Source organism: Ammospiza nelsoni, chromosome 2 (genome assembly GCF_027579445.1).
Source record: "Ammospiza nelsoni isolate bAmmNel1 chromosome 2, bAmmNel1.pri, whole genome shotgun sequence".
Taxonomy (NCBI): domain Eukaryota; kingdom Metazoa; phylum Chordata; class Aves; order Passeriformes; family Passerellidae; genus Ammospiza; species Ammospiza nelsoni.
The window spans coordinates 107,210,597-107,354,775 of NC_080634.1; positions in this window are offsets into that span (position 1 = coordinate 107,210,597).

A 144,179-nucleotide genomic window follows, 5' to 3' on the forward strand; every position below is an offset into this window, starting at 1 on the left:
ATTCATATCAGGGTGAGAACACAAATCTTGGTTTCAATAAACAAACCACAGGTATTGAAAACAAAAGGAGGGGTTAGTGTTTGCTCTGTGACCTATGATGAACTCAGATTTTGCAATATGCATGAGCTTAATTAACACCACTATAAAAGTGTGTAAGTGAGATCAATAAACGGGACTTCGATGCTGATCAACAAGGATGGGTTGTCTCCCTTCGCTTTCAACATTCATGTCCAGGAAAATAAATTTTGTCCTGAAAGTTTGCTTTTTATTGCAAAGTTGGAGGTTTTGTTGTTTTTCCTCAAAGTGGGGGAATCGCTCTTCATACGGTATATCTAAAGAATAAATGTTGTACTTTATATGAAAGTTACCTCTGCATAATTTCAGGACATAAAATTTCTTCCTGTTATTCAAGCCTAGCAAACAGGTTGATTTTATTCCATACATTTGTACTAGTATGATTTCTGTTCAGTCAAGTGCGAGAGTATGGCAAGGTATTTAAAGAAAGTCTTAATTTTTGTAGCAATTAGTCTACACAAAACAAAACAGAAATCTCTTGCCTAATCAAAGGAACATGTACAATCACAGAGTAAAACACCCAAACATGGAAACAACAATCTCTCTGTTAAATTAGGCAGAGAGCTCCTCTATCTCCAGTGTGGTTTTGGTACGTGCAGTAACCCTACACTGACCTGGTCTCATACCTTCTGAGACTCCTGTTGTGGCTTATGCTCTCTTGAGAGTGTGACTTCTCTTTTTATCTGTGCATCAACAATTATGTGGAGATCTGAGAAATTTCTAGCTCATGAACAAAAATTACTGGGGGAAGCAGGAGGAGTAAGAAGGCTTTGAAAACTAAGGCAAGGACCAGAGCAGCAGCTTTCCCTTTTCCTGCCTGATGGAGGGAAGTCTGCCCTGTAATGCAGCACCCATCCAAACTGCAGCTGCACTCCTGCCCAACAAAGTTTGCAAAGGACAGGGGGAAGACAAAACTGCCTCTGTCCAGTAAGGCTCTTAAAGATAAAACAGTTTAAGGTGTTTCCTAAGGAAAGGTATCTTCAAAAAACAAACTCGAATACATATTTACCTTTCTCAAAGATGTTGTTACCTCCATAGGGAGAAACCTGTTTCTCAGAATAATTTCCAATCTTATTAATTCAGAAAAGGTTATCTCTAGGCTGAGTACTGATTAGCCTTTCCGGAAAGGTAGAAAATTCTGTAAATTACAAACATTTCTTCAGAAGGAAGAGGAAGGGAGAAGGAAGAGAAAAGGTGTCTCTGCATTAGGATACAGCACATACCACAAGGAATTAATGTATTGAGGGAAAGAGGTGAGGCTGAGGATCCACTACCAACACTGTTTTGTGGGCAGAACTGGTTACTACAAATTCTCTTTTCTAGTCTCATAACAAAAACCTTTTCTAATCAATGTAGTTTTCCTCTAGAACTTGATAAATTTGTTTATTTTTTTTAATGACTAGCATAATATTGTGTCTTGATTATTTAATGAATATTTGTTAAAGATCTTCCTGGTTTTACATAATTCTACAGATTGAAAATATCCTGTCCTGTATATTCGAATTCATTTTCCTCAGGTACAACTGGTAGTGACTTATTTTTATTTATATGTCTCCACTTTCAAAGACCTTTTAGTTGAGCACTTATTTGCAGAGTAATCCTAGAGGAATTCCCTCCCACTTCCACTTAGCAACAGCTGTATATATATCTGGCATTGCAGCAAGTAGAACTTGTCTTTTGAAACTCCATCTGCTTATGTGAGAACAAACTAGAGCACATAAACATCTCTGTGAAGATGTATTTATTTCAAAATGTAGTTCAGAATTTTTCTTAATGGTCTGAGGTATTGCTCTCATGTATTTAGCTCTCATGTATTTATATATGTTTTAGCAGACAAATTTATTGCCCAGTATTTGAAAAACTGAAAAAGTACCTATCTTACCAGTGTGCATCTATGGCTACTTTTACATCAAATAGTTTAGAAAAGGAATGCCGTTTCAAAAAAAAAAAATCTCCATTACTTTTATTATATATATTTTTTTCTTATCACAGACCGGTATCAGAGCATACATAATGGATTCTTCTAGTGTAAAACTAAACCCAAATACTTGATCCAAAAACTTTGTTAAGGCAAGTAATAATATGGAGAAGATTGTTTCTACATTTGTGTTTTCAACCTAATTTAAGAGATGTTCAACTTAAGACTGAAGAAGGTTTTCTGAAAGACAGGGATTTAGTGTTTGTAGTAGGGAGAGGACAAAATAATGTTCAGTAGAAACATAAGAGAAAGTCTTAATCCCCAAAGACATTGAACATAAGCTTTCCATGATTATATATATTTCATGAGTATATTTATTATTAGAATATTTTTAAGCAAGGAATTGGGAGACTAGTTCAGATTGCCTGAAAATCAATGTAATTTACAGAATTTTCTACCTTTCCTGGGAGGCTAATCAGTACCCAGCCTGGAGATAACCTTTACTGATCACAAGCATTTGCCAGCACCAGATCCATGCTCTGGCTGAGGAGTTCAAGGCCATCCAAATCCTCCAGCTCCAGCTCCTGCTGCCCACCAGGGCAGCCAGATTCCAGTGCCCTGTTGAAGTTTCACTTCGCACAAAATATCTAAATATCTTCTTGATAAGGAAGGAAATGGAAAGTTGATTCATGTAGGCAGCAGCACAGTGGAGAGACCATTGGGCTTCACAGACTGAATTTATATTTTATACCTAAATTGCCCTCATGTCCTAAAATAGAAATTGGAAGATTTAGGTTTATGCAATTTTGGCAGAATATTTATGTTTATGGAGGGAGGTATTTACATGAGATGAAAATGTTGGGCAGTAACTGGCATTCCAAGCTTCAAACCTGAGAAGTCTTTTTAACTTACAGACCTTAAAATGCTGATGGGCAGTTTAAAACAATAAGATAAAATTAATTTTTTCTAATCAAATTCTTGCCAAATCTTTTAAAAAGTATGATTGTACCAAAAAGAAAATAAAACAAACTGTCAGGAAAAAAGATGATATAATTTAATTGAACATTCACAAAGTCCTAGAAATACTTCTGGTGAGTTTATTCAACAAATTTAAGAAATGGAGAAGAAAATCAAAGTACAGCCATAAAAACAAGGAAGAGAGAAAATAGAAAGCAAAGATAGATTATCTTCTTTAAACTGGTAAGTACTGACAGGAGGATTACAATCTTCATGACATCTACACGTGTTTGAGTTGTGGTAAAGACTGTGAAGAGCTTGAAAAGCAGTAGAAGTATAGAAGGTTTAATTTGAAAAACTCACATAGTGTTTTGGGTTCCCTTTTCAAAATTGTATTTTTTTTTAAAGAGAACTTTGCATTATGCCCATCAAAATTCCAATTGCTCATAGATGTAACTTCCACTACCTCTTTGTTGACATCAATGTAGATATTCTAGGAGTTCATGTGGCATGCTGGAGAACATCTCTTGTTTAAGAATCACTAAGAAGGACAGGCATGTCAGCAGATTCAAAATAGCCTGCAACTAACGTAAAGGATGCATTTATCAGCAATGAACTCTAGTTTTAGTTGCTCTCCCTACATTAAATGGCAAAAATGGAATGCTTTATTGGGCTTGCGAGTAAATGTACACAAAGTTGTCTTAGAGGTATGAAGGATTATGTGTTAAAAGCTACCATATGGCTGACATGACAGTGTTTATGTGCTTAATTTAGGACATGTATAGGCAGTCAATCATTTGGGTATGGAAATATTCATGTTTATTAAAAGAAAAGAAATTGACACCTGCAGTTTTTAAAGGTTCGGTTTACGACTCTTGTGCCAAGAACTCAAAGACATTTTTCTGAGGGGCGTGACTCTGATTTCCTATTTCTGAATCAGCATGACTCATATTTCATTACTATTTGAAGATGAAGGTCCCCAGTCAGTAATGTCTGAGGAACATACTGTCAATAACTTCCCTCATGTGTATAGGCTGCCTGGAATAAATCACTGACTCCTGAGTGTCTACACTTGTGACAACCTGTCAGCAAGCCACAGAATACTCACAGGACTGCACCAGGGCTCTGCACATGGCTCACAACTTAACCAGCAAACCAAGGGCCTGGGTTGAATGCTGGCTCAGAAGTCCAGCTCACCGTGAGGTGCAGCTGAAAGGCCGAAAATGACACAGGAGGGTGGGGAAGTGTAGAGACTCCCAGGGGATGCCCATGGGCTGCCATACCAGGCAAGGGGTTTCTTTCATCCATACAGCAACTTCAGTTAAGAAAGAATACAGCAACGGGATCTAAGCCATTTCTCTTTCACTGTGAGAAGGGTCTCAGGACCTCTGTTGTGCATCCATTGTGTCATGTGCCTGAAATATTTATGGTAATTCCCCTGACCAATAACTAGGGATTCAGACTACGGACTTTAGCTACGAAAGGAGGAACTCTGCTGGTGTAATTCTGTTTATGTGTATTTGTATATATTTCTTGCAAGCTGAGGAGCATGGGTGGAGTTTTGAGACATCTTCTGTGAACTCTAACCTGCTGTGAGCACTTTTTGGTACAGCACAACAGAATATATTTTTGTGATTGACACGAGGGAATTCTGACTCCCTGACCCTTATTGAAAGGATTTTAAAAGATTGAATGTTCTTTAGTGGACAAATGTCAGTGCCATGTACTGTTTCATCTCCTTTCAGAGGTGAGAGGTAGTGTAACCTTCCATTTTTTCAAGTGTAATGCATTTTTAGACAGTGACATGCAGACTACCTGACAGCATAAGCTTGAAAGGATTTACTGATCCCTTTTACTTCTGTTTTAATGAGATGTAACTTTGATATCTCAGTGTTTCCTAAATATTTTGCAGATTTCAAGCATTAACAGAAGGAGTTCAAAAGGGGTCTAAAATGAGACACTGAATCCAGCACACCAGTCTTGGTTACCAATCCCAAGCTTCAAAAAACAGTCAAGGTTCAGATTTACCTTAGAGATCTCTAGTTCCAGTTTCAGGAAAATTTATATCTGCATATGCTCATAGGAGAATACTTCCTCAGGATGCTTTCCATGGAGAATATTGCAGAAAATGCAGCATAAATATTTTTCTCCTAAATAAGTTTTCTTTCAGAATGGTTCATACAGAAATTGTGAGATAAAATGTGTATACTAGTCTTAATCTGAATTCTGCAGTCCTAGCTGTGCAATTTAAATACCTTTTCCACTTGACAGTTATGACTGTCAGGGCATCTAAATTCAAACACATTTAATGCAATGCAATTGACAAAGAATTATGATTAATAGTTTATGTCTTGGTGGAGTAGTGCTCCCAAACTGTCTGTGAGAGGTTAAAGTGCTTTGTCTCTCATGGTAAAGAAACTACATGGAACTTTTACCTAAACAATGAAATTTTCATCTCTGCTGTGAAGAGGTCAAAGAAAATGGCAAGAAATCAGATGTGCAGTGGATAATAATCAGAATTAGTAGAGGAGCTGGAAAAAAAAATTATAGGTTACTTGCCACTGTTAATTGTAGGTTTTGAACCTTTTGTTATAATTCCAGACATCTATGTAAGGAGCACCACTAATTAACCTCAATCAGTACCAAACCATGAACATGTGTATTACATGCTGGTTTTTGATAATAGGCCAGGCTGTGCTAAGAAAGGAACATGTTCCAGTAGAATGTCACTGAAAAGAAAGAAGGAATGGATACATAAAGCATGGCACTCTTATATGAGATGGCCTGAACTGTTACCTTCTTCTGCAAAGGCATGAATACTCTTTTGATATGTAGGTTGTAGTCCAATTAATGTATTGATCAATGCACAATTTGTGGCTCAATAGAAAATCATCATGATGTTTAAAATTGTTTATTTCAGCCTTGCAAAACTGTCACTCCTCTAGCCAAAGAATTTTATTTTATTTTTTTTTTTAATCTCTCAGACAAGAAACATTGTGAGAACTCTGTGCTTGTGCTGAGAGCAGCTGCTCCCAAGCTGAAGGGTGAAAGGCCTTTGGCAGCCACAGTCAGATGCTGTGAAATTGCATCCAGCTCTTCTCACGTTTTGCCAGTAGGTAGGGATGATCTTTGCAAAGCAGCAGATTTCACTGCTGTGGTGGTAAAACAAGGCAGGTTTTTAAGAAATAGCCCCTGACTGCAGTGAAAGTAGGTGACAAGGCTCCCCATTGTGTGGACTCTCATTTGTTGAACTGCAGAAAATTACACATTTCTTTTGACTGCATGGTTTTATTTTACATTTCTGTGCAATAAAAAAATGCTAAAGCATGTGCAGACCTAGATTTATGAAAGCCTTACATGTACTCATGAAAACTTAAAAATTAGAATAAATTATTATTTAATTGCCTTGTACCTACTTATTAAATCTTAAGACTTCATATTATTGTTGTTCTGAAATTTATTATTATTATGTCAAGATTAAATATTATTAGGTAAAACCTTAGCTAGTATGAACAAAAAATATTTTACATTAGAATTAATATGTAGTAAAACTGAGTTATTTAACTTCATTTTAGTTTAAACATATGCAGAAATTCTTATCTTTCTTGAGGTGTGTATAGGAAAGGATTGAAAATAGTATAATTTATCTGCTTCTAATAACAAAGCTTAAAAAGACATTTTGGCTTCTTACTCATGTTTTAATGCCTCATTGCTCACTGTTTATCACAGGAGTTTTAAGATAAGTTCTGAGAACTTTGGATGTAACCTTTTTATTTTGTGTCTATTTAAATGTAGATAAACTCTCCAGGATGTTCTACAGTTTCCTGTAGGTACCTCCAAAAGACAGAACAGTCCTCCCAGTATTCACTGTGCATGAATGAGAGAGACTCAGACCTGTACAATTAAATCAATATGACTAAAAGCCATAAAATCGTAGAGACAAATCACCAGCTCAAGTACTAGGGTGTATTAGTGCAACTCTAACCAAACCAAGTATAATTTTGGGGCTATTTTCATTTTAGGGCTAATTCTGAGCTCATTTACTTTAGATATGTGCTTACTTGATTTAATTTTATAGGCCTAAAAATGATGTACTTAGAAAATCCCATTCAGAGGTGTATCAAGGCAAGCATCAGAAATAGTATGAGGGAAAAATTTAATTCCTGTGTAGACAGCAAGCAACATGCACCCCTTTTGTCTTCTGCATCAGCAAATTAATCCCTGAACCATTTGAAGTTTTCTGTTCCTGCTGCAAACGATCTGGCTCATTTCAGTTACTGACTTAGTGCCACTGAAAGTTCTGGTTGTGGGCTGTGATTGTACAAAAAGCGTGTGCAATTTCATAGCAGGCACCTCCTCAGGAAATAATGGATGACGAATGAGATTCCTTTTGCATGATCTGGTGAATGGGTTGGTGTCCAGACTCTCTGGTTTTGTTCAGGACTACACCAGCGGAATTTGAGGGAAACCAAGGGAGACTCTTTTACCCCGCACAAGCCAGTGCTGGTGTTGCACAGTGCTTTGCTATGTAAAGCTTACATTTTTGAGTTTGCTGTCTTTCACTTCTAGGACTACAGTCAGCCTTTCATTTTGTATTCAACCTGACACACACACAGAGCCCCAGACTGCTGTGGCAGTACCTTTTCTTTTTTTGTCCCAATGTCGCAGACATTTCTCCACAGAAATCCTTTCTTTCGGATTTCTGTGTCTTCGGGAGGCCAGAGGCCTCCGAAGACAAGGTAAACAATTATTATCAGCTGCTGGGGAATGCAACAGGGACACCTATTTTGATTGGTGATTGGTTCATGTTTTATGTTTATAATTAAGGGCCAATCATCAGTGCAAGCCAGGGGACTGAGTCCTTGGCCACAGCTTTGTTGTGAATTCTTTTCTATCGATTCTTAGCTAGCCTAGCTGCTCTGCAAAACCTCTCTCTATATTCTTTTTAGTATAACTATAATGTATTATATCAGATATTAATAAATCAAGCCTTCTGATTCAAGAAACAAGATTCACCGTCTCTCTCTCACCAGCTGCGCCCACTCAGGCGCGGTAATATCCCAAAGTGCTGTTAGCCTCACAGCCTCATGCTGGAGGATTCAGGAAATATTATCTCACCTGTAAAGTTGGGATGTGTAGGAAAAGATTGCCACTGAAATGTGAATTTTCCTTTTCCAGCTATTGCTTCAGAGTTTTTAGTTGATAACCTTATGCTAGGGAACACACAAATCTTAAAAGATAACTCAAGTAGAAAATAGTGATATAGGTGGCCAGTAAGCATTTGCTGATAATGCACGTGCAGAAAGGTAAACAGCCAATCAGTGAGTGCAACATCTGTGTCTGGTAAAAACACAGTCTCACACTGCAATGCAACAGTCCTGATGAAATCATATTGTTATTGCATCAAAAATACTCAGAGGAACATCTGCAATGGAGACTATGAACAGATGAGGATGAGCTGGGGCAATCCACACCAGTTATTTTATTGACCAGCAAATTAGAGTTTCCCTTTCCCTTTCCCTTTCCCTTTCCCTTTCCCTTTCCCTTTCCCTTTCCCTTTCCCTTTCCCTTTCCCTTTCCCTTTCCCTTTCCCTTTCCCTTTCCCTTTCCCTTTCCCTTGGCTTGTTACACAGCAATGCTTTTTGCTGAATACACTCATGACCCAGAAATAACTCCTTGTCCTTGTTTACTAAGTGTTTTTGAGGGCACTCATTTTATCTCAGTTGGCTTTAAAGACTGTAAATACAATAAACTAAAAAATGTCCCATTAAAAAAAATAAATAAGTAAATATGTATTCCAATGCTAATAGGAAACACTGTTGTGACAAAATAGAGCAATTTAGGCATGCACCAATATAAAATGTCAGGATTGTCTATTAGTTTTTGTTTAACAGATAGTCAGTATCAAGTGAGATGGCACAGCTGTATTTACTTATAGATTCTTCCATAGATTGAACAATTAATTGTTATTTAACAGGACATATATAATTTGTAAATATCACTGAATATTGTAGATCTTAAATTATATAAATTTAATTTTTTTTACATCCCTGCGCACTAATTACAAGACCTTTTATGATTTATTTTTTTGCTGTCATTGTTGTCCTAAAATTGACCCTACTGGTTTTACTTTTCCTCCTTTTCCTACTCTGAAAGAAAAAAACTACTCCTTGGTGCCAGGCAGCTGCCATTTTACTGAAAAAAATATCTGTGGTCCCTCTTAAACAACTATCTCCCCAGAAGAGGTTAAAATGAAAAATGAAAAATGAATCCAGTTAGGAATGGAAATTAATTTCATGACTGTAGTGCTACCGAGGAAAAAAATAAGGAGAGAAATTTCCATGATCTACCATAGATCCCCCTTTCCTCACTCCCTGTGTGCTGCACAGGGTGGGAGGAGTTGAGAGTGAAGGACTAAAAGTAAGCCTGGTAAGGAGGGATGGGGAAAGGCACTTTTTTAAGGTTTGTGTCTGTTTCTTACCACTCAAATCTATTTTAGCTTACAAAAAATAAATAATTTTTTCCTCCAACTGAGTATTGTTTTTCCCATGATGGCGACAGGAACGTGACCTCTCTGTTTTTATGTTGACCAACAAGCTTTGTCATCACATTTTCTCCCCTGTCCTGCTGAGGAGGGTAAGAGAACACCTGTGTGCCATTTTGACCCTTAACCAATACTCCCCCAAAACTGTTGTTTATGTGATGGAGAAGATCACTAAACAGAAAGACAGACAGAGGAGAAATAACATCATTTTGACCTATAAAAATCATTGCATAGCAGTGTTCTCCATGGTTGTTAGAAGGACAAATTTTGTAGACTAAAATAAAGATGTTTCTGTACTGAAAAGTAAAATTATATGAGTTTGGTAAAATTTAGAATTACATTAACAGAAAATGCTGTGTCATTGATGTATTATATGAGGAGAGAATCAATGGGACAAGTTAGAATTATAAAAGTCAAATAGGACTCCAGATCTGATGGTGCTGTCCACAGTGGTACAGAATGGAGCTGAGGGTGTCAGAACAAAAGGCCAAGCTGTGCTTTTTAGTCTCATTAAATTTTATTTGATGACTAATTATCCATGATGGGTTTCAGAGGAACAAGGAGAGGTTTCGGATAGGAGAGGTACTGATATAAATTTGTCTTGTACAAACAAAGGTTGAGGTTGAAAATATATTTGTTCAAAAAATCACTCTAGCAAAACTTTAAGGGATCATATTCTAAATGAATTGTATTATATTTGAGTTTAAGAGATAAGTTAAAATTCAAAAGATTAACTGCTTATATTTGTCTCAGCATATCAATATTGGTATTATCAAAGTTTTCTTTCAAAGTTATAGGCTTCTGTTATTAAGTCAGATATCAGACTTTACATTATGTTTTTTCTGTCACTTTAATTTCTGATTAACTTTAGCAAATAATCAGATCCATCTTTCCAGGACAGTCACTTTATTATTGCTATCTATATTACAAATTAATTAATTAGCATTCTCATCACAAAACCCAAGTTCATTATCTGATAAGAATAAAATTTCTTCAGATACATCCTGAGGTATTTGATTTGTCTTATTTATGTTCTCAGTAGGCAGCTTTTTTTCTCTTGGTAGAGATGGGTATAAGCAAATCATGATTCTGGTCATTACTTTCCCCTGATTGAGATTTTATTTCTGTCCTTTGTTGCATGGAATCTTTATTTGTTTTCCTCTTCCTTTGTTTAATTGGTTTGTGACTCTTGAGATACAATATATTTCCATTCTTGAGTATGAAAAACAAGTTCTAATTTTTTAAAATGTTGTTTATATTCAGCAATATATTAAATTGAGAAGCTCTTCTGGGTAATAATTAAACAAAAATTTAACTCATTTAAATGTCTTTTTGCTGAGATGTGTCTAGTACTGAAGTAATGATGGCCAAACTACTAAATATGTACAAACAGCTTAATTGGAGGGGGACTGTTTTTGCATTTAACCTTAGCTTTTTCTCTAATAAAAGATACACTTTTTCCTCTGTAATCTAAAAATTATTATCTCATCTCTATTCAGTTTAGTACCACTCCATTCAGGTACTTGCTGCAGCTTTTGCCAGACCCTCACTAATGTCCAAATATATGCCTCCAAAAGGAAAACAGATTATATTTAGAGTATGGAGACTTTAGGTCATTAAAATTCCTCAATATCCATCTCTATTTTCTGAATCACTCTACAGTATTTCCTTAGTAGCCTATGAAGTCTTTTCTTCAGAGTTAATAAAATTTTTTTGATTATTCTAATCAGAGATATAAGTCCTCTAAAGGAACTCTTTGCCACCCCACAGCCAGGCCAATAAAATATGAAAAAGCATCGAGTGTTAAAGGAGTGAGCTCATCACAATTATTCTCCACCTTATTTCCTCATTTTACTTACAGAGATCTATTCTTTATTCAGTTATTCCTATGAAAGTGTTCAGTGCAATTGTGAGACCCCGGAGAGTGCATGAAGGAGCCTCAAGGGTCCTGGCACAGGAAGCACAAATGCTACAGGAGGCCTGGGGTGATTTCCAAAGGCAGCTGTAGGCCAGGTAGACCTCCAAAAACATCCAGTGGTGCCATATTGCTCATTTAAAGGACGTGAGTTGAACCCAGGGTGTGATACAGCTTTATTTTTCAAGATCTGGAAGCAAAAATTGGAAACTCCAGGGACTCACTTAGAGATACTCTAGATAAAAATATGTTCAGTTTATGGGACTAGACTAGAAGTGAGACAAATTAAAATCTAATGTCTATAGTGTGGACATCGGATCCTTGTGACCAGTTTTCCAGTTCTGCAGATCCATCCTTTCCATTTTGCATGGCTTTCTTTCTGTTTGGTATGGCCATGGCATCTCAGCTATTGTTGTAGTAATTGTAGATCTTGTGAAGAAAAATCATCCAGACCCTAGTTCAACTGTCTGAGATGAAAAAAAGTGTTAGTTATTGGTTGACAGTATCATTCCATCCTTTGTTCACTATCAGTGTCCTGGTTTTGGATTGCTATCATTAGTGAAATCATTGTTCAGGGTATATAAAAGCACAACGAGGGATTGCATTCAGAAGGTGTCAGAAGGATGGAGCCAGATTTTCTCAGTGGTGGTTAGCAGTAGGGCAAGAGGCAATGGGCAGAAAGTAGAACACGGGAAGTTCCATCTGAACATGAGAGGCAATGGGCAGAAAGTAGAACACGGGAAGTTCCATCTGAACATGAGGAAGCTCTTTCCTGTGCTGGTGACTGTGGAGTGTCCCTCCGTGGAGGCATTCAAGAACCACCTGGGCACAGTCCTGTGCCATGTGCTCTGGGATGGCCCTGCTTGAGCAGGGAGGTTGGATGAGATGACGCCACTGTGGTCCCTTCCAACCTGACCAATTCTGTGATTCTGTGAATAACAAATTCTTAAAGGCCTTTCTGGAAGTTTCCTGATAAGTTATCTTATACTGACAAGATACAGCCAGTTTGATTTAATGGCAAGCACACAGCTTGCAGCAGTATGGCTAAATCCTTTTAAAATTGATTGCTGAAAAAAAAAATCAAACTTTTGAAAGTTTTTGTACTCTATACCTTGTTTATTGTTTTCTTTGCCTGTTAAATTTGAGCCATAAGTAACCCTTTCCTTTGAGGTGAATTCAATGCATGGAGAACTTAATGATTTATTACTTAACCTCTGCTTAGTGGGCTTCACTGTGACCTGGAGTGCAGTTGTATAGAAAGAGTATTCCTAAATAATGTATTTACATTTATAAGACTACAAAGTGAGATATTGCCAAACTGAAATGGGTACCCAACTGATACCTTAGCAGTGATGTAATTCTGAAACACAGGTTTTTAGGAAAAATGGATGCATTGGGCAGAATTGATGAGTTTAAACCTAGAATGATAGCTAATGAAATGGTGAAAGAGTAAAAGGAAAAAGGCCATTGAGTCATTCAGCCAAAAGAATATTTAACACAGAAATGAGCATTTATCTAAAGAGATGAAATTTTCAGTCCAGCAGCTTCTTCATTGCATTTACAAGTCAACATTCCTCTTTCACAGTCACACCTAGGGCTCCTGGGATCTTTGTTGCCCAGTAGTCATGCTGCTGACAGCTCTCACCGTGTGCTGGCCAGCTGATTCCTCCTTCGCCCCGACAGGGGGATTCCTCCCACTCCAACCTCTGCAACAAGGCTCACATCAGAAACAGGGCAGTGAGGGGGACAGAGAGGCTTCCAAGGCTTCAGCTTGTGCTGGGCTCTGCAGATGACCAGAATGCATATCCAGGTGATCCCAACTGGGAAGTGATTAGAAATCCCAGAGTAGCAATATAACTAAGGGTTTGTTTGTAGTATTATTGTAACCCCCAAAGAGTAGATTTTGCAGAGATTAGCTCTCTTTGTGCAGGTAAGGTATTTTTTTTCAGTTCAAGTGCAACCCACTTCAGATGGGTCAGACCAACTCCCTTTACCCAAGAGAAGAGGCTTAACTTTCCAGATCAGCTGAGTATTTCCTTCAAACAGAAATTGGGACCTAGAGTGTAAGGATTTCCTGTCAAGCTGCTAGAAAATCTGGCTAATTATGATTGTATTGGACTAGAGTTGAATAGTCTTAGAGTATCTTCAAGGAAGACGTAATGATCTTGATCTTCAGCTTTCTTCACCTTTTGATGATGAGTGCAACATAGCTCTGGCCACATTTTCCCTGTATTTCCTTCAAGAGCTTCTTGACATTCATCAAGTCCTTTAACATTGTCAACTTAAGTGGTACTCAGGCTGTGTTTGATATGAGTGTTTTATTTACATAATGGACTGGATTTGTAGAGCAGAAAGAATAGCACTCCAAGTGAAAAAGAAGGGGAAAGTGAAAGGCAACCCCTAAGTTTGCCTCTTCATTATTGAAGGGATGCATCATTTCTATAGGCCTGCAACAATTTGAGGAGGTCAATAACTGAAAAGAGATCACAGGCAGGGGAAATGTTACTCTTTGCTTGTATTATAATGGCTTCAGAAGAGCTAAACAGCTGCTGTAAGCATAGTGCTTACCTATTTAAATCTCCATTAAGCAGCAGTATTGTTTTTCTTCTGCAACACTTAGGTGATGATGAAAAAAAGTTCTCTAGGTAATTATGACTATATGGCAGCATTCTCTATATCATAAGGTAAATTTGGAGATTGGTAAAATAATGATGGAGTTTCTATAGCAAAGAAATTGATGCTCTTACAGTCTCATTCAGATATACTTTTGTTCTGTCAAGATTTTCCTGTCCCACATTAAATGGACGAAAAGCAATATCTTGGCTGACAAGGAATTGAACTAAATCTGCTAGTTCTTTCCCTTGTCACGCTATATTGGTGTTTTGAGCAATAATCTACTGACCTCAATTATGCCTGGGAGATGACCTTCTCATTACTGCCATGTCTACAACTGCAAGATGGACAGAAATCTTAGCTGTGGATCCTTTAATACATATTCAACAAATCACATGTTTCAGCACACATCCCATGTCTTTTAGTGACACTGCTGTTAAAGTAGATAATAACACAGCACCCAAAGTGCTCTTGCTTTGAGGGCCTGGGAGACAGTTTTAATAGGCAGCAATTTATTGGACTTATTCTTCAATGTACTCCCTTTTGCTTTTCTTTAAAAGTCCCACTTTCTGTGATGCATAAGCATACTTTTCTGCTCATCCCTCCTAATAAAGAATCACTGCTGAATTTCAGATATGGCTTTTTATTTTTCATTTCTCTAAACCTCCTCCTAATCCATTCTCTCATCTCAATTAAAGTCAAATCTGCATTCTATTTAAACGATAATAGGTTAGGAATCCAGCACAATTAATTATTAACAAGACTTGGTCATAGAAAATTAACTTGCTGGGTTTATTTGTCATTCGCACAGATTCTTCTTTCTCTCTTGGCTATGTGACAGATGGGACACCAATAATGAAAAGCTTCTATAAACAGCTCCTGAAATGCAAGTTATTTTTGTTTAAAAATATCAGGCAGCTAAGATATGAACATAATATGAAACAAAACAAATTCAAACTTCAATATAGCATATAATTTCCTAGCAGAAAATGTATGTGAGCAGCTTTCCTATATCCACATCCTTTCAATATTAATTTTAAATAGTTCATCTTGGCAAGACAGGTCTTAAAGAATAAAAGAAAAGCAGAGTAAATGAAATACAGTAAGTAATAACAATAATAATATAACCATAGGCACAGGAACACATTTAATGGAAGAATTAATTTAGAACTAGAAAACTTTTGGAAACTCCCAGTGTGAGATCAGGGAAAGAAGATCTCTGTGGACTTTCACAAAAGTTTAAAAGGGCAGCAGTTATTCAGCTCTTCTAACTCTGTCTTTCTGACATGAACTGCAACCTGCCTTGTCGACATCATTCATAAGAACGCAAAAAGATGTTTCTTAGACTTTTCTTCTTATAATGAATTGTGACCAAGTAGTAGATTCAACAGTTCAGAAGAAATGCACAAGGTGGCAATGCATATTTCTTATCAGAACATTTTTGGAACATGCTAATCAATCATGGTAATCAATATGACCAAGAAATGAGAGCATTGAGTATCTTTTATTGTCTTTGCTGGAAAATCTGACTCAGGGCACTAATTTAAAAATGGAAAAAAAAAAAACAAAAAACAAAAAACAATAACCCAAACAACAAAAACCAAATAGACATGGTTTGAAAATATTCTAATTCTCAGTCAAAAATCAGACATATAACTTTAGCCAAACCCAGAAATGTTGTGAAGGAGCTTGTAGATTTATCGTAATCAGATTTTTAGGACAATTTGAAATCAGTGGTGCTGACATGGTATAATGCAAAAATATGTATTGGAAATAAAACATTACCTATTGCTGAAAAATGTTAGCAGAAACCTGAGGCTGTATGAGGCCATATCACATTCTAGTTCTCTAATCTATTGTGGAAGAGACCACTGTGCAAACTTAACAAGTCCCGGCTTAACAATAGTGCTTCCAACAGATCCATACAATAATCTGAAATAAAAAATTCCTCTGTAAGGAATCAGTCAGGAGAAGGGCTGATGTTACAGCAGTCTGGCTACGTGCAGCTAATGGTTCAGAGCAAACCTTCTGGGATGCTTGTTCTAGTATCAAAGCCTTAATAGAGCATGACCTTGAGTGGAGAAACAGGCAATTTGTGAGAAACTTTGGGTGTCAATGCTTGCTCAGCAACACTTTGAAAAGATCTACACGTGCAGGTCACATTATGTTTGAAATCTGCAGAGGAATAGGAGCCTATATTCAAGCAGAAACATCCTTATGTTTCAACCTAAATAATAGAAATACTGTATTATGTGCTGCTATTTTTACCATTTAGGATTTTTCAGGTTGCTCTCATTTAAAAACTACAATGCATATGAATCCTACAGTTTCACAAAGAAGCCCTAATTTTGTGCTCGTGTTTGTGCTATAATGAATAAATATTAATCTCCAGAGGAATGCCTGCTAGATTTGTGTAAGATGCCCTGGAGAAAATTTACAAAAGCTGAAGGAAGAGTCAGCAATTTGCATATAAGATACATCTTTTTAAAAGGCAATAAGGCTAGATCAGACATTGAGAAGAGATTTTAAACACTTGAAAAAGATCTTCCTGTTTTGTCATAGCATTTTAGTTTTAGATACTCTAAGATACAATTGTAGAGCCCAGAGACACTCATGAATTTTTATTTTTCTTTTAAAGATGTCCTTGCAGATCTTAACATTTGCAGCATCCCTACTGGCCAGAGAAAAACAAACCAACCAAACAAACCCCCATGTTTTGGGGTTCATAAGGATAGTGGAAATGTCATTGGACCATCTTGTATTCACAGACGCCTTTTGACTACATCACACATCACATAAATAGCCATAAGTATTACTTGTGCAAATGAAGAGTAGAAATACTGCTGAATGATGCAGTTGATGCAGTTTAAAAGGCTTAGTTCTCTTTGTAAGTCTTAAATAGTAACACTTCCTGCATGCTGTTCTTGAAATATTGACCATCAGGCACTGATCCTAATTTTCTATCTAATCAGGGTAGAGAAACCATGCCTATAGCAAGTCATCTGTCACAGAGTTCCATTAGCAGATTTCAAATATTGACTGGCAAAGAAGTATTCACTTTCCCGAGATTAACAATCTATAGGATAATATACAATGTGTCTACAATAGCCATTAATGGAAAACTGATGAAGATTAATCTAATTTGTAACAAAGTTACTGGTTTGCAAACACTTCATAAATAAAAGACAGGCCTAACTCAATGAACAGTTCCTAATGAGTATTTCAACTTTATTGATTCCAAGAACTAAAGTAATACCTGCTATGAAGTAATAATATTGTTTTAGCTGTATGGATTAAAGTTGTAACAGTTTCCTTGTGATCTTCTTTCAATAAACTTTCCTTACTAAATCAGCACGTTCTACAAGTTTATAAGGCATACTGTCTCATTTCAGAACACAATCAAAACTGGAAAGTGCAGGTATCAGCTCTTTTTTGTTTACAGATCCATATAAGCCTAAGGAACATAGGTGAAAAATGTATGTATATATCAAAATATTTGCATTTATATTATTTTTCAAGATGAACTCTACTCATGGATAAGGAAAAGCACTCAATTATTATTAAAAAGGGTTTAAAAATATTAATAATGGGAGTTATTTTAACACTGTAATAGAATTTATGCTTGTGCTACTGAAACCAGAAATCTAGCATCCATTTCATTGTTCCTCTGAGAAAATGTAACAATTTGTCTTTTTGCATGTATTTATGTGACTGTCACTTCTTTAGTAGTTAAGTAGATATTTACTCAATTCCCATTTCTTCTTTATAAATCTCTGGAGACGTGTTGTTGAACTCTCCTCTCGGTAGTCTCATCTTGAGACTGAGCAGGCCCAGGTTCTCCAGCCTTTCCTCATAGGAGAGGTGCTCCAGCTCCTTCAACATCTTTGTCAGTCTCTGCTGGACTTACTTCAGGAGCTTGAAGTCTCTTTGGTACCGAGGAGACCAGAACTGGACACAGCACTCCAGACGAGCCTCACCAGGGCTGACTGGAGAGTCAGGATCACCTCCCTCAATCTCCTGGCACTGCTCCTCCTACTGCACCCCACATGCCCCATCATCTCCTGCAAGACAAAAGAGAACACAGCTTGTGCTGGAGATCCCTTGCCCAGTTGTCTCCAGGGCCCTGGGATCAGTTATTGCTCATCTCGTGTAAAAATTTGGGTAGATCTTCAACACCAAATTTGAAGACATTGGGATAGTCTTTCATTGGTATCCTTTCACCTGTGTACATGCTAAGACCAAAAATGTGATCATCATCATCATCATTATCTAAGCCTAATTAGGTATTACGGAAGATGGTGTATGTCCAAGGACAGGAATGCAGAGGCGAAAACTTGTGCAACCGAAATGTCTTCTTATGCTTGCTGCTTTGCATTTTCACTCTTTGCAGAAGGTCAAGTCCTTCATCCTACTAGATGTTTATATAGTGATCACACACTGGGCCTTTGTTGCATTATAACTTCACATACAATGTACCTCACTTTTACTAACAGGAGTTTAGTAATTGTACTTTGGTGTAGCACAGATCACAATATTTGTCTTTCACCATTTCCTTAGTTTTAATCTAGATTTACATTCTTCAATTCTCCCCAATATCTTGATGGTTTATGAACATGTGCTGCAGGATTCATCAAAAATAAGGTATGACCGTCTGTTTTCACCTTGTTGATTTAATAGAATACCCCTATAATCTTTATACTATAACCTCCTGAGTCTTCTAATAACAATTCTTCTACCATAACTTTAAGTTAGGGAATTTTTTTGAAAGCTCTTTACTACTGACTATAAAAGGTGAAAATTAACCCTTTGGCATGGTTTTGTGAATCATCTTTTGTAAGAATATTGCGAACATGTATGTTCTGACAGAGAATGAAACCTTTTTTTTGTTTTGCATGTGAGTGAGGAAAGAGAGAGAAACTAATATAGGGATATAGCAGTAACAAAATATTTTAGATTTCAATCCAATCTTATATCTACTCATTAATTTACAAACTTAATTATCCCACTTGCTATGATTCTTGCATACATAATTTTTCCCTCAAATGATACCTTAGTTTTCTAGGATAGAAAATACACCTACATATATGCATCTGATTGAAGAATCACAAAGAAACTGAAATTTCACTCACTCTTTATTGAACCATTAGATTAGCATAGATTCCACTCCGTCTTTATCACTTTGTCACTTTTACTGCACATCATATTTCTGCTACTGAAGTATTGCAGGACACAATGACATTGCAGCCATCTCCCCTGTTGCTGGAGGGATCCTGAAATAATGATATGAAGAAAAATGAATAAATTAGTATTGCAATATTGTGCTGTCAGTCTCTGGAGGTTTTTTTGCTCTTCCTCCTCCATCTTCTCCAGGTGTCTAAAACTGTTTTGTCAAGATAAGTCTCTACCTCCCAAAACAGCTCGTTGCTACTGAGACGCAATGTGAAGATTCCTTTGAGACTGAATCCATTTTCTCCAATTAGTGCAGCTGATAAGTTAACCTACATAGCAGAAGGAATAAAAGCACACAAAAAATCCACTCCAAACACCACCATTGTTCTATAGGAATGGTAGATTTTCCTCTAGCAGATGACAAAAATGAAGCAGGAAAATTTAAGTTGACCTTGTTTACATTTTACTGTGAACCTTCTGAAAATGAATTAGCAAACATTTAAAAAAAATTAGTGTCAACTATTGGTTTTGTGCTCTACAAGTTTTTTTATTTTTATATTCAAATATTATGAACCTTTATTTCCCTGGCAACTATTTAAAGATGTCCTGACTACACCAAGTTTCATTTTAAATGTTAATTATTCTGTCGAGCATATTGTGGCTAGCAAAGCATACCCAATAACAATCCAGTAAACTAGAAGATCTTCCGGAAGGTACTCTCATATGGAGTAAAAATAAAAAATTAAGAATAAAGTCCCCTTTCCAGACTGTTTTAACAGCATTCTGGAGTTATATTGTGTATGTCAACAGTACATAATCATGTATTTGATCTGGCCTGTGCTATTGATGCAAGCAACATCTTAATAGCTTTCTCACTTTTGTTTACATTTGAAGCCACTATAAAGCATTTCCATTTCTCTTATTTTACAAGACCTTTTTCTGTTCTTTTTTTGACTAAATTTTTCTGTAATAACTATGGAACTGTCATCCTTAAAGGAGACGTCACCTAAAAGTGGGTTCTTCAGTGCTTTGCAGAACCAGAAACACAATTGTCATGTGCCTACTTATGTACTTTTTTCAGTAAGTCCAGGCTTAATTACTTTTTTCAGGGTCTTTGATTAAAAACGTACCTCTCTTGTTGCACTACATTAATTTTATCAAATAAAATTTCAAATTCAAGCTCTAGCTGCACCTAGCGGAAAAAAACCCCACTGAAAATGTTACAGAACCTGCAAGTATCATAGAGCTGCCTTCTGATTAGCTGCCTCATAAATAATATCCATTCTACCAGATATACTGTAAAGAAGTCTTGTTTTCCTCCAGCCGATCCCTATATTCAGAAAAAAAATCATATCCAATAAAACTTTAATTTCTCCTGCATCTCCTTATCCTATTTTTACTATCGAATATTTTCAATGATCTTTCCACACTAAATACTTACGAAGGATTCACGTAATTCATTGTCGTGGGTTGACAGCCTTTTTCCCAATATCGTGTGTTGTGTCTGGCAGCTGTGCCTTTTCTCTCTTCCCCCCCCCCCGGCCGTCTTGCCACGGCGGGGCAGGGAAGAGAGGGGGGAGTGTTTGACCAGGCCTCTTTGGCTTTTTGCTTTTGCTGCTTGGCTTGGCTAGCCGCTTTGCTTGCTTGCTTTCTGCTTTTTGTGCTGTTTTTTTTCTTTTCTCTTGTTCCCTCTTTCTTACCCTTCCCTGAAGATACTGGACCGGCTCCGGACCTGACCTGAGAGCTCCAGGACACCCGAAGCTTGCAAAGAAGAGTGGCGCCCTCTCAACACAGTCTGTTTTTTGTTTTCTTTTCTTTTCTTGTGTTGGGGAGTGTTCTTTTGTTACTTGTAAATAAATAGGTTTGTTTTCCACTTTGCTCCTTTGAGAAATTCCTTCCCGAACCCGGTATTGGGGGAGGGGTGGTTGGAGGTTTGTTTTGTTTTGGGGGGCTCCCTTTTGGAGATTTCCCCTAATTTGTCCTAAACCAGGACATTCATGTAATTTCCTTTGTCAATCTGATGAGCTCCCCATTAGAGCATGATGCACTGTTCAGACATTGATGGGGAATGTCCTCTGCTGTTGAAAGCATCCACACCACCACCACACCCTCCCTAGAACAGTGAGGGTCTATTACATCCTCCTTCCCCATCACTCGTTCACTCATTCACTCCAAATTTAGCAGATATGAGACCATGCCATTGAAAATCATGACTCCATCTCAAATAGTTTTGTGCAGTTGTACTAATTCTCTCTTTAATGATCCATTCTCACCTTTCAAATGGACTTAAACTCACTACATAAAATAAAGAAATAATGCAGAATGTGTTTGCTCGGGTGCAGCAGCGCTGGAGAAGGGGATAAATTCTGTTCATCATGTATGTAGGCATCCATCTACCTACATAGTCATGGACCTACAATGTCATGTCTAGCTTCCAGAGGAAGAACGAGGACAATAATGTGGAATCATTCCTTTCCGGCTGGGAATTCAGGGACAGATGGAAAATTCCCTACTAAGGTCATATTGTGAAAGTCATCTGACATTATTACATTGTAAGAATAATGTATTATTTCCCAGAGCTTTCTGTCTGAGTTATGAGAAAAGGTCAAAGATGTTTAGCGAAGATCTTAAAGACCTTAGTCTTTTTTTTTTTTTTTTTTCACAAAACCCAAACAAATAAACAAACTGCAGCAGGAAAAGAAGAGAAGGAAGTCAGAATTAAGTCACAGTTTATTTTTTCCAACACTATATTAAACTTTTTATTGAAGATCTCTAAAATGAATTATATAAATCCTTTATGACCCATATTATGTTTATTTCATTATGGTATAGCTCCTGCAAACATATCTTCCAGTCTTTTAATATGAAAACCAGTGGAACAGATTTATGACTTACATATCATTATTATTATTCATTTTTTTAATCTTCCTTTAGTTTCACAACAAAGAGTTCTTCCCTGAATGAATTTACTTCAATTTGACATGCTAGTATATTTGAATGATTTATTCTGTGTGTCTTGGAGCACAGAGAATCTTCTTATGGTGATCACATAGAAAGAGTTTGTTGTTTTTTCTGAACATATTTAAAATACCATACTAAAGATGCAAAAGTATGTGGGTTTTTTTGTTGTTATTTTATTTGTTTTGTTTAGTAGGATTTTTTTTAAATTAAGAAATGCTTTTCTAATAAATGTCTTCTACACAAATGTATATTTGCAACACACATAAATTTCAAATGTAAACCAGTGGTCAGGAAATCATTTTTATGGTATTAATTAACTTCTGCATTAATTCATTAGTTGAGTGCATAGGGACACAGCTGATAATATAGTTTTATTTGCAACACGGTCAATGTCTGCTACACCAAAACTCCCCAAGGTTTAATAACCTACAAATTGCCTACATCTTGATGACTTATCTTTTCTTCTTCCTACGTGGCTAAAAATAGCTTTTCATTAAACATCAAACCTCTGTGTCAACATCTGTGAAGAGCAGAAACCACAGATTTCCCTCCAGAAAAGTTGCTTCCAGGTCAATTTCCAGTTTGTTTATATTTTTAGAACAAAGCAAAGCAGAAAATAATTCAACCACCTCTATGGGCAATATATAAGTATGTAAATATAGTTACTGAGGAAGTGTTTAATTACTCCTTGCCTTTTTTCTTTTTCCCCCTCCTTCTAAAACTATCAATTTAAATGGATGAAATGAAAATTTGAATCAGTTGTAAAAAAAAAAAATGGTTTCTACCATGTGATTTGATGAAATAAGAGAGGAAATAGAATTATCCTGGAGAAGAGAATAAACTGTTTTAAACAGATTAGAAATTCTTACTATACAAAAAGGTTGTCTGAAACAAGAATAATATGTTTGGGGTTGGAATTTCATAATGTTTCAGAATAAAATTTCAAAGTTTTCAAAATTTTCCATCTTTGCTCTATGAAGACAATGGTGAACAAAACAAAAAAAAAATTATATAATTTTATTTTCTTTGTTTCAATAATTTGAAATTAAGAGTAAAACTGCTCTTGTTTCTTAAGCTATAATGAATTTAATCTCTAATTTGTGAAATCCAGAATGAAGAACAAGTTATAGACAATCTTAAAGTAAATGTTTTCATAGGTTTAGCTCCACACCTAGCATGCTTAGGATAATTAGTGATAGTGCTGGGGTTCTTCACAAATTTGAAATAACTCTGACATTATCAATAAGCTGGGTAAGGGCAGACATTTTTGCACCCTCTGGAATGTAGCAGTGGGTGCTTTGGAGTCTTCTGCTCTGTGAATTCACAGGATAACAAATGAGTCACTTTGCTGACCTGAAACCATGCAAAATGTGTACAAAATGCCAAAAACTTCTCATCACTCTAAGATTTCTACACAACCCCATTACTGCACTGTCTGACTGTGATATAATCCTACATCTGTTTATTCTCATATTAAAAAGACAACAACTGCTCCTCCTGGCACTGAGAAGAAGGAAATGGACAGAGCCTCAGATTTTCCCAGTGTCAACAACTCTGGGGTGGGTCCAGAAATTAAACTTTCAGCTGAAGAGCCACCGAACAAAAGATTCTTGCTTCAATTATTTATGTAAATTTATTTATTAGTTTTACACTTCTGCATTTGAAGATGAATGGTGGATTGAAAAAGAAAAATAAAGAGCGGAAGAATAGCATAAGCAGAAGAAGAGAGGTTTTGAAGTGTCTTTGAAGCAGGAAACACTGATGAAGACATATTTTGAAGATAAGATAGATGGTAGTAAAATCACCAGATGAAGGAAAAAAAATCATGAGAATATCAGAAAAGAGGAAGACTATCAGCTAAAGGGGGAAAAAAAGAGATGATGAAGACCTTGAGAAAATTAAATTAGGCAAAAAAGAGTAAAAGGTCCTGAACCAAAATCAAATAAATAAGTTGGAAGAACATTTTTGTCCAGTGGGTTCTGTATCAGGAACAAACTGGAAAGTAAGCAGAAGTGAAATTTAGGCTAAAGAAAGCAGAGAAACTCTAGAATTTAATACATTAAATGTTAACATTTTAACTCTAGAAGCTAAAAAACATTAATTAATTAATACATTAAGTATTCATCTTAAATGATCAATAATTAGGCATAAACTTCAGCAAAACTAAAAAAATAGCTATAATGACAAAATTTATACATTTGTGATGAAAAATATAATTCAATATAATAATGCAGTCATTTTCTATTTGCATGTTGAATTGCAAACCAGAAATTAATTAAACTGTGTCTTTACAGCCTGGGTAGAATAGAATATTATTGAAAAAGGAAATATACTTCTTGTCCATGCAGAAATGTCAGGTCTTAAAGCTTTCCAGGACAAAATACAGATATAAAAAAATTTTAGTAAAGCTAAAGTTTGTAGGAACCTGCTAATATGCATTTTCTTGGAGAGCATTTAAAAAGGAATGATTTTAAAATGTCACAAGAAACAATAAGCCCAAGAGTAAAAAAAAAGTTTAGAGGTTCTTAATACTTCTAACATACATCTATAGTGAGCAAAAATATTTTTCCAAACAATATCTCTTACTGTTGTGTCAGGATATAATTTATGCTGGAGTTGTTTGGTTGCTTGGAGTTGGATTTTTTTGTATGACAAGTGTTTCTGCCATCATTTGTTCCTTTTGTTTTGTTTTTAAATTTTGCTCAAGCTTTATTTTTAAGACATAAAACATTTCCTTGATGTTTGTGATGGCGCAGTGGTGCTGGTACCATGAATTTGTGAGGTGACTGAAGACACCACATAATGTTATAAGCCTCATGTGAAAGACAAAGATCATTCTCACTCGCAAGAAAACTCAATCACACTACTTCACATGAGATAAAAGGAGGACAGCATTTCCACAAGTGGAGGAAAAACCAGCCCAACATGGGTAAAAAATCCAGATTGCTTGATTCACAGGAAAACAAACACTTCTCTGAGAGAAAATATGTGTTAGTCTGTGTCTCTGATCTGAAAAATAGCAGGTGTTTTCAGTTTCTGTGTATCAGCTACCACTGCAGCTGGAAAAATATCAGAGCTGTTAGGAGAAAAGAGTGAATAATTAATCTTGTATCTGCAGATTGCTGTATCTCCTTTTCCTGTAGACAGGTAAATTTGGTGGTTATTTTTTTTGTGCTTTGTTGTTGAGAGTATTTTGCAGATTGAGGAGTTTTTGCTAGACAATGGCCATATTCAGCCGATGCACAATCCAGCCTGCTTGTACTGATGGACAAGGGACACGTTCACAAACAAAGTAATGGACATATTCAGAAATGGGGTCGGTATACCCTTGAAAGAGATACAAGAAGAAGATTCATCAGCAAGTTTGTCAGCAAGCTTGGGAAAGTAAGAAAAAAGTGAGCCATGTGTGGGCCAGACGACCACAGCAAGACACGTGAAAAATTAGGTGACCCAATCAGCATTCTAATTTAGACATGTGAACAGCCAGGATTAACCAATCATGTGTTAGCTAGAGACACTTGGACAGTAGAGATTTATTCTAAATATTTATTATAAATATAGTCTTTTTAGGGATAATAAATTTGGCTTTACTGGATCATATTGGTCATGGTGTGATGTCCCTGAACCTCTGCACTCCGCATTTCGTCACTGCACTTCCCCCTTGCTGGTGTTTCCTTCCAGGGTGAGCCTCTCAGTCCAAAGCCTTTGTGGCTTTCCCAACCAGCAGCAGCAGCAGCAGCTCTCCTCTGCCTTCCCTTTGGCTCCTCCATCCTCCTCCTGGTATGCAGCCAGAGGAGCTGGGCAGGGGCTGGCAGCTGCAGTCCAAAGGAGGGATGTCTGTGTCAGTAAATCCCCAGTGGTGCTGGTGGTTGGAGCAGTGAGTTATGCTGGCAGTATGGAACCAGCCCTCAATTTCAGCCCCACCTGTGCACATTCCTGCCCTGGGATGGAGCATTCTGAGAGCTCTCATGCAGTGCCAGTCCCACTGCAGCTCAGCAGCTTGCTGCATAGCAGTCCCACACAATCCCTCATCTAGGCCAGCATGTCATAAATGTTAAAAAACCCCTGCCTGTGTGCAGGTCCTGGGGAGAAAAACACCCCCAAAACATTATCCTTATCTTTCTTTGATCCTTTTCTCATAAGGGAAGATAAATTAGATGGTGTGTCCTAAATCCTGCAGCCTTTATATGCCTCAGTACAATGAAATCTTGTTCATATCTTAAAGCTTTTCCCCCAGCCCAGTTATCTCAATCCTAAACTGTATTTTATTGTACTTAGCAACAGGAATTCCATATTCTGTTTATTCTGCCACTGACTAACAGTGAAGATCCTTTGCCTTCTGTTCTGTGGGAGTAATAACCAAGTACTTCAGAACTCCAGAGAGTGTCTTTCAGTAGAAAGTATTAAGACAAAATACATATACTGATATAATCTTAAGCAACAAGAACTTGCATTCTTTTGCACTCTTTCTTTTTTTTTAACATCAGAAGACTACAAGATTTAAACAAGAACAACAAAAAATGTAATCCTTTGAAATTTCAATTTCTTTCAAATAAACAAATACCTGATTAAGGTAGCCATACTTCACACTTAATACCATCTATATGAAAATTGATTTTCTGCTGACTTAAGAAATTGCCAGTCATTATTTAACAAGTGGCACATTACATACAACCCATTGAAATCAATGTAAGAATCCTGTTTTCTTCAGCAAATAACTTGCAGGAGAGGACAAAGAAATAAAGCTTATTGCTGCAGCAGTGACGTCTTTTCAAAGGATGTTGGCAGCAGGAGCAAGCAGGAAAATACTTGATCACGAAATTGATACTTACTGGTGACAAAGGTCTAGAAAGTTGGACTTTTTATTATTTGACTGGCTTATCAAGTGCTTTAAGATCCCACTCTGTGCATGTGTGATGGAATTGGTATTTTATTCATGCAGCTATTGGTGTGATGCTACTTTACAATTCAAGTCTGTAAATGTTAGGCCAAGAGCACTCTCAAGATTTTTGCCCTGAAAGTCAGCACCAGGCATGGCCTGATGACCCATGGAAGAGACTCCAACACAAACCGGCCTCCTGTATTTTAATTTCCACGGACATCTGATCAGACATCCATATTTGTAGGATGTGGAAAGGCACAGAATGTGAGTTTGCATGTAGTCCTACTGATTAGCTTGGCACCCATTTGGAATCCTGGCAACATGAGAATTTTTTCAAATCAGTTGCAGTAAGAACCCTACTTAAACAGGTTTCCTGTAATCATCCTGAACACTCCCAGGATGAATGACTCCCAGCAGTACCATTGGGTATTTTGCAAAACTAAGAGGTATGGAAGCACCTTCGAGTTGATATGAGAACAGCAGACTTCTCCTAAGCATTAGTAGATAAATTCTCAACTGTTATTTTCACATATTCTTTTCACATATTCTTTTCATAGTAAATGTTACTTTTAAAAGATAAAAATAATTAAATTTTTCCCCCTGAACTCATATGACATATTTTCTTCAGTTTTCTATCTTTCTATTTTAAATAAATGAATATGTCTCTATAAAACTCTAAGTCTTTACTCAAAGGAAATGTAAATGCTGTCATTTACAACTTTGAGATCAGTTATTGACCTTTAATAGCAGTAGGCTTGACAGCAGCTTTGACTTGTTAGAGAAGAAGCCTTTCAAAGTCTGCTGATATATACACCACTCAAAACAATCATCTACCAATTAAAGCAAATACAGTCTGAAAAAAATTATAAAACTGCTTGTGCTCTTGAAGTAGTCTGATATTTTTTTATCAGCTCATCTGGATTTTAGTTGTCACAATATGAATAAGGAGAAAAAGAAGCAGCTAATCTTAAAAAAAAAGGAAAGAAATAATCTTAAAAACCAAAGTGCTACTTTCCTAAAAATGTTTTGAGGCTATAGATATTAGTAGTGGGATTACAGGTCAAATAACAGTTGACCTGTTATCCCACTAATGATTTATGACTTAGACAATCATAAATAATGATCTAAACCCTGGGATAAATTAATAACACTCAAGTTTTTCCTTTCTTTCCCACTAAATATATTGCTCATTTTTCTTTGAGAATATGCAAATCAGATGATGGGTTGTTATTTTTTTTATTGATGATGAGACCTAAGAATACCAAAATTTTAGGGATTTTTTATATATATATTTTTTTTTCATTTTTAGAGGTGATGGGACAATGAAACCTCTCCACAGTGTTTTAGGAGAAAAGATAATTTTAGAAGTCAGATTTTCACCATCACTTTTAGCCTAATTTTAGAAAAATAATGTTTTGAAGATGGAACAGATTACAGTTTCTTTTGCCCAAAAATCATAGAATCATCAAATAGTTGTATTTGGCTCCTTGAATATAAATTTAAAGATATGGAAGTCTGAGATGTGTATAAAAAGCATCCCAGAGGTCTTTTTCTGATGCACTGGCTCTTTCCTGTTCAAAAGAAATGAGAAGTTGAAAGTGTACTCTATAACCTGATTCTTTGCTGCTTCTCAATTCTCATACAAAGTAGAGATAAAATGCTGTGTGGAACACATAGCTTTGAGTTTGCTTTGTGTTTGTCTTATAAAATTTTATATGTCTGGTCCCTCTTATTTCACTTCACCCTTCTGAAAGTGTCCTAATCTGCTCTACACCTTCCATCATCACCTTGCAGTTGCAGAGCAGAACATCAGAAAGAATGCCCTGATCTTTCTTTTCTGAAGGTTGAACAAGCCAAGGTCCCCAGTCTTCTCTCCAAAGCCAAATCCTCCAGTGGCCTGACTGCCCTGGTGATCTCTCTCCAGTGTATAAATTGTGTCAGAGTGCCTGCTCTCTGTGTGTTTGCATATATCAGAACCCATCAGAACTTTGCTCTCAGCCTCATTTGTCATTTAACCTCGACTACCAGATTCAGTGACCCCTAGTCATTTTTGAAACACATCTATTCCATTCACACATGATCTCTTACAGATTCAGCCTCCCTTCAGAGCCAGCCATAGATCCACAGTCCTACTTCCCTGCACCTGCCCCATCAGACATTTGGGAATGGCACTTGTATTGGCACCAAGCAGTGAAAAGGGAGGGGTTATCCCGCCTGCATGAAATTGTGTCAGGAGAAGTTTATATTGTGATGTAGAGGTTAGGAAAAGATTCTTCATCCAATGGGTCATTAGACAGTGGAACAGGAAAATGGTCACAACACCAAGCCTGACAGAGCTCAAGAAGCATTTGGATGATGGTCTCAGACACAGGGGGATCCTGGGCCTGCCCTGTGCAGAGACAGGAGTTGGACTCAATGATTCTTGTAGGTCCCTTCCAACTGAGGATATTCGGATTCTGCACTCCATATTTGGGTAAAACATGTAACGTACCTTTTTGTGGATCCAGCTGTAAAAACCCAACTCCAATGCTTCCTCCTGTAAGCTCCAATGCAGTATGTGGGTCACACAATTACATACTAGTTTTGATAATTTCATTCAGCCTTTTCACCTACTGATGCTGTTTACTTCATGCTCCTTTTAGGTTGCTGTGGTTACTAATCTACATGTAAACATTTTTCACTCCTTTCCACCAGTGGATCTGCCCTTTCTTACAGCCAAAATTTATAAGGGTCAGTACATAACCATTTGTCCCTGGCAAGGCCATGGCACCCAGGGAGAGCTCTGGGAATTCAATGTTGTCTTCTGCTGCAGACCCAGATCTGAACGAGATATGTTTGTTCTCAACAGGGCTCAGTGGGGAGGAATGATCTTTCTGCTGGCCAGTGCCACTCCCCTCAGGCTACACTGTCCTTGTTTCCCATTCTGCCCATCAGGATGCCCCACCCTGTGGAAAAAGATTCAGGTGCTTTTCCACAAAGCTGCTCTCCAGACAGACAGGCTGCAACAGCCCCTAGAGCATGGAGCTATTCCCCCTCAGGGGCACAACTTTGCATTTACTTTCTTTGAACTTCTTGATTTTCCATCAGCCCATTTGTCCAATCCTACTTGTCAGGTACCTCTGAATATCAGCCTTGTCAGCATATCAGCTTCTGCCATCAAATCTGTCTGATCCTATTGTACAGATTTTAAAAGGTCACAGTTTTGATTTTTGAGAGATATCACCTGCAATCAGCTGCCAGCTGGAGTTTCTATTGCTGTTATTACCCTTTGATCGCAATGGGAAAGCCAATTTTTGACTCACCTCCACTCAACTGCCCATTTACTGAGTTCTTATTTGACCAATTTAGCTCTAAGGTTACTCTGAGGGAATAAGTCAAAGGCCTTGATGAAGTTAAGGTGTACAACATCCACTCTTTTCTCCTTGTTCATAGATCTAGGCATCTCAACATGGATAGTGAGTTATTATTTTTCCCTTGAAAACAGGTAGACGTTAAGGACAAACCATCTTAATTGTATTCCTGAAGTATTTACATGAATTTTTTGGGAACTGTATATATTCACAATGAGCAAACTCTGGAAACTACAGTAGCTGAGGCAACACGTCAGATGTGATTGAAAAGACTAGAAGATAAACAAGCAATTCTTCTTTTTTGATAGCTTCTTACACGAATGAAAAACCACCTACCTTTTTTATAGGTATTGTTATTCACCCTGTTCATAAAAATAAAATGGGGAAGAAAAATATGAAAAAATTGAAAAATATGAAATAGTAAATGAGTAGAATTTTTTTTTTCATGTGGGCATACTCCCAGTGGCAGTGGAAACTGTCTAATTTTGACTGAAACCAGCGGTTTCACAGTTTTTGGAATCCATACAGAATCAAGAGTTAGCTAGTCACAATAGGTTCAAGACTTGCAAATTGATAATACATTCTCATTGATAAAAACTCAATTTTTTTTTTTTGTTTTCAAATCATTAACTAAAGATGCAGAAAAGGTGACTGATTTCCCTATAAGGAAGTATCTTTTAGATAAAGTCATGTTAAATTCACTAATAAGTTGTTTCACTAACTTCTCTAATTACTTATAACAGTGCTTTTTAGAAATGGCATTTTCTTAAAATTGTTCTGGAATCTCAAGTGCTATTCAAAGCCTACCAAATCAAATGATAATGGACTTTATATCAGACTCATATAAAGTGACATTTTTGGAAAATGTAGGTAGGACTATAAGTGATGTACTGCACAAAGATTTGATCATTCTTGAAAAGTAGGGAGATACATTTAATTTTGCAACACTAAAATCTGAAGAGGCACTATTTATGATCATAGAAAACAAAGAGGGTCCAAATTATGGCTCCAAGTCAGTCTAGGAGTCTTTTTCCTTCTCCTAGAAAGAGGACATTAATTAAATCTGATTTTTCTGGTACTGTTGGATTAGTCCTGGCTAAGAGCCAAATGTCCACCCAGCTGCTCACTCAGTCCCCTCCTCAGTGGGAGTGGGGACAAAACCAGGGAGATTGCTTAGCAGTTATGTTGTAGGCCAAACAGTTAACACTTGCAGGCCAAATTAGTTTATTGACAATTAAAATATATTTGAGCAGTAAGGAATGAAGACAAACATAGACTAAAACAATCTCTTAAAGCTCAATGTCAGTCCTTCACTCCAGACTCCTCTACTCTACCCCTTACCAGCACAGGGAGGAATGGGTGTGGAAGTGAGTTAGAACATAATATTTTTTCATTACCACTCCTTCCTTCTCATACTTTCCTCTTTTCCAGTGTGGTGTCTCCCACCAGTTGAAGTCCTTCAGGTGAAAATTCTGTTCCAGAGTGGTCACTCCACAGTCTGCAGGGAATGCCTGCTCCAGTACCTCAGGCACCTCCTCCTCTGACTTTGATGTTCACAATGTAGTTTCTCACTCTTTTCTCCTCCTCCACCTGTCCAGCAATTTTTTTTTCTTCTTCTTAAACATGTTTTCCCAAAGAAATAGGAAAACTGTCCTGTGATTGGCCCAATACAGACAAGGGGAACTTGCATTCACTTCCCCCTTCCCACTGTCCCTCTGCTGCAAAAAACCTTTGCTGCCTATCATAACACTGAGCCCCTCAAAGGGGAATAATTAGCATTGACTTTATCATTCCAGAAGGCTGATTAATTGCTTTAATATACTATACTTCTAAGAAACTTATTGCTCTTGCAGACAGTCTGATACATCTTTTACCAGATTGGTCCTTGATTTCAAAACACCATCACCATTGGCCAATTAAGAAATCACCATTTGGTAAACAAATCTCCATAACACATTCCACATGTGCACAACATCAGGTGCAACAAGTGAAGATAAGAATTGTTTCTCATTCTTTTCTCTGAGCTTTCTCACAGCTTCTCACAGTTTCCCAGGCAAATCCTGGGAGAGCTATGTCTCTCTCTGTTCAGAGTACAGTGGTAATCCTGTTTAACCAAGTCCTGGAGCAGGAACAGGGCAGAGCAGCATCCTTAAATAAATAAGCTTTAAACAAAATGAGTCAGTTATTGTTCTAATGCCATGTGGTTTAGCATGCTGATTGCTTAGCTCTGTTTGCTTTATCTGAGAAGCTGCATTTGTTGAAGCCTTAGGCAATAAGCTGGGGACCTTCACCTAGATATGCTTTCTGCTGTAATAGAGTGAATTTTCTTAACAATTTGCCAAGTAACTGGTATGGTGCTGTGTTTTGGCTTTTGTGTGAGCAGAATGTTGATAACACACTGTTTTAGTTGTTGCTAAGTTATGATTATTCCAGGTCTAGTGCTTTAGTTTCCCAGGCTCTGCCATAGAGCAGGTACACAAGAGCTAAGGAGGGAGGCTGAAAATGTCAGCAGAAGCTGAAACTCATCAAGATGATAGCAGTTAATGCTCCACCTGGATGGAAAGAAGAGAAAGAACCTGATTAAGTGTTAGAGGACCCCAAACCAAAAATCACCACTGAACTAAAAAGGTGTGTGGAGAGCATGTGAAGGATGGGTGCATAAATGGCAAGGGTCTGTTTGCCCAGGGATTTCTTTGTTCTGGGTCCATTTCTGGAGACACCCAGCTCAAGCTGACCTACTGCTGTACCACAGTGTTAAATTATTCCTTTTTTTAATAAAATCTGATACCTGAGAATCTTCTGCAGGAAATACAGGGTTGAGACTGAAGAAAGAGGTATCCCATCTGAGCATGAGTGTGTGAGTGAAGATTTAGAAGGGGTTCATTGGAAGTACCTGCTGTGAAGGATCTCAGGCCCCAGCAGCTCCACTCTGAATTGTGCAATTTTGGGGCTGTGTTTTCTCCTTTAACATTGCCCTACTGCATTATTTAATTATAAATTCTGGTATGAATAATGTTACATAGCTGAAAAAAATGCAGTACATTCAAGCTGAGTCTTACATATGTGGGAAGTTTGTATATGTAGAGTTCCCATGTTTTTTCTTCCACAAGTTAGATGGCAGGTTTAATTGAGAGTAGGCGAAAGACCTGAAGAAGGAAAATGAACACTTATCTAAAAAAAAAAAACAAACAAAAAAACAAAAAAAAAGAGGGAAAGAAAGAGGCAGAGGGAAGGAATGGAACCTTCATTTCAACTTTGATTCAATGTAACACTCACTTTCAAGGATACACCTCTATTAGTTCTTGTTCAGTGAAACAGGTGGAGGTAAAGATAACATAAACATCCATTTGAACACTGCTGACTTCAGTGAGAAGGTAGTTTGCTTTGAAATTGTTAAATTTGATGACTCACATAATACTGGTAGAAATCTCTTCATCTCTTCGGTGTATATAACTTGGAAATGCAGCCCATATTTTAATGGTATTTAGAATAACTGAAGTCAACAGAATGCCCTGTGCAGACATCATCTTCTGTGGCTTAATATTATGAATAAAAGTGAGTACTCTTCTAGAGAGAGTTCATTATTAGAAAAAGACACAAGTTCATTATTAGAAAGATATACTACAGATCAGAGTTGCCTTCAAAGACACAGTAGTCTATTTTTCACAGATTTTAATACTCAGTATTACAGTCCATATTCTGAAAAGTACACCATTATGTAACCTTATTTTGTGGATGGAAAATATGGGATGTAAATGACCATTGCACTTTGCATTTTCAGTTGCAGAGATAATATATTCATTACTATTGGATGTACTGACTCCGCATTCTATTTTAGTTTTCTATATCCTTTCTCTTCCTATTTGGCTTTGATGTTTAATGCATAACTGATATAGACAATAAAAAGATGCAACCAAATCACCCCATTGTGGAATTCATATGTGGCTTCACAAACATCAATTTTGCTCTATCCAGGTGCGAAGATTGTGAGTGCGTTAACTTCCTTTGTCTGCCATTTCCAGCCTTACCTGGAAGGACTATCCATGCATTCTCTGTTAGTTTTTTCTGGGAGTTCTGTGTAATCCCTAGAGCAGACAGCCAGTTCTGGCTTGAGCTGCACTGTGGAAGTGTCTCTGCTCAGCCCCGTGCCCTGTTGCTCTGATCTTTTTGGAAGGGACCCCAGATCTGCCTCCTGTATGATGACTCTGTCCTTGCCTGGACTCCTGGCTGAAACAATTTCTAAAACAATTTCCCACCTGAGGATTCTGGTTCCACAAAAATGCTGTTTTCCTTGGAAACAAGCTGGTTTTTCTGCATCTTTTATGGAAACCAGGCATACGGGGAGGCTTCCCTTCCACCTCTTGCAAGCCAGCTGGCACGGTGCTGGGTGAAGGAGCTGCCTGCCCATCTCACTGGGCTTCATGGCTGTCCTGGCTGTCCAGCTGCCCTGCTTCCCACCTGGCAGCCTGCTCCAATTTCCTGGCTTCCTGGCTGGCTTTCCACCTGGGTAGCCAAATCCCTCTACAAAAGTTCTTGAGACATGCTCTATGCAGCCTCAAAACAATCAAGTTTTCTGAAATTAAGTTAGGCAATAAAGCAAAGTTTTCTTTGTTCCCAGTGAGAAAAACAGAAATCAAAAGTAGAAAATTGTCAACAAAACAAAAATTGCACTTTGATTACCTCTTTAGATTTCACAGCTGTCTCTGTTCAAAAATAAAAACAAAAAAGAGACTCTCATGGTAACATTGCTTGTATTAGCAAATAAAAAGGACTGTATAAGCCATTTTCCCTTTGCTTAGGCTATTTAGTCTTTTAGTCTGTTTAGCATTTTCCTTTTTATTTCCTTAAAAGGAAAAATGAAAAAAAGTCACTCTGAAATGTTACAAAGGCTTTGAGATTTAGCATTGTCATTAAGTGAAATTAGGAACACATTTAGCATATCTTTATGTAGCTTTCTGTTGTAGCAACAAGAAATTAGGATATTTGTTTTCTTTTTTCAGTGTTATTGCTTATATATAACTAAAAAAATGCATGCATACATAGTGTACAAACACAGAATTCAACTTAGACAAAGGGCAGCCCCAGCTCTGAACTTTAGTGCAACTCCTGGGCCACTGGGTAAAGGTTGCTGGGGTGGAGAATCCAGATGGAGTTTTTCAGAACAATTAAGGCCAGTTAGTGCACTCAGGGCACTGGAAATGAGTCTCAATCCAAGGAAGTTTCCAAAGGGCTGTTATGGGAACTCTCCTGCAAACAATCTTTCCACCTTGGTCTTTGGCGTGTCTCATGACAGAGGTCTCAGGGCCCTGGGACAGGCCCCAAGAACAGAGAAATCTGAGATTGCACAGAAGAATGAGGCCAAACAGAGCTTTTCGCAGAAGACAGCTGTGATGGGAACACTCTCCAAAGCAACCTTTGCACACAGACCTCCTTCCTCTGTGATACATGAGGTAGACACTGGGTTGATAAGAGATTTAAGACTGACTTGTCCACACATTTTGTTGAAGTACACATGTAAAAAATCAAGAAACAGATTTTCTGTCTCTTAAAGGATATATTGTTAGAGCAGAACTTAAAACAGTAATTTGTTAACAGACAAATCCTTGATCTCATGAGTGAGAAAATAAAAATAAAAATTAATTTACAAATATGTCCTCTACCTATTATTACTCATGCCTATAGATCTGATGCAAAAGTTTTTGAATTCAATATCATGACTTTTCAATTATTATGAAATCCATGATATTTCCTGTGAATTCAATTATTATTAGTATTAGTGTCAGCATCAGCATTGGTATTATCATTAATATTACATTTTTCTTGGTTTTAATTTTTAAACTTATCTTAACCTATGAGGGTTTTTCCTTTTTTTCCTCTGATTATTCTCCTCATCTCACTGGAGAGGGATGGAGGAAATAGTGAGACAGAATATGGTACTTGTGTCGGGGGTTAAACCAGTCAACTATAGTAAAATAATATCTTAAACCAGAAGACAGCAGCTAGGACTGGGACAGGCAAAATCTCTGCTGTTTAATTACATCCTTTGCACAGCATTCAATGATAAACAGAATATCTAAACAAACCAATTAGTTGTAGCATTCATCACACTTTGAATTTCGACTCCTCTTCCTTGAAAGTTCCCCAGGAGTGTTCTCTACTGAGCAAAGAGGACAATGCCAGGTGGCTGTTTCTGGATGTTTTGAGTAGCAGCAGTTCAGGCAATTATTTGAGATCATGTCTTTGCCATCACAGGTTAGCTTCTAGGCCAACATATCTAAGAATTTAGGAATGTCTCTAAAAGTCCCAGTCAAAGGTTGATTGAGTCCAGTGGTGAGTTCAGTGGCCCTCAATGGCTGCTTGGGAAGAACATCAGACAGAAATTGTGACATTTCCCTAGGACACACTCCTGTTCCAGGTAATTTAGTTCATAACTACAAAGCTGTCTCAGGCAATAGTGTTTACAGTCAGTGTAGGAGCCATGGTATTGGAGCAAAAGGTGAATTCTGGGTTTTTTTCTTTGCTTTTGCCAGTGTGCCCTTTTCCATTCAGTGTTCCCATTTCCTTCCAGCACTTCCAAAGAAGTCCTGATTTAGTGACACACTTGGTGTCATCTTCTAATCTCAGCATGGGCTGTTACCTCAGGGAGCTGAGCTTTGAGCTCCTAGTCATCCTACAGAGACATGGATGAGGTTCCTACCTCAGAATTTTGTTTGGTAATAAATACATGCCTGCCCCTAACATCCTTCTAGGAACTGCCTCTCTCCTTTGGCTGCTAAGAACCAGTCTGTCCTATACCTTTCACACCTCTGTAAGAATTCTTTTCTCTTTTGATTTTCCTTCCACTCTTCTAAGTACTTCTCTCTTCTCATAAGAAGGGTGGATTACTCTGATCCTTCCTGCTTGAGTATTTACTTTTGATTTTCTCAATCCAATGAAAATTAATAAGATCAAGTGAGTCAAGGGATGTAAAGAGAAAGTAAACAGTTCATTTTATGAAAGAGGAAGAGGATAATATCTGAATCTATCTGTTGGAATCATTTCACCTGATCAGTCCAAATTCTAACAGATCAGCAGATGGCAAGAGCATTCTAAATGAGTGCAAATCTGTCCTTTGCGCTTTTAGGATCCTAGGAACACAATTTTTATTCTAATGGTAAATATCTAAAAAATTGCTGGGAAAAGAGGTAATATATTATGACTGTGGTACAGCACAGAACTGAAGGCACAGAAAGCTATGAATTTTAGAATCCCTGGCTCTGATGAAACTTTAAAATTAAATCTCACATAACATTGAGCCCCTCAGTGCTTGTCCAGATTTTTTCCCCCAAAACTTATACAGAAAAGAAATCCTGAATTATTTTAAATTGAAATAACTTAGCAGGTTTTTTGTATTGGATTTTCTCTCATTATCTTGTTCTTCTGGCTTAAACTCCCCCACATTCAAAGTCTGTAAAATATGACACTCATACCTGATGGAAAACACTGACACAGAGGTTTTCCTGTTTCTATCTTTCCTTCAGATACAGATAGTTGGATGAATTTGACCCTTATATAAATCCATACCTCATAAGTCTTGCCATTTTTTAAAAATCTGGAATAAAAATAAATACACTTTATACTGAGTATTTATTATATCAATGTCATTTTCTCTATTATTTCCTTCCTCATCTATAGAGTCAGTACAAGCTGAGGTAACCCAATGGAAATCACTAAGGTTACATGAACATTATCCTTGTACTGGTCAAGAGAAAGTAGACAGTCTTCCTACATGAAGGAAAGTAGATTAAACAGAAGTGGAGAATCTGAATATATAACAAAGACTTGCTGGAAAAAGAACTTAATGGTGCAAATCTCTACAAATAAGGAACTAGGATGTGCAGGAATTCAAAAGTAAGGTGATACTTAAGAGGCAGATAAACATTTTAGAGGTGAAGAGCATAGCTTTTACTGCTAAATGCACTAATTCATTCAAATAATTGAGTAAAGCCCTGCTCAATAAAACTGGTTATGCACTTGCTGAGTTCTAGGCTTGTTTGGCAGTGGATTTGATTTGGTTTTGTGTAGTTTTGTTTTGGGTTTTTTGGTAATGTTTGGCATTTAGTCTGAAACACCTGAATAGCCTCATTGCAATGAGATGACTGCTATTAGCTCGACCTGGTGCTGCATAAAAACTCTAGTTGAAAGATCCAGCTCCCTGCTACTGCTGGAAGATTAGGCAGTTGGAGCACAACTGGAAGTTGCTTCTTCCCAAGCTCACCAGCAGCAGAGTTTCATGGATTTTATCACTAAAATGCACAACAATGTACAGTGAAAACACAGAAGAGACTTAACATCTTTAAGCTGTTAGTATATGCACAGGAATTAGGAGAAAAATCTTGTATACACAGAAGCTGACCTACTTACATTTAGCAGTCTATGTTAAATATCAAAAAACACATTCTGCTGAAGGCATTATATTCCTTGAAAAGTAATGGCACCTCTTCTAAATTGTTTTTCATTTATTCATTCTGAGACAGCTCTTTTTGACTGTGTTTGTGCATGATACAGCAGTTCTTGTAACAGAGATGGCTCTGAACTCTTGTAGTAAGTTATATAGAAAACAGAGAGATACCAAGGAAAAACAGCAACAGAACACAGCTTTTAAGATATATTCAAATCTTTAAAATAGGATAAAAAATTGGAAATATATATTTATGGATACTGTTTGGGAATTAATCTTCAGGAGGAGAGTTTTTGTTGTAGAGTTGTCATGACGTGTTGCCATGATGATCACAGATAAACTGGAGGATTTATCAATGATGTCACTACTGCTGGAGACTGCCATGATTATATATGTATATAATTCTACCCTGCTAAATTTGGCAGATTCCAGCAGCACATCAAAAGGAAAAAAGGTATGACCAAAGACAATGAATAATGAATGAAGAAAGTGCAAATATAAGGGTCAAAGTGTTAAGAAAACATGGCAGTTTATAACTGAATCCTAAACAACATGCCCAACACTGTGATTTGACTGTCAGATGGAAATAGTAAGATTGGGGTTGTTTTGAATGACCAAAAATTTAAAAAAAAAACATTCAATATAAAAGAACTATATATAATTATTTTGCTCATTTTCATTTGGTTTTATTTAAGGACACAATTTCATATATTTATGAGTCTTCCAAAGTTTGCATTTTCCTCTTTTTGCTACTCCATGTGAAAGAAGAACTAATGCAATTGGACTTCATCATCCAGAGGAGTGCTGGCTCCCAGTGTGCTCAGAGCTGACTCTGGCACTCTCTGGGTTCCCAGTTCCTGCTGCCTTGGTCAGATGGGTGCAGTCAGCAGCAGCTCTTACAGACCCATCCCTTGCAGAGAAACCCAGCTGGATCCTCACCACTGCTGATCAGCAGGAGGTTACTGGCCAGCCCCTGCACTCTGCACAGTGCATCTCCACACTTTGCATCACATGGATCATCACTGATTTAATCTTGTGGAACACCAAGGCACTGACCCAGCCATTGTACCAGACTGTGGACATCTGTAGGCGCTGGTGTCCTTCTGCTCATCAGCCAGGCCACACTTGAACTTTGTTAACAACTAAGAAAAACACACAGCTGGACTCAGCTCCTGAGTCAGACACAGAAAGCTGCTTGAACAAACATTTCCAGTGCCATTATTGTGTGTCATGCTGTGGCTAACACACATAACACAAGATTTATCCGTGTGAGCAGGATAACACTGCAGTGGTACCAGGAACCTGTGTTTGGGCAGCTGAGTCATCCTGCTATATTTATATATGTCTACAACATAAATGATTACATGGGAGCAGGTATCTAAGCTCCTGTTAGAGTCAGTGGCCATCTAATCAATACTGTCAATAGAGAAAGAAAACTATTCAGCTCTCCCAAAGCAGATATCTACTTTAAAAGGAGATAAATAGGTCCCTAGACTCCACTGACTGTGCTGGCTACATGAGATAAAACAAGAACTCAATTCTCATGTTTCATCCAGAAATTTGTCATGAAAAAGACGCTGAACTTCTACTTCTCCTGTTTGGTTTTTCTTTTTTTTTTTTTTTTTTTTTCTTTTAAATTTGTTTTGTTTTTGTTAATTGTTTTTGGGGTATATATTTTTTTTTTGTTTTGATTTTGTCTTTTTCCTAAAAAAGAAAAAATACCTTTAATATAAGAACTGGTATCAGTTGGAAAAAAAAAAGGCAATGCCTTCAAGTCTTCTTTCATGTTATAAACTACATCAGGCTGTGCTCCAATCATCAGGCTTTGATTTTCCAGTCTTCTGGAATGGACGTCTGGCAGAAGGATACAACTTTAACAAAGCCATGTATGAAAAAATAATTGCTTTTCTATATGGAATGAAGAATTTCAAAGTATGTAGGTCTCATTCTTATAGAATCAAGATGTGTCAAAGTGCACATTTTATAATTCACTATTTTTCTCAGCTTCTCTTGACAAAACCTAGCCTTAGTTGATCCAGTAAATGGAATTTCTTTTCCCTCGTCTAACTGTAACCCACCAAAGTTATTACAATACTGTCATTGCTCCTATTGGATCTGGTAGATGAAACAGGCTGACTGAAATTCAAAATGAAACTTCAGGGGTTTGAAATCAACAGATGACTGAATCAGGAATGAGTTAGGACTTCAGAATTTTTGGGTTCAGTTCCATTATGAGAAGCTCAGTTGTTATTAGAACATTATTAGACTTAATAATCCAGAAATTAAGTCAGTTTTCATCCTTATTTTGTTATTATAAATCCTAGTATTGCTTAACATATAGTTATGTCCACAGCATCTGGGAGACATTTTTAAATTTTAAAAAGGGAAATGATTTTTTTTTTATGAAGAAGGAAGTGGGCTCCTTTTTTTAGCAGCAACAATAGGATTTCCCACTTTTATTGGAAATGGCCTATTTTCTATCAGTTTTTAAAAAATGTTGTGAAAAATGTATTTCTAGGGAGTTAATGAAGTATAATGCAAATATTAGTTTACAAGAAATAGCTCTTTTATACCAAAAAATGTCTCTATGTTTAGTAATTTTTATGAAAAGTCACTTAGCACAAGTGGACTAGCAGAACAAAGAAAGGGGAAGAAAAAGATGTTAAAGTAGTCTGAAAATAAAGGATATACACTGATAGGAATTGGGAAATAAAGTTTTGGAAAACTTGTTTTACTAATTTTCTGATAAATATGAAACTATTTTGTGGAGTTTATAAATTCAATTAATCTTTCCACTGACATTAAAACCTGCAGCTGGTCTTCCATGTGATGTGCACACCAGAGATGTTAAGCTGTATAATTATGAGCAGTCATTGAACAGAAGTTTAGTGAGCTCAGGCAGAACGACTGAGCACCAAATGGAGTGGAAAATTCTATTATTGTGTATTTGGTTTGGGGTAAAGGGCTTTTACCTACAGTCAGGTTTAGAGGTTACGTGTCATCTTTATATCACTCATCAAATTAATTCATTTTTCAGAAAGATCCTTTCTTTTCTGTTACTTCACTCCCTGAGTGCAACCACACTGCAGGAGGTTGCTGCTAGTGATGTAGCTTTGTTAGAAATATTCTTTTAAAATTTTTGATGTAGCAGGAACAGAGAGAAAAGCTTTATGTGTTCCAAGAACCAGCTTCAGATTTTAAGGTGAAACTGGCTTCCATTTGCATTTAAAAACCTCATTCACATTCAAAGACCTGATCAGAATAAGGAAGAGAAAAGAATGGCTAAAGGTTATAAAAGCACAATTTTTTAGTGCAGTTTCTAATTTAATTACTAGGGAAAAAAAAAAGGAATGTCCCTCTAAACCCAGGCATATTGCTGGTGAGATATGAGGAAAAAGCAGAAACAGTGCAAAATCAAGGGTTATCTCTGCTTTCTGTTTCCTTGTGCAAAAGTGTGTCTCATTTGAAATCTTGTTGATTTCAGAGAAAATATGTTAAAATTGAAAGAGAGTCTGAAACAATCCTTAGTTACGAGCTGCTCTATTTGAGAATTACAAGTATTCACACCTGCCAACCTTCTACAACAAGTCTTTTGGAGGCTGTTTCCCTTGTCTTGAAGGAGGTTTTAATTTGCATTTCACTATTTTTTCACATTCTAATCCTCTGAAATTTTAAATGTATTTTTAATTTTAGAGCTATGACATTCTTTAAGGCTGGGTGTTTAATTTCATGGGAGGTGCTTACTGAGTGCAACACATTTGAACAGTATCCTATACTGGATATGCTCTCTGTTTTCAATCAGTTTAAAATAGTAATATTAAGGCTGTATGGAGTGATTTTTGTCAGGTTAGTAGTTTTATTTTATTATTGTGTGACTCCTTCAAACCCATCCAAACCCAAACCCTAACCATTTACATAACACCATGCACATGTGTTTTGTTTTGCTTTGATAAAAACCTATGTTTTGCTTTGATAAAAAAGGAACATCCGTAAATTTGTTTTCTGTTTTTTTTTTTTTTTTCCTTTCCCTCTCCTTTTTTTTTACTATAGCATGGATTTGAATTTGTAAATTTAGATTCTAATATATGTTGACAGACAACCAAAAAATTTCTTGAAGGTTTTTTTTGCTGATGATGAAGAGTGGAGTGAGGTAGGTAGATTGCTATGACAGCTGTTCCCCACTCATGGCAGTTTCAGCAATGTCTGGGATTGATTCTGTCTGGACAATGTCAGCTTTATTTTCTGGCTTTCCAGTGATGAGAATAATTCCTGTAGTAGTAGCACAAGAATGTCTTCCATTTCTCACTACTGACAATATTAAATGACCATAAAACTAAGAGATATAAGTCATCTGAGTCCTACTAAGTAGAGTGTCTGGATTGTTGCATTTTACGTTTCTTAAATTCATGAACTCCCAGTGCATGAGTTTCAGAATTAAAAAGACAATCAGCATCTCTAGTTTGTATAGTCTGTTTTTGTGTTGAAGACAATTAGAATTTGCCTGTAAGTATTTTAACTAGATTTATTTAAACATGAAAGAATAAAGATAGAATTCAGTTTCCTCAGAAGATCAAAAGAAAGCTTCAGTAACAGAAGATGTATCTATGCAAGAATTACAGAAACACAGTTGTCCTGTTTTGAAAAGGGAATAAATGTTATAAAATTAGAAAAGTATATGTGGGATCTTCACAACTTAAACAATTAAATTCCAGTGTTTGAAACAAAAAAACCAAACCAAAGCAAAAAAACCCTCCCTAAATAAACAAAAACAAAGAAACAAACTGAAACCAAACCAACCAACCAAAAAATAAAAAAAAGATCCCAACCCATTTAGGAGGCAAACATTCCATGTTTTGCTGGTTCAGTGTATGTTATTTTCTGTGTCCAACATATTCAGATGTCCAAAGTATTTAGAGCAGTACTAAAATAAAAGAAGAATTTTTCTCCTTCCTTTGTCCACCTCCAGGCCTTCTAATACATCATCTTTAGACATAAAAGGTTAGGTTTCAAGCTAGACACATATTGAAAAGGTTGCTCTCCAATTTCAAAACCCAAGAGAACAATGAAAGAAATGCTGGCTAGCTAGTTCTTTAGAGTTTGCTTTATAGACATAAGGGAAAGAAAAAATGGCCAACACTGGAAACCATTTCTCTTTTAAGAGATCATACTTATTGATGTTCAAGCTTTTACTTATTGGTGACCAACCCTTTACAAGCTCATTAGCCATTTTGCTTTTTCAGGTTAGCAGGAACTGGCAGCCTGGGTCATGGTTAGAATTAGAATGCTATAACATCTCTAAAAATGGGCCAGTATTGTCAAACATGACTAGATAAATTTTGGCATTTATTAAACTATATATAGAAACTGATATAGAGAGATGCAGTTCTCAGAAGTGCTGAATATCCAAACTTTACTAGTTTAATGGGAGCACTTGGGTAAGAAGGAAGTGCTCTATGAAGCTAAAATGTAATTTATTTTAACAGCATTCTTCATGCACTGTGGCACAAAATGCTTTTCAAGAAAGGCAAACTTCTTTTCTCAGTCATAACACCATCAATTCAGCATGACTTTGGATTTAGAGATATCGAAGAGAGAGTAAATTTCATCCAAAATGTTTAAGAACTCTTGTAAGGCTTCTTACAAGTGTAAGGACTCAGACTTATGATAGAAGAATGAGGAGAATGAGGAAATTGTCCTGAGTCGTTTGATTTTTCTGATTTTTTTTCTGCCTTATTATTTGGTGGCTGGGCTGATCTGCCATTCCCTGGTGATGTCTGACACTGTTGGGTGCCATGTTGGTATGTTTATATGTGCTAGTATGGTTCTTGTTGGGACTCTCAGAGCATCCCCAGCAGCCATCCTTGCCTGCCCAGGGCCCAGGAGCAGAGAGCCCCCAGGGCCACCAGCCCCTGTCCAGCAGTGCTGCTCCAAGGGGGCCTCCAGCTGCCCACAGCCCGACCACAGAATCACAGAATTTCTAGGTTGGAAGAGACCTTTAAGATCATCGAGTCCAACCCATGTTCTAACACCTCAACTAGATCATGGCACCAAGTGCCACATCCAGTCTTTTTTTAAACACATCGAGGGATGGTGACTCCACCACCTCCCTGGGTAGGTGATTCCAGTATTTGACCACTCTTTCTGTAAAATACTTCCTCCTTAATTCTAGCCTGTACCTCCCTTGGCGCAGCTTGAGACTGTGTCCTCTTGTTTGTCTGGTGTTGCCCTGAGATCCTACCCATAGGGAACTCCCAGGGCATCCCCAGTGCTCTCAGCTCCCAGGACATCCCCTGACAATTTGCTGCTCTCTTTTAGTGACAAATATCAATATAGAAACATGTAAAGAATAATTACGACAGCTGGTATGCAGTAAATAAAGTTCATGTAGTTTTATACCTTAGTCTTATATGCAGAGAGAATAAAATAGAAAAAGTAGTTTTAAGGTTTTATTCAATATCTCTTTGAAACAGACATAAGGAGCTCATATTTCATCAAAATACACCCTCTTGAATCCCGCCTAGGTATGTTTTAACAGCAAAACATCATTTCCTTTTACTGCATTGCAATGTAAATTGTGGCATTAATAAATTTATGCTGCTTTAAGGAAATTACTTATTTTAAAAGAGCTGACTGATTTTCACAAACTAGCACATGTGTGGCTGTGCACAATATTTACTTCCAAATGCTCACTGTCAGACAAAAAAAAAAGGAAGAGATAAAAGTCATTGGGGAAGAGAATATTTCTTCCAAATTTTAGCCAGAGAGTGGAATCCTTGGGCTTTTTATGGCTGTTTTATTTATAATTCTATTAACAAGTGAATGGATTTTTAAACTTTAATTCCTATAAAATTGAAAGCAAGAATTTAGGGACCAAGGTCTGGGAAGTAAATTAGAAGGCTCCAGTTCTGTATATCTTGGTGAGAGCAATATGTCCTTATGACATGGTTTAACCACAGCCCAACTCTCTCTCACTTTCCACACTCTTATTCCATGTCCCAGTGGGGAGGAGAATTTAAAAGAAAAGGTACACCTCATGGTTTTAGATAGCAACAATTTACTGATTCAAACAAAACATAATCATAATAAATAAATAAATAAATAAATAAATAAATAAATATAGTTTCAACAACATCAACAATAATACAAAAACAATAGTTAAAATATTTTTAATAGGGAGGAAGTAGCAAAACCAGAAAAACAAGTAATGTACAATACAATTTCACACCACCTGCTGACTGATGCCCAGCCCATCCCTGGGCCATGAACAGCCCCTTCCAGCTAACTCTCCTCTGTTCAAATACTGGGCATGACACTCTGTGGTATGGGATATTCTTTTGGGGATTTTGGGCCAGTTCTCCTGACTGTGTATGCTGCCTCACAGCTTTTTGTGCAGCTCCTCCCTGGCAGAGCATCAGGCACTGGAAAGGCCTTGATTTAGGGTGAGCACTGCTCAGCAACAGCCAAAACATCAGTGTGTTATCAACATAATTCTCATACTAAATCAAACCCACAGTGTTGTACCAGCTGCTAGGGTGAAAAATGAAGTCTGTTCCAGACAAAACCAGGATACTGTGTAATAGCCTTTGAGCCTGGATAAAAATTCTGTTCCTTCGAAACTTCTGTAAATAATGCAATAAAAGGCTAGAAATTGTATTTAGCTGTAGTGATTCTAATTCTGTGAATTGTTTCATAACACTTTGGCCATGAAACATATTTCTACAGCCAAGAATATGACTGAGCATCTTCATTTTTTTGGTATTTTGCCACTGACATGACGGTCTGAGGACAATGTTCCCATAGAATGGTAGAGTAATAAGGAAATAGTAAACATTTCAAAACACAGAAATGTTCTGGCTTGAAATAAACTCAACATGGTGAAATTCCAACAGGTCAGTCACAATGAATATGCAATCACACCTGACAATTTCAATAATATGCATTTTTGTAGTCGTCTAGAATCCCATAGGGATTTACTTCCACTCAGTTCGTTTCAGAATAAATTAATTATAGGTTTGAAACTGTGGCACTCTAGGGCTAAAGGCAAATGACAGAATGCCCTTGAAATCTACCATCAGCATAGCTACTTTACTTAAAATCCTGATCAGAAGCTGTTCTCTTTCCTTTCTAACTTTCCTCCTATTTCCTCTGGGATGAGGGGACCTAAGAATCAAAGGCAGGGGAACAAAAGATATTTCCCACATGCAGCATTTTCAGCTTTCCAGTTTCTTTTGTTGTAATCAGTTCTTGACTGAGACAGACAAAATGTCCAAAATGTTGAGTATTTCCTGACCTGCTCTTTTCTGTGACAGTTTTTTTGTGTAAATCTAATTTTCTACTGGCATCCCTGAGGAGCCATGGGATAATAATGCTAGGTACAGCCATTCCTGTCTCATTTGAAGCAGCCCTTGGCTGCCCTTCCCAGCATGGCTGGACAGCTGACTTAAGCTCTTCCAGAGCATGCTGCTTCTGAAATGGAGTATGGGAGAGGCAGTAGCCAGCCCGTTGGAATAATCCACCAGTAAGGAATTACACACTTACAACAGGATTGGCCAAGTTAGTTCAAAGGCATTATCAAACATGAGAGAGCAGAAAAAACAAGGGAGTAACTACATTACACCCCAAATGATTTCATACATATGCAATTGCAGTAAGATCAAACCAGTTTTGAGGAATATCACCTATTACACCTAACAGGCATACTTCTACCACTTCTCAGGGACTAACACAAAAGGCAGAAAAACAAGGAAAATACTTGATTTTGGGGCAACAGCTTTGCTTTGGCCACTGATACCCAAGAGCTGTTGACTAGAAAGGCAGAGACACAGCAAGAGAACGCTGCTAGGCAGAGGACACATTTCCTTCAGGCTCTCCTGCTCTGAAGTGGGAAAGCAGCTGACCTGCTGTGGCAGTGACAAAGAGGAAGATCATTGCTCTGCTGGGGGGTGGCTGAGCAGTGTCACAGCGCCAGGCAGAGAGGGCAGAGCTGCAGCAGCGCCACAGCAGCCCTGGTGTTGGGGCTCCTGCAGACATTCCCTCAGATTCATCCCCCTCTCATCGCTTTGGGGCTGCCGCCAGAGAGCACAAGGAGCCAAAATTTGGTGCCTTCACAGCGAAACCATTCCCCTTTTCCTACAGAAGGAATAGAGTGACTAAACTGTGCTTATCATCTCTGCAGTCCCTAACCTGGCTGCTGACTGGGAAGGAAGAAAGTGAATGTTTCCTTTTGAAGGAAGGAAATCCGAGAAGGAAACCCTTGTGTGCAACTTTATTTATGAGTCTTTCTGCTTTCCCCTTTTGTATTCTAGATGTTCAGTACAGGGAACATTTTTTTTTGCTGTGGGAAGACATTCCTTTAGAAGAGGACCCATTTGTGCCCCAGATTTCAGATCAGTTCACAGGGATGCCTTCCCAGGGACCTTGTCATATTTAAGAAAGAGATCAGGGCCAGGCCTTTTTTACAAATGTATACAGACTACTGGCACAGTATTGCGTGCCATGAAAATTGCTGTTTAGTGATGTTGTCACCTATTTAGCAACTTTTAGTGAAATTATTAAAGTCAGTTTAACTAGAAAATGCAACAAAATTAAATAGCAAACTATAGGCTCTGTTTTATAAGGCTGTTCTCTGAGCCTGATCAGGCACCTCCTCATTCATCCCCCAAGCAGCCACACACTATTGTGGTCACACAGTACTTGTGCAACAGCCTGGGGTCTTTTTGCCATGCCACAACCAGGCTGCCATATTTTCCTATAGGAAATAGGGATTTCCTATGGGATTAAAACTTGGCAGGCAGGGACCATTCCACACCCAGCCAGAAGCAGAGCACCTGGGGGTGCACATGGATAGCTTCAGCCCTGGGCACCATGAGCTGCTCAGGGGGGACTGAGGCTGGACCAGGATCTGGACCCACAGGTGGGTTTGGGTTGACATGGCCCCTCTCTGGTCAGGGCAGGGCTGTGAGGAACTGGGGACCAGCTCTGCTAGGGTGTCAGTGGGACAGATGCTGATGGCCCCAGGGGGCTGACATGGGGTCCTGGGCCATGGGCAGAGTTGGAGGAGTCACATGCGGGCCACGGGGTAAGTATAAGTCCAATTGTGTCAGGAACCCACGTCTTAAAAAGGAACCCGCTAGGCCGCGGAAAAATATCCAAATATGGATAACATTGTAACCAGACCAGGGAAGAGATTTTTGCTTTTATTTCCAGCACATCAGTCTCAAAATACAAAATGGAGACATGACAGCTCACTGATCCACACCAAAAAAATGTCTCCTCCAGCAGGGCTGGTACAGAAATACATAAAATCATCTCAGACTAGAATTCAGCCAATCAGACACAGAAAACACATATTGACAAGCATTCTATCCAATCCCACAAAGCACACGCAATGATAGTTAAAACAAAGACTAATTCATAAAAGACAAAGAACAAAGTTCTATTCATGCTAACCTTCTAAAGATATACATTAAATAACCTTGTTGCCATCCTAAAGCCAATTCTACAGAGGCCTATTGTTATTTGTCACGTATGCTCTACTGCTTGGGAAACTTTTCTGCTTGCATGGGAAACTTTTCTGCAATGCTAACAAAACTCCAATCTAAGGCCTACATACTTTTTTTAACCATTTCTTAGAAATCCTCTAACCTTATGGATTCCAACATCTCACAGCAGCTCAACACCAGCCCAAGCTCGTGGTGCCTCCTGGTGCCCGGCACTTCCCTCTGCTTCAATATATACAGGTCACATTTACTACAGAAACTGAGAGCCAGAAAAAAAAGAGCAATTCCCAGGAACATGTGCTTGTGGTCAACCCTCATTTTATAAAGATCACCTAACTATCAAAGGAAATACAGCAACATTTGAAAGGAAGAAAGAAAAAAGGCTGAAAATATCAAACATAACATCGCCTCTTCTGGCCCCTGATAAATAAAGGCTCTTCAACAGCTGCTTCTTCACCTTCTGTCTGAAGATTTTACATGCATGTTTTAGCTGTGTTTTACTAGTCATGTCTGTCAGAATATCTATCAAAATACATTTTCTATGTTCCTGGGGAGGTAGAAAGCTTTGTTGGTGTAATTCCAATTTTTCAAGCATCTAAGTAGTTGAACAGTTGATATTAGCAGAAGCCAAGTGGCACCATGGCCTGAAACCAGGATGTGTACAACTTGCCCAATTCACTGAAAAACAACTTTGAGAGTAATAAAGTGATTGTGATCTGTGTGCACAAAGGTAAGTGCATCTAGTGCATAAACATTATTTTTCCAAACTGAATGACAGCATTGTACACATCATATTTCTAATAGACATAATATCCATGAATTCTTGAGCTGTACTTTTTAAAAGGCAAGAGGGATTCAGAAAAAAACATGGCTTTTAAAAACAACTTTAGTAGGAACATGTGCCTCAGAAAATAAACAATGTGAAAAATAACTTGTAAAACAAAATTAAAAGATTATATTAAAGCAGAATAATATTCACCTTTTTTTTTTCTACTAATAATACAGTAAAAAACTTCCATCTCAACTCTTTTAACAAGACAGTGAAGCCTGAGATGTGGATGTATTTTACATGCAACACCTTTTGTTATATGGGTATGTTTCTAACCACAACCTCCACAGCTATGTCAGATACAGACTTATGGAAGTGAAACCTTCAATCCTTGTGAGGCATTGATTTAAAATGAAAGAAATTACGCATCTGTGAAAGACAGTGCACAGCGTAATAACTAGAACTAAAATAAGATGTGGTATCAATCAGTTAATAAAATAAACTACAAAAAACAGTTTATGAAAGAAATATTTTTGGTAAGTGAAATCAGGTGAAAGGGCATCAGAGACATATGTACCACAAAATTGCAGTCACAAACACAGCCAGGGAACTTTTTACTGCTAGGAACTAGAAAATGAACCCTGAGAAGGATAAAAATATAAAATTAATTCAAAATTTACAAAAATAATAAATAAAGTCTCAGTCAATGGGAAAAGAGAGATGAATATTTGGTGTAGTGGTGTGAGTGAACTTCTTTACTAAATACAGAATTTTTCCTGGCTGTCTCAAGAAGGAATATGCTTCTGTTGCCCTGGCTTATCTAGGCAAACATATGCATTCTTCCAGCACATTGTCCAGTGCTTCCTGAACAATGTTATCAGGTTACTCACGAAATCTTCTGTTTAATCGTCCAAGTAAAATGAAACTATATCTCACTTTTCCTGATCACTCTGTTCCACGTATCAAGGTTTGCTGAAGAGCTCTGCTGTATGCTTCAGCTCTTTCACATACTGTTAAGCCTAGTTTTTGGAAGCTTTCCCTTATTTCTACATCCGAATAGTGGAAAATGTCATCCATAGTGTCTTCACCAGGTATGGGTAGTATCCTTACCTGTTGCTGCTGGTTTGCAGATACCAAGTAAGTTTTTTTTCATATTTTCTATCTCTGCTTAACAGAAAAACCTGGAAATGGGGAAATTCAAAACTTAGAGGATAATAAGAGGATTGTTTCACTAGCAAATTTTTTCTTTTGAAAAGCATTATTTTAGTCTCCTGGTTTTTAATGAATTTGTGACAGCTTTTCAGCACATATATCTGGCAAGACATTAAGAGGACATTCTCTTTCAAGGTGTTCAGGGAAATTCAGAAATGTCTTTTATCATGTCATCAAAAACAGATCAAAGAATGGCTTTCCTCTGTCTGTGGGGAAGAGATCAACAGCTCCAGGAGGGCCAAAAGCTGTTCAGACATTGGGACATCATACTCCTGTTGTTGCCTTGATGTCAATGCAAGTATTTTGGATCAAACCATCTGTTTTTATTTCTGAGTGTTGGTTTTCCAAACATGAAAATGGAAAACTGCTTTTGCAAGTAAAAATGTCCTGTTCTCAGCCTAAAACCTCTGGCCATAAATGTTTAAACCAACAAACAATTACCCATATGGTGATGCAATAATATCTTTGGACACTTCTAAGAAGAGCAGCTCTTCCCATGACACATCTGTCTGGAGGCAAGGTTTGGGGCATCTCTCAGGGGTTATAAAGAGCACTCTGTGTTTAGTTGATGCTGCAACTCTTTCTACATGACAAAATAATTTTGGATTCAAAAAAGGACACCAAGATGCCTGTGATATGTATACTTTCTTGGTTTTGACACTTCATAGCCAGAATTAATTAAATCATTATAATAACTTTCACCTTATTTGGGGAAATAAGGGATTTACTGTCAGGACTTCAGTTAAGTTACCCATAAATTTGAAAAAAAGACATTTACTGAAAGATTTGAAATCTATTAATTGTGAGAAAGTATAACACATACAGTATTTTCAGGTGTTAAAGAAAATAACTGATCATCATTCTTCAAGGAACAATAAAAAAAAATTCCTACTGTAGCTAGGTGACCCTGCAAGAACAGTGACAAAAGAGTGTTGCTAGAACTTCTGGGTCATCAGAGATAGACAAGAAAAAGAGTAAGGGCTGCTGTAAACATTTCCAACTATTACCTATTTCCTAGATACCACCCTCTGCATCTTCAGGAGAAGCATGGTTCCTGTTGTCCTTTTCTTATCTGAAAATATTATTAAGGAGGGCACCGTATGGATTTATCACAGACACCAACATGAAGCTCCTCCACACCTCAGAATTTAATTTTTTCTTAGATGCATTTAGAATGATACCCTTAAGTTTAAGGAAGTGGTTCCCCTGGCTGTGAGAAGCTGCATGTGAAAAAATTAATGGGGTGATATGAAATTGAAACTTACTTAACACTTTAGCTAAGTAGTCACCAAACCAACGAGCCCCAATGTCCTGCAGAATTTCTGAGTATCCAGGCTGTGGATGTCACCTCTGCCACAATAAAGGCAGTGGTCATGCAGCACATGGAAGAGAGCAAACATTGCACTATAGAGCCACATTCCCTTTGGTATGCTTCACAAGGCAGCAGAAAAGATCATTGACAAGTGGATAATGTGACCTTTTCCTTCTGGAGGAATTAATTCCCACAGCTAAGGGACAAAGCTGTGTCTGTTTCCTGTACACATCATCTGGGATATAGAAGATGAAACAGGCAAACAGAAAGACTCACAAATAAAGGTATGCACAAGGGTGTGCTCTTGGATTTTCCCCCTTCTGAAGGAAACCTCCACTTTCTTCCTTCCCAGTCAGCAGCCAGGTTAGGGACTGCAGAGATGACAAAGCACAGTTTAGTCACTCTGTTCCTTCTGCAGGAAAAGGAGAATGGTTTCGCTGTGAAGGCACCAAATTTTGGCTCCTCGTGCCCTCTGGCGGCAGCACCCAAAGCGATGAGAGGGGGATGAAGCCGGAGGTCTTGTGCTCCGAGGGAGAAACAAAGCAAAATGTACCCCAACCCAGACACATCTATGTGAGGCTTGCAAAGCCCTTTGCCACAGCTGGAGTGGGCACAGAAGCTCCTGGTTTGGTCCTGGAGATGTCCTTTGGCACCAAGTGTCAGCACAGGGAATGTCCGCGGCTTCAACCTGCCCGGTGCCAGGGCTGCTGTGGCGCTGCTGCAGCTCTGCCCTCTCTCTGCCTGGCGCTGTGACACTGCTCAGCCACCCCCCAGCAGAGCAATGATCTTCCTCTTTGTCACTGCCACAGCAGGTCAGCTGCTTTCCCACTTCAGAGCAGGAGAGCCTGAAGGAAATGTGTCCTCTGCCTAGCAGCGTTCTCTTGCTGTGTCTCTGCCTTTCTAGTCAACAGCTCTTGGGTATCAGTGGCCAAGGCAAAGCTGTTGCCCCAAAATCAAATAATTTCCTTGCTTTTCTGCCTTTTGTGTTGGCTCCTGAGAAGGGGTAGAAGTATTCCTGTTAGTTTTAGGTAGTTCATATTCCTGAAAACCAGTTTGGTCTTACTGCAGTTGTACTTGCATGAGTGACAAGATTTAGGAATTGTTTTCATGTAAAATTGTGTCGCTGAAAAGAGCAGGACAGGAAATTCTCAGGTTATTGGATGTTTTTGTTCATCTTTCTCCAAAAATTATTAGTAAAAAAGAACGTGGAAAGTTGAAAATATTGCACATGAGAAAAAAACCCTTTTATTCCCCTCTCATTGTTTGTTAGCTCCCATCTTACCAGAAGAAATGCAGATCAGCGCTTTAGGTATAAAATAACTATGCCCAAAATGAATTTTAAAGGACTTCTGCCATTTCTCCTTAAGCCTGTGGTGAAAAATCTATTTTTGAATCTAGTTTTTCATGTATTCAAATAAAAACAGCATAAAATCTTACCCATTAATATAATAAACAGACATTATTATATAACCACATATTTGCTTGCTGTTTAGATGCCAGTTCCAGAGGAACTTTCTCTCACTTCTTTTTTTTCAGAGCTTTTGATCCATGTTTTTCTGCTGATAGCTAAGTCTCACATTATGAATGCATCTTCCACACTCATAACAAGGATTATAAGGAAAATGGGATTACCTGTTAAAGACAGTTACCAACAGCAGAAATAAACTTTTACTGGATTGCTCTGCAGAGATGTTGGTACTGTTATGTGGGCATGGGTACATGAAATCATGTTCAATATCCTTACTTACATTGTTTCAGTAAAATAAAATACTGAGTTTCTTTTTGTGTAGTACCACATGATTTTAATCCATGCTTCAATTCTGGTTTCTCATTATTCTTTTAATGGATTTGTGTCACTAGAAAATTTTTTTTTTGAAAGAAGCTGCATACTTCTCACATCCAGGGATGGGATCCAATCCCTATGGGATTCAAAACAACAATTAGGATGCATGCCTCCATTTTTGCCTCTGCTATAACATGTGAGGCCACATGTTCATAATTACTGGTATATAGAAATTTTTCCATATTAAGAATAAGACATTGGTCTGTACATGACATTATTCATTTTAATTCGCACATTTGCCATAGAGATGTATTGTAAGAATATTGATGATTTAAGTAGTAATTTATGCAGTTGTCATATGGATGAGATATGAGTCTCAGACTTAAATCTTGCTCTTCTTCATGTCAGTGATACTAAAAACAATGTTATACTAATGATGGTACAATATAAATATAGCTTTTAATTAACAGACGTCTGATAATTAATAAATTACATTTTATGTCCTGGAGCCTTTTGCTATTAATCATGATTTGTTTGGGGATATAAGCAAAACATCATTAATGATAGTGAGCAGACTGTGATTATGAAATTAAATGTAGCTTTTTATTTACTGAATCCTATTAAGATAGTTTTCTAGTCAGAAGCCCATAGGTATTTTCTGCTGAAGCCTTGAACTTACTGAGCATAGTTTTTTGGGTTGGGTGAGAATTGGCAAGTTTTTGATCATTCCAGAAAATAGGACTGAAGGACCAACAGTGCCATAATCTCATCCTCTCACTGCAAAGTTTTATCTTGCTTTTCTTGGTGAGAAAGATTTGTTGCCATTCCTTACTCAGGACAAAAAGATGCAGCTGTGCTTAGAATATATTTTGGAAGATACATCCTGTGTCTTGAAAAATACAAGACACGGGATTTAAGTCCTTTCTGCCACTACGTCCAATTTTGTGTTGTGATATTTTATACAAAAGGTAGTCTAAAATATGTTACTGAAAAAACACAGCAAAACCAGAAACTGTTCAGGCAAGCTCAGACAAATTTCAAGATCTCTGTCTCTGCATTACAACATCTGCCATGAATTGTGTAATTGATCTTCCTGTATTTAGGGAAACTCCAGGGGCCAGCACAGCCCTCTTGCAAAGAATGAACCTCATCCTGAGAAAATCACCTTCCCTGTCGTGTTCTCCCTCCTCCTGTACAAGATGGAAAGATTACTCCCGCACTTAATAGTCACATTATTTGACTTCAGAAGCCTCCCTTCTTCCATAAATCATGAATTTAACTTGAAGCAAAAAGCTGTAACAGATCTCTGGTGCCATCTCCTTCTGCTTTTGAAAAGATTCCCTGGATGGGCTCTGAATCTCATTGATGATTGCTTGTCCTGACTGTTGGCAGATGGTGTTAGGTCCCTGAGGGACTGCACTGTGGCCATCAAGGCTGTGCCCCTGCCTCATTCCCCACCTTGGCCCACCCCTTTCTTGCAGATCCCTGGCAGCAATGTCCTGCCTGTCCAATTCTCCATCTGCACGAGCAGTTTCTGCTCACCTGACTGCATTTTACATACCCACACTTTGGTCCTCTCTGCCATGAAAATCACTTGAAAAATACAAAAGGGACCAAGTCCAACAGGAGATGCCTGAGGAAATTTCTAAAACTGGTTGAACTTCACACCTAGAGAGATCCAATATGAATTAGTCCAATGATTTTTTGTGCAGGTGGAGAGGAGCTAAATCAACCACCTTGGCTAAAGTCAATCTATTGTTTCTTATCAACAAATTGTCTCAGCTGGGAACTGTTGGGATGTTCCTGGTCTGCCCAGGGAATTGATCACTTGAGTGCCCTGGGTGTGCACAGGGGCACAACTGCTGTGAAACTCACCTGTGCCACAAATATAACTACAGATCAAACATAATTTTATGCTTATATCTAACTAATTCTACTCTTGTTGTGGAATAATTTACACAAGTTTTTCAGAGTCTTTCAGCCAGTAAAAGTGTCAAATGTGTAGCTTAAGTAAAGTATCTGCAGGTTATTGAACCTTTCCTTTTTTTTTTAAATTTCTTTTTTTTAAAGAAGTGTTATTTTTAATATTTCTGACAAAGTATAAGACTAGGAAATACTTATTTCTGATAAAATTATGCAGTTTAAGACAAATAAAAATTGTTATTACAGTAGTGTGTAAGGAGTAACTTTATTTTCCTTTACAAGTCATTTACTTACAAAAAAAGTGGAAAGATTTTACAAGCTGAATGAAAAGCAAGATTTTTTAAAAAAGGTATAAATTACTATTTATTTTTGTCAAGAGTATCTTAAAGAGGAGGCACTTTACCTAACAGAGACAACAAACCCCTATTCCAGCTCTCTGGCAGCAACAGACTAAGTGCTTGTGTCTCATTGGGTTAGGCCAGCACAACAACTGAAAGGTAGGGTAGCACAAACAGCTTAAAGCACATTTCGTCTGATTTTAGGGGCAAACTGGCCCAGATCCCTGTGTATGCACAGACTGGCCAATATTTTAAAGAAAAATTTGTGTTTATGCCATCTGCAGAAGATCATGCATCAAGCAAGGTGAGTCAGGCATGTACAAGTCCTTCAACACACCCCTCGATCTCAGAAATGGTGTAAACTGTGAGCTAATAAATACATTCAGTTCTAGTATCTGAATGTTCCTGATAGCTACTGATGCATTGAAGGAATTCTTGGTAACATGTTGAAATTGTGAATTTTATATGCTGGAGTCTGAATGATGCCTGTGAAGCAGGTCAGCTGTGAAAGAGAGTCTCTTTTCTGAGGATTGTAATTCTAGATGGATTCTCTGGCATTTCTAAGCTCTCCCTATCTTTCTTCCACTTTGCAGTTGGTGAGTGGACCATAGCTATTTGAAATGTAGTAGTTGAAATGTAGGAGAGACCATCTCTGTAAAATTAATCTCTGGCACCTGTTTTTGCTTCTTGAAACTGTTCAGAGGACATTACAGTGTTTTTTATATGAATACCTATGTATAAATAGATGCACAGTATGGAATTTCTGGATATATTAACTGCTAATTTTATGGTCCCTAACACCAAAAAGAAAAAAAAAATGCAACATACAGATCCCTACTGAGCTGGCTAATTTTCAATATCTACCTTAAGATGGTCAGTCGTGCTCTGAACCTTAACATTCAGACTCTTAAGCAGTTTATCATTTAAACTGAGTGTAAGTGAAACTAGAAAGACTAGTCTAAGTGTGGACATATATCATAGAATCAAAGAACCATTAAGGTTGGAAAAAGACCTTTAAGATTATCAGTCAACTGTAATTCTAGCACCACCATCATATTTGCTGTCAAATCCTTTCTCAAGTGCCATGCCCACCCCTTTTTTGAATACTTGTAGTGGTGGTAACTCCTTTGTTTCCCTGGGAAATCTGTTCCAATGCTTTACAAATATTTCTGTGAAGAAATTTTCCCCAATATCCAATCTAAGCCTTCCCTGGCAAAACTTAGGGCCCTTTTCTCTCATCCTGTCACTTGTTAGTTGGGAAGAGAGACCAACACTCACCTTACAATTACCACCTTATAGACTGCTACATGTGATTTCACATTCCATATCACTTCCATAGAAGGACAGTGAAATTGTGCACTGCACTTTGTGCACAAACACAAAGGCTTACACAGTTTTGTAGCAGAAACATGACAGTTGGTTTTTGTTTGTGTTTTGTGTGTGGGATGTGTTTGGTTTTTTTGTTTGGTTTGGTTGTTTTGTTGTTTTTTTTTTTTTTGTTTGATTTGTTGGTTTTTTTTGTTTTGTTTCGCTTTGGTTTTTTGTTCTGTTTTGTTTTGCTTTTGTTTTGAGAGGGTGATCTTGGAAGGATGTTGCATTCTTCCCAGGAACATTTTGGATCTGATGAAAATGAAATGTGTGGGCTTGAATGTGTCCCAAAATGAAGCTAAGCATTATGAAGCTGTGTCTGTAACTTCTGGTGAGATGGCACTTATTTCTGAGTGCCACCCAAATGCCTTTGGCAACCATAGGACCTTCTCTAGACAGCAGTGGAAATTTTTATGTATGGACAAATGCAACATAATTTAAAATCCATAAATCTGCTGTGTTATCTCCATAGCTTTGACAAAAATATTAATAGAGAGCTAGGGGGAATCTTTGCTTCCCACATTTTCCCTGTTTTATATATATATATGTATTTCAGTGTGTATATATTTGTGTCAATAGATTGAAAATTTTGGTCTTATACAAGCTGATGGCAGTTTTGTTACTGAATTGTCATTCACCTAATATGACAATGACTCTGCAAAAGGGAGGTCTGGGACCATTTTCTGTAAGTTTTTCCCCTTACCTCCTCCTTCTTCTTTCTAATCTAGTCTAATTTACTCTAATCTAATTCAATCTTTTTGCTGCTTTTGGGAATGTAGATAACAAGTCAGAAGATGGAGGAGTCCTTCTTCCATTGCCTTGTTTTGATTCATTTGTATAGGAGATTTTGGTTAGTTTTTGGATTTGTTTTTGTTTTCTTTCTAGATTTTTGTATATTTTATTTCCATTAACAAGTTACAGAAAAAACCTATATATATCAAAGCAAAACTATAGACACAAAGAACTTGCACAGTTTCTTATTTACTTTTACCCGCTCAGAGTTTTTATAATATACTCTGTTGAAATGGGATAGGGAACAAATACAAATTTTGTTAATAAATGAGAAGATCCTGTCTGTAGCAAGGCCTTTGGGCAAGTCTTTCCTTAGAGGAAATAGACATTAATTATGGAAAATGTTTGGGGTTTTTTAAATAAATAGAACTACTTTCTTTAAAAATCAGGTAACCTATTCATAGAAAAGCCTACTGTGATAGTTTGACATATTGCACTCACAAAACAGCTACCTATTTAGATATTGTTTAGGATATGGGGTTTATAGTTTTAAAGCTGTGTTGGCAGGGATGAAGCAGTGGTGGGGGAGAGAGTTCACAAGGGAATCTCTCTAAGGAGAGTTCAAGTGGACACGAGTACACTACAGCTTTGCTGCTTGCCCCTTGGCTTCTGCCAACAAGGAAGATTTTTTGAGTGAGGATTTTTTGAAGCCAGTGACAGATGAATAAGGTTAATTGGTGAGAAGGTGAAGGGGACACAAGTGTCTTTTTATGGCTTTTTGTATTGAAAATACCAACTGTAAATTACACGCAGGGTGGTGTGGTGTCAGAATATCACACCAGCTTTTCTTAAATGAAACTGTCCCAGGTTTGCATCTCCTTCACTATAAATATCTGTGTTATCTTGTTATTGAAATGTGCATAACTAGATAAAGTCTAATGTGGCAATCCAGATCATATCTCCCTTGTTTGAATCTTTTGGGTATCCCACATAGAATTTAGGATATTTCCCTTACCACCAGAACCAATAACTGGGTGAGTTACTGCTTAAACACAATGTATGATTTGCAATAGCTGTGGAATATTCAATCTGTTTTTCAACTGAGAAAGGAACTTCAAAGGACCTTGTGGCTCATTTAATTTGCTGGAAATTCCAGAGAAATAATAATTTAAAAATCCACAATTATTGTAGAATCTTAGGATTTTTTTTATTTTAAATAAAGGATTGTATATTTGAAATCATAGTAATATTATTTAAGACATTGTAATACAATAATGTTAATTTTCAGTAAGTGCATTTAAGGAAAAAGGGAAAATCATGTTCAGACACAGGGTTTAATGACTTAATATCCAAAATAGGTATCTGTTCAATGGTCCTTATAGAATAGCCTGTTCCACTGCCATTAGAAGGGAGCAGGTCTATAAAAGGCCATTTCTCATCAACAAGTCAGAAAACTTACTTCTTCAATAAAATTTTGAAGATTCAAATTGTTGTCCTGTACACTCCTCAGATTTTGGCATGCAAGAGCTTTCACATCAGATATGCAAACACAGAGTTACTTAGCATGACCAAGAAGATGCTTTTTTCTTTTTTTTGTAACAGAGGCAATCAACTTACTACTTATAATTTCTGAACTGTAACTATGCATCCTAGAGTCCTCATAAAATCCTGTCATTGCATGCTCTGCTTGACAGATTATGTTAACCCAGGTCCTTCCTTCTTGTGTCAAAAATTCTGGAGGGAAAATGCAGAGCAAGGAAAATGCAGCTCTATCAGGAGGAAAGCAGGACACCATTATTAATTTCCTTTCAGTCCCAAACCATTGGCTTCTACCCCTTGCAAAGATCAGCACTCATCTAGCAATTATAGAAGAAGCTCTTGCAAAGTACAGGAAGGGAAACAAACTCCATTTTAGCATCAAGGACGCAGTCTGATGGATATGCAGGTAATAAATAATTCTCCAGGTTTGCTGCTTTCCTCACTCTCTCCAGTTTTCTTATTTCTGCATATGGGTTAAAGAGATTTGTCTCGCAGTATTCTCATTCCACATTTTCGGCCAAGGCATTGGCCAATAGCACTTATTCTACTTTTATTTTATACTTATCTTCACTTTTGTAGAAGGGATATTCTAGATTTGGTAAAAAAGTTCATAATTATTTAAGCAATGTAACAGCATAAATTAGTGAGTCCCTACCCTGAATTCACCATCAGAGTAGAGTGCTAACTATGCAGAATATAAAGAAGATGAAGGAAAGCATGAGTAAAGGCCAGAATTTTCAGTCATTTTGTATAGTTCAGCAATTTGCAATCCTTGTTTTAACTTAGACAACTGAGAGCTCAAAATTATTTTGGCTGTTGTGACCAGAGTCTTCAAACATGCAAATAGACTGCTGTTTATTTTCTTTGCCTTGATATTTCAAACATCTGGTCCTTCTGTATTTTATATTTGAGTTTTACTTTTTTTTTTTTTTTAACTGAGATTTGGATGAAATTCTTTTTATGTGGGAACATGTTTCAAATAAATGCAACTACATAAGACTGAAAGGAACATGGATGGATGGATGGATGGATGGATGGATGGATGGATGGATGGATGGATGGATGGATGGATGGAGGGATGGATGGATGGATGGAGGGATGGATGGATGGAGGGATGGATGGATGGATGGATGGATGATAAATATCTTAGAGAGCCTTGTCTGTTTTCATTAGAAATGTTCTAAAGGCCTGTGTACTGTGTTTATGGGCAAGGTTTGCAAGCAGGAGGGCTGCAGGGGTGGCTTTTTTGAGGAGTCATACAGAGCCAGTTTCAGACATTTCAAGATGAACCCATCACAGGCCAAAGCTGAGTAAAACAGTGATAGTGGTAGTACCACTGACACTTCCCGTTTAAGAAAGAGTGAAAAAGAGCAGCTGTGAGAGAGGAATAAGAATATGAGCAGAACAGCCCTAAAAACAAAAAGATTGGTGGAGAAGTAGAGAGTGGGAGTGCTGCAGGCACTGGAGTAAAGATTTTCCTGAAGCCCTTGGAGAAAACTTTGGGGATGTTGGTTGTCCCCTGCAGATGGTGGAGCAGATATCCCTCTGCAGGCTGTGGATGAGCCCTGGAGGAACCTGCGGATCATGGAAAGCCAACAGCAGAGCAGGTTCCTGACTAGGAGACCACTGCACGCCAGGGAGTCAGCGATCCACATGAAAGCTGACGTGTGACCGAGCCTGTGCTGTGCTTGTATTGCATTCACTGTGCTGTAAATGCATTATCTTGCAACAAATTCCAATGACTGAAATGGGAGAACTTTCTATGGATAGGGTCTGCCCAGTGTGCTGTACGTGGATTGGAGATCCATGAGAAGCAAAACCACCTGGAGTTCCACAGAGATTTAAGATTATACATACGGTTATATCCTTGTGGTGCAAGCTCTAATAAATTGAATTTTCTGAGTTTCCTTCTTAATGAGATCATAACAGATCAGCCCATCCTGGAGGAAAAGAGAACTAAGTTTGGGATTAGTATCTCAAGTCAGAACACATCCTGGAATGCTGTTCAAAAGACAGTCCTGAACCCAGCAGACTGTCCTTGATAACTCATGGTTGCAGTAATTACAGATGCAAAATACAGTTCTCAGGACACAGAAATGTTATTTCTTGAGTGACTACATATGTATGTACCTTTTAATTGACGTGGCAATCCACACAAGTCCTGAGTGCATTTTTTTTTTCTTTTTCACGATTTTTGTGCACCAGGAAACCATTTGGCCCTAAGCAAATACAGTAGCCACGTTGCAGCTGCTTGAAGCATTTTCCCATTAAATGTAATGGTACTAAAGTGGAAGTGCCAAGGGCCATTATGCACTGACAGTATAGTCAAGAAAATACCCATTTGCAGAAAACATGCAGCAAGGCAGGAACAGAGCAATGAAATAACCATGAAAGCAGTTGGAGCCTCAGGACAAGAAAAACAAGTGATTTGCTGCAATGCTTAACAACAAAAGGAGAGATCTGAACAGTTATTTGGGCTTTCAGAGCTACAAGTGTAGTATGAGTGAGCAATATTGCCTTTGGCATAGATCCCTATTCCCACTGTAGTGTTCTCTTCCTTTCTGGAAAGCCAGGTCCCCCCAAGAGCAATCACAGTCTCATCATGAGAAATAAGAACTGAATCACAAAAGGCTGCTTCTGTAGAAATCCTCCATATCTCAGCTCTTGGTGCAATAACAAAACTCCCTAAAAGGAGTTAAATCAGAAAAAAAAAAAAAAAAAAAGCAATGTGCAAAGCCAAACCACCAAGTTTTATCTGTAAAGCAGTGGTGAATAGAAACAGATAGAAACAGTTGTTGAAAATCAAGTCGCCTTATTAATGTTGTAACTCCTGTTTTGCGTAGCACATTACTTGAAGCTGTGTGGAGGTCAGGACAACAGCTAAATCTGAAGTGTAACTCAATACAGCATCAGTTGGACAAAGAAGCTGTACTTGGTTTTGGTTGTGCCATTTCGAGCGTATTCTACCTCTGTCTGTCACTATATTGATTTGTGATATGAAAATGTCATACATGGTCAAGCACAGGGCTGTAGAAAGCAGAAAACTGGATAAATAGTAGTTTAGAGTACAAGTACAGAAGGAAAATAGCAATTTATATATTTTTAAGTATTTTCTGAGAGTAAAAATGCAGGTGCAAGGAATGGAAATTTCATGAATAAATATTTACTAAAACAGAGACTAAATTTTGCTCAGTCCTGCTAAGAGCAAAATCTGTTTTTTTTTCCTTAGCTATAGCATAATGAATTAATAGAATTTTAGTAGATCAATTATATAGTTCTACAAGTTTCAATTTCCTATTAATTTAATTACCACCACTTGAGTCACTCAATGGACTTCTCTAGCATCAGCAAGCTTTGTCTTCCTCTGGTCCCAAACAGGTTTTCAGGTGCACAAAGGGTGAAGTGCCACATGATGACTCAATGAAAAAACCCCAAAAACCTGCATCCTTCTTATCTCTCTCAGCTTTTCTTCAGTAACTTTTTAAACTATTGACTGTGACTTCATCAAATGCTCAGCAAGTTGATTAAAAAATGCAACTAATTTTCTTGATTAGTTGAAGATTTTTTTGAAACAGTATATTTTGCATGATTTAGAATCGTAATGGCTCATTATTAGTCCTTTGTATTGTCATCAGATCACAGTAGCTTTCACTTCCATTTTTCTCACTTAATCTACCTGTTTTCTCTCCTCTTAAATGCTGCTCTTTCTCTATGGTTTGCATCTGGTCAAGCTTCTATTTGAGATTCTTTTTCCAAGCTCTACCTCCGTCACCTGTGCAAGAAGCATCAATGGTCTCTGGTACCTACTCAGATCATTATTATTATATCAAGTTCTTATTTAATTCTCCCCTGCTCTCCATCATGTTTTTTTTTTTTTTCCTTTTTTTCTTTTATTCTTACAGAAAAAAAAAAAAAGAGAAACAATGAGAAACAATTAAATAGTAAACATCATTTAAAATGTGCAAATGAAAGATTACCTATTAACTGATACTCAGATGTCTATCCATACAAGTAAATTGTAGGGAGACAAAAATAAAACTCCTTCAGAAATGCATGTCTTTAGCAATGAATTACTGCAACAGCAGGAAAGCAAAAAAGAACTTGGCAGTAAGTAGCAAGATCTGGTGCAAGATATTTCTATGGCTAAATATCAAGGTTACAAAATACTATAAACAGAAAAGTATATGCATTGACTAGGATTTTGCCATGTTTTTTGAGTATTATTGTGTGTTTTGTTTCAATGGCTGATGACAGAAGTTGAGTAGTTGAGTTTGAAGTAAGGAATTGAAAAGCAAACTAATGTAAATATAAAACATTAAGCCCTATCACAGTCTATAGTAGGAGTCCTAGTAAAATATATGTATTGTATAAGTGGCCTTGCCCCCATCCTAGTTGTTTTAAATTGGCTGCAGCCGTGATGTCCTTAATTGGGTGGCAGCTGTGGCTAATGAAGATAACTGGGATAAAAGGGGGTGGGCTGGCTGGTCAGGGAGAGCCTTGCAGGAGTCCTGGTGAAGAAGCAGGAGTAACACTGCTGTGAAGAGCTGCTTGTGAGAAAGCCAGCTGGAGAAGGTGTGGGACTCTAGAAATATAATGACAGCAGTATGAATACAACAATTGGTGGCCCCGATGTGATAGAAGATAGGACAGCCAAGAGCTGAGGCAGCCTGAGAGCTGGGACTCTAGAAATATAACAATGGTCCTCAGGAAAAGAATTAGAAAAAGTAGTTGAAACATAGAGTTTATGGAGAAAAGGATGAGTATCCACGAGGCCCCTGGTGCACCTTTCCACCCCATTGTACTGAGTTTCCATGTTCCTGAGGTCTGGGGACAGTGGGAATGACTCAGCCTCTGTCTCCAGCTTGTGAGGCTGCTCCTGCATTCAAGGGGTTTGAAGTTAATGGGGTTCAGGTACTGATGGTGGTGTCTCTTTCCGATCCATGCCTCAGATCTGAGCTGCTCTCAGGAACAAGTCTAGCAGAGGAAATCCTGGGTTATTACAAGCAGCTCTTTGTTCTCCCTTTTTCAGCTCACCCAGAATGTTACATCAGAGAAGCAGGGGTGCCACTTCTGTGAATCAGCAAGCGACCCACTCCTGCTCAGTCCTGTACGGTCAGAAATTATGGTACTCTCAGTCTGAGAAGTGAAGCTCCTGAGAGTCAGCACATCCTCCCTATTGATTCTACATTTCAGTTTAACATCTTTAAACTTAAATTTCTGAAAGAAATTGATTCTAAATGATTACACGATTAATGATTGTTCAGCTCAGCAATACAAAAAGATAAGCTGCAAAGCAAGAGTGTGATCTAATCTCTCACAGAACGATTTGAGCAAGATTAAAACTGGGCAGCACTTTTCCATTCTCCAGAATTTCTAGTTGCCTATAACTATTGTAACTTTTAGCTAAGCAGCAGAGTGAAAATATTTTTACACACTCAGACCATAAATCAGCTTTATATTCAAGCATATAATTAATTTACATTTTCATGAAAGGATTATGCATGTGCTTAATGTTAAGTAGCTGCTTAAGTAGCAAGCAAAGAACAGGAACAAAACCCGAGAGTGAATTAAAAGCCAGTGTTTTAACAAAAATATATGATTAAATAATGAAACCTTCTGCCACAAGAGGTTACACTTCAGATTTTTTTCTATATATCGTATCAAAGAGACTCTAGACAAGCAAATTAGGAAAAATGGATGTAAAGTTAGTTTTAATATTTTAATCAAAATATTTATTAACAAAAATCTTCCTATTTTACCTCAATGTTCTGCAGTCAAAGCATATGTACATTGAGGAAGTTCTATGCCATGCTTACCCTGTTCTTGTGTCCTGTCCTGAGTATCTTTTGGCCACAGCCAAAAACTGTGGAGCTACAAGAACTGTTATATTAGTGAGCAATTTGGCCTTGAGAAGGACACAACAGAACCCTTCTGTTCTAGTGCTGGTGCTTTGATTAGTCACCTGCACAGACATCTGGAGATATTAAAAAGCCCCTGTCACTGCCTACCGGAGAAATTTAATTTAAAGTCTTCTCTTAATCACTGCCTTTAATCATGTGGTTTTGGAAAGGAACATAACATCTCACCTAAATTTCAAAATTGTTGCATTTAACTGATCTTACCATTAATTTTCTTTCATTGCTGTATTTTTCTTTATATAGATTATTTGCATATTGGATGTGTTCAAGGAATGATGATGCATTCTTCATAGACAGGGGAAGATATGCTGCATTTGTGATCTTGTATATTTGTTCTTCCTGAAATGCATAGCAGCACAGTGCTGTGGATAATTAAATATTTTTAAATGTAAAAATATTTTTGTATGAGGTTTATCATGCCTGCTGTACTTTTCCTTAAGCTCCTTTTTCACCTTTCTGGACTGTGTAAACAGAATCACAGACAGGTTGAAGTTGGAAGGGACAGCTGATCCAACCCCCTTCTTCTGCAGGGCCAACTTGGCCACCTAGATTGTCCAGGACCACATCTGGATAAATCTTTAACATCTCCAAAAAGGGAGACCTCACAAATTCTCTGTTCAGCTTTGGTCAGGGCTCAGTTACCCTCCCCCTGAAGGATTGGTTGCTGATGTTCAGAGGGATCCTCCTGTGTTTAACTTTGGGCACCTCTGGGGCCTGGCCTCACCCTCTCTTCACCCTCCCTGCAGTGTTTGTGCACATTAAGATTCTCCTGAGCCTTCTCTTCCCCAGGCTAAGCAGCCTCAGCTTTCCCAGCCCTTCCCAATCTATTAATGTGCTCAGGGACCCTGTGCTGAACTCTCTCCAGCAAATGAGCCCTGCCAAAGGCATTAAGAAGCTCTAAGGTGGGAGTTCAGTTCCTAACTTTTTAAAGCTCTCTTGAAAAACCCTATAGACAGCTATTTTTAGACGCCTAAATGCCTTTGAGTGTCTTGACTGTAATGTTCTGAAAATTATTTTAATTCAAATTATACAGAGATGAGTTCAAAATAAGGTTTTTATTCATTTGGCCTTTCTACATTGATAAGTAAACTTTCACTTTTCCTCCTTTTCTGCAAAGCATATAGCATATAATGTAGAAGATCTAGAGTACTTAAGATTCTGGGTTTCTTAACATGGCAACACAACTGAATACATAGGGAAGGCATATTTATGAATTTATGACTTAGATTTAATAATAATAGTCCGTAATAATTTTACACAATTCTATTTATTTTCATACTAATATTAGTAGAAGAAAAAAATCAATTTTAATTCCAAACTTTTAAATCTAGGGAGTACAATCCTCTACTGAAAAACAAAAGAAAGTAAATCAAACTTTTGAGTGGCTGGCTGTGAAATTAACGGCTGCAATTTCATCATAACTTTATTGAATTAATTCTTCCTCTCTTGGTTTTCACAAAACTAATGGGTAATTTTTTTCTCCCAGATAAGATGATTACTATATCATTTCTGTTTCTAGCCAGTTCTGGCACTACATGTTCTCTGGATGTCATTAATACTTATAAAATACATCTTCCTAATTGGTTTTATCTTGGTATAGTCAACTAACAAAATACTTACTAGTAAAATTATTGGAGAACTTCCATACTAATTTTCAAGCAATGGATAAATATCTAGCTTTGGAATAAATTTTCAAAATATTCAATTTTATGTCAATAAGCATAGAAGAAAGTCGACAAACAAGAAAAAGATGGATATTAAACATAAAAGGTGTGTATGAAATTTTTTTTTCTTACCAGTCCTTTTATTGACTTGAAACATTTGTGCATTTTTCTTGATATTTAGGTTTTCATTTGAAAGATGCACTCTGCTTTGCAGTTGCTATATAAAAATAACTTACATAGTCTAATGCTCCTTTTTCTTCCAATTTTTTAAACTGAAAACCCTAGAGTGACTGGTTGCTGGCAGTCATACTTTTACATGTCATCCTTTATTATTCATTGGCATGAAGATTATTGGCAGAAGAAAAGAGGAGATAGTCAGCCCAGTCAAGCATGCTTTCTACTATCCAATTTTTCTTGAAACACCACCAGTTTTCCAAATTTCCTTTTTTCACTGTTGTTGTTTTTTTAATCACAAGACCTACAACTTACTAGCAGAATGTTAGCTGAAAATAACACCACCGTAAACAGCTATATTTGCTGAATTCTAATATCATCATTTTCAAGTCTTTCCACGCCCACAAATCTAATTTGTTCCTTTGTCTTGTCCGTCATACTATGACAATTTGGTCCTTGCAAGTTTTCTAATAAATTTTAATAATTATTTTTTCTTGGAAAAGTTGTCTCTGCATCTCATAATCCATGCACCGATTTTTTCAAGTTACGTTGCCTTTCTATCATTTGAGAGCACTTACTATAGCTTGGTACTGACTGTTACTAATTTTATGGCATCTTGGGTCTTCAAGCAACAATTTTGATTTGTTTAACTTGGTTTTAAATGGTTTGGGTTCTTTTTTTTTGAGCTATTTTAGGGCTTATGAGATAGCTATTTTTAGGGTTGACTGAACGCTGAAATTTGTTCCTGGACTGTAAAAAGATGCAATGCCATTTTTAAATGTTTTCCTTGTAGTACTTGAGAGGAAATATTTGTCAAGTGATTTGCCTTTAAGTGTTTGAAGTAGATGGATAAGCTTGAGAAATCCATTGGAAACTCTCCCCAGAGTGCATTTACTATTTGTACATCAAATCGAAAGGTCTGCTTTTAAAACAGACATTGTAAATCATGAGATACAAAGAAAGTATCGCTTTTCTGCTTAGTTTCTTGGCTTCAGCAACTTCCTGGGGACATTTAGCAAAACAAAGATGGTAAATTATATAGGTGTATTTTGGCTAATTCTCATTGAGACAGCTTAATAGTTTTAGTTGATTCATGTAATTTGGGTGCTGGCACAGCTGTGTTGATTACACTAAAATTTTTTTACCTATACTTTTCATTGAGTATAATTTATACATGCTAAAGAGACTCAGTGTTTGATACATTAGCTTTCTTCCAAAATATTGTTGCAGCTTGTATTGTTCTGGTATGTAGCTTGGATTGTTCTGGTATCAGCTCAAACGAGTATGATGTCTCCGACTCCTTCAGAATGCTCAGAAGAATGAATTTCCGAGCAAATGTTAAGACTGAAAATTAATATATTCTCTTGTGCTCGAAAAAAATCCTCTGAAACCACACTGCATATCTCCAAAATGACTCTCAAAGGTGATGAAACATAAGGAACATTTCAAAAAACACAGATTCCACTTCCAGCCTCCACATCCTCTGTCACCCTTCCTGTGCTGAAAGACATGTTGGAATGCTTAAGACTACAAGAGTTTGGGGGTTTTGGAAGGATTTATTTTTTCTTTACCTGTTCATATGTTTTAGCTTTTCTTTAGGATCAGAGGGATCATTTGTGTAGGACAATCCACACTGGGAGCCAACAGTGAGGCTCATGTGCGGTTGGTGTGCTGTGAGCTCAGGAGCTCAACTGGAGACTCAGCAAAGTGTTTGAGCATCTTCAACAATTTTCACTTAAAACCACAGGATGGCAGCCATGAGGAGGTTATGGCAAAGTAGATTTCCTTTTTACCCCATGGTATGGGTTTCCACAGCTTTACTCTCAGTGCTCAGCCAGCAGGTTTATAAACACAGGCAGACCAGTGTGGCTTGGTCAGTGGACTTTTCCCTTTTGGAAATTTTTATTCCGTGAGTATAACAGCAGTAGCAGCTTTGGAGAGGTTCTTCAGGTCTTTGCAACCATGCAAGCCAAAGGATGCATAGTCAGAATGTTGATTCCCATGGCAGTGAAACTGTGGCTCTCAGATATTCCTATTAGGAACTGGAAAGTCAGTCAGATTTCAGGCTAGGATTCCTGAATTTTTGATTTAGTTCTAGCTGAGTGAGGACTGCCATTCTGGTTCATCTTACTCTGGAAGGCATTTTCCCATTGTTGAAAAGTGGAGTGATGAACTAGAGAGTACTGACCAGATTGTGACTGTAGATAGTCACAATCCAAAAAACCAATTTTTTTTGGTTTTGTTTCTTAGAAACCTGTTTCACTTTCCAATAATGTATTAATGTTGTATATTATCCATAATACACTTTGTCTTGGGGATCTGAAAGGTTAGCTCACAGAGTTGTTTGAAATAATGCCTGAATTTAAATTTATTTGTATTTCCAGTAATGTTAGCAAATCTCAGCACAGGCCAAGGTATCTAATGAACAGCAGTTTATCTGGAGTCAAAGTCTAAAGGGATGCAGGGAGAAACATCTGTCCATTGAAACCCCATCCTAAAGATAACTTCAAGCTAATGACGGTTTCTCTACATATTCTGAGTTAAAAATGTTTGCAGTTTCTATCTAAATTGTTAATTGTACAATAAGCTTGGAGTTTAGTGCCCCAGGTCTGCACTCATAAATAATTATGGCAGCATTCTAGAAGTTGTGGTAAATCTTTATGTGAGAAAGATGCCCCTGTCTGTGCTGAGGAATGCAAAAATGTTAAGCATTATTACAGGAACATCAAAGCAATGTACTAAAGTATATAATAGAATCTCAGAATCATAGATTATGATGAATTGGAAAGGATCCACAAAGATCATTGAATCCAACTACGGGTTCCTGTGCAGGACACCCCAAGAAACACACCTGAGAGCATTTTCCAAACGGTTCTTGAACTCAGACAGGCTTGGTGCTGTGACCATTTCCCTGTGGCAAGTTACAGTGCCCAACCACCCTTTGGCAGAAAAACCTTTTCCTGACATCTAAACTAAACCGCCCCTGACCCAGCTGGCTCATGTTCAGCTTTCCACTGACACATATGCATAATTCAGAAAATATGTTGTATTGTATATTATGTCAACTTCGTGGTAGAATTTCCTCTTACATAAGATGTAAGCTGCATTATAAATTACTTGGGGCACGTGTTTACTGTAAAAAAGCAAAATCATATAGGTTCTACTTCATTACTGTTGCAACAGTACAGTCTTTTCAGAGGGATGGAGACCTTTTTTCCCTCTATTATCATGATAATCATATCTATACTGTGTTTGCATCAACTGGGTTCAGAGTAATTTGACAGTCTTGTTTCATCAGCAGGAAAAATACAATATTCAATATTATTGTGAATAATAACACATCATCGCCTGTTAATAATGAAATTAATTGAAAGTACTTACAGAGCTCTACTGAATGGCTCCTTTTTTTAGAGATAATTCAGACCTCTTACTCCAGAGACTGCTATTTAGACTCCTAGACGGAGACAAAGCATATATTCTATTAAAAAACCAACATCAGATAAGGCTCCATGGACAGATAACACCTGGAAAATCTCCCTGCAATAGCTTTTAGGATGTGACAGAGTTCCTGTTGCTGCGTCCACGTGTGAGGTAACTTCCTAAATGAGCCCTGGCTGGCAAAATGCAGCTGCTGTGGCTTAGGCAGGTGTTTGCCCCTGACAGCTTGAACGGAGGCAGTGGGGTCTGCACGGAGGGCAGAGCAGCCAGCAAAGGCACAGCAAGGGTTAAACCACTGCCTCTGTTTGCCCCAATGGCTGAGAACCTGCACCTCCACATTCCCCTTCGGAAAACTCACCTCCATCCCTACCTAAAACAGAAAAAACAAAAGTTGCCTGAATTTTAACTTTCCATCTTGTTCTAAGGAGGAGGAGGAAAAAACCCAACAGCACAGCATCTGAAAATTAATGTAGAAATTTAAACAAACAGAACAAAATCAAAATGGATAGAACATAAATCCTAAGCCATTACATGTTTATCCACACTGACCTGTACAGAAGCCTTTCCACTTAAAAAAATACCAATTTTACATGATACTGGAATTAAAAGGTAAATTATTTTATTAAAAACCACATAAAAATATTTTTTTTGAGAATATCTTGCTTTACAACCTAAAAAATATCCTGAATTATTTTATTTAGTATATGTATATGCTAGAAATTTACTAGGGAAAAAAAGAAATATAGATAGAATAGAAATATAGAAAAATAGAAGAATTCTATAGAAACATAGAATAGAAATTATATATATATATAGAGAGAGAGAGAGAGAATTCTAAAGATAGAATAGAAATATAGAAAAAAGTACATAAATGATGCTTGTAATAAAGGTATTACAGTACAGGATTATCTAGGTATTGTTTGATTGTTTTTTTGCCACAGGTGCTAAACAAGATGACAGGAGAAGCCTGCATCTGTGGTTTAATACCTGCAAACAAAAACTTCTTAGAGCAATCAAAGTGTTGATCTGAAGGAAAATATTTGATAACATTTTTAGGACTTCTCTAATTTTAGACAGACACTTGTGGAACACTGACATAAAGCTTTAGGATAACCTGCACTGAAAGAACTCCACCTCACAGGCCCATGGATTTTACCCAAAGTACCTAAATCTGTTTATTAGCTGAGGCTTCTGAAGTAGGAACCTGTGACCGTCTTCACAGGGGTCTTAGGATGAGGGAAGAGATGAGGATCTGACTGCATGTTTCAGAAGGCTTGATTTATTATTTTATGATATATATTACATTAAAACTATATTAAAAGAATAGAAAGAAAGGTTTCATCTCAGAAGGCTGGCTAAGCTAAGAAGAGAATGGAATGAAATGAATACCAAAGGTTTGTGGCTTGGACAGAGAGTCTGAGCCAACTGCCTGGGATTGGCCATTAATTACAAACAACCAGGATGGGCCAATCCCAGATGCACCTGTTGCATTCCACAGCAGCAGATAACCAATGTTTACATTTTGTCCCTGAGGCCTCTCAGCTTCTCAGGAGGAGAGATCCTAAGGAAAGGATTTTCCATAAAAAGATGTTTGTGACAGGAACCCATCCAGTCCCTGCCTGTGGGCAGCACATTTCACTGGATCCCTCCTGGCACTGCCTCTCTTGGCTGACTGCAGGGAAAGGTAATGCCCAACCCACCTGCCCCAGCAAGGAATGCAGGTCTGGGGAAGAAATCTGGTGAATCTGGAATTCCAGCTAAATAGATTTCTTTCCATGATGTAGCAACAAACCAGTTTCTAGGTTTTTCCCCCCTGCAAATATTGTGCTTAGTTAAAAAATCCAAAATCCAAAAAAAAAAACCCAAAAAACCCTCCCCCCAACTTTGATGTGCTAGAAGCAATAAGTGGTGGTTTTATTGATCAGCATTATTGGACTACTTATGATGAGTAAAGAATGAATTAAAAATTTCTAAGTAGGGTGTCTCATAGATGCCATAATCAGAGGAATTATTTTCTCTGTCTGGAAAGATAGCTTTTCTCAGTCAAAATCCTTTCCAAATAGCAGTGAATCTGTAGAAGGGTGCAAAAACTCATTTAGGCTGTTAAGTGTGTAATATATTTTCATGTTCATCTTGTATTTAATATTTGAAATTTGTCAAAATATTAACATTGGATTTTTTCATTACATTTTTCTGTCTCATGTCATAAGCATTTTTATATTTTATTCTTACTTTTTAATTCCACTTTCACAGAATATTTCAAAATATTAAAACTACTGAAAGGAGTAGAATAGCCATCTCTATTGCCCTTTACTATAGTGTTTTGAATAGCAGTGCTCATGTGCCATAGTTAACAATGTTGAGTAGAGCAGGTAATTGTGTGAAATGTTCCATTTCTCGGAATGGGAACATTACATTTATTGTCGTCTGCTCTATTGGTTCTTGAAGTGAAGCTATTCTCTTTTAAAAGGAACTGTATATATAAAATAATTTAGTTCATCTTATATGACAGTACTTTAGATTTATAAATTGATTTGCATTCCTCAAAAGCCTTATGTGTGAACTTTTACTGATAAAAGTAAAAATTATTCTGTTTCATAGAAGTAACTAATTTAAATCAAATATATATAAGTTGACTTTCTTTGGAATACAGGATTCAGCATTTCAAGATCAACACAAGGGAATTTACTTCTTGTATAAACTCATAGTTTATTATTTTCGTGGTATTAGAGAGTGATCATAGTGTTTGGAAGATGGAAAATGAAGGAACGGTTTGGGGGGAGTGGTACTTTGGTTTTGGTTGAGTTTGGGGTTTTTTTTCTTATCAGACACAAAAAATAAAGGAAATTGGGGAATTGGAGATGCATAAAGAAAAATGCAATTTAACACTTAAATCTTAAAATTGATAGTCCACATTGGGAAATAAAATTTTAATTTAGTTGATTAAATATCCCTACTCAAGCTTATGGCTGGAGAGGAAGGTAAGAGAGAAAATAAGGAAGCTTGAATTTCAGATGTCTCTTCTAAAGAATATTTTTCATGTCATAAAAGGAAGAATGAATTGTTTGCATGTTTATGATTCCTGACAATTAAGCTTTAATTAGAAATAACAGCTTGAAATAGATACGCCATCTAAATATCATGAATCCAAGCTGCTCAGTCTGTTTTACCACCTGATTTGGCAGATTCCGTCAAGGACGGTGTTTCCCACCACGACTCAATGGGACTGATAATGGGGAGTTGTAAATATGCATTTTCTTGTCCTAACAATGCTTGCTTTAAAGTCAGAAATTTAGGCAGGCAACTGGCCCTGGAATAGATCTTTCTGCTAATAGTTTCATTAAAATTTGCTTAACTTAAATATGGCATCCAGCCAGCTGGCATCTAATTATTCCTGGGGTCCTCTGTTAGACATGCTTGAAGTAGTGGGAGTGTAGAGACTGCTTCTGATGCAAATAGTCTGCAAGATGCAGAAAAACACTTCTGTCTGGAGAAATACAACTGCTTGCTGTCATAATAAGCAAAGGAATTGGCTGGGGATGAGTCATTTCAGCGTGGCTGATTGCCACAGTGTCTGTGCTAACCAAGTTTTCCTGGTAATCTGCATATAATTCATATGACTGAGAGTTTATATTAAGTATTTTTTAATGTAAAGATTCATTCCTTCTGTGAAGTTCAGCATTTCTCAATGACGAATACCAAGTCTTTCATTCTAGTGAAAAGGAAAATCTAACAATAGAAGGGAGAACTTCCATTCTAACAAAGTAATACCTATGGAATTGAAAACCTCTCATTCCCATTAAAAGAGGATTGGATGGATCTGGAGTGAGAGCACGTGGGTAGGACTCCTGGCAGGTGCTGAAGGGAAGACTGACCATAAGAGAAAATGTATTTCTTGGAGGAGAAGGACTATTCACTGTGTGAATCCTCAGTCCTTGACTACCACCTCCTACCAAAGCAAGTTAACAGAGGTGAAAGACTAACTCTAGTTTACAGTCTTCAGGGTTATATTAAGATATTTTTTCATCTATGAATTCTACATTTAGTTGCAACTAGACTGATTGTTCTGGATATATAAATGAAGGCTTGTATTTATCCTCATCCATGTGAAGCACAATTTCAAAACAATGCCTAATGGAAAACCCTTAAGTGTATAAACTAAAGACCCGTAACCATTTACCAAGGACCTAACTCAGCAGGGATAATCTCTAGGACAATAAGAATACTTAAGTGTTTATTTGCATTGTTAGTAATAGTGTGGTGCTGAAAGATACTGCATCATTTTCTGTTCATGCAGATGCTATAAAATCTGATTAAGTGGTCATTTTATTAAAACAAGTCTAAGCCAAACCGTGCTTAGGAGGCAAGGACTCAGCTGGGCTGTGAGGTCAGAAATTCACCAGGGGTGTGCCAAGGGGCCACACAAATGAACTGCTCACTTCCCTGTCTGGGATCAAAAAGGTCTTTTAAGAAAAAGTAGTCTTTAAAAACCACAATTACTATTATTACTAGAAAACAAATAGAAGGCACTAATGAAAATAATTTTGATTTCTATTTGAAATTGTGCTTTAAATTCCTCTGAGTGTTTGTAGTACTGAGGAGTCCCCCATTATTTGATAATGAAGTATCTCATTAGGACTCCCACATCTTGCATTAAATTCCTTACATCTGGTTACAGATGTAGTCTGTGAGACACAGAGAAAGGTGTTTCCTGAAAATCCTCCTCCCCTCTCCAAAACAGTCTGTCTTCCAAACAGACTTTGGAAAAACTGATAAGTACCTTTTACTTCGAATAGAAAGGAAAACTGTGGACAAGGGATTTTCAGAAATGAGAATATTCCTAAAAATATATATGTTGAAAAGTTGATAGAGAGATGAAGCCTATGCCATTCAAGACAAAATTTTATTCTCAGGAGAATAGGAGGTTATTTCCCTGTTCCATCGTATACAGAATGAACACCAAGAATGAGTTACATGTCTGAATGCACTCATATGAGTAGATCAGAAGGTTGACTCCCTGCCATTGATTTCTTAGGAAAGCAAGAGCTCAAGGCATATTGTCAGACAGAAAACAGAATATTTAAAGTAGCATTACTCTAATGTCTTAACAGTTGTAATGATAAAAAAAAATGAGAAGAAAAAGCTAACACCACTGTTGATGTGCTATATCTGTGGGGCAGTAACCATGACAACTCAGCTCACTTTTATTTTAATTTCTAAAGCAAATATAAGTATTTGTAGAAATATACATAAAATGTGTTCATACGCCGTTGATAACATTCAGGGTTTTTAAAATAAAGCTTTGTTATTGTCCCTTATTTTCTCATATTTTATGCATTCACATTCTTCACAGTTTTCAGGACTTTTTAAATTTAATTCTCGTCGTTTTGATATTTTGCCAGAATTAAGCTGAGTTGTTTTGATTTTCTTTCAGTGTTTTTTATTACATTGCTTTGCTTGTGCTTTTTTACCTACTACATTATTTTTAAATTCCTCATGTCCCTATATTTTTTCTGAGATGTTAATAGTTTTCAATTAAAACCAGCTCTAAGAGTTTATTGATTTATTTTATTTGGTTGTCCTGCCAGCTCTGTGGAGCATTTCAGAATAGAAGCCTCCTGATGAGTTAGGATCCAAAATAATTTAGCCTGAAGCTCTTGGCAGCATCTCTGTTTCTTCACAGCACTGCTGTACAACAATGGTTAGAAAGTTAACATTCCTAATAGTTGTAATTTTGAATATCTGCCCATTCTTAAGGAAATTAAATAGAAAATTGTGTGCCTTAATATTCCATAAATTCTCCATTGTCTTTGCACTAACTGGACTTCTTTTAACACAGTGCCATGTTAAAGGTCAAATTCTGTTCAATTTATAAATATAATCACTTCCAGCATGCATTTACTTGCAGGAGTGAAACAAACAGGCTTTGAATGCAGAGCTTGAATTTTCTGAAATGTGTGCTGAACTGTCTGGCCAGCTCTTTACATTAACACAGGCATTTAAGACAAACTGAGTTACTGCATTTTTGATGAGAAATACTGCCTGAAAACCTCTCTCTGTACTTGGTTACCCTGCAATAACTAAGGGAGTAACTGAGCTGGGCTTAAACAGGGTGACTGATAACCCCTAGTTTCAAATAAAATCTTGGTGGCACTGCTCTAGTAATTCGCTTTATTTGCATTTTCTTTTCTTTTGTGAATCGGTAAGGTTTGAACCCAAACCTTCAGCTATTTCTAATTCCTTTTTGGTCTTTGCTTCTTCTTCAGGTGGTCTGGGCTCAGCATTTTATCTTTTATCTGCATCTCAGAAAGGATAAGAGCTACACAAAAATCAGCTCCTTTAACTGACATGAAATATATCTGAAAGATATTCTAGTATGTTTAAAACTTGATAACTCAGTTTTCCAATTGATCCTTTTTTAGTTGCTGTTTATTTGAACATCATCAGAAACATAAGAGCCTTTCTTTGTTTATGGACTTTGGTGGAATGAAGTGCAAAATTTGAGAAGTAGACTCTTAACAGAAGTATTTTCTGTCTATATCTGATCATGAAAGAAAAAGTTAAAAAGTATAATTCTTCTATAAATTCACATAGCAACCATTCAAAAAACTCCTGATAGTTGCTTAGGTTAAAGAAAAAGTTGCAAGTTACCTGCAAAAGACAGTAAAAACATAGCAATAATAATTGTCTTTATTAAACTACTCAGATGATTCCTCTGATGTTAAGCTTGGGATTAATGTACATCTTAAGGTTCTCCCTTGTAAAAGGGAGAAAAACTTCCCTGTAGCCAATTGTTACGATGGTTTTAATATGGGTAGCATATTATTATGAGTAGCATATGGTAACAATAAATATAGAGGCATTTGTCTTCCTCCAATCCATCGTTTCAGTTATGATGGAAGAGTAAAAAATCAGCTGAGACAGTTTTAGTTGTGAAAGAGCTAGAGGAGAGAGAATTCCTAAAAATCTTGTTCTCACTTTCCTCTCTGTCTCATATCCTGCCTCCTGTAAGAAGTTGCTTGCAATGGTGTGATATGAGTCAGCAGAACACACTCAACAACTTTGAACATTTCCTACCAGCATCATTATTTGATAAGAGAGGGGTTTTTTCCTAAGCAAATATTACAAGCCTGTTTTCATTTTTATGGAAATCTTCCTGGCACAAAAAGCATCTCAAGGAGATGTAATGAAAAGTGTTATTTAATGTAGGCAGTAGAAAATATTTTGACTATAGGAGAAAAAATTCAGCTATTCATGTTTTATATGGTGTTTCTATACTCTCCTGTTGGTGCAAAGAAGACAGAAGCTTTGCAATCATTAAAGTTTATTGGAAGGTCTTATTTCTAAGCTTGTGAAGAATGAAAACTATAATTTTCACATATTTTACATGGAACAAAAGACAAACCCTAATGTAGTTTACTCAGCACAGCTAGTTGATTGCATCTGAGGATATATGACAAATATAATTTTTTTTTGCATTTTATTGTTATCATAGCCCATACAGCTTTAGGTCACCCTGTATAACAGCCATGTTTTGTTTTTCCTATCACTGGTGGGCACTATTTCTTTTAATCTTGCATGCAAGTCATGGAAGCTTATTTACTCTTTAGTCCTGGCTTCAGCTGACTCTTTAGGGTTACAATCCTGTTATTTAAAATGCATTTAAAAATAAAAAATGACAACTAATGAAAAGGATTTTTGTTTTGGATAGTTAGCTTGTAGCAGGTTAAATTTTTTTCTACTGCAATTTTGCCCAGTATAAGCATGGGAAGGAATAAAGGGATTGGTAACTTGTCTCAAAAGCAGTCAAGTTGCCATGCATATCTTGTAGTTCCTGAATCCACTCTACTAGGAAAAGCAGTGAAAAATTAAGAGGGAATTCTTTTTTTCAGGAGAAATTTGAAATTAATTGGAAGGTTGCTCAGGTGGAGATTCACTAAAAGGTTGCACTAGATTGAAGAGATGGAAGAAGAAAAGCTGTGTTACCAAAAGGTAACAGAAAATGGAAAATAGTTTCTGCAAGGCTACAGAAAAGGGAAATTAAAAAAATAAATTTTATTTAGAGTGCTGATCCTAAATATGATCCTAGGTCAGCAGTCACTGGAAAAACCATTGTTTCACCAAACAACAAACCTTATTCAGGACAGTATGTTCTGCAGTGATAAAAACATTAAGTCCTAATATGAGCTCATCTTTGTAAGGGAACTTGTGTTATCACATCTGCTGGAAGAACAACAGTCAAACTGCTTACTGGCCTCCAAGCATAAGTGGAAATTAAATGTGTCTTTTTCAAAAGTGAAAATATTTCCTCTACATCATTAATAACTGAGGAAATTAAAGATGCAGATTAAGAAATAAATTTCTCTGTATATTAAGAAAAGTATCTGAGTGACTGAGGTTGTGAGTTCAGTATTTTTCATTAATTTTTTCTTGAATTTCTATACATATTCTTATGTGTTTATGCACATCACCATTATGAGCTTTTTTTAATTTGTGCTTTTTTCATAGAAAAAATCTTGTTATCAAAAAATCTGGGCTTAATTCAGCTTTAAGTTTGCCACTGTTAAGTAACATGGTGGTGGTGTTTAGTCTGTAGAGGTAGGAATAGAACACTGTGCAGCAAACAAATGATTGTTCACTGCACAATGCTCTATTCCTTAGGTATTAATAAGAAATGTGAAAAGTTTGAATGGAAAAGCAGATCTTTATTCCAAAAGGGGATAAAGTCACCATCATTAACCATCAGCCATAAGCTGACTTCAGTGTTACAATTATTTCAGCATGGTAATAATTTGTACAGAATATGCTGTTAATTTTATGGGGTTTTGTACTCTCATTGTTAACTTTGGAAAAGTTTTGCATTATGATGCTTAAATATCTGTGCAATTATTTCAATGGCCGATTGCTATACACATAGAAGCAAGAGATCCTCTATTCCTTATAATTCTTTGCTTCTATTATTAGACAATATTATCCCTAGCAGATTTGAATAATTCAACCAACAATCAAATTTGATTAATATTGTTTTGTTACTATCAGTATCTCAGAAAAAGCTCAATATCCCTTTACTGTTTCTGAAAACATAAAATAGTCATAAGATTATTCTTCTTTAAAGTAAATTTGTTTCTAAGGCATTTGACACAACAATTTCCCGCAGATTTCTCAGGTGATATTTATTTCCAGAGAATATATTCAGTTCTGTGGAAATACTTTCCTGTTGGCTGCCTTTATAATTGCTGACATTTTGTGAAAAGTGCAATGAGAAAAGACCCAAGGTTGATTGATAGCCATACTTATGTAGCTCTCTAAACAAATTAGTAAAAATTTCCTAAGCCATGCAGTTCAAATTTCAAATAGATTTATTATTAACAATAATTATTATTGCTGCAAATAATTAACATAGGTAGTATTAGTATTTAAATGTTCACTTCCACTTTCTTCCAATTCTTCTATTAAACAGATCAAAGCTACAACAAGCACCTGATGTGAGCAGATCTGTACAAATGGGAAGGATGCTAATTTGGCTCAACAAATCACAGAGATCACAGGAAAGACTCAAGTGGAATAAATGATTCTGTATGAGCTAATACAAATGCAAGAGATTAAAACATTTTTCTAGGCATAAAAAACCCATCAAGCTGTGTAAAATGTTATCTGGATCTTGCATCAATGTCATGGACTGTCAAGAAGTCTGTGGAGGAACAACTGCTGGCCTTCACAATGTGGTGTTTCATATCTCTTTTCAGTGTCAACATATGAAAGAAAATCAGATATTAAATATCCAGAAAAAGGACTGTATGGAAGAACCTGTCAATAATCCATCAGTGAAACCAGAATGTCTCTATTTCAGCTCATACAGAATGCAAAATGTGAGCCCATATTGCAGCATGTATAACCAAAGAGATAACTGTGGAGTAGGTCCATGATTGTATTTGAAGCAATAGAAATGCAAAGGCACTAAACATGAGTGAGTGTGGGTGGGTGTATGTAAAAACTTTTAAAACCATGTTACAGGATGGGATTGGCTCACTAAACTATGGGACAGTGAAAATCCAGATATCCATGGCTACTTACAGGACCCCTACAGAAGGAGCACTGAAAAGCCCTAAAGCCCTAGGTATAAACATTTCCATATTCTGTTGGAAAAGAGAAAACAAGGCAATGAGTGTCAGGAGTCCAGAAAACCTGAAGTCAGCATTCCCTTTTCATATATATAATATGCTACCCTCTGTTTGGTCAAGCCATATGTGATATGCAGAAGCTGGCTTTTTAGATGAGAAAGAGAGGTTGCTATCTGCTTCCCAAAGTATGAGATTATCTGAATAGTTAATAATTTGGTGGGTCAACAGCTATTTTTAGCAAAGGAATATAAATTATAAGCATTTTAATAAACTGAGATTTGCTAAAGGCATGTCTGAATTTCAAATCCTGTTTATGCAAAGAATTTCCTGTTTCTGCAGAGGTGTATGTGTGTATTTAGATATAAAACTACTGGCCTGTTTAATTTGTCAGTAGTTAGTGTACCAGTACATCTTTTATTATTTATCCTATCACTACTAACAGAGTTCCACAACAGATGGAGACACAATCCCACACAAATGGCATTTTTACTGGGCAGAACTAACAGGCTTTTCAGTAGATTGATGCTTTAGGTGTATTGAAAGAGGCATTTTAAAGTTCCTTAAGATATCTTTTTCTCTGTAAGTCTTCTGCATAGAATTAGTTAGTGTTTTACTCCAGAGAAATAAGACAGGGTGCTACACATACATAAAAGAATCCTCTGAGACAGAAAGATCTGCAGACAAATGTAAAAGATGTTTTTCTTCAGTATAATATTGGCACTCCTCTATAGCTCTCAAGACAGGATTTTGATGTGAATAGGGAAATGTAAGATCTTGTTAGGAAAAAAATTACTCTTCAGAGCCTCATTTTTGTCCAGAGATTTAAATTCCTAGTTATGGAAAAAGGCTTTTGGTAATATTAGGGTTTTTCTTTTTCCCAGGAAATGATTGCCAGGAGCTAATGCTTTTAACCTTGGTTTTAGTAGCAATATTACAAAGTAGCTCTGTAAAAGAAAATAAACTAGGACAACTCATTAGTTGATTCTATTTCTGCTAAATTTAAAGATAATATTATTTGATAAATAACTGTTTTAGTATTAAGAGACAAGCTGAAACACTAGAGGAACCAAATGAAAATATCTTCTAAAAAGCCCAAAGAACTCACTGGATCTCTTCAGCCCAGAGTGAGTGCCTGAAGTAAAATTTTCTTAAATCTTAATGATCCAATCACAAAATTTATATTTGGTTCTGATGGTATATAGCTGTACAATTTTACAGTGAGCTCCAGGAAACATTTTGCTGCACCAGTTGAGCTTAATGAAACAGACAGTGATTTATGTCATGGTAAGGGTCAGCTAATGAAGGTTTTGCCACCTCTTGCAGTGGTTTCACTGCAACAGATACTAGGAAGGAGTAACTAAGAGATCAGCAGTACCTAAGAGATCTTGCTTTGAGACTCATCATCAGTGTGAGAGAAAAATGCTCCAATAAATCTGATTCCATATTTATATCAGAGTGAAAAATAGCGCATTTTAACATGTCTCACATGTTTTCTTTTTTCATCAAAAAATTAAAATTCATATGGGCTTGAATCTTTAAAATACAAAGGCTGAAGTAATGAAGAAATGAAATAATGAAGTAACAAAGTAATTCATTACACATGAAGTAATTGATATGTTCACATGTTGGTACAAATGCCCAATTAATGTCTGCCTTCGATATGTAGAAACATATCTGTCTAAAAGAGTGTTTCTTAATGTAATGTTTACTTTTCTTAAAAAAAAAAAATCTGCAAAAATTTTTCAATTATTTTCTGGAAATAGAGGAGAACACAAGTAGTGAGGAAGATTTAATAAGGGACACTTTGCTCTGACTGCACCCTCCATGAGCTCAGCAATCAGAGTTTAAAGAGAGCACAGTGACACTGGTACTGTGTCACCACACTGAGGGTCTGGAAGTCAGCAGAAGTGACTGCAAATACACTTGATGTGCTCATTTCTTCAGTTGTGCTAGCAAGACACAGATTTTTTTATATGTTCTGGCAAATGCTCCTAAAAAAATGCCTAGAAGCACTCCAGATAGTTAGATACCTATAAAAAACATCTGCCAAACAAGATTTCCAAAGCCTAAACTCTCATAAAGTGTTTGAAACCTAATGTGCCCTGGGACTTTTTAAAATATCACAATGTGCATGATAGGGATTCCCCATGTAAATAATTTTGAAAATCCATATTTAAATCAAAGAACTATCTGAAAATTCCTAATTTAACAGTGACTTGGGCTTGGGTAGATGCAATCATTAATCTTCAGAATATTTTCCACTACTGTTCAGGAGGTGGATGCCAGGGTTATGAATTATGCATAGCTGTGACAGAAGCACAGACCAGTGCCATTCTAGGACAGTATGCAAAAGATTTTTTGAAGGCAGAAAGAAGGGCGTGTGACAGTCATAGAAAAAGATAAATGTAAATTTTAGAATAAGGAAGAAACTTCAGAGAATAAATCTCAAACAAGAACAGTCAGCAGTGTTCTCTTTTGTGATGCTATGAGACTGTGAAAGATATAATAAGGTAATATTTTTCACTATCCAATTCAGAATTATTATGCATTTATTTTAAAGCTTAATTTTCATCCCTAAAACACTCACCTTTGTTTTTATAAATTCATATGTTAGGGGGTGGAAACAGTAGCTGAAGCAAACCTAAAGAGCAATAAGCTCTTTAGGAAACATGAGCTGTCCAGAAATCCTGCAAATGGTATGCAGTGCAGTAGATCTGGACAGCCAGCTGGCACCACCAGTGCGCCTTATATGTGGAATTGCATTTCCCACAAAAATCTCTTTGGTGATTTATGCATGCACCTTTGAAATGCACTAAATGGTTCGGGAAATAAACCGTGTGACTGGCAGGAACAGAAATCCCTTTAAAATACTTGAAATCACAAAACAGGAGGCCCAGAAGGTAAAGAAGAAGGCAGATTTCCCTGCTTCACTGCCTCACACCTGGCTGCAAGAGGAATCCAACAGATGAGCAGTTTAAATAAAAGGATGCCACTGGGATTTCCAAATCTCTGATAAATCTGTAGTGACTAAGGACAAATATCTTGTTAAATGAAAGGATTAAAATATCCTAAAAAATAAATGTTAAAATACCTAATTTTCTCTTAACTTCTTCCATTCCTCTATAACTATTCATTTGAATTTTGTTAAGATATTCAACTGTATTTTGTGTACCCAGTTGGATACATATTATTTTAAAAATATAAACTATTTGTCTCCATGATCTTTGTAGCAGGTTTTTGTTCATTCAGGCTACTCTGAAAATTCACTATATTATGAGCAATAGTCACTAACTTGTAAGATTTCATATTATGTTTCCTATTTCTGCGTGTCTTTCTCTCAATTCTTAGTGTATCCAGTTTTCATTTTCATCTAACATTTTTGCTCACCTTTTGTGGTTTTTTTTTTTTTTACTCTCCTGATCCACACTTTTTCTGTCTGCCCTCATGCCACCTGTCATCTCTTTATCTTAACACATTTTCTATGTCGTTATTAGAACTAAGCTATAGGTTTTGCTGGGCGTTTTTTTGTAGTCAAGAGTAAGCTACCCATTCATTGCAGTATTTAACAGTTCCTGAGGAGGCAGCTCTGATGCAGTAAGGACTGCAAATTGAAAGAACAACAGAAGCCGTTGTGATAAGTTGAAATGCAACATTCCAATTTTCTCAAATTTATTTTTCTTCAAAGTTGTTCCATATGAACTAAAAGAAGTCCAAGCATAAATTAAAGTGGCATCAGTCAGGGAGTAGAAGGTGTTTTGTCTTTTAAATATTTACCATTATCATAATTTTAAATCCATAAATATATTTGAAATTATGGTACAGTTAAAATAGTTAAAAGTCATATTTTTAAATTAAAATATCATGAAGATTCAGTGTAACAGCTTAACAATTAAATATTTTTCCTAAAATGTTAGTAGTTTCTTTTTGCCAAGAAATATTGTTTGTTTCCAGTTCAGTAAATAATATGTTGTAAAATATGTACTCTCTCTTTCAGTCTAAAAAGTCTCCCTATAGTGCTAGCTCTGGCTGCATGCTTGGCTCTCAAAGGAGATGATGTTTGTTTAGTTCATACTTGACACCTTATCAAAGAGCGATTTTACTTGGAAACAAAATCTTCACACAATGAGAAAGCAAAGTGTGTTCTCCTGTACTTTCCCACTTTGCTGGATAAAAGCTCAAGAAGGAAAATAACAGGAAAATATTGGCAAATGTGCACAAAAAAAAAACTCCTTAGCCTGAAATATATTTTGCTACTTGTTTGAGCTTGGAAATATCTGTGCAAACACTTCAGCCATTTAGCCAGTGAATCTGGCAGAAAGAAGTTCTGAAGGAGTGAGAAAATGCAGGCTCTGAAAGAACATAATCACGATCAACAGCACCCAACTCAAAACCAGTGATCTTGGAAAATAGAAAGCTTATGCATCTCCTCCACTGGTTTATTTGAAGAGCTTTTGTTTAAAGTGAGGTTCACACTGTGCTGGCAGATGGCCCAGCATTGCCTGTAGCAGATTGGAAAAGCTGTAATGAGGTTTACCTACAGGAAAGCAGCGCCACTGGACAACCAGGAGCACCCCAAACTCCCTTGGCCTGCTCAACCTGGATCTCACTCCAAGAGCACATTCCATATCTGCTTTTCAGATATGGAACTTGTGAAGAGAGAAGCAGTCTTTAAGGCAACCACTCAAGTAACTCTGATCCTCATTATCTGTGCAACTTGTACACAACAAGGAATGACACCTCAAAACGAAAATTATTTAGAACAACTTGCAATGAAAGAGTGGAGCATAGACCCACTGCCACACGCAGAGGTGACACAAGTGCTCGTGCTACTTAAAATTTGTTGCAGTTTAGTAATTATTTGTGGGGTGATATCTGAAATGTTAGACTATGAATCGCTTACTTTTCTTAATGAATGTGGGATGATCAGATTAAAGAAATTTTAATATGTTTTCTGTAACAAGTTCATTTGAGGAAATTATCCTAACAGTATGTTCTCCTCTGCTGTATAAGTATCCCAACATTGCTCATGGCAGAATAACTCTTTCCATCACTGCCACTGGTCTTCCTCTAGGCATTCAGTTCCTCCATTAGTTCCACAGTGAAACAGATATTTCTCTCCTTTGAAAAGCATTAAAATTTATTTGATTCAATTTTATAAAATAGAATTATGCTTATATCCTTAGCCCCTCTTTAAATTCTAATCTATTTTTATTCCAAACAAACACATGTATTAAAATGTTGTCATTGTACTGATGCAAGTGATTGCAATAGTTCTTCCATTTTTGTGACCTTGAGATAAGGAACACAAAGGATGCAGTGGTAGCCAGGGGTCACAGGAGTGCTCACAGACAACAGGCTCTAGAAAGGTGCAGCCCTCAGCAAGTGGATGAAAGCCAACAGGGGCCATCTGGCTTCAGGGTCAGGACTTCTCCCTGACCTCTCTTTTTAACAGTACAGATATAACAATTCACAGCTCGAATTTTTATGCTAAATCAGTACCTGCACACTGACTTGTATTTAGTATTAATATCTTTAATCACTACTTCACTGAATCACAAAATTTTCAGGGTTGGAAAGAGACCATCCAGTCCAAACCCCCTGATAAAGCAAGGTCACCAAAAACAGGACACAGAAACATGTCCAGGGTTTAGAATGATTCTAGAGAGACTCTGCCCTTCCTGGGCAGCCATTCTGGGGCTCTGCCACCCGCAATGTAAACAAGTTCTTCCTCATGCTGAGGTGGAACTTGAGTTTTAGTTTCTGGCCACTGCTCCTCATCCTGTTACTGGGCACCACTGAAAAGAGTCTGGCACCATCCTCTTGGCATCCACCTTTGAGATATTTATAGGCATTAATGAGATCCTCTCTCAGCCTTCTCCAGAATAAACAGACCCAGCTCCCTCAGTTTCTTCATATTATAGCGACCTGAGTGGGTCACTGGGGTGAGAGAGACGAGAATCTTGTTTCTTGATCAGAAGGCTGAATTTATTGATATATGCTATATAATACATTATTACTATACTAATAGGAATAAAGAAGAGAAGTTGCAGAGGCTTGCTAAGCTAAGCTAAGAATAAGAATAGAAAAGAATCTAAAAACAAGAGAATTCTCTGTCCCTGTATTCCAGAGAGCTTGCCCTGTGATTGGCTCTTAATTATAAACATGGGAACATGAACCAATCACAGGTGCATCCTATTGCATTTCACAGCAGCCGATAACAATTGTTTACATTCTCTTTCTGGGGCCCTTGCTTCCCAGAAGATGCAGAAATCTGAAAGAAAGGATTTCTGTGAAAAATGTCTGCGACATTCTTCTCATAAGAGGAGATTTTTGGGAATTTTTAAATTATTTTTTGTTCTGAAGACATAGAGGGTTTGAATAATCTAACAAAGCATGCAGCTGGTGCTTTTTTACATTCTCATTTACTTTGTTTGAAAAGTGGAAAAGTTATAAAATCATACTAGAACAAAATTATATGCTTAATGGGATATTATTTTATTGTCTATTTCATTTGTTCTCTTATGGAATTTTCAAAAAACAATAAAAGAGATTAAGGACAAATAATTTCCAAATTTTTTTATATATTTATAAAAGTTAGAGTTCAGACACTCAATCCACCTTGATCAAAGTTTCAGAAATGAAAAAAAAAGTGTCCTTTAAGTACAATAAATACTGTTGTATTATGAGTACCCAATTTTAATTAAAACATTTTTGAGAGAGATTATTCAGCCTTTGATTTTCCAAACTCATCCACAATTTGCCCTACTCTCCAGTTTTCTATAATAAACTATTCCCTGAAAAGAAAGTTACCCAACTTTTATCACAATGGTTTGCAGCCGTCACAACAGGTTACACATTTGAAAATTGGTGTAAGTAACATAATTTGTATGCTGAGATGATGAAACAAAGCAATTTCCTGCATGTGCATCTCACATCATCTCATTGATTCCTATTAAGTAAATATCATGTTGCAAAAACTGTCTATAAGCCCACTTCCAACTAAGTATCTGTCAACTGGAGATGTAAACTTAGGTGTGTTTCTTTGACTTTTTTCTTACAACTTGTTCCTCAGTTGAGACAAGTGGAAAATAGACATCTTTACTTTGCTGGGAACATGGAAATAGAGCAAGAGTTTGACCCATTTATTAGCTTGTTAGGAATGTATATATTATATTTAAAATGTTGTATCTCACTCAACTCTCTGCACATAAACATCAGAAATAAACCTTAACTGAGGTGTCTGTGTTCTCTGCAGAGTCAAAGGTAGAAGACAGTGGTTGTGTCCAGCCAATAATGTCACACAACTGATTGTGAACCCCAACCCTCCTGGCCCCCAGTGTCTGATCCATGCCCTGGGTATGGCATGAGAATGCAGCACTGTTTGAAAGAAAAGACTCTCTAAAGTGGGCACTTAGCTATACCTGTGATGAATTCATTTCTCACAACCTGGACTTTATTCAGAGGACTGGTAGGTGTGATTCAGCAGAGGCTCTGGCAGTGACCAAAGCTGAAAGTAGTATCTAGGTTCTGGTAGATACAAGAATTAAACCAGAAGGTTTTTGAGATGTAACAGCATAAATGTGCCACACAGACACGTCCCTCTCCCTTCAGCAGCACTACAAGTACTTCAGGAGGCTGTGTCACACTATATAAGTGTTTAAGGTGATTAACACACTGCAGAATAAACCTCACACCAATGCTGTGTCACTATTTCTACAGAATGTGAAAAAGAAAAAAAGAGGATGGAATGTTCTCTTGGCAATTTCTGTAAAGCGCATAAAGAAAATTTGAATTTTTCTTGCGTTTCACTCTAAACATATAATGTAAATTGCATAGGTTAGGATAAAAATACAATTTCCTGTCACTGAGTATGGAATATATACAATGTCAATATAAGGGTAATACATATAATTGCAGCAGAGAATTCTATTCACTTCAGTGCTTTTGCCAAAACATAATTGTCATTTCCAAAATGTCACCCTGTCCTTGGTCTCTGTCCTTTGTCCATGCTGAGGCTGTTAGTTAAGTGCAAGGCTGCAAACAGTTTCAGAGGCTTCCACAGGGAATGTTGTACATGACTGACCTCTCTGGAGGCTGTGCCTCTGTTCAAAGCCAGCTGAGCTTCACTGCTCAGTCTGTGATTTCTGCACAGCAAATTCATCAAAATACACGTTCAAATAAACAACAGGGATCCTAACTCTTAGCATACCGTATGAGTCTAAGAATTTTGAAAACCTATCAGTAGACTATTGTCTTTACCTGGTCATTTACTGAGAGTAAAAATCTCTAAAAACATCCAAACGGTGTTTTTTATTTTTCAGTGGAGGGGGTTGTAGGTGATTCACATTTTCCACAAAAACAATTTAATCATATATCCAGAGTCCTTTTATTTTCTGACAGTATGAAATTAACATTTCAATTTAAAAATCATTCCATATTGTCTGCTGTAGCCCATTCATTTTATGCCTATGCCCATTTTGTATTGTAATTCTCAGTGTGAGATATATGGGCTTTACTTTACCTGAATTTATGACTATTGAACATAACATTAAATATGGCCATTTTTTCCAAGCATTTGGTATTGACAGGATGCTACATTTTATTAACTGGAGTAGTAAAATATATCTTTCTGTTGTTTTCCTCACTATGTAAAAGTCGGCTGCTGATTGGTAGGAGAATGAAATGGTAAAATATTAAGCAGTCATTAATTTTGATTTATTAATAGGCATTCTTTGAAGATACTTCCTTTCATCCAGAATTGGAATAGTAACTTTCTGTAAGATTAAAAGGCTTTTAAGGAGAAAAATTCAATATGATGGGAATCATTTGGACAGGTCCACTTGACTTTATAGATTTTTAAGGCAATGCCATTCTAACAATGCTGTAGATTTTTTATAATGAGAGCTTTTGATTATTTAAAAAGAGATTGTGTAATTTTGATGTGCTGCTCCTGACAGACTCCTGCATTTAGTTTTTCTGTAGAATACAATGTGACATGTATTTAAGTCAACCTTATTATACATCCTTCCAACTGCTTTGTTCCTCTGGGGCCTGGGGGAGTAGGTAGTCTGTATTAACATGCATGAGCACTCTTATGACATATAGTTTAAGCTGCCATCTGCTCAAAGAAAGACTTTGATGCACATGGGCTTTTTAATTTTTTTTAAAAAGAAAATAGTTCTTTTCAATGCATTGAATTTAAGAGAAACAGAAAATATTGGAATTAGAGGTGTCTTGAAATTAATTATTTATAAAATCTATTTAATTTAGTAAATTTATTGATTCTTTTTCCTTAACAAGATATGATTCTTAATCATGAAATCACGTTATACTGTGAGTTGAAAAGCACCTTTAAAGGCCATGTGTTCCAAGTCTTCTCCATGGGCAGGGATATCTTTCTCTATAAGAGATTAATCAAAGTGTCATCCAACCTGACCCTGATCATATGCAATGATGGGGCATCCACAACTTCTTTGACAACCTGTTTCAGCATCTCACCACCCTCACCATAAAATATTTCTTCCTTATGTACAATCTACACTCATCTTCCTCTAGTTTAAAACTATTGTTTCTTGTCCTGTCTGTTACTACAGGCCTTGGTATAAAATATTTCTCCATCGAGGGTTGGAAACAGATGATCATTAACTTCCCTTCCAACCCAAACCATTCTATGACACTTTGATCTTTCTCATAATCCTCCTGTACAGAACAAGGAGGATACAGAGCAATAATAACTTTGCATCCATCAACAGGACAGTTCTTCAGATACGGCACAGACAGATGGGAGATCACTTTCCAATCACATTTATGACTCTGTGGGACTTCATCTCAATCTTAATGTAAATATGGTTTGCCTGGCTCTTCAGCAAAGAGAAGAGAAAGAGAAAGGCTTTTGACTTGCAGTGAATATGAGTTTTTTTATTATATGTTTTATAATACTAATTATATATTATTATGTAATAATATATTAAAACCAGGCAACGCTAAATAAAGTAGATTTGGAAGTAACAGCATCAAAAGGTAAATTTACAACTGTAGCATAGAATGTGGATGTCTGCTATTCTTTGGTGTACAGACAGTGTTTTAGAAAAAGCATGATCAACTAAGAGGGCAAATGCTCCTAAAAAATACTTCTATTTAGAATTTAAATTTCCAATGGGCCTTAAATACTACTGGTTTGGGAACAAAAAAATACCAAAACATGCAGTGGTTATTGCTTCTATGTCCAGAGACTGATTTTCTTTCAACTGCAGATAACCTTTACACCTCTATCCTCATGGTTATATAGGAATTTAACCTTTGTTTCAGCTGTGATTCATTTGTAGAATTTCTGAACTGCATAGGTTGTGCTCTGCAACATTTGTGCTAGACTAGAAAGTGCAGTAGTACCTGATTAAAAACTATAAATAAAAATTTTCATAAAACTTTTACAATGATGACTCTTGGGTATGTTTCTTAAGTCTTCAGTTCTGAGATTGAGTAAATTGACAGCAGCAGACACAGATATAGTAAGTGATACTCTTCCTGTAGTAAGTGATAACTTTTGCACCTACTATTTTTGATTTGCATCTGTTATAGCTCTGATTTGATGTCTCTTATGAGTGTGTGTGTATATATATATATCAATGATCCATAGGCATTTTCCTTCTGAGTCATTTTCCTGAAGTGTCTGTGCTGGTGGGATCACAGGCCATCTCCATGGAAACAACTATGATACTACAAAGAGTGAGTTGTGACATCACTAAGTGAATCAACCAAGAGAAGGAGTGTTTGTGAATAAAAAGAAACTTCTATTAAAAAATATAGTAAATTAAAGCAAGAAATGCATAATAATGTCTAGCTAGTAGATACATGTAATAGTGTTCAAAAGCTATTTCTCTATAAAGAGAGTGAAAATTTTTAAAGTTTGTTGGAATACGATAGCAGCTCTTTACATTAAAACACTGTCAGTCTCTCTCAGACAGTGTGAGCATATTTAAATTGCTTTATAGCTACAGTACCATATGTTGCTGTGAGTACGAAGATGCAAAATTCACCATAGAAAATATTCTTGATCTTAAGGTGAGCAGAAATAATGACTTAATCCCTGATATTCTTGTCTTTATTAATGTAACTTCTGACACAATTAGATTATATGAAACTTATAAGTACACTCCCTTCTCAAGTTGCCCTTTCTTATAGAATTTTGCTGTAAGGGATAGACATTTCAGCTCCTTTCATTTGTCTCTTTGCTGTATAGTTTTCCTTTTCCTTTGTTCATTCCCCTCCTAACTTAGAAAAATAATTACAGCACTACAAATAAATTATTTTTCTCATGATCTTCTGAACATCAACAGTCTCTTCTAAAATTATAACAAACATTCATTTACTTTTCCCCTAATTAATTACAGCTTTCTTTAGCAGTCATTATTTTACCCTGTGAGCTTTTTAGAATTGGACATTTATGAAAACTGCTCAGCACCTCAACAGTTACATCACACATTTATTACTGTCCTGAACACACCAAGTCTTTTATCTGTTTATATTTCATATCAACATATGTGATGGAATTCACATCAGTTCCATCTGAAAAAGTTGCTCCTGCTTTCAGTATCACAGAATGTAAAATTTTTATTAATTTTTTACCCAAGGCATATTTTAATCAAGGTTTGGCAATAGAACTGATTAAAGCTGTCTTAAATTCTACTCCAAAATGGCTCATCTGGATGTCTAGAGTTAGTCATGCATGATTTTTAATCATTATCAGGTGCCAGAACACCCAAGACAGTCCAGAAGAGAATTATTGGATTGCTTTTTCTTATGGCTCCATCCTTCAGCCTATTCCAGGAAGTTTGCAAAAGATTTGTGCTGGATAACAGAAGGAAACACAAGTTCCTCAATCCCTTAAATTTTTCATTTATAGCTCTATAAATGGTATTTAAACCTGTCACATGAATAAGCAAACACTTTTACTTTGAAAATTGTTTTGCCTATGTCCATTGTGGCATTATCCTTTCTGCACCTGATGACTGAAAGATAGGAGTTCTGAGGGACTCTAAAAGCAATAAAGTTGCACCAGGGGTCAGTAAATACATCTCTTGCAAGGTGAGGGAAAGCAGCAGGCTGCAGCCTGAAGTGGGTATGCTCTGAAAAAATCTCAAGCTAAATATCCTTGTAGATGTAACCCATCCATTTTAGTTTAAACTGCAGAGAAGGTGTATTTCCAATGCCCTTTAGGGATTATTGGAATACAGACAATATTGCTGTGGGATAGCATTATGCGAGTTATGGTGGTGAGGTGAGTGCATCCAAAAAAAACCAATGAAGCTGCTGAAGGGTCTGGAGAACAAGTTTTGTGGAGAGTAGATGGGAGAACTGGAGTTGTTTAGCCTGGAGACATTAGGTGAGACATTAATACTTCTACATCTCCCTGAAAGAAGGGTGTAGTGAGGTGGGTTCCTTCTCTTCCCTGAGTCCATAGCAGACCAGGAAAACTATTGGAAGCATTCTTCTTGACCCCTCTCATACCAACTCTATTATGTGAAGCCAGGTATAGGCTTTGGGACAAAAGATAATTTTCCTTCCTCTTCCAATAGAGTCAGATTTATCTCAGACCCCATGGTTCACTCAGACCCAGTGTGGTATAACCACGGCTCCCAGGTCCAGCCAGCAGTGTCAAGCATTCCTGGTGGGTGCTTGTCACCCACCCACTCATGGTGTGAGCGTGGGCAGCCACAGAAAGCAGCATAAGCAGAGAGCAGTGTCTCCACTGGCACTGCATGGAGGGGCCAGCACAGACAGCACAGATCTGTTCCTCCTCTCTGGCTGATCAGAATTTAGGGCCACTCGGTAAGTAAAACATGCCTTAAATCATTTTGTTCACTGACACAGCCACATTCTCAAACACGTGGAATGTTACCACATACTCTATTTCTTTTCATATCCCTATGCAGATCCCCATCCCTTTTACCCAGTCCTTGGCTCAGGCCTATTGTTTTATTGTTTCCTCTTACTGATTAGTCCAGTAAGCAAAAATTACACATACAGACAGAGATCTGAGGGGTCACAGCAGTTTACCCAGAAAGTTGCAAGGAGTGATTTTTAATAAGAAAACAAGGGAGCCTACAGTGGTCAGGTGCCTCAATTAGGCAAATGCATTAAACTGCATTTTTTCTTGCTCATCTGGATCCCTTCATCCTCTTTCCTCTCCACTTCCTGTTCTTATTTTTCCTCCATTCACATTGATCATTTCCTTTTCCACCCTTGTCTCCTCCCTGGTACAAAGGCCTTCCTAAATTAGTCACAGTTTTGCTGTATCTATAGCTAAAATTGCCACTTCTGTTATAGTTACCTTTGGCATTCCAGCCTTGCCTACTGTGAGAGACACAGCTCAGGCCAGTTTACCAAGGCTGTGGTAGGTCACCATATGGCACTGGGAGATCTGACTCCCCAGGAGGTCTCCAATGCTCCCAATTAATTACCAGTGGGGTTTGCCTGTCTATTGCCTCACCCTTCCTTAACCACCAGAAAAATGCAACCATTTCTTATAGAGAGAACCATTAAAGCTTCTTGCTCCTACATCCCAGTTTCTCATGATCAGTTCACTTGGCTAAACTTCAGGCCAGGGCTCATGGATGTGTCAGTGTACCTTAATAAATCAGATGTGCACTCTGTAGTTGCTCTGCTTAATTTTAACTTTCTGAGAAACAGTTTCATAAATTAATGAAATTTGGATTTGCTACTCTTGATAGATACATTATCTCTTTACTTTTTCATAATTACAGGGGCAAATCTGAAGTTTTCTAAATATGCAGTGCTCATCAAATATGTTCCTCTGGAAGATCTACAGTATTAACACACTGTTAAGCAAAACTTCATAAAGTATTATTATAGATGCACATATAATTCATTATTCACTGACATATAGAATTAATTCTCCACTGCCTTATACGTAAACTTTGATGAATAATCTTCATATTTTGATCTTTAATTACTAAAAATTTCTGTGTGTATATATATACACACAGCAGGAATGAAGCAACATTCAATCAAAAAAACAGATGAATGCCTATATTGTTTTTTTTTTATTTTAACTTATTGTAGACAAGGAAAGTTACTTTCCATTTGTGGTGAAGTTCAATGCAGCAGTATTTTCAGTCTGAGCATGATCTGAAAAGTTTTAGATTTATCATTTTATGTACATTTTTCTAAAAGTAAAAAAAGTAAACATAATTTCTTTCCATCTACAAGTAAAAAAAAAAAAAAAAACAAAACGATCCCTAGCAATTAAATCTTAGGTTTACTTTTCTAGAAAAATAAGTGATACAGATAAAAAATGCAAACTGACACACAAACCAAATAAATCAGACACTACTAATGTACTATGCTCTGCAGGATAGATAATTTAATCAACAACTGGTTTTATATTTATTACTGAAATTGTCCTCAAAGTTCACGTCTTTATGAAACTTTCTCTAGAGAATAAAAAACAAAATTAAAATGCAACCAATGATGTTGAGTAAAGTACTATTATGTCAAATAGACTTGTGATGACTAAAATGTACAAGATTTGAAGAATAAATAAAATAAATTCTGTGGTTACTCTAAACCACTTGGAATTTTTCAAAATGTCAATAAAAAAATGGCAGCATCAGGCATAGAAAAGAATACCAAGACATCAAAGGATGTTTTAGTCTTTTGTTTCAGAATAATGGTATTTGGTAATCTTTGGACAGTGACTGAGAGGTTTGCTAAACTGACCCAAAACTTCCAGACTTAGAGATAGGTTTTCTTTTTCCTTTTTGCCACCTATTGCACAAAAAAACCCCCACAGTTTTCCTAATATCTAATTTAATTCCTCTGTTTTGAAAGCCAAATTATTTTCTTGTCCTTCCCTGAATAGATAAATCCCGTGGTTGCTAAATAACTCAGCACTGTCTTTTTAATCATAGTTTATATGCTATCCCTATGCTTTTTGTCCTTTTTTACATAAAATACATTTATTCAACCTTTCAAAATAAGAAGTCTTATTCTTTGAACATTTTCATTTTTTTTTTCTTTTCTGTGGACTTCCATTAGCTGTGTTTCTAAAAACTGTGTTACCTGAAGCAGATGCAGTACTCTATCAGAAATTTTAAGTGGGACAAAGATAAACATACACTTTTTATGCTCCTCATCCAGTATTCTGCTGATTACACTCCAGATTAAGATTTTCCTTCTTGTATTGTCTTGTACATTTTGTCTGTTCTAAATCCAACACAATCTTAATCTTTCTCATTTTAACTAAAACCTCCCACAGTTCAGTTCTTTGTACTAGTGTTCACTAAACTTCGTACTTTTAATTTTGGATGCCTTTTCCAAATAGTTAAGATGATTCAGATTTGAATTCTTCCCTACACAGTGCTTGGAACTCATTAACCACGGCAGATGCAATATGTGTATTGTCTATTCAGTCAACTGGCCAGTCAACCTGGCCAGTAGCAAAAATATGTAGAGAGTGATCCTTCACTAAATTTTTCAAAATGTATTTTCTCCACCTTGATTGAAAACTATATGTGGATAATTTTTGGAGTGCAAATTTTCACCTAATTACGTACCTACTCTGGCAAATATTCAAGAGGTTGCCATACAAACATCAACAATATTTCTGAAGTGCTGGTTTAAGCCATCTACTGATTATTCCTTACCCAACAGCACTGATTATTCCTTATCCTGTCAAACAAATAAATCAAATGGTTTTCCACTATTGAGTCTAAATATATAAATTTGAGCTCTTTCCCTCACTGCCATAAATTTCTCTATAAACTTATAATTTATTTCATAATTAAAGGAATTTTTTTTCTAAAAACAAAATCAGACCCACTGCTCTGTAACTCTACTTACCCTGCTTTTCTGCCTTTCTTAATGTAAGTAAGCTTTGGGTTTTTATTCCACCAGCCCTTTGGGACCTTCCTTCTATTCCAAGAATTCTAGTGATCACTAACAGTTCAGACACTGTATCAGCTTGTTCCTTCAGTGCTCCTGGGAGAATTTGATCAAATACTGCCAACTTGAATATCTCCAAATTTCTTCTGACTATTCTCTCATACTTTATCAGATATTCTTCTTTTGATAACATGAATTTAATTAATAATGATAAATTTAATTTATTAATAATATTGTCATCTTGGTTTATTCAAGTGCAACCTATATCCTGTCTAGTGAAAGCATCCAGGAGATTTATTAAAATGTCATCAAAGTGAGGGAAAGAAAGAAATAAATGTTGAAGTGGTGATAATGAGCTATCAGGAACAATGGGCAATTGTTCTTAACTTTAATGATTTTTAGCACTTAGCTGTTGCTATAAAGCAAAAGGAAAAGCAAAAGCTCTTAAGATATCATGAAAAGTGTAGTAAAAATGCAGATGCTCTTTCGTAAACTCATTAAAAATACTGAAGTTGTTTTAAAATTTTCTCTCTAGATTCAGATAAGGAAGAAGTAGACCTTCATGTAAATGTGATTACCAAGAGTCTTCATTACTAACAGAGCCAGAGACAAGCCCAGGTGTTTCAGGTTATCAACATGCAGAGAAACTCTTACATTAGTGAACAGCGTGCTGAATAATGACTTCATGCTGTTTAGTTTTCTCTGTTGCACTACAGTAACAATTACTGCAGTCAATAGGAAAGACTACAGTGAAAAGTGATAAATTATGATATCCTTCTTTTGCTTGACCAGTTTTCTTTCGTTATATTCTTTATTTTTTTAACAAAATAGTTCATAAAACAAACATCACCTTTTTAATATAGAGTTTTTAGTTAACAAATCTTGTTTTTTCTCACTAATGAACCTTTGTGATGTCACTAAATGAGTTCTCAGTTGGAATTTGTCAAAGTAAAAATAATTTAAACAAGATTGGGATTGAAACAATTTCTTGACACATAAACAACACACAGTTACCCAGCAATCAGCAAACTGTACATACAGAATCAATACAGGTAATAAAACAGAACAGCTGCAGTAGTGGACACGGGATGTTAAACCTGTAGAATTTTATAGATGCTTCTATCTTGTCACAAATTTATCACCAGAGGTTCTAGTCACACTAAATTGTGATTATGCATGAGCAAATGCAGAGATGTGCATAGGGTTACAGGCAGAGCTCCTCCAGCAGAGTGTGTGGGGTGGCAGTGACACCCCAGTGTCCCAACAGTGTCACACCTGCTGTGTGTCTGTCCTGCTGCCACACCACTGGGGATGTGGGAGCTCCCTGTGTCCATTAGTGTCCCTCCCTGCTGTGTGTCTGTCCTGCTGCCACACCACTGGGGATGTGGGAGCTCCCTGTGCCCATAAATGTCCGGTCCCCCCAGGAATCAGCCACTCCCCAGGGCCGGGGAGGCCACTCAGGCCGCTCTGTCTGGGCTGGGCAGTATCTGTGCTGGCACAAAGGGTCCTCTGAAGTGCCAAATCAGGGTTCACTCCTGATATTTCCACTTTAGAGTCTTTGCCTCCTGATATGAATTTTTATGTTGTTTTTATATGTCTTATCAGGCTAATTCCTGTTTTATATCTAACGCTTTGTAATTCTCTGATTGCTTTTTAATCCTGCTGATGGTTATCCTCCACTTTACAAGATCAATTTAGGCAAATGGATTTAGAAAATTTTGAGTATTCAGTCAAGATATACATAATATTTCTCAAATTTTCATTTCACCAAGTTATCACGCAAATCATTTGCCAAAGGTTGGACCATGCAAGTACCCCACAAAATTTAACCCTAAGGTTTAGATAGATATAAAAGCCTGTCAAGAGACATTCCAAGGTAGAAACTGCCTAGGAAATGGAAAACTGATTTTAACAGCAATGTTGCACCTGTACTATGGGATAGGTCTGCCTTCTGGAGCACACTGATTTGTCCTGATCACAGGAACAAATGGAGGCTTTTCTTTACCTTAGAGGGCATGTGAAAGATAATGTACTATTAGATGCACTGCTATACCCAAGTGTTTACTGCCTATGCTCTGGACAGGACCAGGACAAAATAGTCTCAGAAACTTCAGTTTCAAACCATAAAGAGAATGGCTTATTTTTGTTATCAAGAGAATGATAAATTTACTTGCTATTTCTACTCAGTAACATCTGTTTTAATTAGAATTGCCACAAGGATAATTGTGAAGAACAAAAAGAATGATGCTGTAGTTTTGTTTTCTTCACGCTATTAAAATACACATTTCTAGCTGATATTTTGGTGATTTAATTTTTTTAAAAAACATTATCTGTGTTGAAGGATCTTTCTTTAAAACAGCAATTATTTCCTTCTTATTCTCTTCCCTTCACAGCTTTCCTGGTGTAATTCACATCAAGCACATTTGTGAAATAGAAACAGTGAAGTGTTTTGTTACTGTCAAAGGAAAATGAATGGCATAAGGATGGGATGATCTATACCATAGATGTAAGGGTGATCAAGAGCACTCAAAAAGCTGCTTTTTCCTTCCTGTTCAGGAGAAGATCCCATACACCAATTCTTTCTCCCCATCTCAGAGAAAGAATTATAAGTACAAAGACAGTACCATTTGGAAAGAGAAAGAAGAGTTAAAACTACAAATAAGCACATGTATAGTAATGTGCTTATTTGCAACGTGCTTATAGTAATGTGCCTATTTGGCCAACAAAAGACAATTTGAATTCTCAAAATCAAGAGAAAGAAGAGTTGACCTATAGTTCCTGTTTCAGTGATATCTGCAACTGATATCAGCAGTTCTTTACCAGGCAGAAGGTAAAAAATTCTGATTTGCTCAGACAGACTTCTTTTAAAAAAATTCTTTTAACCTAAAAAATAGAAGATATTTTTTTCAAAACCAAATTGCACTCAGGCAGCTGCTTATTTTAAAAATTGACTGAAGATTCACCACGAAGTTAAATAAAAATGAAGAAAATGTGAATATATTCAACAGGCAAAACATGTTCTCATTATTAAAATGCCTTTCTTAATCTTCTGTATCATGCAGTCTTATTTGTATACCTACCTAACAAGAACAGCATGCAGCTACTGCAATTTACATGATTTTTTATTGTGTTTCCTACAGGACTGCTTAAGTAGAGATCAGCATTGGCTGTTGTGGAAAGTGAGTGATATATTACCTTGGGCTTAATATTGAAAGTGACTCAGCTGGAGTCTGTGTCAGATTTACAACACAGGATCTGGCTAATACTGGCCGTAGCACAACCTCTTTCAAAGCTCTTGAGAGAACTTTCACAGATGTCAAATGTGTCATATTCTGCTGAAAGAGGAGGGCGGAGATTCTGTTTTCTATCACCTCCAGGAAGGTACCAAGCTTATTTTAATCCCTTCTGTAGACTTTTATCACTTTCTTCCTCTTCTAGGCTTTTAAAATTTACATCTGGAAACAATGTGCTATAGTTGAATTGCATTACATTTGTACCTTGAAAGCAGCAATCTTTGCACCTGGGTTTGGTGTGAATCACAGTGTTGATATTCAGCACTTAAATCAGGAGTGTAAGTATGCTTCTAAATGCTCAGTAGGAAGTATTTTTTTCTAATTTCTAGGTAGTAAAACTATGGCTGAGGTAGATGGGATTACCCTAGTGTCACAAACTGGCATTACCAGTTTACCTTTAGTGTCACAAACTGGCACTGAATGAAGAGCACAACACATCTTCCCTGATTGTAACCTTTGGTCACTACATTTATGAGTCCAGGGAATCAGCTGAAAGTATTGCTTCCTATTGGGCTACAGCTGTTGAACAGCTCTGCAGAGAGACAGCTGTTCTACAGGTGTGCTGGAAATCCATTACATTGGTATATCCATAGAAGTCTTCCATCTTTTACTTATCTGTTACTCTTATCAGGTTCACTTTACCTTTGAGTCTTTTGCATGAGTTTTGTTTTAATTCATCTCTGATCAGTTCACAAGCCTGTGTTTTCCTTCATGAAAAGTAGAAACAGAGGGAGCAGGGCTACCTGCTGGTAGCTGTTATGTGCTGAGGTTGTCTGTGGATGTGGGCTCAGCATGCAGCAAGGGCAAGCATCCAGCTCCAGTCTCTCTGGATTGCACCCTCATTACCATTGCTGACCATTTAGGTACACATTCCTCCAGTAACAGACCTTTACCCTTCAGCTATTCTGGGACCATCTCGTTATTTTCTACCTCTATGCTGTACCTCAGGCAACAGGAACTTATTCCCTCAAAAACCTCACTCAGGAAGCTTACTAAAGCAAGATATATGCAGTCCTGTCTTGGGGAGCTGCAACAGAGTGATTAGGGAAGTTTTTGCATTGCTGCTTTGTATGTTTGTGCTTTTTCATATTAAATCAAACAAAATATAAACCTCATAGAACAGTCAAGGTGCATGATATTTTTTTTGGCTGCATATTACAAGACTCAAGTGTTTTTGGCATTTTTTATGTATTTCAGTTCTTATAATTTATTCTTAGTAAAATGTGAACTGAACACAGTCTGCAGACATTAGCTAGAAAGGTGCTACCTTGAGCATTCTTCCTTCACATCCCAGCTTATTTAAAAGGACTATGTTATATTACAAGTATGTTTTCTGGATCCATTTTTATGTTTCCTATTTAATACTGACTGCTGTGTTATTACCTAGATACCTTGTAAGGTATTACAGAGCTTTAAAAGAAATTACATAATGCACCTCATCCAAGGCCATACATAGATCACAAATTTTTACTCAATATTAATTATGTGTCCTCCAAGTGTCTTACCCTAATGTTAGTTTCTTTCTCCTTCATTGTTTTTATTTAACCTGTAATTAATGCTTTCTGCAAAAAAATGTGAAATGTCCATCAAGTAGCAAATAATTTAGATGGTTAATTAAATACAATATAAAATAATTGTATGCTGAAAAATCCTATGGGAATTTTTCATAACTGAAGACTCAACTACATTTAATTTAAGATTTATGAAGTCCTCCACAAAACAAATTGCAGTTGATACGAATGAAAAATCAAAAGGCTTTATCAAACTCAGGTGAGTTATGCAAGCAAAAAATGAGTCTAAGAATGCACGGCAATAAAAAAACTGAAGCTGCAAATTTTATGTTTTATAGGGTATCTGCATTTCCCCATCTAAATGCATCAAGAATGTGCCTAAGTTACACTGACATAAAGGCTTCGTATGGTACTATGGAAATAAAATTCCTCATGTTTCTATCATTACATCACAAGAAGGTTCAGATGTGAAATAGTGAGTGGAAAGACACTTCATAATTTTTCATGATGTTTTCTATCATCGTGTGTGTAGCATTCCTGAGCAAGGCAGAGTGTGGCTGTAGTTGGGAAATCAGTGTACCTGAATAAGTTCTGACTTGATTAGAATCATAAATAGTTTGAAGCTGAAGTTACTGCAATAACTGGAATCTGCATGTTTGTTGCCCTTGTAAGGAGACTTCTCATGTTGTATTCGTTTTCTTGTAGACTTTTTTAGTGTTGTCTGGTGGTTTTTTTGTTGTTTGGTTTTTAATTTTTGTTTGGTTTCTTTACTCTGTCCTTAAAAAGGGTTTTCACTAAAGTTTTTGAGAGTTTTCAAAAGCATATATCTTGTCAGGTGTGATAGCTAACATATTTTAATATATGATAACCAGAATAAGCCATTTGGAAATAGCAATGCCCCTAAACATGAAGAAAGTATATTAATATATAAAATAAAACTAATAGAAAGAAGAGGGGTTTAAAGAATACAAAAAGCAACTACAACCATTTCACTAAGAAGGAACCAGAAAGACTCTAAGTTATATCATATTCTCATTTGGCCTCATGTCTCAGCTGTTGTTAAATGGCATAATTTCAGCAGAATCAGTGAAGCTGGGCTAATCTGCATCCTTTCAGTTGAATGGAAATACACCAGTTCACACCAGCTGGGAGACCAGGCTGCTCCAGCGATGGCTTGTCCTTGGTTACAGCCATTTACGGTCAGTAGATTTGCTTCTAGTTATGATCATTCCAAGAAAGATGTAAATCCATTTATGTAAAGAAGGACAGAACTGTTTCATATGGAGAGATATATGGAAGTGCTTTGTGGCAGATATCTTTTACAAAAGGATTTACATGCATAATTGAAAAGTAGTGACATTAGCATGATGAAAATATCTTGAGGTAAACAACACATAGAAAAACTGGAGTAATATGAAATGACAGCAAAAATATGGATGAAAGAGGCCAACTGAGTATCTGCCAACAAACACTGATAATTCATTTTCCAGTTTGAGGATTTCTGGGAAGCAAATGCTGTTCAGGAGATCTGCTCACAAATGGATCACAGCTCCTCCTCAGTAAAGAAAATGTAGGGAAAATATCATAAAATACCATATTGATGCATTGTCTTTCAGCAGGAACTTCCAATTTTGTTTATTTACAACAAGTTCTTTGTGTTGTAGAAAATCCTATCATTTGACAGTATCATTAGTTTTAATTAATTAGGATGTGCCTATTTGGTATTTCAGTTGTTCTGGTACGTTGGAGCCTACAAACTGATTGTTTTTTTCGACAGCACTGGGAATCCAGTCTATCTCCTTGGCAAAGCCTTTCAGTGTTGCTCTCAGCAGGCAAAGTCACTGGGCTTGTTTTCATAAAAGTTACTCCTATTATGGGGCCTTAGACCTCTCCTGGGGAAGTATTCACAGTGTAATTAGCTACTGAAACAAGAAGTCTTTTCAATTGCTTTTAGAACAACTTCAGGCTGGTGATTGATAGGAATATGAGAAATTGGGGAAAGCTGACAATAGTAAATGCTTTTAATTAGGGGGAAAAAATCCCAGTGAAGGCTTTAAACCACGTCTTAGCTTTACTGTAAAACATGACCTAACTTTTCTTTGTTTATATTTTCCCCTTTGGTTTAGACTAGATATGTATTTAAATGAGGTACATATTTAATAACAATAACAAAAATGCATAATTTCTCTCTAGCTATCAGGCCTTTGTGGCCTGATTTTAAGCTAGATAATAGCTTTCTGATATCTAATGATCATTGTTCACATGCAAGCATTCTTAAAAAATCATCACTGAAAACAAACACTAGTTTGTACATATACACATATTCTCTCTTCACAAATAGGGTTGATTGCACAACAAATGGAATGTTTTAATTGGAATACTATCCTTCTAATAGTTTGATAATTAGTTATAAAATTTGAACCTTTGAATTGTATGGCAAAGATAATACTATGTTAAATGCAAAGTATTATTCTGCTAGTCCTGATTGTGCATTGGAGGAAGGTTTGGATGAAATGTATTTTTGTTTTTTATATGGGTTTACTTGATTGCTGGGAGTTACAAAATGTAACACCAACATCTCTTCTTGAGAGAAAAGACACCCAGGGCTTCTTATAAATGAAACAATAGAACTTCAAGGATAGTGAAATATTTAGTTACTGTTTATTGTGAGACTACTGTTTATTGTTACAGATTTTGAAGAAAGGTTATTTGTTTTATAGCAAAAAGCGCCCTAGAGCTAACAGCACTGCTTCTCTTCTCTTTTTTTTTTTTTCTTTTATTTTTCCCTTTTGAAATAACTGGCAAATATTAGCAGAGAATTTGTGCTGAGGAATTCCAGAAAATATGAGCAGGTCCTCTAATCAGAGATGGATTTTGATAAGAACTGATGGATTTTGTCCTCATGTTGTGAAGTCATTCTATGACTGAGGGTTGGGCCTTCATCACCACAGTGTTTGCTCAGCAAGCAGGGACCTTGTTCAAAGAGCAGGAATGAATGCTCCAGGCACCACCTTCCAGGCATGCTTTGGGAAAATGACACAGGAGAGGTCCTGGAACCTGGGTACCTGCCCTGGCCATTGGGTGGGAGACCCACAGCTGCTCACAACTTCTTTACATGACACTTTTCCCCCGCCACAAGCCAGACAATGAGAAAGGAAGTTAAAGTGTTTCCACCCTAGCTAAACCCTTTTTCCATGCTAGCTGCTGCCTAAAGCAGTGATGCACTTCCCTTATTAGTCCTTTCTAATACACTTAGACACCGAGGGGTTCTGCTCATAAAGAGTTCAACTGGCTTCTGGGGGAGAATGGTCACAATAGAATGTGCTGTAAGTGATGTACACAGGTCTTCAGTTTTCTTCAGTCTTCATTTTTGTTCATCAGAACAGCCTTTAAATATGAAAGTTATAAAATAACCCAATTACATTGTGACAAAAAGCATTTATATTGAGGTCTGTAAGTGACTACATTCTAGAACATTAGACAGGGATTTTTTTTAATATTATTTGGCTTAATAAACAGCTTTTGGACCTGATTTTTGACTTCCATTAGCATTCGGGTTCTGGTATGCAGGAATACGTGGAGAAAGCTTTCTGCCTCTGATGCTGAGCTTCACTCCCTGCCATAGTATCCTGGCTGTCCATAGGATAGGCCAGGTGGTGTAAGGAGCCTTTGGCAGGACCAATGGGCCTCTGAAGCCCTTAGGACTCCATCCCTCTCTTTAATCATTCTTCTGTTATTAAATATCAAAGATACCGGTCAAGGTTTGTTTCTTGCCCTGTGTTTGATCACATCACACAAAATTCAATTAATTATGACCTTAGAAACTGTTTTGGGGTATCAGACCTCAGGACAGAATTTTTCTGAAGCTGTACCTAAACCTCCTTCTCTTTTGTGAGATATGCCAAGCTAACATTTGGCCGGAGAGGCCAGTACAAAGCACTTTTTTTGCAGCAGATCTCAATGCAATAGCAGAAATTGGCTGGATCCCACATTAATGTGGTTTCCCACTTTGAACAACATCAAAGGAAAATGCTAATTCCCTGAGAGAAGGCAGGATGTTTAGGTACTTCACTGGTGCTGTTTTCAAATCAGGTAATTTAATGAAACTAGACAGAAGGAAAATTGGCTTATGATTGTGCCTTTGGAAAGGGATAAATAAAAAGCTTTGCACCAAAATATCTTCCCTGAAGATGCAACACTGATCTGCAGATTGAAATTTGAACTGACTCTGTTTGCACTGGAAAGAAATACAATATTTTCCCTCCTTAGTAGGAAGAAGTATTCAAAGTAAAATAATATTCACCATAGCTGCATAAATTAAGCTTTTGATTTAGAAAAAGAAAACAAGGAAGGAGAGGAGAGGAGAGGAGAGGAGAGGAGAGGAGAGGAGAGGAGAGGAGAGGAGAGGAGAGGAGAGGAGAGGAGAGGAGAGGAGAGGAGAGGAGAGGAGAGGAGAGGAGAGGAGAGGAGAGGAGAGGAGAGGAGAGGAGAGGAGAGGAGAGGAGAGGAGAGGAGAGGAGAGGAGAGGCTCAAAATGCTTACAAATGTATCTTTTCTCACTACACCTGGATGAAAATAAAAAACAAAATTAAAAACTCCCATCTCTCTTCTGGAAGAGTTTTAGATTCACTTGATATGTACTCACCAGAAATCAGACTAAGGTAACTCCACCAGAGCAATACAGGAGAGCCCATAAAAAAGGCCCTAAGCTGTCACCTCTTAAAAATGAATGGGCCAATTGTGTGGAGCTGCATCCATTGCTGGGGATTCCTGACTGATCCATCTGTGCTTCCAGGGCCCTCCAGGAGCATCCTTGCCAACTGACCAGATAATCGCAGTGGCAGGTGACAGCCCACTAGGGCTCCAGATCTTTATCTGCTGCCTGCTGATCAGCAAAACTTGATGAACCCAAGGTAATTCATTTTAAGCAAAATATTTAGTGTGTCAGAATTTTGTCTTTTTCAGTGAAACTTAATTTTTGCTATAAAATTTCAACTGGCTGAAAGTTTTTCTTCAGTATGCTTTCAATCTCAAGGGATTATACAATCTGAATACTCTTTGGAGTGATTTAAAATTGCAGGACATTTTTTGTTTGTATTTTGTTTTGTTGTTTGGCTGGTTTTGTCCTTTTGGTTGGTTGGTTTTTTTTGGTTTTTTTTGTTTTTTTAACTGCACATTTTTACCATATCTATCACTTTAATTGCTAATTACCTGTATTGCTAACACACTCTCAAAAATGCTTCAATTTAATATAGATAAACAGTGGAGACCCTGCAAGCACACTTTCCTATTGTAAACTTCTTTTTTCTCCTAAAATTCAAAGTAAAATAATTGTACTGTCACAAAAGAAAATACACTTTCTTGGAAGTCCCTACAGATATATTTTGCCATTAACAAAAAAGAGATTATCTCTATCTTCTGTAGATTGAAACGAAATATGCTGGAAATTTTGAAACTCTTAGTAATAAACTAATGAAGCAGTGTTTGTAACCTCAATAGAACACTGACAAATGGAGTAAAACAGCTATTTCTGAAAGAGACAAACCTTTCATTTTATATGAAATCCCAGCAATAACTCCATAAACTAAGTGAATTTTTTGTTCCTGTCTGGATATAAAGCACAATTTCTATCTCTCAAAGATATAAATTGGTGAAACTCAACAACGTGGCTCCATTTCTTAATTTTTGCCATGATGATTTTTGCAGATGAACACCTACAATTCCTTTTGCAAACATTTTGGATGGTGCTTTGTTACACTTTCCCTGCAGCAGTCAATAAAAATGAGCACAGATCCATCAATGCAAATCTTGGCTTCTTAGCTCCAGCTGCTGATGGACATTGTATGGGATGTAGGACGTGGGCACCAGGTGACACTTGCTCCTTCTGATGCAGAGCAAGGGCACTGACCTCTGTCAGAAAGGCAATACAGAATTTCAGCATTTGTAACATCTTAAACTGTTGCAATAAAATTTGACAGTGTTTTTCTCTCACAGCCAGAAGCTTGTTTTCTCTTCTGCAGTAGTTTGGCTGTACAAAAATGCCAGAGCATCGAGCCTAAAGCTTCCTCCCTAATCACAGGCATAGGGGAAAAATCACAGACACACGTCTTTCCTTGTCATCCTGGGACTAAAGTATTAGATTTTGTTTTATTGAAAAAGCTTATAAATTTATAAAAAATAATACTCTGCACTGAAAAATACATAAATCCTATAAATTTGGTTTTATTCTGTTTTTGAAATGAACCATCAGTGAATTCTTGAAAAATCTGTGTGCCTCTGGATCAGCAGGTTCCATCCACAAACCATGCTCATCTCTCCTTGGGATTTCTCATCAATTCCCTTTGAGGAGAAATGGTTCGATTGAGCCTCTTATTTCAGAACTAGGTCATCTCAGGTAATTACTCTGAATGTATTATTTCTTATTTTGTTTCACAGAATCCCAGAATCTCAGAATTGTTAGTGTTGGAAGAGACCTCTGGAAATCATCTTGTCCAGCCTCCATGACACAACAGGGTCACCTAAAGCATGATTCACAAGGACAGGTAGATTTTGAATGTCTCCAGAAAGGGAGAATCCATGACCTCTCTGGACAGCTCTGCCATCCTCAGTATAAAGAAGTTGTTACATTGACATGAAAATTCTCATGTTTGAGTTTCTGACCATTGCTACTTGTCCTACCACTGGGCACCACTAAAAAGAGTCTGGCACAATTCTCTTGGCAGCCACATTGGAGATATTTATATGCATAAAGAAGACTCCCTCTCAGCCTTCTCTTCCTACACTAAACAGGCCCAGCTCCCTCATCCGAGGAGAGATGCTTCAGACTCATAATCATCTTTGTGGGCCTCCATTGGACCCTCTCCAGTAGTTCCTTGTCTTTCTTGAGGTGCAAAGAATAGATCACAATACTGCAGATGTGGCCTCTCTATTGCCAAAAGAGGGGGAGAATCACCTGCCTCAAACTGCTGGCCACACTCTTCCCAGTGCAGGACCCTATGCTTGCCTTTGTCGAACACCTTGAGGGGTTTCTCCCTGCCCAACTCTCCAACCTATAAACGTCCCACTGAATGGCAGCATCACTTTCAGGTGTTTCAGCCACCCTCCAGTTTTGCATCATCAGCAATTATTTCTGAGGGCACACTCTATCCCTTAGACCAGGTTGTTGAAAAGAAAGTTGAGTGAGGCTGGACCCAGTACTGATCCCTGGGGAATGCCACTGACTAAAAACCTCTAACTGGATTCTACTCCATTGATTGTGATACTCTGAGCTCTGCCATTCAGCAGTTCTTAATCTCCCTCACTGCCCACTCATGAAACCCACATTTCCCAAGTAGACCTATGAGGATGTTATGGGAGAGGGTGTGAAAAGTAGAATACAGTCCTTCAGCTTAAAGCTTGTCTGACTGAAGTGGCCAGCCTGCTGCCAAAGATTCTCTTGCCCTTTTTAGGTGGGTGGTTCTCATCCCCATCCTGGGAGGCTGCAATCATTAAAATACAACCCACTGTCATAAAAGCCAAAACCCTCTTGATGGCATCAGCTATGAAGGTGAATTTTGATCTGCACTATGCTTCTTCTTCTGGCGCTCCCAGTTTCTCTAATCAGTAGAATGGATGAGAGGATGACTTGAGCACTGCTGTTTTCTACCTGCCTCACCAGAGCTTTCTAGTCTTCCTTGGTCCTACCCATTTTTTGCCTTGTGGTGTCATTTGTACCTAAGTGGAAAAAATAATAGTGGACAATAGTCTGTGCTCTCCACAAGCTGGGGCACCCTCTCAGAGTGTGATGGATTTTAACTCCCAGAGGGAAGCATTCAGCTCATGACTCTCCCTCAGGCCAGCAGGTGGGTGCCTCAGTACCCTTTAATAGTCACCCACTATGAGCGCTCAATGTTTCCTTTCATGACAACCTCTGTGTGAGTGCAGATTCTCCTTTTTGGCCTTACTTATGGACATCTAAAGCCCAAAATCACCCATTAATTATTTTTCTGCTCAAAGGTATTTTATCACCTAGGTTTCACATGGGTAAGAATGTGGTTTAATTTCCATTTGGAAGAAAAAAGATCATTTCCTAATCACTATTACTGCAGTTTTTAAATAAATCCATTTAAATATCTTCTTGTTCTGCCCCTTGGAATATGACAGACCTAGAATACTTATTCTAGTCTTTACTAAATACATGACCCAAAAGATTCTAGGAGAACTAAAAAACAATTTTGGTAAGCATGACTGCAGTGCCATTGATTTAAGCCAGTTATTTCTTCCTCCACCTTTGTCAAGTCAGGCCACAATTAAAGAAAACTGTTTTGATTTCCTGGCAAATATAATAATGTATATATCTGTACTTCTTCGGACTGCTAACTAAACGAAAGTTCAATTTCCAAAAATTCTGTGTTGTAGAATATAGTCCATTATTTAAAGTTCTGTTGAACAGAAGAGAAATGTAGATTGATTTTTTTCCCTGTCCTTTTCCCACAAGGTTTTAAGTTCATGCATAGTTCCCTGATCCTGACAAGTCTTTCTTTAGGAAGATCAGGATGGGAGGCAAGCTCTTCAGCTTTATCAGATTTCCTGTATTATGTTTAAAGCCATAGAAAATTTCATAATTCCTTTTTTTTTATTAAAATGAAGTCATGCATATATCCTAGCCTGGCTAAAACACTTGGATCCTCATTAAATATTCTTCTGTCTGGATTATTTTTCCTGTGTTGCTTTACTACTTTTGTTCCTTTTCTCTTAATTTGCATTTACTTGGTGCAAAACTTTATATAGACTTTATATTTAGCTGCATCTCACTGCTTGATTTCAAAGTTTTCTGGTTTGATTTGAACTTTTCATTTAAAGAAATTTCTGTTGATACATTTGCCCAGTTTAAACTTAACATACTTAACAAGCTTTTATGCATTTGACCTGGGAAATAGAGCTCTCTGGTATGCCTTCCAAACTCAGTGGTAAATATGTGCAAAAATGCTTTCAGTACTGAGGCTAATTTCTCTTAGTGCATTTGAGGGTATTCATGCCAGTGAAAATTCAAGTGCTTCAGTTCCAGATAGCATCATGTCCTTCATGAAGTGCAGCGACACTGACATTTTAATGCTCTGCCAGGAGGACCCATCGGTTTTATTTTGCCCAAATGTGGAGTGCCCATTGAAGACACCTCTAAGATTCAGTTTCATAGGATTGGGGATGAAATTTTTGATGATCAATTACTTTAAAAAAATCATGTCCAATTAATCAAGATCACACAAGTCCTGAAAATATTTTATTTTGTTGTTGTGATCTTTTCTTGGGAATTTTTTAGCTGATACAGTTGAAGAAAACCTTATTTTATACATTTACTTCTAGAAAACTTCTAAATATGAATACTCTTCTACTGAGATAATGGAGTTTTGCTTTCATTTGGGTCAAAGAAGGATAAAACATATTAATATATACATATAATACACACATATTTGCTCTTTAAGACTTAATCTTCACTTAATCTAAAATTCTAGTGTAATGAAAGACTTAAATGAATATCTAACAATGATCTGGTAGTTTCATCTCTGCCTTAAAGACTGACGAAAATCATTATGCTGAAAACGAGGTCAGAAGTTCAAAGTATCAACTTCACCTTGAGGGTTTATCAGACACTATAATTCTGCCACTGCCTGACAGAAAAGGAGCTGGGGGTGCTGGTCAGCAGCAGCTGGACATGATCCAGGTGTGCCCAGGGCACCAGGAAGGCCAATGGCACCTGGCCTGGATCAGCAATAGTGTGGCAGCAGGACCAGGGCAGGGATTGTCCCCCTGTGCTCGGCACTGGTGAGGCCACACCTCAGATCCTGTGTCCAGTTTGGGGCCTCTCACTGCAGGAAAGGCACTGAGGGGCTGGAGTGAGTGCAGAGCAGGGCAGCAGAGCTGGGGAAGGGTCTGGAGCACAGGTCTGATGAGGAGCAGCTGAGGGAGCTGGGGGCGTTTGGCCTGGAGAAAAGGAGGCTGATGGGAAAGCACATCACTCTCTACAACTGCCTGAATGGAGGTGTAGCCAGCTGGGGGTTGGTCTCTTCTCCCAAGTGAAAAGGAATATATTAGAAGAAATGGTTTTGAATGGCACCAGGAGAGGTGTAATTTGGATATTAGGAAAAAATTATTCACCAAATGGGTTGTCATTACTGGGACAGGCTGGCCAGGGAAGTGGTGGAGTCACCACCCCTGTAGTAATGCCTATGAGGAGCTAATTTCATTCCATTTAAAGTTTATAAAATGCACTCACTAAATTAAGATGAGGTTTTCATAGACTAGATCAACATATGAAATAATCAATATGAGTAATAAAAATCATCTCCTTTTTTTGAGCATTTCACTGTTTAATCTATATAAATTATCTTTGAGTATTTTCTTATCTTTGTAGGAAATATTTTTATTTGTTGAAAAGACAAATTAAAATGTAAAGTTTTATTGTATGATCTTCAAAATTACCTTCACATCTCACAGGTCACAGTAACAGTGTTTAACTCAATGGTTACCACACAGTAACCTCAATCCAATTCAGTGAAGCACTTGTATCTGTGTTGGTTAAACATGGATATGGTTTTGAGAAACCTGGTCTGGGTGTCCTGGCCATGACAGGAAGATTAGAAGTTGGTAGTATTTAAGGTGCCTTCCAACCCAAACCATTCTAGGACTATAAAATTTGATGGTTTTACAAAAATGTGCCCTCAAGCCACATGAAATTCTGTAATCAACCGTTCCAAATTTGTATTCAGTCTTAAATGTAATGAAAACTGAAGTTCAGCAATTCAAAATAGAGGTATCATTTTATTAGAAATCAATTTGCCTTTCTGCATTGCTGCTGTGTGACAAAATTTCATTATAGTCTTTGAACCATTGAAAATATCAAATCCCACAATTTTTGAGGAGTGAGACCTTAAAGCAGCCTGAATCTGAAATTGTTTCTGAAGGATAATGATGCAGTTGGTAAGAAACTGGTTCAGAGCTGTGGGCCAGCTGAAGTCTACAATTTTCTTTATAATCCAGCTTCCCCATTTTTCCAGCCTGGAAGATTACTGGAGCAGGACACTTAGGAGAGGAAATCAGGACATTTGGTGGGGCAGGCACAAAACCAAGCATCTAAGTCATGGCCTGAGTGTCACCTGTTGAAGGTCTCCAACATCCCCCAGTGTAGATAAAGTAGTAATAGAATGCATAAGTAGTACTAGACATAGTATAATGTACAGAGACATATGGAAAAATTAATTATTAAGGTATTTCATTTTTTCAATATTAAAAATTATGGAATCTAAAGAAAATTCTAAAACACTACTGAAAACATACAACATGGAACTTTCCCTTAATTAAGAAAAAAACCCCAAACACAACTAAACAAAACCAGAACAAAACAACCAAGAAAAAAACCCAAAGGTGCTATACTTCCATGTTATCTTCAACACTGACATTTCAGGTCACAACTTTGCTGAACAAGATGCAGCAAAGCAGAGCTTTGTCTTAAGGTGGTGGTGCTGAAAGCAAAATAACCTTGACCTTTGTTGCCCCTCTGATGCATTTTACTTCTTGAGGGCAAAGCAGAAGTGCCTTGTCCTTGAGCACCAGTATGGGCAGATTGCTGCCTGTTTGGACAGATGTACATCACCCCATATTATGCTTTACATATGCCTTCAGGCTACAGTCTAGCAGTTCTGAACTGTCAGGCTTAAAGAACAAGACAGTTTTAAAATTTATTATTTATTCATAAGTTGAGCCAATTCTCTCTTCTCTTAGTTTTCCTGGATGTTGAGAAGAAGATAGTAATATTTAATCTGGCATATTGAAAAAATAGTCATAAGGAAATTGCATGTTTCAAAAAAGCAAGCTTGGTATTAGAACTATTTAAGATGGCGATACCAGTGCATGTATGGGGGCAGCTGCTGCAAGTAGAAAACAAACTAGTGTGTTATTTCAACAATACAAATTACCTTGAATAAAAAAAAATAAAAATTGATATAACAGTTGTTTACTGATGCAACTATACTTTTCTTCTTGAAAGGCAGGTGTATTACTGTGGAGCATTCATGTAAAGAAAACAGCAGTTCAGTTCATCAATAAATTTTCTCAGTATTATGACTGTTAGGTCAGGTTCATTACTAGGGAAAGAAACATTCTGTTTGTAATAGAATCTTTCTCAACTCACCATATCCATCCTGTATGCAATATAAATCTAGTTAATATTCCTGTTTGACCTCTGTTGCTTTGGGAAGAATACTTTGTCTTGAGAATGCATCACACATAAAGGGCCATTTGACCTTTACCTTATTTTTTATCTTAGAACAGAAAATTTAGAACTCATCTCATGCCCTAAAATATTTATGAATTATGTTTGTTTAGTGATCACACTTTCAGTCAAGATCAGGGTGCCCTTTGATTACTGATCAGATTGAGCTCTTGTGAGTGGGGTCAGTGCTAGATTTTCAAAACAGACTCAGGAGAATGCTAATGCATTGAAGACTTTCTCACCTGATATGGTAAGATGTGTGGCTTGCAAGGTGTTTATGCTTCAGTGTCACTTAGTAACTTGATTCAATTATTAAAACATTTTAGGCAGAATGCTATTAACCAATAGAATGAATTTGGTGCATGAAGGATCTTGAGGAATCTCTTGTAATCTGGTACCTGGCAAAAAACCAAAACAAAACAAAGCAAAATCAAAAAAGTGTTTGAGTGGATTCGGTGAGACTCCTATCTAGGATTTTGTGGGCTTGATCTAGGGTTCCTAGTCGGCAGGCTGCTGACATAGCATGATAAAATATGAGAGTACTGCATTAGAAATTCTAATACATGTTCTGTCTATAGGTCTTGATCCAACAATTAGACAGCAGCTGATAACAGTTCTTAAAACTAAAAGAGAAAGTTAAGATTCCTGCTCTTATATGCAAATGTGTGTGTTCTCTACCCTGGCAAGGGACACACTTTGTCCCTTTGATTTTCTTTTTCCTGCCTTTAGCCCCCTTAAAGCACTGACCTTTATTTTTTATGAGCTGCATGAGAAAACAACAGTACATAAGTAACTGAACCTTACTTTTTTTAGGAATTGGAAAATGTACATCTGCAACTCCTAAACCTGAGGGGCAAGCTGAATAGAGGGATAAGCTTGTGATTTTTCTTACAAACATTCTCACACTGATGTGTTGTGAGTAGTGACAATTACAGCAAAGCCAATTCAATGAGGTTAACAAAATCTTGTATTACTGTTTAAAAACGAGCAGGGCCAAGGGGTTGAGGAACGTGATTCTCCCTCTCTGCCCTGCTTTAATGAGATTTCACCTGGAGTATTATATCCAGTCCTGGGATCACAGTGCAAGAAATATCTCACAGGCTGAAAATGTTGCTATTTCATTTATGAATATTAGACTTCTGTATTAAAAGGTGATGGATGAATTAATGTATTATCAACATATTTAGAGTGGATAAGTATATTTTTAATTAATTATATATGTCAAAATACAGTTTTTAAATATTGTTTGACTAGCTAATATTATAAATCAGTGCACACATTATATGTAGAATTTTCTGTTCTTAGAAGCAAGAAGAAAGCCCCTACTTCCCTTACTTCTGTGGATGTCACTGTAATACTGGGAGCCCCACCACATGGATGATCCCAGCACAACCCAGTCTGTTGGAACCTTGCAAGCACATGATGTCCTCCATCTGGTGGAAAAGGTGCATGAATGTAGGATTGCAGTGTGACTGCATATGTTACATGCCAAATGACGTTATGAGCAAAAGAAAAAAATACAATAAACATATGGGAGACAAGACTATTGTTAGTTAAACTATTGTTAGATATTTTAGCAGTCTGATAGTCCAAATCAATCCATTAATACAAAAATAGCCTCACTCACCAAACAGCTGAAATTGATATACAGAAAAAAACTGGTATCTGCCCCTCCTCTCTGGCGTTGTCTTTACCCTTCATGGACTCCTCAGGGACCAAAGGTGGACTTTCATTCCTTAAAAAAGACTCATGTTCCTCACAAGGGAACAGATGTTCCTGAGGACTCATCAATATCCGTTAGGAGGTCTCTGACAGGTGGCATATGTGTTCTTGGGGGTGTTCCTCCCTTTCCTCAGTCCAGAGTCCTCTTGGGTTTAGTTTGAACTACTTTCCTCTCCCATCCTGCCCTCTTCTCAGTAGTTCCAGCTAAAGATGAAAATTTTCAGGGTTTCTCCAGCATCTGCTAACACAGTCTGTCACACAGTGGTGAGCAGAGTTCTTGAGAACTTTCTTGAATCTTGCAGTTGTAGAGGCTAAACTAACCCAGGCTGGGCAACAGTCAGCTGCCCACTAACCTGTTCCTAAAACAAAAACCAGCTCAGGTTTTGGCAAGCTCAGACTGGTCCTGAGACCCTGCACTGTCAGGTCCATCAAAGGCCTGTGGCCTTTTCCTAGCAGGAGGAAAGATGAGTTTATTGGGCTGCAACCCCTATTATTTATTGCAGCAAATGCTTATTCTTACATAACTGAATTTTCAGTTATAAAATATTAGACTGTGGGTAGATGTTCAAATAAATTGAAAAGTGCACACCAACAGGGTTTTTTTTTTAATCTAAAACACTGTTTTCATGTTTATGTAATAAAGTAATGTATGCTGAGAAATCTGATTTTTCATATTTTCTCATTGTTAAAACAGTTGTGATATTACTTATTTAAGCTCCTAGAAAATGAATAAAATTTATTGCAGACTTCAGCACTAGAAAATCTTTACAGAGATGCAAAAAAGTTAGTAGTTTTAGATAAAGCAGAAATGTTTTGATGATTTGAACAGCGTGGTTGGCATAAATTTGATTTTATACTTGCACGGTCTATTTTGTTTGAGATTTACAAGCTAAGCATTTATAAAATAATTTCATTAACTTAGCTGTGTTTGTGCTTCTTACACACTTAGAGGCTTCTACAAGTACAGTGAACTTAAGGATTAAACTAAAGTATGCTTCAAAAAAGGCCCGTATAAGATTTTGAAAAAATTCTGTGTAGGCAGGTTTATTTACTTACAAATGATATTTGCCTTTTAAACATTTGCAGAGCTGCCACATTTCTTGGCATAGAGTTCAAGCAAAACCAAGAGTGTCAAAGACATTACTAGCTCTAGATAGATACACTTTATTACTGTTTTGAAAAAGGCAAAAATTGAGTTTCAACAAATTTCAAATCTTAAATGGAACCCTAAAATACATAAGTATTTAGAGGTTTATTTTCTCAATGAACCAAATTAATAAAATGTTAAAACTTCATAGTAGTATATAAACAGGTCCAAGGTTGTATATTTTGTTAAAAATTCCTTTACCATAGTGTTTCAATGTTAATTTTTTCTATTTTCTTTTAAAAATAAAGAAGAAGACTTTTGAAGTGTGTATATGGACCTACACACGTGAACCAAATACTATAGATAAAACAAATAAAAAATGCAGTATAAGCATTTTTATTACTGTAAACTACTAAACTGAAGCCTTGAAATACCACAATACATTTTGATCACTGAGACTTTGATATAATTTGTAATAAATTGATTAAGAGAAGAAAGAATTGAGACCAGTCTCAGTTGGCATCCCAGTGTAAGGTGGATCCGCACACAATGTAGCTGCTATGGCAGAATGTAGTATAACATAATCAGAAATTATCTCAGACAGAAAAAAAAATCAATAAATATTAGGAATCCTTAATTAATTTTAATTAATATATGCTTAGATATTTCTGTAATTCTTTTTCTTTTGTTGCTGTTAGGACTTGAAGTAAGCAAAATATGTTGATTATAAACCAGATTAGAGATGTGAGAACGGCTTTCTTGGATAATATGGATCAACAAATCAGGCTTCACAGTGTAAAAACCTGGGTTAAAGCAGAATACTTTAATGACTTAAGGGAAAGTAAACTTCATAAGTCACAATAAAACATCATATGATATCTATTACATAAACCAAAAGGCAGTTGCACCATATCTGAAATTAATGTAGCACCATTATTAATCATTCAATACTTTTCACAATCAGGTTATATGATTTATGGCAACCATCAAGCAATGCATAAATGAGTAACAAAGTTATAATTCGTGTTCATAACTTAGAAATTAGTTAAATGATTTCTAGAGATACATGATTTATAGACCTAACATGATTTAGTGTAGATGTCAATCCACTATTAAGAAAATCTGAGATACAATTTTCTGTTCTGAAAAACAGCTTTTAAAGTAATTTTTAAAATAACCATGAATACATCAGCACTGTTAATACTGCTCCGTCCTGGACTGTAGACACTGCGTGCAAAACTTTCATCTACATAAACAGTTCCTATTTCAATGAGAAAAATCAAATTTGGTGGATGAAGGAAAACACCATACTGCATCAGTGCAGCAACAACTGTGGTGCAGTGGGGATTGAGGGAAGCGATTGCTTCCCTTTACTCAGTGCTTCTTGTGTCTGGAGCATTGTGCTCAGCTTTGGGTCCTGCAGGGGCAATTCTGATGGACCTGGGTGAGCTCAATGGAGAGGGACCCTCAGCCAAGCTGGCCGGGATTTGGGGAACGAGCACTGAGGGGTTCTAAGTGGACATGACTGGCACACACTGGAGAGGAGGGAACTGGGGCTGGCTGTGGGCAGGGATGGAGGTGCTGAGACACCTGCTGCAGTCTCTGAGGGCATTATCAAGGATACTGAGGCAGACTTAGTATCAAAGTGCTCAGGGGGAAAACAAGAGAAAACTAGTCAGAAACAGAAACAGAGAAACGTCTGACAAGACATAAGGGGGAACAAACCCCAGTACTGTAAGAGTATTTTGGTATTAACACAGGTTTCTTAAGAGGTTATGGAATCTTCACCCTTGGAAATTTTCATTACCCAGTACCCTGAGCATCTTGGTGTGAATGCAGAGACATCTCTGCTTTAAGCATGGCATTGAGTTAGGGAAATGCCAAGGGCTCCTAAAAACCTCAGTGTGTAGCTGACCTATGATTCCATAATCTTCCCCTGTTTTGAAATGTTTCAATGTTCAGTGTTTTTTTTTTCTGCAGCAGAATAGAAATAAAGGTGTTTTTCCTAAAGAGGAAAATAGACCGATAGTTGGGCACCATATTATCTCCAGGGTCTTTGGTGACCAAAGGTCTTGGATTTTTTATTCTTGCATTGAAAGAAGGATTAAAGTTAAAAAAAGCATTGATATTTTAATAAAGCTGTGTAAATAAACCATTGTGCCATTTGAAAAGCAAGCAGTGGAAAGTGAAAAAATTCTTTGGTACAAACTGACAGAATGAGAGTACAGTAACATATATATTTTTTACTGCTTCACTAGAGGTTAATCAGTTTTAAGTGACTAGAGATTGTTAAAAAGAAATTATGAAGTGTGACAAAGTGGACAAGGCATGAGCCAATAACAAGAATTAATACTGCAGCTGACAGCTTTGGCTGAAATTGCATTCAGACAAGTGCAGACCAACGAGTTATGATTACTTTTTGATTCAGCAGAAATCATCATGAAAAGATAAAGGGTTTTTACCCCAGTGTCTAAACATGTTAGAGGTCAGAGGGGCTGGACTAATTTTGAGTCTGCTTTGGATCCATCAGTATTGCTAAATACAAACAAGGAACATAGAAATAGGTTAAGGGTGTACTTATGGTTTGTAACTTGCAAACATTTCTATCATCAGGATATGGATTTAAAATTCAGTTTAGAGTACAAGCCAACAGGAATATATGATATGGATTTATCTCCTATTGAAGGCTAAATTGAATACTGACACAAACAGAAATAATCCATAAAAATGTTGTTCTGGAGAGGGCAGAATTGCTCTTTATCAGATTTCTAAGCTGTTATTAAGAACTGAAGCCAAATAAAATTCGACCTTTGTACCAGACAAATTGACAGAAAATACAACAAACACTGTAACTAATAAATATATGGATAAATATGATGTCTTGTGGATTCAGATGATGCAGTTCTTTTTCAAAAGGTTTTCAACAAATTTTTTTTTAATGCTCTGACAGAAAAAAAAAAAAAAAAACTTTCATGGTATAAAGGGGAAAGAGAGCTATAAAAAGGAGAGCTATATGGGAATTTTATTTTTTCAAATTCTGAAAGAAAAGCAGCTAAAAGAGTAAAATCTCAGCAGACACAATGGAGAGTACTTAAAGACACTGTTCTGGATGTTCTGAAGAATATATACCACCTATCAAACAAAGACTTGAGGAAGTCCAGAAGGAATATGATAAAGGCAAGGGAGGTCATTAGAAGCAAGAAAGCTTTCAGAAAATTCTCTTTCTTACTAAATAAGAAAAATGAAAAAATTCATACCCTTCATCTGGACAAAATAAAAAACAACAAAAAATGATGGGAGATGTGCTCAGGTTTACAGCAGTCAGTCATGCCAACATGCAGTTCTCTACATCTCAGTGTATGGTTAAACTCTGCCTGGATTGTGCCTGAAATCACTATCTCCTCCTGGCAATGCCTTCTGAAGTCACCTACTACAGCTAGTAATGGTATATTGGTGTATTATCGGAAATGCTGAACTGTTAATTACAGTGTGTAATGTCTCTCTTAGTATCTCCCACTTTGCAGGGAGGAGTGGAAAGTGTCTTGTTCAGATTTTCTGTTTTTTTTTTTTTTTTCAGAAGTCCAGAGAAGGTACCAGGAGCTACAAGACAATTGTGGAAATTGGAAAGATAGAAATCTTCACTGACACAAGAGGGTTTGATTTACAGCCTTAAAAGAAGCCTAGATTGATGTGAAAGCAAGATACACAGACTTTGAACAGAAAAATCATATATTTATGTTTCTATAGTTATAAGTAAGAATATGCCTTCAGTAAGTAAGAAACTGTATTAGATAAGATGATGAAAGGTTTTTATAATGTAGTAATGTGATTGTATAGAATAAACTTGGAGTTTAGGTGTTACAATAGAGACATATGTGTGTACATGTACTAAGACCTTATTGGACAAAAGTATCTGCATTGCAGTAGAAAGAAGTAAAGGTGATAGGTCAGAAAAGCAAAATAAACTCTGTGGCATCAGCCTGTTGGGTCAGAAGGTACTATCTTGCCGTGTAATGAAGAACCTGTGATCATCTCAGACTATGGTCAACTGCTTGCTGTCTTATAAATCTCACGGCCTTTGAGACTGATGTTATCTAAGCAATAAATCGTTCTTAGTCTGATTGTGGTCCTATCCCTTTGAATAACGCAACGACAGCCACAGATAATAAGTCATATATTTGTTCAGGAAGAACTCAAAGAAATATTTTTTAAAGGGCAGAAAATAGAAATCTTACTTATTTGGAAATAAACAGCGCAGTATTTACAAAAAAAAAAATTTGCCTCAAAATTGATTGAAAGAAGTTCTTATATTCTTAAAGCCCTTTGTAGATTAATAATCTGTTAAATGTTAAAAGGGAGGAAATAATTAACAAGTATCTTGCCCAAAGGAAGGGCTTTGCATGAGTCTGTGGTTATGAGGAGAGCTTTTTAACATATTGATTTGGAGAAGGTTGGAAAGTGAGATAAAAAGTTTGCTGGTGATAGGAAGATATTCTTGAAAAGTTGAATCTCAAGAGTAAGATTTGATAATGCAGTATGTCTGAGAGATAAAGTGCCAGCCAGAATTCAAAGTTGATACAAGCAGCAGCAATACAATCTGTTTGCCATTTCACTGCTGGGTGAGAAAATTGTTAAGCATTCAGAAACAGTGACAAGCTTCAAAGAAATTAGGAAGTTAGCAAAGACAAAAAAATATAATTGCAGGTAAATTTTATGAAACATCATCTCTGTGATTAGAAGAGACAAAAATGGAAAACAGAATTCTGAGAATTATTATGGATCACATAAAGAAAAACATTAGTATGACATAATACTCCTGTATTTTGAATATGGTATGCAGTTATAATTACATCATCAGAAGACTATATATTAAGATTTTGACTAAGAAAGTAAATGATCAAACCTGTGCAACCTGATTTTACATGGAAAAAAACACATTTCAGCCGACAGGAGATGTAATTGAGTAGTGGCATGAAACAAATGTGACTAAAAAGGGAAAAGGAAAAAGCTTCTCACTTTGTAAAGAAAGTTAACACCTAATTACAGGATGCAGGAGCATATTTAGAACAAACCTCCTTTTTCTTTCACAGTATGGTAATTCTGTCTTGGATCTCTGTGTTACTGTTTTGTTTCAACATCAAGGTATAAATGGGCACTGCCACTGATGGTCTGCAGAACAGGAAGTTCATAATCTGTTATTTAACAGAAGGTAGGAAGGCACGGCAGAAGTTACCCTGTTAGTGATCTCATAACAACCATGAAGAGTGATTGGATTTGAGACTAGACAAAGGTTTGGGCTAGCCAGATATTATTTCTTTAGCAGAAAGAATCTTCACAGAAAAACAGAGGTCAATACAAAGCTTCACAGATAAAGGACAAGATTTCATACAAGCTAAATGTAGCCATTTAAAAGCTACAGCATAGTTCAACTCAGGCATCCAGTTTCTTTGTGGAGTACTTTTGGAGAAAAACACCTCTAGGGCAGAGGAAACAATTTCACTTTACTTACTATGGGTTTGTAAAGTGTAAAGACTTTGTTGCTGTACCAAGTGACATCTTTGTCTCTAAACTGGAGAGACATGGACTTGAAGAGTGGGCCACTCTGGATAAAAAATCATCATGATGGCCTCACTCAAAGAGGTGGTTAATGTCTTGATGTCCAAGTGGAAACCAGTGACAAATGGCATTCCTCAGGTGTCAGTATTGGGACTGGCACATTGCAACCGCTTTTTTGGCCTCATGGACTGAGGGATCAAGTGTACCCTCATCATGTTTGCCAGTGACACCAAGCTGTGCAGTGCAGTCACCACAATGCTGGAAGGGATGCAATCCAGAGGCTGGACAGGCTGGAGAGGGGATTCCTGTGAACCTCATGAAATTCAACAAGGCCAAGTACAAGGTTTTGCACCTGGGTCAGGGCAATCCCAAGCACAGGTGTGGGCCAGGTAGGGAGCTGAATGAGGAGAAAGAATTAGAGGGTGTTCATCAACACATAGCTCAGTGTGAATTGTCAGTAAAAGCTCATAGGTCAGAAATCCAACCTCATCCTGGACTTCATCACAACAGTCATGACCTCCAGATTAAGGGAGGGGATTGATCCCTCTACTCTGCTGCCCTGGTTTAGGGCAAATTTGGGAGAAAACTTCCAAAAGGGGCCCCTCCAGAAAGCAAGCCCACAAGGCCCCTCCTCCCAACTGGTTCGGGAAGGATTCCTTGGAGAGAAATGCAAAGAACCTGTTTATTTAACAGGCACAGCACCCCCCAGCACACAAAATGAACAATACCAGATGACACCACTCTTTCACCACTCTGACAAAGATGACAAATTCAGAAAGTCTCTCTTGGGGGTGGTTGCTCTGTTCTCAGTCCCTCCAGCGCTGGGGCAGCTGCTGCCCAGAGTAGGCCCCGCTGGGCCACAGGGTGCAAACTCTCGGTGTTCCCCAGGTCCCAGTCCTGAGCAGGCTTGAGTGGTTCCAAAAAAGGGAAAGGAAAAATAGTCCAGGGAAAATTTGGACTGCCTAGAGAAACTAACTAATGAGCAGAAGCAAAAAGCAAGAGCAAAGCAGGAGTAAAGCAGAAGGAAGAGCAAGAGCAAAGCGAAAAGCAAAGCAGAAGGCAAAAGCAGCACTTTGCACTGCCCCATCTGTGTTTCCTGCCAGCTGTGGGGGAGCGGCTGATAACAAAACCCAAACCAAAACATTTGCTCTTCAGAGCCAGTCTTGAAGGCACAGAACATAATATCTAGCATAAGCAGAACACACGAATAGGGATACAAGCATTGTAACGTCACCCTAGGACATCTGCTCTTGTGAGACCCCTCCTGGAGCACTGTGTGCAGATCTGGGGGCGCCAACCCAAGAAAACATTGACCTGGCAAGTCCAGAGCAAGGCTTTGAGGATGATCACACCACTGGAGTGCCTCTCCTGCAAGGCGAGAGGGCTGGGGTTGCTCAGCCTGGAAAAGAGAACGTTCTAGGGAGACCATATAGCAGCCTTCCTGTGCCTCCCAGTGCCGGAAGGCTGGAGAAGGATTTTTCAGAAGGATATGTTGGGATAGGACAAGGGGGGATGATATTAAGTTGAAGGAGGTTACATTTAGACTAGATATTAGAAATTTTTTACTATGAGGGTGGTGAGGTAGTGAAGCAGATTACCCAGAAAGGTCATGAGATTCCCATCCTGGAGGTATTCAAGGCCATGTTGGACAGGGCTTTGTTTTACGTGGTTTAGTGGGAGGTTGGAATTAGATGATCTTTATGGTCCTTTACAACACAAACCATTCTGTGATCCTGTGTACCTTGCAAAGGGAATAATTCTTTCTTTTGGATTCTTTCTTTTCAATTTTAAAATGTGATTGGATGAGTATTTTTAATATATGAAGTATTTTAGGTCAATTGCTGTTTCTTGGTATTTTTATTTTTTTATTTTTTTTTATTAGGACCCCAAGAGAGTTCAAATATTAATGCTATTTTAACAAGGCCATCTTGCAATCCATGAATTCCCAGGATTTTATCCATTAACCGGAGATACTTATTTTCAATGCAAACACAACAAAAGAAAGCAAGATTTTCCAGACTCCGGGATTTGACTAACAACTGCTACAGTGTTCATCAAACAATAGTTGTCCATTGTTCTAAAAAGTTGTTTTTAGCATAAAGAAGTGATTGCTAAACTAAGCTACTTCCGAATGATTCACAGTAATTAATGTTGTTGAGCAGCTGAGGATGTTTCTCCAGTACTTCAGGAATTATTTTTGCATTTTCATTAGACAGGGATTGAACGGAAGACAAAACCTTTTATTAGCTTGAAACTATCATCACCATCTAGATAAGTATCTAATTCCACATAAATTATTCTTTAGCATTCAAATTCTTTTTTGGTTCATTTGATTTTAGTCTGATTCTGAACAGAAAATTCAGGTCCTTCCAAGTTCAATTACTTCTTTCTGTGTTATGTAATTCATCTTAATTTAATCATAAAATAAGAAATAACACCATCACTGGTTTAGAGTAAAACTGTCAGGAAGAAGCTCCTTGTGTGAAGATTCTTATGCAGCTATAATCCTCACACATTTCAGGGAAGTATTTGAAATAATCTACAATTCATTCTATTTTTGAATTCTATCATTGAATTCTATTCTATCTTTCAAAAATAAAGACTGGTAGAAGATTCTATCAGCCTTTCAAAAGTAGAAGATTCATCAAAACATGAGAATGAATATTGTTTTTCCTTTGTGCAGTCATGTCAAACATTGGTGTTTTAAAGGCCAGTTTTGATCAAAGAAGGGATGAATGGCCCTTCATTTTAGTATGATTGCAATATATAGTATGTGAACTAGATTATTTGACAGAAATATTTATTTTGAAGTTAAAACCTTCAATTTTCCTATTGTTATACTGATGATATTCCTGACATTTTCAAGTGTGAGTCCTTGAATATTTATTGTTCAAACCAAAAGTTGCACTCTCTTCTGGATTTGGTTTTGCTAAACTGTAACTCTTATATAACTGGTTTATGTTCCTAAAATATTCCTAAAATGTTTCCCAGAATAAAAATTATTTTGTATTTTTTTAATTTTATAGTTTTATTCTAATTCAATGAACAGCTTATTCAGCTCTTTTAATTATAATTATTAGTTTGGCACTGGATTTATGGATTTACGCTTGGATTTATTTGGAATAGTTTCAGGCATTTTCATAACATGTATGTCAGAAAGTGTCAGGAATGACCTTCCTTATGTTACCTTACAAAAGACTGAGCTGTTGGATTGCTTTTCTTATGCTGTTGATCCTAGAAGCATATGGGGAAATTACACCGTACAAGCTTTATACTTCATCACCTTATCAGCATAGTGAAGGAGCACATTAGGCATTCAACCAGGACTGCAACCCAACAGCACACCTGGGGTATGCTGACTCAGCCTCTCCAGTGCAAGATGGAATCAGAAGATTATAACTTATGTATTAAAATCAGAACGTGCTGCAGTTCTGATTTTAATACATAAATTATAATCTTATATTAGAAGAACAGGAAAAATATAAATGCTCTTACCAGTTTTAAAAAATGTGCTCACCTTCAAAAGAAAAAATCAAGGAGCATGCTAGTGAGTTGTTAGAAAACAGTTAACCATGCCAGCAGCATTTCAGGTTAAACATGTTAAGAAAAATGACTTAAAAATAGGAACTGATTTCAAGTTTGTATATTTGCTATATAGTCCATATGGAAAACCACAGGAGAGCATGTAAAGAAAGAAAAAAGCAGGCTGGGGCAGAAAAAGGAAACAGACATAATTTTACTTTCCTCTATTTAGGATGTTTGATAGGCTTTTGCTTGGTTTGGTTGCTTGCTATATCTGAAGATTTCCTTGTCTACATGAGCAATTTTTTTATTTGATTGTGTAAAGGTTTTATCTTTCATTTTTATATAATTTCATGTGTGACTCTGTACCTAAGCATAGTTTTAGTGAAGGAAAGTATCTTGGCTATCAAAATATGGGACTAACGAACTGGGAGTACATAATGAGATTTTTCCTCAGAGCTGGCTTTGTTTGAGTTCCACTAAAAATATCTTAGAAATTTTGGAAGTTAAAATTTTGGACCTGTGAGTAATATCTCACTGATTCTCAGCAGAATCTATGAATAGCAGTCTTATACTTTTATTTAAATACTGATTTTACTTTGCATGTGTTATACAATAAGATTTTTTTATACTTATATTAATCAATGAAACAAATTCCCATAATACTTTGCTTTTCAGGTTTAGGACTGGCTAAACTTATGACCTCTAGCCTAGCTGATTCTTTTGGGAACTCATTAGCCTGTGTATCTAGAAATGCCTTTTATAGCAAATGAGAGTGATTTGTACATCCTGTCATTTTCCATATTCTTCTTTTAAAGTACCACCCAGCAAAGCAGTTAGCAGAAAAGACCTATGTGATTGATACTTTAAGTCACTGGTATTTCTGTTGTCAAAGATTAAGCAGGTGAGAATTATGCAAATCTGTGGAAATTCGTGAACTGTAGGCTTCAGAGAGGGTATAAACTTGAGTAGCTAATTGCACATTATGGACTTAATGTATTTTTGCTGTCATATTGTAGGGGAAAAGAGAGCAGAAGAGCAAAGTAACACATTTATCTACTGGTTAATTAGTGTCTTGATCAATAAATTGGTTGAGCTGAATGTGAAAGGTTTCTTGAAACATTACTAACTCAATTATACTGAACAGTCAAGGTTTAAACCTGTTTGCCATTTATTTTTCATATTTAGAACTAAATAAAAAAACATCAGGAAATTATGCAGCACCTGAGGGATGCCAGAACAAATTCAATGATGCTGTGTTTCACTTTGTTAAAAGTCAGCAAGATCCAGTAAATTCAGTAAGGTTAATGGACTTGAACATGAGTAGGAAGAAAAGTAGAAAGAAATATTTTAATTTATGGTTAAGGAAGTAATAAAACCTCAGAAACCTGTTATAAAAAATGTGTCCATGTAATTCTAGTTAATATGATAAAACAAATTACCATAATAAATTATGTAAGAAAGAAATTCTGTCTTGCTGAAATTAAAGTGAGTGTTGCCCTCTACTGAGGATAAAATTTTATTTCTAAGAGGAGTTAACACTTGTGAACATGTTTGTCTACTTTGCAAATAAAAAGGTGTGTAAAAATTACGTGTAGTGTAGATGTGTAAAAAATAGATATGTTCTGTTCCTTTAAGAGTCCACTTAGGCTGTTCTCAGACTAATGAGAAGTCACCCTCTCCTAATTTGAGTGACATCCAAAAGCACAGACCTCCCTTTTTTCCAACAACCTAATTCTAATGAATTTGAGGGGTAGATTGCTTTAGGTTCTACCTCCTAGGTATAATAAGAAAGGACAGAAATTCAATTATGTTTCAAATTATATATCTCGTCTTTTTTGTTTTTTAAAATTACTATTTTAGAACATTCTGTTATACAAATACTACTGCTGTTGCTAGTATTGCCACCACTACAATTGTTAAACAGCAAAGATAATAAGCTTAAATTTAAGAAAACTCAGGAGTGTAAAGAACAGAAGACATACACCACTATATATTCTCTCAAAAAATATTTTCTAGCTTTTGATCACTGGCTTTTTTAATTACATTGAGACACCAGACTCCCATTGGGAAACTGAGTATTAGACATGTTAATTGTGTCTACTAGATTTTTCAAGATAAAAATATCTCAGTGAGACCATGAAAGTTTTCACTACTCACCTTGCTTAGAAGAGGAAGGATCAGAATTTACAACACACTGATGTAGCTGTAGCCATAATACATACAAAATCTATATTGTTATAAAATACTCAGGCTCAAAATCAGCATCGGAAAACACCTGTTAATGATGGTGCAGAATGTTACATATCCAAGAACAACACACATGGCCAGCTGAGACTTCTGTGGCAGATAAATAAGATTTTGCCTGGCCCGTGGTACAGGCTGAGGAGCTGAAAAATGGGAGAAATGACTGTGTGTGCTGCATGTGCTGTAAGAGGCACTCTGGGGGTCAGCCTGCACCATCTGTGGGGCATCCCAGGAATGTGCCTCACCAGCACCTCTATCAGTCTGCTCTGAAAGGCCACTCAGACACGTGTAAATGACAATGTTTTGACACCCTTGAAACCAGTCCAGCTTTAAAGAAAAGATTTATGGGTTTGAATCCATTTGCCAATATTTATTGTGTTGAAGTTCTGGAGACTAGACAAGTCTGTACTTCCCACTGAACTGGCAGTTCTGTCCCTTTCTCTTCTGCTCAGTCATGAATGGTTGATTATTTAAAGTAAAAAATGTAGGTTATAGAATTGTGCTATCAATACTTGAAATAATTTTTTAAAAATTAATTTAACATCCTTGTGTTTTCTACTCTATCCAAAAGAAAAAATCTGATGTGGCATTAATTCATCTATGCTTAAAAATATATTAACGGTGGTTTTTTTTATCCTTAACAAAGAAATTAGCAAAATTTTATCAATCTGAGACTAAATTCTTGGGTTTATAACACGTGTGACCACTTTAGAATAAAGATTAGAAGCTTGTTCACTCAAAAGAAAACAAAACTCTTGACATTAATACAAGAAGGAAGGTGAAAGGTAAACTGAATTGTCTATATACTGAGCAGATTGGAAAAAAGAGATCCAGTCATCACTTTCAAGTTAATAGTCTACCAAGTGAATGGAGCTTTCTGAGTACTAAACAGATACCAAAGTATCCTTATGAAACCCCTGTATGAAAAGCACCCCCACAGGAAACTTAATTGTCAATGCTCAAAATTAAATGTTAATCCTATTAGAAATTGAAAAAGTTGTGTAACCATACTAAAAAGCATTAATGATGAGCCTATAAGATGATTTATCTAAGATTGCCGGGCACATGTATATGACTTTTCATTTGAAGGTGGCAGCAAGTGCAAATTTTTAAGATATTCCCCTCTGAGCCAGAAATCTAACCACAAGATATATGATGGGCCTCAGTGTGTTGGAAATAGTACTGGAACAAGGTGGGTGAGAAGATTGTTAAACTCTGACATCTCCCCTCTTGTACACCACGGAGATCCAAAATTACAAAGGTATAAGTGAAGTTATCTAGAATTATAGTGGGATGTGAGGTACTTGTGTTAAGCCACCACTGATTTTAGAAAATGTATTTGCGAAAAAAAACCCTGATAAACCACCAAAGCCTAATCTTTTTCTGGACATGAAGAAGAAAAATCATAGAATCCAGATTTAGTAAATGGATTCTCAGCCCTGGAAATACTTGTTTCAAACCACTCCAAAGAGGTCACAGGATCACATGTCAGGGCCAGCCTGCTTTTGGGCACTCAGGGCACTGTCCAGCTGATTTTTGCGTATCTTCAAGGTGGAAACTACACGGAACCTCTGAGCTGCATCCACCATTTGACATCCTACAGAATGAAAAATATTCTTCTCTATGCCAGGGCATAATTTCAACTTTCAGCTTATGTCCATTGCTTCTTTTCCTCTCATTGTGTATCTCTGAAAAATGTGATTCCAACATCTCTTCTCCCTTCTTTTGAGTAGCTGTAATTATATATTAGAAAAACAAAAACCAATAAACCAAACAGAGAAAGAAATTAAAAAGAACCACAGACAAAACCCACACTATTTGGAATTGGATGAACTGGATACTCTCTGTGCCTATCTCAGCTTGTGATTCCATCACTAAATTCTTCATATTGGCTGAGGGCTCAGGCAAGCACAGAGACAGTACAAAGCAGAGCCCTTTTATTAAGACCTTTTCTCTGTGTTCTGCTTCTTTCCCTTTTCCTTTCTTTTCCTCACATTTTATCATATGTCTGTGTCACCTGCAGGGGCTTGGCTTTATTTCTAAATCACTGTTCCAGAAGAAAAATGAGAGATAGACTGCATTTTGTTGGCCTCATGGTAATATTCCTTCAATGAGAGACTGTGAGCAGCTTTTCTGGGCAAGACAGATGTCTTGAATGAGCTGCCAGATGGAAAAAAAAAAGAAATAAAAAGAGACATATGTTCCACATGTAATACAAACTAGAATTTGTAGTATGATAATACACAAATCTTTCATATTGAAGCCTATAAAACTTCTATTTATGCATATAGCAGGTTCAACTATATTATCAGTGATTGGTATTATCTCCAGTTAAAATACCTGTCTGCTTCATGTAAGGAGACTGCCCACTAATTCTGCTTTAGCTCTTAAATATTTTAGCAAGAAAAATAAAGTAAATTGAGAAATATGCTTAACACATGGCAGGTTCTTCTCCTCTTCTCTCTCTTCTCTTCTCTTCTCTTCTCTTCTCTTCTCTTCTCTTCTCTTCTCTTCTCTTCTCTTCTCTTCTCTTCTCTTCTCTTCTCTTCTCTTCTCTTCTCTTCTCTTCTCTTCTCTTCTCTTCTCTTCTCTTCTCTTCTCTTCTCTTCTCTTTTCTCTTCCTCTTCTCTTATGCCTTGTTTCATAGGCAGTTTTTGTGGAGTTTCCCAGTCTTATTTTTTTAACCTTATCAGTGAACCCATCAATAACAGTATTTGTGTGGGTTTTTCTGATTTATTGCAAAGAAAGTTTCCTTTGAGAAGATCAAGGACTTGAATATCTTAGTATGCATAAGCGCTGATTTGAAGCAGGTATTTATTTTGGCATGCTGGAAGGCATGAGCAGTGATATTTTGTGTTGTAGAAAAAAACCAGAATAACTAGAATTTTATCTGTTCTATTTTCTCCTAAAACCTATAAATGGAAATTAAAAAAAAATAAAAGACTTCCACATATAAAATTTCTCCATAAAGATTAATCTGTCCAAAAGAAACTAATTTCATAGCCCACAGTAGAATTGCCTACAATAAATTCTAAATAATCATTATAAATTTACTCTCACAGATATTTTACAATGTTCAAAGCAAGCAATGGCACTTAGGGTCCTGACAACAATATAAGCACTAATTGAAAGGCCATGTACAATTACATAACAATATTTAATTGGAACATAGATAGGGAGAGAGAGCTCAGAATTTCCTTCTGTAATGATCTGTCAGCAGAAGATATCTTTAAAATTTCATTGGGGAATCAATTTAGCAGGAAGTAATCAGGATGCTGAAAAATGCTGGTTGCATTGCTGGTTGCAATGCTGGCTGCTGCAACATCATTTTCATCAAACAAAATAATAAATAGTTTAAATATGCTCAAATTCTGCTCTTCATTTGGGATAGTTATTGCAATATGCAACTGGTAGAATATAGAGCCAAGTGATTGTATCCAAATGTTTATGAGGAATGTTTTCATTCACTCAGTGGAAAACTATATAACCATTCTATACATACTGTTGACATTCTTCAAATGTTAGCAACAGTACTTTCCTTTCTTAATTTCTGTATTGCTTTAGGTTCTACCTTGTCATAAATTCAGATGTGATGACAAAAAAAAAAAAAAAGAAAAAAATAAATTAAAAAAAAATGGTCTATATCATGGATTACTTGGAGAGCATTTTGCAAAAGAAACAATTGTTTCTTTCTGAGCTGAGTAACAATACAGTAGAAACAGATTTTTCTCTCAGTGTTTCTTGAGGCAAATCAGTGTTCTGAATAAGAGAAATGGATGGTTTTGATCTAAGAAAATAGAACTGTTTTACAGAGTGGGGATGAGTATCCCAATAACTGTGAAGGAATAGCTGTAGAGCAAAGGGCAAGATCCTCTCATCATTTGAAGCCTTTGGGGAATATCAGTCTCACTTAGATGAGCTCTTTGGACAAGCTCTACAGCAAATTTGGGAATGAAAAAAAAAGGAAAATATTTTACTGCCAAGAAAAGGTCAGGGCGTTTTATACAGCAGCAGTAAAGGAAGTAAAGGATGTATTCTATGTTTCAAAGCACAATTCTTTTTAGTTCAAGGTGTGTTATGTCAGGTGCATATCATCTTTTCTCACTCTATTTTATTGTATCAGAAACAGGCAAGACATCTCTGCTGTTCCCCTGATTACTAACAAGTTTTATTTCATTTGACTTCAGCAGTATTTACTCTAATTTGGTTCTTTTGGGAGACCAAACATGCACATCATAATGACAGAACTCTGGGGGGCTTTACTTGAAATAGCCACTCTACCCCTTTTCAACTTACATGATATTTCATGTATTTTGAATGTATCACTCAGAAATAAAATTTAGTGATAAATGAAGACAAATTATACCACTCTACATACACCACTATGCTGTAAATTTATATATATATATATATATATATATATATATACACACATTATTATACTGTATCTTGAATACCTTCTTGCAAAACTAACAGACTGATAAAATTATATGGAATGCAAAAGACATTTGTATTCCACAAGAAAAATAATCTATGAATGTTAGCTGTAATAAGAGTGAGGTGTTGAGTTTTTTAAATTGTGTTTATGTATATTGAAAACTGTAACAGATTCTCTACATTGCAGGAAAACAGCTTTTGACTTAGAATTGTTCATATTCTGTCATGCTTTTCATGGTTTTAACTATTTTACCATAGCAAATACTTTAAAAAAATTAATGAAGCAGGAGGGAGGATTTTTATCATTAACCTGGAGACAATGATTTGTTTTGAAGAAAAGCTAGTGGAGCTGCTGTTTTTAGATCTGAATTTAACTAATTCAATTATAAGAAAGACCTGGTTGAGATTTAAATGTTGAAGGTAGTTTCAGTGCATGTCATCACCAAAAACCAGAGAACAGCCTTCCAAGAAGAGAAAAAGTGTGAGAAAAGCATTGAGAGAAAACTGGGCTTCCAATAAACAGACTTTAGCAAATTTAGGTAAAAAAGCAATCTAAGGAAGACTTTGCAGTATAATTAATATCTAAAACAGACTCTTCACCGTGCAGCACTAAATTAGCCTGGTGTCAGAGAAAGGCAGAAAGACTGAGAGAGACTCCTTCAGCAGAAAGGAATTTCAGGAAGCTGGAAACTGGTACATATCTAAGAATAATTTTGCAAAAGAATAGAACAAATTTATAGAGATAAAATTGGAAAGAGTAGAGAGCAAAATTACTTAAAACTAGAGAGACATATAAAAAGCACCAAAGAATAAGTTCTGTAAGTGCATCAGAAATAAGAAAAATTCAGTGCTTATTTCTAAGCAGAGCACAGAACTGTGCTTTAAGTCTGCATGAGCATGCATTTCTATACACATATTAGTACAGGGATCAATTTTTTTCACTAGCAAATCAGAAGACTTTCAGATGAAAAATCTCAGAGGGGATTTGAAGATGTATTCTTTTTTCTGTTATAGACCTAGCAGTTTAGTGAGGATTTTAAATAAAAGACTTTTAAAACTGAGGCAAATTTAGATAAGGATGAAGGGAGGAGTGGTTTTCCCAAAGAGTGAAACAATTCCTCAGACAATATGATTTAATAATTAATATATTAAAAAAGTGACATAAAGTATAATTGAGGAGCACTAAGGTGTAAGAGGTGATATGAATACAAACATTTATAAATGTCTGCATCTATCACATTAGGATTGCAGTTTGTCTGGGCAATTGGTGCAGGAGAGGATCAGAACCTCATTGCCTCACAAAAAAACCTTTATCTTCCATGTATCCATAATACTCATAACACTGCTGTGACTCTTGGGGATGGTTCTGTGCAGAGCCAGGAGCTGAATTCAGAGATCCTTGTGGGTCCCTCCCAACTCAGCGTATTCTGTGATTCTGTGATTTCGTGATTATCCATGTAACTGCCTAATTCTATCCTGGATCTTGCTGGAAGTTTTTGCTTATTCCTTGTCTCTGGTTATACTTATCTTTGGACTTTCTTGTTTCTGCTAATGTGATTGGAAGTAAAGCACAGATCCAGATATGAGCTGTTGAGACTATGTTTGAGCTTGCAGTGCCCTGCTATGTGTTTGATATTAGGGTCCAACTGCATAGTATAAAATTGGGATTTCTTGTCATCATTCACTTACAGTTTGGCTTAAGGATAAGGGGAAAAAAGTTGTGGATCTTGCTCCACTTCCTTTCAGAAAACCAAACCAGCAGTCACAACATACAGTTTTGTTGTTGTAGGTTTTTTTTATGCAGATTTTTTTTCCCTAGAGTTAGAGGCACAAAACAACAATAAAGATTCTTAAATCTAATCAATTGCTACAAAAAATGTCTTGAATTTTGCAGATGATTCATATGACTGAGCTAATAATTTGTTGTATGGCCTAACTCAGAGAGCAAAACTCTAGCAAATTTTGCCTCTGTGAAGAGTAGAACAAAATTAAAGATGAATAGGAATAAATAAAACAGTCCTCTCCACATGAGCAAAAAATTCATTTATTTCTAGTTGATTTATATTAATTTTATTCACTGTGTGATGGAACTCTGAAGCTGCTACGACATTTGAGGTCAGTGCTGGTAAACAACTTGTTACACTGAGTACAGCAAAGCTGTCATCAAAGCTTTAAGGTTGAAATGTTTTTATTTATATAGATAAAAATGGGGTTTTTAAAGGATGTTTTTGATGACCTGGAGAAATAATAAAAAAATATTAATAGATAAGCTGCAAAAGTAATGCTAATTCCTTAGAGTGTGTTCTAAGTTCTCAAAAGGAAAAAGTTGCCCAGGAACCTGGTTGAGGTTGTTGGAAGGTCTCCCTGCTCTCCCAAGTCTTCCCTACATATTTGGTTCCAGGTGCAGTGCTAGCAGCAGCTTGCATGCTCAAACGCCTCTGCCTGTTCCATCTCAGCCCTCCCAAAGCTTTCAGGTCCAGATTTTGCTGTTCTTTCCCTCAGGGAAGACTGAGGCTGCCAGAAGGTGAGACCACCTTCAGAGGGGAGTGGTCAGGACAGGGCAGCCCCATCCATTGCTGCCCAGCCACATCCTCTGGAAAGAGCACACCACCAGAAAATGTGTCAGCCTTCGCAGCTTGCTACTCACCCCGCTTGCAAGGAGTCAGGGACTTCATGTGATATAAACAGGACTTCCCCATGTAAGCAGGAGAAGCAACTTCAAAGTTAAATCCACTGAGCATTACAAAAGCTCTCAGTATCGCTGTTCAGACTTTAAAATAGATTCGTAGACTGAGTCACTTCACTTTGATCTCATCTGTATTATTTCTATTACCTAGACCAGAGTTAGGTTAGCTTTTCAGTTGACAGAACCATTGTACTCTCTTTCACACGCCCACAAATTTTACTGAGTCATTAAGGTTTTGATTCTGTGAGCTGAAATAAATGAAAATTTTCTTTTCATATAATAGCTGTAATGAGAATCCTGCTCTGACATACCACTATAAGGAGAGCAGACTTCTGACAACATCTATGTTCAAGCCAAATCTCTTTCTAAAGAGAAACAAGGTTAGATGAAGCTCTGCTGGAAGTCCTTTTATTTGCCATGATGCCAACATCAAACTACAAAATCATTTTACTCTCATGATTAACTTTTGCAAGAGATGTACTGCTTTCCACTGAGCTGTTTTCAAGTCAGTGGGAGAAAGAGAGATGGCTTTATCAGCAGAGAAGGAGATGAAGAGAATTAAAGGAAATTTGATGAGGTGTAAACAAAGTAGCAGCTTGAGCTGGAGGGTGAGCTGTAAATTGCAGGATGGTAGTGAGAAACAGTACAGTTTGCAAAATTATCTTCAAAACTGTTAAGCATCAAAGCAAACGACAGGACATTTTTAAAGCTTACTTAAGCAATAAGCTAAAACAGCATTTAAGTCAAGACAACAAACAAAAATATTTCAACCATAAGGTTCAATACAGTTGCTTCCTGAGATTCACTTTACACTGCTTCACTGCTTCAGGGTACACTCTAGCATTGTGCCAGATATTCTACAGCACTCTTGTGATGAAAGGCATAAAAATGAATTTTGTATATTTTAAATGCCTTCATCTAGATTTTTAGTTATTAAAACATGATTGGAAACAAATTGCTTGACAATTGCAGATTGATTTTTGATTTTACTCTGTTGCAGCTGTTGTTGTTGGGGGGGGGGGTTGTGTTATTTTTATTTTTTGACAGAAAATTAATTGTCATAGCTTAAATAGATTATTTTTCTTGGTTTATGTAGCTGTGCTATTCATTAGAACTGCCAAAGTAAAGCATTTGAGTTTGGCTAGATTGGCACAGAAAATTGTAACTATTCTAAAGACAAAAAGTATTTTCTATTTGTTTATCAATAAAATGTTTTTTTCCCAGAAAGTCTCAGTCTAGAACAGCATACCATCCTAAAACTTACTCTTTTTTCTCTTTACTACAGAATGACTGACATAATTGTATGCTATTCTCTTCCTATTTATTAAAAAAACCCAGCATACCAACAAACTTATACTTACAGTCACTCTTATGTGGGGCTTTAGAAGTGATGAATTATGCACAAGTTTTCATCCAAAGTGCTTTATTTTGAAATCATATTCAGCCCATACTGATATCGGGGTCATAACCTCTTTCCCTCTGGAAAGAAAAGAAACTGCAGGGTCAAAGATGTCTTTAAAGTGTAGTGGATTTGAACTTCTTTGAATGTTCTTTGAATGCTGAATGTTTGAACATGAAAGTCTGGAAAAAGAGCAAGCATTGGTACCAGTGAAAGGGAACCCTCCTCAGGAATGGAATATATGTGATGTCTGTGAGGAGCAGAAACTACAGAACTGTCACATTTGTGGTATTTCAGCACACCAATATTCAAAAGATTCAGTTTTATTGCATTTGAAAAGGCTCACATGGATAGATATCCAACTAAACACAAAGCTATAGTTGGATAGACAATCTCATTTAAACAGGAAAAATGTCTAATTTTTGTTCAAATGTGTGCTCTGTTTCAAAGATGTTACTTGCTTTATCCAAAAAAAACCCATACAATCATCTGTTGTAAGTGGACTATAATCTTTCTAATGTGTTCCAGCTCCATGAACATCAGAAGAAACTTTGCAAAATATTGAGGTTCCTCTTCAGCATCTCATCTCAGTTTTAGCTATAAAATACCATGTGTTTTTTTATTGTTATTTTTTCAGAAACTGGGGAGTGTGCCTACTTTTAAAAAAGTATTGCATATTTTCAAATTGCAATTTACAGAAACTATTGCAGAAATATGGGCTTTAACGTTTATTTAAGCAATTAAATACCTATATATATTAAAAAACCATAAAGGAGACAAGAAAAACATCAGAAATTCTACATATGAGACTGAAAATAGTGTAAAGGTAACCCCTTGAGTTTCTTCACCTGATTTTTTTTATACAGGAATTTAAGAAAGAATTTTAGCATATCCATGGAAACAAAATGTATATAAAAGATTGTAAAGCCCACTCTTAAGAATTTACAGCTCTTTGAACCTTACCAAAAATTAATAATAATTGCTGGTTTTTTTCACACTCCCTGATTATTTTACCTTCACAAGTTATGTTAAATATTTTTCAGTTTTAGTCAATTGCTATCACTCACATATCTAATATATAAAATAATAGATTGAACATTATGGATGCTTTGGAGAATAAATACACTGGTTTACAAATGAACATGTGGAGTGAGGTACACTAAAACCATGAAGGTAATCTAATTCAAAATATAATACATATTGTACATAGTTTAAAGCCTAGGGAACTTAGAGATGTTATGATTTGCAGAACAATTTTTTATACAATAAATTAACAGTTGAATTAGAAAGAATATGGGGTTTTTTTTTGTGATTTTTCTTCCTTAGTGCAAGGATCTAGATAAGTCTGAAGGTTGTTTGGTGATAAATCATGTGAGTCCAGCTCAGAGAAGATGTCACAATTTCCACGGGAGAAGAGCAAAAATTAAGAAGCTGAAAGATCTTGCAAGAGACCTTCAACAGCTCATATTCTTTAAACTGTATAAAGAAGAGCAGCGATGATGGTCCTGCCCATGTGTCACAAACTGAGGACTGTCAGATGTAACAGCTGCAATGTAGTAGGAGTTAAAACAATGTCCAATGGCACTGGCAATTCATGAGAAAACTTATAGGGTAGCAATAGCTTCAGCTCCATGCCCCACCTTGCAGATGGCACAGAAGAGCTCATCTTTGCATCTTCCTCAAAGATCTTTGCATCTTCTCAGTCTTCCTACCTTGGACCCTAAACTTTTCCCTGTTCTCACCTTTTTTCTGTACCACCATCTCAGCCTGCCCTTCTAATTGCAGACCCTCTCCCAGTTACTAGCTTCATATTTCAAGCCTCCTGTCATATTGTTTGTTGATGGGATGCACAAGCAAGGGAGAAAATACAGAATTCAGTTCTCACCACTTCAGAGAAGTTTTCAAGATGTACATATCTATTTTATTTCCTAGTTTGAGACAATGCTTCACTAGCCAAATTTAGGCAGTGCATTAACCTAGTGGAATGTTGAGGGACTTGTGTTCCCTGTCAACATGATCCCATAACACTGTGCTGAAAACCATTTAAGATTTATTGAGAAAGAAAAGAGAGAGAAAGGTATGATTTCTTGGTCTAGCACAAAAGGCACTCAGACTTGAGGGGGTAATTTTAACTGTAATTGCTGCTCCCAGGGTTGCATTTTACTCAGAGACTAAATAATTGAAATACAGACAGAGCTTTAGAAAAAAAAGGCCAGAACTTCCTCCTCACAGGGAAGACAGTGAAAAAGAAACACTTTTCCTCTCTCTCTGTATACTCTGTAACGTCAAATTTGTCCTTGAGCAGCGGTGCAGCTCAGAGAACTTCACTATAAGGTGTATATTGATGATAGGGTGCTTTTGAGAGATATGTGGGTTGAATCTCTGATAGATTTTTGATTGAACTGAGCCCATACTTCCAGACGAATTCTCTGAGGTATTGCATAAAAGATTGATGGTGGCATTTTGACACACTTTTAGAAAAAATTAGCAACCACAGCTGCCTTTTACAGGATGCCTGAATGTGTTCAACAGTTTCAGCGCTCACCAAGCTGAGCTTCTTGAGATGATTCAGCATAAGAATGACACATTTTAAAACTTACACTAGCCTATGTAGGAAATATAGATTGACTTTTTCAGTACTTATGCACAGGCAGAGGGGCAAACTCAAGATATGAAGAGAGGTTTAAAATCTGATCTTGGATCCTTTGAATAAGTTGTACTAAATTCCACTTAATTCCTGTTTTGTAAAAGTGAAAAACAGATGTGAAAAAGTATTTAGGAGTCTAATATCTCTTAGGGAGTCTTATTTCCCTTTGATTTTAATTTGAATTGTGGTATATTTTAGCAGATTTGGTTATTTTATTTGTGGTAGTATCATTTTGGAGGTGCAGATAAAAAAACTTCTCTGTAAAATAACAAAGCTTCTTTCTAATTAACTACAAAAATTTTATAAGTTTCGAGTTTAAAGTCTTTCACAGATCCAGGATACGATTTGGAAAGGATGTTTCAATAGCTGCCAGCTTAGTTTATTCAGTCCAGGTGCTGAGAACCAGTTGAACCTCTTTGCATCTCCCCAGGAGGGTTAGCATTTGAAGACCTCACACCAAAACCCTGAATACACTAACAAAGAAACCTTGGAGAGGAACATATTTTACCTATACCAAAGACTAAGCACTATTGAAGGTGGATCTCATCTCCTTACTGAAAGGTAATTTAACCCCTTTTTTGGGCTGCCTTTTGTGAAAACCAGTTACTTCAGACGTCTGTCAGTGTTTTCCCAGTGCTAAAGGTCTTGTGGACATATGTGGTCTGGAAAGCAACCAAACACTTCCTCCCCTCAGCACCTTGGGTGTGCAGCTCAGACAAGACTGAAACTGCTATTTAGCTATGAATTAGAGATATGATTCAGGACAAAATGAGAAGCAGATGAGTAAGTATATGCCAATATTTCATAGCCTTTTTCTCTGAGAACCACACTTCCAAGTGTCAAGTGGGTGAAATCATACATTGCTTTGAATCAAAGGGTCAAGTATTCCAACATGGGTTTGTCTTTGGAATTAATTTAGTGTAATACATGCTCTTTTCCCCTCCCCTTTTTCTAGCACTCTAGTTCCTGAAATATATATGATGATGCATGCAGCACAAATAACTGGTTACCATAGGAACAACTGTAATAGTGATCCCAAAGCAGGGTTGGCCTTTTTTTCAGGATTTTCTTTTTCCCCTTAATACCATACTTTGTACGTACATAAAGATCCTAGCCCTCTTTCATTTGCAAATCATCCTGGAAAAATGCTCCTATTTAATATGATTTGACTATAAATTGAAAAAAAAATTCAATGTGTTTTCAGCAGCCCTTTGGCCTTATGCATTTTTTTCCTGATGAAGAGATGAGCACTAAAGGACTTTGGCATCCATGACATTGTAAATGACAACCTTATGGTAAGCCTTAGTACTTTAAACATTCCTGTGATGGCATTACTGAAGTAAGCAAAGAATTTATTATATTTTTCACATTTTTTCCCCTGTCAAAAGTTCCCCTTTTACCACATCCTGGCATACAAGTATGAGAAAATGCAAATATGTGTGAGCATGAAACAAGCAAAGTGGTAAAAATAAGTGAATTTTCATTCTTCTAAATGTTAATGGCATTACCTGTTATCATCTAGCTCTGTACACACCATCAGAGTCATAAACTGGGTTTCAGACATGCACTAACATACTGCCACAACCCTAAGCAGAGGTTTATGGGGAAGAAATCATGGATCAGTCTGTCTCCTTCCCTTAGTGTTCCCAGGGAAATTGAGGGAGCCCTGTTTTACAACAGCATTCAAATTTCTTGAGTAATGGTGAAGACTCTATGATTCTGTAGAGAAAGGGGGTGACAGAGCAGCTTGGTGGTCACTAGGTCCCTGGTCAAGGCCAACCCATCCCAAGCAATCATTAACCTCATCTCCACTTTGGATAGTACAAATGAATAGGGGAAACACAGTAAATGCCTCACAGGGAGTCCTTGGAGAGAAAGAGTTTCAGTTAAAAACAAATAAAAGCTTCTTTCTTTTGTCATGCATATGACAGTGCTCAGCCTAAAAAAAAAAAATTAAAAATGCATTAGAAGAAGTTGTAAAATAGCCAGGGATAGAGAACATGAGCTACATGTGATTGGAGAGCTCTGTCTGCATTGCTGTCTTTGAATGCAGAAGTTCTGTGCCCCACGTTTTGCCAGAGAGCTGGGATACAGGGATACATCCACACTGAAGCCACAGGAATGTATATGGAGCATTAAGTGCTTATGAAAGTGCTGTTTGTGGCAGATCTGGACAGCTTAACATGAACTCTACACTGCAGTCACCAAAATACCACCTGAAGCAGTGATATACAAGCTTTGAACAGTTGTAATTTTCTGACACAAACCACATTTTAGGGAAAGATCATACATCAAATCTATTCCAAAACACTCTTTGCCTGTCTAACAAAAATTAGAGATATTATTCTGCCTCTGTAGTTTAAGAAAATGGTCACTGTTACAATTTTTGCCTTTCAGAATGGAAAGTGTTTTGCACTCTGTAGAAAAACTGCATCAGCTGAAAAATAAATCATAACAAATGGGGGCCTCTGTTCCTTTCTGAAGCGATACCTTAGATACCTCATGTACTTGTAGGCAATTGTGAAATTTACTGAGGCTTTTCCATCCACAGAAAAAGCTACTGTAAGTTTCTTGTTACTGCAGGCTCTTGGTGTTTCTCCCCATGCTAACTATTTAATTTGGTTGCAAAGCAGATTCATGTCATCTTTTTTTTTCTATTTGACATATATAATTTAATTATAGTAAACATTTGACAGGAATTAAATGGTAGCTTTACAAGACCTGATGTAATTTATTGGATTTAGACATTTAACTGCAGTGCAGTTAGTGTGTAACCATGTTTAGGGGTATACATTCTATAAACCAGCAATTAATTTACATATTTACTTCCTGCTTCATTAATCTATGTGACTGCATACCTAAAAATATAAGGTGTAATATCTATTTTATTAGGCAATGAAGAGGAAAAAGTATCGTCATGTAAGAGAGATTAGAACTTGCAAAAATCCCAAAACATTCAAGGGCAAAAACCCCACAGATGCTCTTTCCACTCTTTCTTCAGAGGATTTTCACTCTGCCATTCCTTGGAGGATGTTTCTCATGGCCCAAAGGTGGCATGTACTCTTTAGTTGGGATTATTAAAGGCTGTGAGGTTACTTCTGTTTCCTCACATTATCAAGTCTGTTTCTACCTCCCTCAGCACATCTGCACTCGGGGTGGGGTTTTCCTACCCGGGGCATCAAAGTGATCCAGGTATTTAAGTTACCATTTCAGAAAAAAGTTATGGAAAGCTGTGCCTAATTAGCAACCTCTAGCAGAGGGAGGGGAAATGACAAGCAGGGAGGTTGTGCAGAGCTGAAGCCCTTTCTGCAGGATGGTAAAACAACGAGGAGCTGCAGAGTGCCATCAGAATCTGAGCTAGCACCCTGGCAAACTCTGCTCAAAAATTACCTCAGTGCAGGAAATTCACAATATTAACTGTGTTAGCTTCTGTTTACTGCAGAAGGACTGTTTCTGCTGTTCCCTGGTAACACTGAATCACTTCGATGAATAATAGGAAAAATGTAAATAAGATATTCTCTTGGTTATATTGCAAATGCTGAGCTAATTTTTTTTTCCCAAGCAGAAAATTTTCACAAAATATTCCTTTAGTTAGAAATTTTAAATTACTGCTGATGAAATTCTTTTCATGAAGCAAACAACTTTTTTTAATTTGAGAAGTAAAATATATAATAACAAAAAAATAATCCTTTGACTGCAACAAAATTGATATTTAATTTTTCAAAATTTTTTCTTATTTGAAAATGAACTTGTCAGTAATATATAAAATTCATCAAATTCCACAAGGCCGAGTGAAGGTTCTTCACCTGGGTGAGAACAATCCCAAACAGGAAGGGAGAAGGGTCCAGTGAGACCTTATTTTGGCTTTTTAATCCTCAAAGGGGCTTACAAAAAAGAAGAGGACAGATATTTTAATAGAGCCTTTAGCAATAGGATGAGAGGTAATGGTTTTAACCTAAACAAGGTGGTAGATGCTCCATTCCTGAAAACATTCATGGCCAACTTTAACAGCATTCTGAGCAACCTTACCTAGTTGATGTAATTTCTTATTGCAGGGGAGGTTTGACTTGATGACCTTTAAATGTCCGATCCAAATCAAACTATTGTAGGAAAAATAAAAATAAATACATTTTAACGCCACCATTGGGCTTGACTTATTAGATTTAAACTGGTCTCAGGATTTTTTTTTCTAAATATCAATTTATTTTTTTTATTTCTATCTTGTGATATGCAAGTCAATCAGCAGAAAGAGAGAAAAGTGGAAGTGTACAGAATTCACATAGCAACAGAGATGGATTTTAATAGACC